General features: G+C 46.0%; 4 protein-coding genes and 1 pseudogene across 8 annotated transcripts; all 5 read left to right on the top strand.

The window, feature by feature from the left end:
- The first annotated feature begins 13276 nt into the window (after positions 1-13276).
- srgn (serglycin) lies at positions 13277-20745 on the top strand. Its single transcript, XM_072709320.1, has 3 exons — positions 13277-13448; positions 13820-13925; positions 19985-20745. Exons 1-3 carry the CDS (start codon positions 13379-13381, stop codon positions 20247-20249), a joined length of 441 nt encoding a protein of 146 aa, XP_072565421.1. The 5' UTR covers positions 13277-13378; the 3' UTR covers positions 20250-20745.
- Positions 20746-24007: 3262 nt separating this feature from the next.
- On the top strand, positions 24008-30659 carry vps26a (VPS26, retromer complex component A). Of its 2 annotated transcripts, none has more exons than XM_023829131.2 (9): positions 24008-24134; positions 25161-25310; positions 26404-26479; positions 27574-27730; positions 27938-28102; positions 28359-28465; positions 28909-28977; positions 29088-29230; positions 29425-30659. In XM_023829131.2, the coding sequence occupies exons 1-9, from the start codon at positions 24132-24134 to the stop codon at positions 29536-29538; spliced, it is 984 nt and encodes a 327-aa protein (XP_023684899.1). In that variant the 5' UTR covers positions 24008-24131; the 3' UTR covers positions 29539-30659. The 2 variants fall into 2 exon arrangements, with proteins under 2 accessions (XP_023684899.1, XP_072565420.1); XM_072709319.1 differs by lacking the exon at positions 24008-24134 and adding an exon at positions 24221-24333.
- Positions 30660-31142: 483 nt separating this feature from the next.
- Positions 31143-42154, top strand: supv3l1 (SUV3-like helicase). Of its 2 annotated transcripts, XM_023829048.2 has the most exons (15): positions 31143-31568; positions 31824-31901; positions 33012-33119; positions 33278-33392; positions 33551-33719; positions 33952-34063; positions 34307-34384; positions 36166-36257; positions 36427-36607; positions 36786-36879; positions 39490-39709; positions 40057-40137; positions 40361-40537; positions 40798-40946; positions 41125-42154. In XM_023829048.2, exons 1-15 carry the CDS (start codon positions 31286-31288, stop codon positions 41519-41521), a joined length of 2334 nt encoding a protein of 777 aa, XP_023684816.1. In that variant the 5' UTR covers positions 31143-31285; the 3' UTR covers positions 41522-42154. The 2 variants fall into 2 exon arrangements, with proteins under 2 accessions (XP_023684816.1, XP_023684817.1); XM_023829049.1 differs by lacking the exons at positions 31143-31568; positions 31824-31901; positions 33012-33119; positions 33278-33392 and having other exon boundaries at positions 33561-33637.
- Positions 42155-44285: 2131 nt separating this feature from the next.
- hkdc1 (hexokinase domain containing 1) lies at positions 44286-58504 on the top strand. Of its 3 annotated transcripts, none has more exons than XM_023829139.2 (18): positions 44286-44547; positions 46635-46797; positions 47011-47159; positions 47800-47928; positions 48083-48178; positions 48815-48914; positions 49025-49208; positions 49774-49929; positions 50025-50258; positions 51644-51948; positions 52810-52958; positions 53964-54083; positions 54219-54314; positions 54518-54617; positions 54890-55073; positions 56096-56251; positions 56483-56716; positions 57444-58504. In XM_023829139.2, the coding sequence occupies exons 1-18, from the start codon at positions 44482-44484 to the stop codon at positions 57580-57582; spliced, it is 2760 nt and encodes a 919-aa protein (XP_023684907.2). In that variant the 5' UTR covers positions 44286-44481; the 3' UTR covers positions 57583-58504. The 3 variants fall into 3 exon arrangements, with proteins under 3 accessions (XP_023684907.2, XP_023684908.2, XP_072565419.1); XM_023829140.2 differs by lacking the exon at positions 44286-44547 and adding an exon at positions 44606-44790; XM_072709318.1 differs by lacking the exons at positions 44286-44547; positions 46635-46797; positions 47011-47159; ... (3 more) ...; positions 49025-49208; positions 49774-49929 and adding an exon at positions 51422-51526 and having other exon boundaries at positions 50162-50258.
- Positions 58505-70052: 11548 nt separating this feature from the next.
- On the top strand, positions 70053-100794 carry LOC111852823 (zinc finger protein basonuclin-2 pseudogene; annotated as a pseudogene).
- Positions 100795-102127: the final 1333 nt, after the last annotated feature.

Genomic DNA, 102127 nt, shown 5'->3' with positions numbered 1-102127 from the left:
GGCTTCTTCCTTGCTTTATGGGTCTTCAGTACTGCTTCTAGGAGCCTGATACAATCTCTTCTAGCAGTGCACTTCACACCTGCAGTTAATGTTTTCCATTACTTTTGAAGGTCTCTTGAGGTCATCCTCCGATTTATGAGGCAGTGTTGGATAAGTTGACAGTCATCTCTGCCATTAGAGAGTTGCTTCCACCCTTTACCTGGCTGGTTTCTGGTCGTTCCCTGTGTCTCCTGCTTCACCTTGTTCTTGTGTACTGCTGTCTTAGAAACTTTGAGCCTGGAAGCAGCCTGCCTCATAGTGCAGCCTTCTGCCAGCAGAACCAAGATTAAAATAGGATTTAAAAATGCAGATTTTTTCAAAACATAGAGTGGTCCTTTAATTTTTTCAGAAGATGTACATATATCGGTTCTACTTTATGCTTTTAAAGTGACCTCCCCACAGCTAGGGGGTGCATGTGAGTTTACCTTAGAGATTTTCTCCAGATCATATTCCAGTGTTGGTGTGGGCATCCAGCCTCAGTTTGTCATCTTTCTGCCTCCTTGTCTTGCTGATGGTTTTGCTTCAGGCTCTTTCCCAGCATTTCTGTTGCCTGAAGCCTCAAAATTCTTCTGGCTGTTCAAAAAAAGTGGGAAATGAGGTTTCAGGAGTCTTGGTGGCCAAGGATACGGCCTCAAACCCAGAAGGTTACGAGTTCAAAGCCACAGCCTGGCTCTGCTGGAATGCAGCCAGGCCCAACTGCTGTTTTGAAATATACAGTGTTCTAAATGTGTAAAAATGCACTGAAAACAGCCAAGCCCTGAAGCAGCAGGAGAAAGCTGTCAGCTTTCACGCAATACTGCATGCAAGACAACCTTGGGTCAGAACGGCCGTGTTCATGCTGGTTCTGAGGGTAGGACTTTAATGTCATATCTGCAGGTCTGGAGGTTTGAGTCATGCCTCTGCTCTGTCTGTGTACAGTTTGCTTGTTGTCTCTTTGCTGTGTGAGTTTCATCTGGGCTCTCCATTTTCCTGCCACAGTCCAAAGACATGCAGTTACTCTAATTGGTAGCTCTAAATCACATGTTGTGTATGATTATGTGTATGTGAGCTGCACTGAAATGGCATCCCTTTCAGGCTGTACCGCAGCCCTGTGTCCTGTGCTGCCTGAGGCAGGGCTCTTGTTATCCTGAGCAAAACACATAATCAGAGGATGGACGGGACATAGATATTTTATTAAAATGCATTGAGGAATTACCAAACTACAGATGTAACTCACCTGCAATAAAAAGGCAGAATCAATAATGATAGTTCACTTTCATGTCACTGCTTATCTGTTTTTGACTCTATTTATGGTGTAGGTCTAGTTATGTAAAATATATACTTTGTGAAAATGATAGGGGGCGCTATGATGCTGTTGATATTACATACAGTGTTCAGTTGTTTCTTGACCAGTTCCACTGGCATCGGCTGCGTTTTATCACGAGACCATTCAGTGTTAGTTCATGTATGTAAGTCCAGTCATATTGATCGTTATCTGCCATGGTAAACTGTTTATTACAATTTGTACACTTTTTTTAACATTTTGAATGAATGTCTCAGGAATTAACACTAACTGAATGTCTTCATTGTCCAACTTTTGTTATTCAGTGTGAATAATCCCAAGATGTACTCTCTTTCGTGAGCAGCTTGTTATTAATCAGTGAATAATTTCTTAATCAGGTTTTAGCTTCCCAACTCTTTCTTTCTGAGCTACAAATCAATCCTCATCAGCAGTATTCTCATTGTCACAAGCTGATTGTAAAAGTACCTGGTGTTTCCTCCTATTATAATCATTTTGCTTTAATTACCAGTCATGTGCACTGCAGTCCTTACAGCGCCACTTTTACATTTATGTAAATAAAACAAAACAGTTATAACTTATTTCAAAATAATCCATCCATCCATCCATCATCTTCCGCTTGTCCGGGGTTCGGGTCGCGGGGGTAGCAGCTTCAGTAGAGGCACCCAGGCCTCCCTCTCCCCAGCTAACCCCACCAGCTCCTCGGGGGGGACACCGAGGCGTTCCCAGGCCAGCCGAGAGATATAATCCCTCCAGCGAGTCCTGGGCCTGCCTCGGGGTCTCCTCCCTGTAGGACAGGCACGGAAAACCTCTCCGGGTAGCCGCCCAGGAGGCATCCGCACCAGATGTCCAAACCACCTCAACTGGCTCCTTTCGACGTGAAGAAGCAGCGGTTCTACTCCGAGGCCCTCCCGGATATCCGAACTTCTCACCCTATCCCTAAGGGAGAGCCCAGACACCCTGCGGAGAAACCTCATTTCGGCCGCTTGTATTCGCGATCTCGTTCTTTCGGTCATTACCCATAGCTCATGACCATAGGTGAGGGTAGGGACAAAGATGGACCAATAGATCGAGAGTTTGGCTTTTTGGCTCAGTTCTTTCTTAGCCACGACGGACCGGTTAAGCGCCTGCAGAACTGCAGACGCCGCTCCGATCCGTCTATCCAACTCCCGATCCCGCCTACCCTCACTCGTGAACAAGACCCCGAGATACTTAAACTCCTCCACTTGAGGCAGTACGTCTTCCCCAACCCGAAGAGGGCAAACCACCCGTTTCCGGCTGAGAACCATGGTCTCGGACTTGGAGGTGCTAATCCTCATCCCTGCCGCTTCGCACTCGGCTGCGAACCGCCCCAGTGCCTGCTGGAGATCCCCAGCAGATGAAGCCAACAGGACGACATCGTCTGCAAAAAGCAGCGAGGCAATCCTGAGGTCACCAAACTGGACACCCTCAACGCCTTGGCTGCGCCTAGAAATCCTGTCCATAAATATGATAAACAGGACCGATGACAAAGGGCAGCCCTGGCGGAGCCCAACACGCACCTGGAACACGTCCGACTTATTGCCGGCAATGCGGACCAAGCTTCTGCTCCGTTCGTACAGGGACCGGATCGCCCACAACAGTGGACCCCGGACCCCATACTCGCGAAGCACCCCCCACAGAGCACCTCGGGGAACCCGGTCGTAAGCCTTTTCCAAATCCACAAAACACATGTAGACTGGATAGGCAAACTCCCAGGCCCCCTCCAGTACCCCTGCAAGGGTATAAAGCTGGTCCAGTGTTCCACGACCAGGACGAAAACCGCATTGTTCCTCCTGAATCCGAGATTCGACTATCGATCTCACCCTCCTCTCCAGTACCCTGGAATAGACCTTCCCAGGGAGGCTGAGAAGTGTGATCCCCCTATAGTTGGAACACACCCTCCGGTCCCCTTTCTTAAATAAGGGGACCACCACCCCGGTCTGCCAATCCAGTATTTCAAAATAAGTATCCTTTAATTGCATGTCATTGATGTTACTGATTTTAAAAAGTGATATTTTGGATGTAAAAAAAGTTGAGAAGTACTAGGTCAAAGCTCACGAAGAAGAAGCTTTTGAAGCTATACATAATCAATATCATCACATTCTACTAGTCACAAAATTCTGTTTGTATTAAAGGTTTTTTTTCGCAGGATACATTTAATTGTATCATTGATGTTACATGATTTTATGCTTTTGTAAAATATTTTTTAACAAAAAAAAGTATTTAATGGGATAATACATTGATTGCTGAGTGTGCTGAATGAGGTCAGGATGGTATCTTAGAAAATGCAACTTTTATGAGAGTTTGTCGTTGGTATTTTTTTCATTGGTGTTACGTCTGTTGCTTTTAACACCAGTGACAATCACTAACATAAGGAGTAAAAATGAAGACTGAAGAAAATTTTAAGGAAATCTGAGATAGATTAATCAAAATGCAGCCAATTAGAACAGTGTAAAAAATTTTCTTCCAACAGGTTGTTGGATCAAAACTGTAAAAGTGTAAGCTGCACCAAACCACAATCAGAAGCTTGTGTAGCGCCATGTCTGTATAGCTGTATGACATAAAGAGTTTCCCAGAAAGTATGAGAGCAACCCAGCTGCCCTGAGATTTTTGGTCAAAAGCACCATGTGTGGTGCAAATGTAATACAGCCCATGCTTCAATTAGCACCATCCCTACAGTGAAATGTGCTGGTGACAGTATGATTTGGTGATGCATTTCAGCTTCAAGAGCTGGACATTTTGTCAGAATCAAAGGGAGAAAGGATGGGTCAAAATACTGGATGATATTGCAAGAAAACCTGCTTCAATCTGCAAAAAACCTGCAAAAATTCATATTATTTTGCAAGTCCGAAAATCATCATATTCTAAAAATGAAAATATTACTTTTGGTTTTCATTATGGAAACATTATTCATTTTAATATTTTGTTTTATTTTGTGTATGTATATGGTAAAGTATTGTCTAAACTGTTTGCTTGGGTGACACTTTTAACAAAGTGTTATGAAGACCACATCTGCCAGGCTTCATTAGAATCTATATGAGTGCATTTAGCTGTTCTTGAACAGATGGACAGAAAAAAGTTTAAGGTGTCAGGTGTTTAAGCAGAACTAACTAGTACAGGGTTTTGAGGTTTCCTGACACATTTTCTAGGAGCTGTGTGCATGGTTAAAATGAGCACAGTGAGGGTGCCCTCTACAGGTCAGTGGCCCCCATGCTTCCCTAATGAAAGATCTCAGGCCCAAATCTGCATTCCCAGAAGCATCTTTGCTCACAACTCGCAATGTCTGCTGGTGCAGTTGCTTCAGTCGGGCCCCAAATTGAGAAACTTCTGGTGCCCAGCCAGTGTTTCTCCCAACAGTCTCCTGTTTTTTTATTCAGTTCTTTGCCTAAATATGATAAAACCAAGTATAGCATATAATTGTACAGATCAGAGCTTGTTAATATCAGCATTGGCTGTAACTCTGCATCACTATGCTATTATTTACACCAACACTTTGATTGCAGCACATATAGCTAATTAACTATGAGGAGGTGAAGGAATGAGGGGTTTAGCTGATCGGTACTGATGGCAATGACAGAATGTCCAGATGGTGTATTAGCTCTGGACTGGTGCATCAGACGTGTGTGAGTGTGTGTGAGCACGGAGTGTATGAGAAGTGTCTGCTCTTGGCTTGCAGAGCTGGTTTCAGTGCACTAGCCCAAAGGGCCGGTCATGTGGCAGCGGCACTTTAGCCGTCTTCGGTCCACAGGGCAGGGTCAGTAGAGTGAGGTCTACAGGCCGGGGTCAGTAGAGTGAGGTCTACAGGCCGGGGTCAGCACCTCGCTATGTCATTTGACTGCAGCGAACTGACATAGCAAAGCAAAGTAGGCTGTAGTGGAGTGTGTTTCCTGGCTGTCCTTTGCAGAATAGGGTCAACAGACTGTTTTAAAGGCATGTGTATGATTGCAGGAAGTCCTTTCTTAATCTCTGAGCAAATGGCTTTCTCAGCATTTTGGGATAGTCTTCCAAGGCGATATGGGAAATTTAGGTAGTTTCGGATGTATGAAATCCCCTCAGAAAAACACGTTCAAGGCTATAGTCATTACCTAGTGGAAGCCACAGTCAAATGTGTACCTGGATGACTCAGCCATTCTCCCAGCATTCACCAGTAGATCTGCTGGTTTAGGTTGCGGCAGCACTTTACCTGGTAAGTGATACAAAGTGGCCCAATAACCATTTTCAAACCACAAGCAGAATGTTCACTGAAATCCATATGCATGATGAAGAGAAGATGATCTTTCGGCTAACGGAAGGCTCCGGGTGTCAGTTTGACAGTGCCGAGCATTTTCTTTGCAGGGCTACCAATGCCCTTGATAAACATTGCGAAACGTCCTCCTGGATTGTCATGACTTGGTGAGCTTCTCAGCTTGCAGCACACACACACACCGATGGAGGTGATGCTTATGTGCTTCTCATATGCCTTTCTGCAAATAGGCAGGGTGTTCAGTGGCACCATAGCCTCTCAGAAGCCTAACCTCTGCTGCTGGGCTTTTAATGTTATAGAAAACAATGCAAACTGAAGGTACTCTGCACACTAACTGCTTTTTTGTCCTGTTATCTCTAATCAGATTATTCATGATCTTCCCTCCCCTTTGTGTGATTGGTGAGCAGAAGTCTCACTCTATCTCTCCTCCCATGGCCCTCACCACATTTCAAAATGAAAACCTCACCACTTCCTGTAGTGTCTCCCTTTTTCTCAAACTGCTTTTTCCAAAATGTTCTACACATTAATGGCACCATGCGATGTAGAGAGACACAGTGCATAGGGACACGGCATCATGTGGCATACAGAGATGCAGTGCGTAGGGATACGGCATAATGCAGCGTAGAAAGATGCAGTGCATTGAGACACGGCACCATGTGGTGCATAGAGACGCGGTGCATAGGGGCACGACACCATGTGGTGTACAGAGACGCAGTGCATAGGGACGGACACCATGAAACATATACAGACAGTGCATAGGGACATGGAACCATACAGCGTATAGAGATGCAGTGCATAGGGCCAAGGCACCATGTAACAGATACAGACAGTGCATTGGGTCATGGTGGATAGGGACACAAAGCCCAGTGGTACATAGAGATATGGCACCTAGACACACAGCGCCCCGCAGCACATACAGACATGGCACATCGAGACATGGTGCATAGAGATATGGCACCTAGAGACACAGCGCCCCGCAGCACATACAGACATGGCACACAGAGACACAGCGCCCCGCAGCACATACAGACATGGCACATCGAGACACGGCACCCCGCAGCACATACAGACGTGGCACACAGAGACACGGCGCCCCGCAGCACATACAGACATGGCACACAGAGACACGGCGCCCCGCAGCACATACAGACATGGCACACAGAGACACGGCGCCCCGCAGCACATACAGACATGGCACACAGAGACACGGCGCCCCGCAACACATACAGACATGGCACACAGAGACACGGCGCACCGCAGCACATACAGACATGGCACACAGAGACACGGCGCCCCGCAGCACATACAGACATGGCACACAGAGACACGCTGCCCCACAGGCTCATAGAGACATGGCACATTGAGACACGGCGCCCCACAGCACATACAGTCATGGCACATCGAGACACGGCGCCCCGCAGCACATACAGACATGGCACATTGAGACACGGCGCCCCGCAGCACATAGAGACATGGTGCATAGAGACACGATGCCCCGCAGGCTCATAGAGGAAAAGCACATAGGCACTGGGTGCCCCACAGCTCATAGAGTCAAGGCACATAGAGATAAGGCAAATTGAGACACAGTGCCTTGCAGCACATACAGACAATGCACCATACGGGTTATAGAGACACGGTATATAGAGACATGGCACCGCAGAGGTTATAGAGACACGGCACAAATAGGCATTGAACATAGAGACACTGCCCTATGGCATATAGAAACATGGTGCATAGAGACACGGCACCCCACTTACTGCACTGCACGTTCACTGCACTGCTTAATAAGGCCCACTGAATTCACTACATTTTTCCTTGGACCATGAAAATATACCTACATGTCAGTACAAAGGGAGAATTATTTCACCATTGAATCAGCATGCAATGATGGTGTAAAACGTAGCAACAGACCATAAACTGTCATCAAACAGCGCACTGTGAATTAGCTAATTTTGCACATGCAACATCCTCCTTCTTTTGCTTCATATGTTCTGCCACTACTTGCTTTGCTTTCCCAACTACTTACATGTGATTTACTAGTTGTTGTTTTTTTTTTGCATTACTGAACAGGTAAAGTGTTAGTTTAGCAGCACAGAAATCTCTGGGAAAAGAGCAAGATACATGGAAAGGAAACTTCATCTGCAAAACACGAGTGAGATGTAGGTGTGGCTCTGGGTCTTGAATAGCTGGCCCTTGCGTGGGGTTTGAAGCTTGTTTTGTTTTGTCCTAACTGAGCTCATTGCAGTGCCTGTCTTTAGCAGCTTTTACTCTTAGTGGGTGTTTATTTAGCTTCATGCTGAGGCACCACATGTCACTTCCTGTGTGAAGATCCAGTGTAACCACTTCCTGTGCCGAACAGTCACCTATCAGCTGAGAACAAGTATGAAGAGACCGATAAGTCTTCTTTACATGACGGAGGGAAACATCTTCAGAAATGTCTCTTCCACTCTCTTCCGTAGTAAGCTGACCCACTTACTCTGAAGTCAGTGGTCTCGCCACTCACATGGGCTGCTGTTTCCTGCCTGTGCAGAAAATGGACCTTCAACTGTCCATGATGGATTGGAGTAGCCTTTCTCAGCTGACCAATGGAGATTTTTGGTCACCATTACTTTCCCCACCACTGGGCGAAGGTTCACTTCGCCCAGTGAACCTTTCTACCTATGTCAGCTGGAGCAGAAACTCATCAACCTCAGAAACACATGTACAAAATTACCATTTGCTGTACCATCCTGAGCCTAATGCTGCCTGAAACACAGGATTTGGCCATTTTGGGAATATCTGCTAAGAGACTTAGTTCTGTGTTTCAGACGGCTTGAGACCTTCCCTTCCGTCTCTGTAAATGTTCTCAGTCACAAAAGAGCTTTTCTTATGAATCCATGTCTGTCTCTCTAAAATCTGCAAAAGCACGTTGATGTATGTTCAGAATGCAGACACATGCTTGGTAGGTAAATCGACATCTCTGAAAATTCCCCTTGTCTCATTTGTGTAATTCACATCTGTTGACACTGGGAGGGTTTTTTGGACTCAAAATACAGCAAAAATAGTTTTGGCTGAAAGTGAAAGATGAAACAACAAACACTAGAAATCAAAATGAAAAAGTGTTTAAAAATGATGGCTTTGTTTTCTATCGGGGGGGGGGGGCTAGTGGGTGGGGTGGAGGTAAAGTCAATTGGAGGTTTGTTGTCGGTATTCACTTATTTTATTTATATATTATGTAGATGTTTTAAGCAAATAAACCTGCACAGATTTGCTAAAGATCATGAATAAGTTCATATCTCCATTATTTTGATAGTATGTATTGATAATGAAATGCCTCTCAGACTGTTGTTCAGGAAACCTTTTCCAGTTTGTTATTTACCTGCTCGAACACCAATGTTCAGTCATTGTTTTCATATCTAGTACACTGTCCCTTTTACTATATTGCTTTAGGGTACAACAGCAATTTCTGTACTGCGATTTTATGGGGAACATTGTGTTCCAGTGCTTTGTCACATTTATGATGGTTAAAATATTACAGTTATTATCCAGTTAATAATTTTCATTTGTGATGATGATTCGGTCTTAATGATGTTATAATAATAATAATAACAATAATAATAATAATAATTGTTATTATTATTATTATTATCATTATCAATACTTTATTGATCCCCGTGGGGAAATTGTCTTTACGCCTCCCTCAACTTGCTCTTTTGTAGAGTAAGCTGTCTGCGAAGGGCAGCTACCCAGGGAGCTGGGGGTTAAGGGCCTTGCTCAAGGACCCGCAGACGTGCTGAGGCTGACCTTCTGATTTCAGGCACCCAGGCTTAGCCCACTGAGCCACACGCTACCCCCTCAATGTATCACAATGCAACCATGTAAAGCGCCTTGGGATGGTTGTGAAAGGGTGCTGTAAGAAAATGAAATGAAATGATGCAATACTTCAAGGTAACACCTCACCTGATTCGTTAGAACTCCTTGGCCAATGAGAACAGCAGCTGGTCTCCTGGCTGTTTTGATTTGAGCACGGGGCAGGGAGGGGAGTGTCCTTTATAAATATTTCTCAGGTCATTATTAAAGTCTCCATGCATGGCTGGGTGATGTTGCCATCTGCTTCTTCAGGCCTCTCCTTTATGACATTCCTTGCATTCCCCACTCTGAGCTGCTTTAATAAAAACTCTGCTGCCTGAAACACTCCTTCTCTTTTTTTCCATAATCCAAAGTAAAAACAAAGGCATCCATAAATATAGCCCAGTATCAGCTAAAGTATGACAGTCCCATTTGAGGTGAAAGAGTGGAGAGCTCATCCAGTGAGAGGAAAACAATAACAAAGAGATGAAGTGATGGATCGCCATGGTGAGAGACCCATTTGCACAGTGAGGCCTTGATTAAGGTTCATAAGGCTGCTCTTAATAGCTTGCCATCCCCTGTATTAAATAACTTCATTTTTCACCATGATGTATCCCTGGCGTTGGGCTCCAGCAGGGCTGATGGGAAAATTCTGACAGGAACTCAAGGCAGAAGAGTACAGCTCAGTGCTCGCGGTCAAAGGCCAGACGCTACAAATAAGGGAGGCCGCAGGATTGTAAAACACGTGGAAACTGAGTGTATAATGGTGATAAGTATTGTTGTTGTTCTTGTCACTTTTTTTGATGCAGCTGCTGAGTTGCTGAGACACTAGGTGGGACTTTTCAAGCTCTAAACACCAGATCGTAGTCTATGTATGTCTTAATAAGGCCTTAATACATTGGGAGTACTGCAGTAAGGCCCTTATAAGTGTGTATATGTGGTGCTGGGGACACCATGTCTATGCTGCCAGCATGAAATGCACCAGAGAGCTCAGAGCACTAACCTCTAACTAACTGAGAAATGTGCATCTTCTTATCCTTTTACCAGAAAATATAAATGAAATTCGGGAGAATAAAACAGAAATTACACAACAAGTGACTGCACTGCTGCTCATACTCTGCCTTCAGCAAGATGGGAGTCTCCCCAATCGCCACTGAGGTTTCTCAACTGGATGTCGAATCCAGGCTTTGGTTGGAGAAGATGCTGAGTCAGGCATGCTGCTTGTTTTGTTGATGCCGATGATGGTGGCTGGCGGCTTCTGAGAAAGCTCTCCCTCATCCGTCTGCCACAGGGAAGCCAGCCAATCTTCTCAAGGCTAGTGAACATGGATTCAGTAGCATGCATACATTATGCTGAAGATGTCACTGGTGTTTAAGATGGAGATGGCCTTAAGACTGCAACATGACTGTGTGGGCGGCGATTGTGACATAATTCTCATCATAGGGGCTGGCCTTAGATGCCACGCATCACTTAAAAATTATTACAATGCAGAGGTTCACTGAGGCTCCACTCAGTGATGCAAGTGAACCTTGATCATTCATTAGCTACAGGAAAAGTAGCAGGAAGTCAAAAGTAGTCAAACAAAAGATTATATATAAACACCTTTTCTGCCCCCTGTGATCAGAATGATGGCAAAATGACTAGTGGATCTGAAGAATGGCTGACAGAAAGTACGAAAATACTAGCATTTATATAATTCTGCCATGTAGGGTTATGAACACTTCCAGATGGCTACAAACTAAAATGAAATATGTTTGTACTGCAACATCCTGTGTGTTTTTGCATGAGTGTTATCATTTAGATTTTTTTACATTTAGTTTTTATTTTATTGTTCATTTTCATTTGAAATCTAGTTCAGTGTTAGTTTTTGGTGTAGTTTCATTAGTCGTTTTTTTAAGAAATCTACTTGTTTTATATTTTATTTCAGGTTTTATTACCAGCGATAGACAGAAAGTTTTAGGACTTTGTTGGCTTCTACAGAATGCCACGACGTAATGCAGGTGGCTATTTCTATGGTTCAACTGCATTGCATGACAAGGCTTAAAATAAACAAATTATTATTTTAGCTACATAGTATAGCAATATTATAGTAATACTAAAAATGGTATCAGGAAGCATTTGACATTTGTTTTTATTTCAGTTAGCTTTGGAAGCAATATTTATTATTCTTGTTTAGTTGTAGTTTCTTTCATATCTTATAGTGCACGGTTAGTTTTACTAAAATTCTTATTTATTTTTTATAGCATCCATTCCACTTCCTACAGTAAATGTGACTTTTAAGAGCAGCTTTGCTCTGCAGCGTCACTCCAGGTCTGGCATCGAAGTACATGGTTGCCTGATGTGTTGGCACTAGAAGTAAGAACAACACAGTGGTTCGCCCACTTTCGCATTAAGTAGAATCCAGCCCTTAGTCACTCAGTATCACATGGATTGCCATCATCCCAGATATAACTGGAAACTGCTCCTTTGTTTACAGGGCAGTGTCAATGTCTTGCTGACTGAATAGCGTTCCATGTGTGGTTCCTGGAATGATGACTATTCTTGGGATATATGAGAAGCACTCCTCCTCACTCTCTGCTAAGTAGTGTCTTCCTTTAAAAAAAATCCCTTGCAATTTCTTCACCTTGGTGTTGCCTAAGTTTGTTCCATTTCTCTGCTAGAACAGGGCCCTAGGCAGGTCTGTGGATGCTAAGGTCGCAGCGCACTATGATGAGTAGACCAGCACGACAAGCCAGACGCACTGAAAGGTATCCAGGCAAAGCTCCTGATCGGAGCAAGGGTTGAGCGAAGCACTTCAGAACGAAGCAAGAGGATCACACCATGATTGTGATGGATAAAGCATATAAGGGTGACCTCTGAGTTTCTGGTAGAGGAATTTGCCAAGATGTGGAGACTTTGTAAAAAGTGGAGCCTGAGGAGCAGGGCTGCCTCATTCTGAGTGAAGTTTCAAATGATGGCCCTTGTTTTTTTCATGTGATATAATGACATGTTGGCCACTCCGTCGCACCATAAGTCACCCGCTGCTGTTTATTCCTGTCACTTAGGAGGAAAAACAGTGGTCTGGCCAGAGAAACAGTGCAGAGAGGCCCTGCGATAGCAATCAGAGAGATCAATGATGAAAAAAGGCCCCGGAATTGCACCATCCCCATACCGCGATTGGCTGGCATGAGCGCCCCAGAGAGCCACAACGCAAACGGAAATGAAAGAGATAAGACCATATTTCTACATATTTTGTTTTTTCTTTCTGATTTGAGAAACTCACAGGTACAAAAGGCCTTTCTAGTACATGCCCACATAATAATATTATAAACTGATTATCATTTATTGTTTTACTATAATTGTAATTAAATTTACTAGAGAAAGAAATGTTCCATAAGAATATTTTATATATTGTGTTTGATCCAACTGCATTAAACTAGTCTCTATTTTATCTTTAGTATTGAGTTGTTTTTTTCTGTCAAAACATGGTACCTAAATCAGTCCTTAACCTGTATCTTTTCTATTATTTTAGTTCACACCTTTTCATGATAATAACTACATTGGACAAAAAGAATTACAAGTCTCCTTTGTGTTCTTAATTCGTACTTCTCGCACATCAAAGGTGTTATATTTGTTAGTAGTAATTGGGGGGGGGGCAAGATTCGAAGAAATGCGACAATTTGCCTGATTTAACGGTGAATAAAGATATTACTGTCGTCAATTCCCGTTAAGTAGAAGGCCACGTGATGACAAAAAAAAAAACATACGATCAGCATATTCCTAAGTGTAATTATTCACGGTGTCGTCCCGTCGTCAGTGAAAAAAACCCGAAAGCGAGGTTAAGTACTTTCCGTTTGCGGATGTTTCTGCTGCTTTTTTGGCTACAGGAAACAGTGACGCGCTCGGCGGATAGGCTCAGTGTACTTGGTGGCCCCTCAGTTCGTTCTCTGCTTTATTATTGCAACTGCCACGTTAGGTAACGGAGAGCCATGGAACTAACCCCGAAAACGACACTCGTGTTCATCACAGTTTCGTGCTTCCTTCTCCTCGGCGCTCAAGGTACGTCCCGGACATCAACATTTAACTTTTTACACTCCTTTCCCCCATTTTTAAAATTTTTAAAAACTCCAGTAAAACATTTCGTCACACGTGTAGGCTAATTTACGAAAAGGTTATATGTGATAGTTTTAAATCTTGATAGTTATCGTAACGGAGAAAAGAGAAATATTCATTATGGTTATTTTTAGTAGGACTGCTTAAAGTATCTTTAAATTATACGAATAGCCTATTTAAATCTATACAGATCTGTTATTTACTAACCTCTGCTTGATTCCAAAATAACCAGTTTTTGGGGTTCACATTGGTCGACAGCGTACGGATGAACTTTATGTTAAGTCGTAAGGTATTTAGCTGTCTTCTCTCCGACGCAGGTGCTCCAACCAAGGGCCGGTACATGAAAGTCTCCTGCAAGCCAGACGCAAAAAACGCCAACTGTAATGTTATAAAGGGCCCGCTGATCGATATCCCCAACAGCAGGTGGGTTTGGTACACCGAACATAAGGGTCTGCTCTATTAAGGCCGAGCAGCGCCCCAGGAGCATATGGCTGCTGCGGTTTAATATATACATTCGATAAAGATCAATGTATATCGTACATTTACATTTACATTTACAGCATTTGGCAGACGCCCTTAGCCAGAGCGACTTACATAAGTGCTTTAAGACTCCACAATGAATTTTTCCCGATACTAGCTCAGTAAAAACCAAGGCTATGAATACCATCGATCTAATACTCTGTTGGAAAAGTGCTTTTTTTTTTTTTAGTAATGCAAGTATAATGCCAGAAGTGCTAATTCAGGTATTTCTGGAAAAGGTGTGTTTTAAGTCGTCTTTTGAAGACATTTAGTGACTCAGCTGAGGGGACTTCATTCCACCAACTTGGTGCCAGAACAGAGAAGAGTCGGGAGGTGTGTCTTCCTTGTGCCTTGAGGGGTGGTGGGACCAGTCGAGCAGTGCTGGAGGATCGGAGAGATCGTGGTGCAGTGCGGGGTGTGATGAGGTCTTTTAGGTAGGATGGAGCCAGATCATTTTTGGCTTTGTATGCGAGCATCAGTGTTTTGAATCTGATGCGGGCAGCCACAGGAAGCCAGTGTAGGGAGCGCAGCAAAGGAGTGGTGTGGGCGTACAGTTTTCCTCTACTGGAAATAATAATAGACAAGGTAGACATACATCATGTAGGAGATGAAGAGTAAAAGTGAAAGTAATACTGGATAGATGATGTTGGTATATTTCTCACACCAGGTCTGGAAAAAAAAAATGTTTTTCTGCCGTGACTGAATTAAGGGTTCATCTGAAAAGTGTGTTACGATCCAGTCTAGGGTTGGACCGCAACAAAGTGAAAGGGAAGGAGGGATTGGGGAGGACAGGACAACTAGGGCTAGGAGAAGGGAACACGGGACACAGAGGGAGTCTTTTTTTATAGTTTTTTTTTTATAGTTTTTCACAAACACAGTACAAACACTAGGTGTAACGAACGTCAGGAGTGACAAAGGCCAAAGAAACAAACAAAAGCACATCTACCGAGTATCCCAAGCTGAGCTACCTAAGTGAACACAAAGAAAATGGTGAAATGAAACAACAATGCCTAAATCTATCTCCCTGACCAAACAAACAATAATCCCCACGTTAACGAATAAACCAAAAAAGGCAGACACTCCCTACACACCTAGTGAAACACGAAACACCAAGCCGAGGCAAAGGTATCAAAAGGGAAAACCGAGAGGCGAAGTCGAAACACAGGCGAAAGTCCAAAACCAATCAAGCAATCAGAAACAAAGGCGAAAGTACAAATAAGGGCGAGGCGAGAATCGGAAGTCAAGGGCAAAACAGTCATACACGATCAATCAAACAAAGCAAAAGCGAACAGAGAGCGAGCTAGCAGGCGAGAAGCAAGTAGCGGGCAACGAAGGGACGAAGCGGCGAACTCTTCAGCCGGTGAACCGGAAACAGCTCCGAGGGCAAGGGAGGCGGGGGCAGGTCCTGAGGGCGGAGTCGAGGGGGCGGGCGACCAATCGGCGAGTGGGCAGGACGTCCGAAGGACCTGCAGGCATCCTCCTAAACTTACGGCACATATCCCTTACGGCACGTAACCAAAACTTACGGCACGTAACACCCCCCCACACAAGAGTGAACCCACACGGGTCACCAATATACACAGATCCCAAATAGAAAACAACAAAAACCACAAAATAAACATAAGAAAACAAACAGAACGGAACTTCAGGGGAGGTAACAGAGTTATTAGGATCCGGGGTCACAGACTCAATCTTCGAAGGTTTATCCGGCACGGACATGAACGTCCTCGAGGTCAATGTCGGCAAGCTGGCGCCGCTGTGCACGAGTAAGCACACACGCAGGAAACACCGTCGGGTGTTCCACCGCTACATCATTTTCACACAGCACAGGGTCCAGAACGACTTCGGGTAGAGGAACGATTCTCTTCCCCGCTATGTCATTCCCAAGAATAAACGTAATGCCTGGGACAGGTAACTGGGGCTGGACAGCTACTCGCACGTATCCCGAGAAATCGGGAGTACACAGATAAACGGTGTGCAGGGGAACTCCAGCCACACATAAATCAATTCCCTGCACCAACACATCCGTACCACAGTACGTTTTGTCACATAGGGGAATAACTCCTTCCACCAAGAATGACTGAGCGGCTCCCGTATCCCGCAGGATAGTCACAGGGTGCCGAGCATCCATCTCACTGAGCGAAACCGAACCAGTAAATACAAATGGTTCGAAAGCAGCATCAACGCGAGAGGAGGAGGACGAAGAACTGTCGGGGCAGGCAGCAACATTCACTTTTCTAGCTGCTGTACGAGCTTCCTTGCGCTTTAATGCAGGGCACACAGATATAATATGGCCCACCTCGTGGCAGTAAAAGCACTCGCGTTTCTCCACGGGTGGTGGAGACGCTTGCGAAGGGGAGGTTACAATCGGACGAGTTTTACGAGGCAAAGGAATCGGAGCAAACACCGTTTTGTGGGTCAAAACGAACTCGTCAGCGAGGGTGGCAGCTTCAGTTAGCGAAGTGACCTTTTGCTCATTCAAGTACACTACCACTCGATCAGGAACACAGTTCTTAAATTCTTCTAACAGGACCAGTTCCTTAAGCTGGTCGTGGTTAAACACACCACTAGCGCCGCACCACTTATCAAATAAGACGGCTTTCTCGCGTGCGAACTCCACGTATGTTTGGCTGGCGGATTTGGGAAGATTTCGAAAGTTCTGACGATAAGCTTCCGGCACTAACTCATAAGCGCGAAGCACAGTAGCCTTCACAATGTCGTAATCTAGGCTCTGCTCTAACGCAAGAGCCGAACAAACCTCCTGTGCCTTACCCACAAGCTTACATTGCAGTAACAATGACCAAAGGTGTTTGGGCCAGTTCAATGTCATAGCAATGCGCTCAAAAATGGAAAAGTAGGCGTCTACCTCATTTTCCCGAAACACAGGAACAAGACCGATGTGTCGGCTCACATCAAAGCTCGATCTACCAATTTCCGGGGAGACAGGCGAGCTCAAGGGAGACCGGGGACGGGGTCTAGGAGCGTCTTGGGCGTCAGCCTGGTCTCGGGCGGAGCGAGCTGCGGGTGGAGGTGTACCTGGTGTGGGTGCTTTACGCGGAAGAGGCATCGGTTTTTGGTCGCCCATGCTCATCCGACGTAACTCCAGCTCCTTCTCAGCCTCCATCTCCATAGCCCGGACACGGAGTAGCTGAGCCTGGTACTCCTGTCTCTTAATCTCAAGCTCGAGCTCCCGTAGCTTAATCGTCAGCAGTAGGTCCTCCCTGGTTGAGCGGGGATCTCCAAGATCCATGCGGTGTCCACTCCCTGGATCGTCGCTGCTGGCCTCCGCTACAGCAGACATCCGAACCGGGGTGGCAGCAACACTAGGGGATCCACCCAACTCAGGCAGTATACCTTGCTGAACCAATTCATCGAGCAGAATTTGCTTAACAACCCGCTTGGAAGCCTCAGCGGGAACCAAAATGTTAAAGAAGTCTGCTATCTGTAGCAGATCATCCTTGCGGCACACATCAAATTGTTCGAGTGTGGGGTAAAGGGTGAACGCAACAAGGTCGAATTGGGCCATCACGATTACTGCAATCACCACAACACCCCCCCACACAAAAAAAATCCGCCAGACAAGCACGAAAGGGAAAGAAGGAAAGGACGAGCCCCCAATTTTGTTACGATCCAGTCTAGGGTTGGACCGCAACAAAGTGAAAGGGAAGGAGGGATTGGGGAGGACAGGACAACTAGGGCTAGGAGAAGGGAACACGGGACACAGAGGGAGTCTTTTTTTATAGTTTTTTTTTTATAGTTTTTCACAAACACAGTACAAACACTAGGTGTAACGAACGTCAGGAGTGACAAAGGCCAAAGAAACAAACAAAAGCACATCTACCGAGTATCCCAAGCTGAGCTACCTAAGTGAACACAAAGAAAATGGTGAAATGAAACAACAATGCCTAAATCTATCTCCCTGACCAAACAAACAATAATCCCCACGTTAACGAATAAACCAAAAAAGGCAGACACTCCCTACACACCTAGTGAAACACGAAACACCAAGCCGAGGCAAAGGTATCAAAAGGGAAAACCGAGAGGCGAAGTCGAAACACAGGCGAAAGTCCAAAACCAATCAAGCAATCAGAAACAAAGGCGAAAGTACAAATAAGGGCGAGGCGAGAATCGGAAGTCAAGGGCAAAACAGTCATACACGATCAATCAAACAAAGCAAAAGCGAACAGAGAGCGAGCTAGCAGGCGAGAAGCAAGTAGCGGGCAACGAAGGGACGAAGCGGCGAACTCTTCAGCCGGTGAACCGGAAACAGCTCCGAGGGCAAGGGAGGCGGGGGCAGGTCCTGAGGGCGGAGTCGAGGGGGCGGGCGACCAATCGGCGAGTGGGCAGGACGTCCGAAGGACCTGCAGGCATCCTCCTAAACTTACGGCACATATCCCTTACGGCACGTAACCAAAACTTACGGCACGTAACAAGTGACTTTTGGGTTTTTTTCTAGAGCACAAATATGTTTACTTTTGGACCAGTGTGGCATATTAATTACAGTTGATAACTCTTATCCAGTCTTGAGCAAAAATGCTCATTTGCTGCCAAGCACAATTTCCTCTTTGAACCCGCAACCAAGCCGAGAGACAAATTGGAGCTTAAAGGCTGATTTTAATGCACATAAATTAGTATTTCGTAAGAAATGGAAGCCTTTCGCCTGATGAGTCATTTCCTTAGTTTGCTGCATCTTCTGACATCTTCAGAAGCAAACAGAACAGCCCTTGTGCTGAACTAGTAAAAAAAATTACATTATGTTTTTATCTGTGTCGTGCTCATAATGTCGAAAGGTACGATCCTCTAAGGATATCTTTCTGTCTAAATTAAAGGTGACTTCTGACAAACTTCTTTTATATAAAATATAAAACTTATCTTTTATATTTTTCGAAAACAATCCTCACCAGAGGACACTTCAATTGGGTTTAATCCATAATTAAAATTATTAAAGGATTTTGAAGCTGTGTTACACAGATACAGAAAGGCAGACTCACAGTGAGGCAGTGACAGTCAACTTTGTGATCTCAAACCCAGCAAGTTTCTGATTTGAGTCCCAGTGTTTCAGTGTGAGGTGTTCAAATACTGGGTCATTATAAGGCTTTTTCAATACAGGCATCAGTAGTTCAACTTTGATATACATTTAAAAATGCAATTTGGTCTTAAACATAGTGAAATCTCATTTTAGTATCTTTCAGTAGCAGACAGGACATAGGTGACACAATGTCCTGTTCCAATGTCACAATAAGCTGCCAGTCCAGTTAAGCAGTGTCCTTGTCCAAATCCCTGAGCCGTTCTTCACACTGTATGGGTTTTTAGCGAAGTGAAGATGGCGTCACTGTGTGCACCCATTTTGTTAGCTTTTCAGAAGAGCTTGTGTCTATTCTTTTGTTATTTTATTCCTCTTTCTCCACAAATAAGGTGAGAATTTTTTTTCTCATTTGAAAACTTACAGCAACTGACAGCCTTGCATGGAGCTGCCTCAGGCAGCGTTGTGGGCTAGACATGGTTACCCTGCCTCAGGCAGCGCCACGGGCTGGACTTGGTTCGCCTGCCTCAGGCAGCGCCGTGGGCTGGACTTGGTTTGCCTGCCTCAGGCAGCACCGTGGGCTGGACTTGGTTAGCCTGCTTCAGTCAGCGCCGTGGGCTGGACTTGGTTCGTTTGCCTCAGGCAGCGCCGTGGGCTAGACTTGGTTAGCCTGCCTCAGGCAGCGCCGTGGGCTGGACTTGGTTAGCCTGCCTCAGGCAGCGCCGTGGGCTGGACTTGGTTAGCCTGCCTCAGTCAGCGCCGTGGGCTGGACTTGGTTAGCCTGTTTATGTGTTGCATGCCTTCTGTTCTGAGAACTGATATTGTCGATGGAGGAAGCTCATTAAACAAAGCAGTTTGTAGGGAGGGGTCGTCCTAGAGGAAAGAGGAAGGGGATGTGACCTCCGCCTTACCCGCTGCTGTATCCGCATTATTATTACAGAGAGAAGTTTAAATTCAGCCAAGACCCTATGGAGGAGTCATCCGGTGACGGGTCCGGAGACAGCCAGTCCTTCACAGGCACTGGAGGCCAGCCGGCTGCTGAACGACAAGTGCTATCAGTGCTCTCACCAGCAGAGGGTAGCACCGAGCTTGACGAGGGAAGCGCCATGGGAAACGATTCTTCCATCTTCATCTTCCCTGAAAAGGAGCTAAAGAAGAACCTGCCAGCTGAGAAGGAGTTAAAAGAGGAAGGCTTCATCCTGTAGCTGGCTATGGAGAAATTATCCACTTCATGTCGGTTTTCAGCACAGCATGGAAAGTCGGTCACCCACATTGCTCAGGATTAAATTCTTATCGAAATGGTGTTTCCTTTATTCTCTTTATTTTGGAGTCTGCCTATTATTTTTAAGTAAAACTTATTATATATTATATTTGAGACTACTTTATATTTTTGATAAATCTGGGAAATATATCACCATATACAGGTTATATTGTGCATCTTTGAAAATATGCTTTTTTGCAATGAATTCTATAAAGTTTAATGAACAACATAAACCTTTAATCTTCTCACTGTCTATATATTGCCTGGTGTGTCCAATTATGTATGTTTTGGGGTTTGCTCAATATACTTTGATAATAATAAAATAATTGACAATAGTGTTGGCAGGCATTACCTTCACCTGAATGGATCTGTAAGGACTAATATAAAACCTGCATGTAAATGTTACTCATGCCAGTACAATAAATTTAATATATACTCTTTTTAATCGACTTTTTTTCAAGAATGATTTAGGTGCCATAAATACAATATCCAATTTAATAAATTCTTTGTGAACAGTATCAAATATTTTAACCAAAGGGATACTTAATGTAAGAGCAAAATTAAACTGTTTAAATGTTGTTCAAGTTTTCAAGTTGCTGATCTGCTGATGTGTATCTATTCACTAAGACAAAAGAATAAGCACATTTATTTATGTGCAGGTGAACAGTGAAGGTTTCTGTAGTTGTAATTGTGCTTGATTGTTCTGTTTTGTTTGTAACGTTCTTCCACCGCGAAACTGCTAGTAGCCATGATGATAAGCACTTCCTCTAAAGCTGAAGAGAGTTCTGTAAGCTAACTACAGAAATAAGAAATAAGCACATCACCGTTGGTACCATTTAACTCTTCAATTTCTGCTCCCAAACTATTTTTCCATGCAGTCCTGGGTGTAATTTTGTGAAAGCATTGCCAAAGAAGAAATCTGAATGATTGCAATATGGTTCTGTGGAAGAAAAAAGTTGTTTATTTAAACGTTGTTGACTCCTGTCCTGTCCCCCTGAGCTGACTGTGGAGACGGGCATTTTGCTATTGGACATGTGGGTAACCAGTTAGTTCTTTTATTGCTTGTCATTATCCTACTACGTCAAGCAGCTACATTTTAGAGTCTGCAGTTTCTTTCCACCAAAGTCTCCCAATATCCTGGGCAGGCAGCCTGTTTGTCGCGATGTACTGTACAATTGGAGTGGTTATTAAATTAATGCCAATGTGGTTTTCCTATGAACATGAAACGTATTTTATTAGTACTGCTTATTAAAAATATCTGAATATTTGTATAGCCGGAGAAATGAACCATAATATATACTTCAACAGTTCTAATAGCCTACAAATGGCGTTATTATCACGACTACGTGGCATTTCATTTGTTCTTTTTCCTTCCTGAGCTGCATTCCGACATCGCAGTTTTTTGTTTAGATGAAAACCCGAGAAACTACGTTTACAATAAACCCTGCAGATTACATTAAAACTGATGTCATGACAAAGAATAATTTACGAAATGATTACTAATGTCTTTGTGTTGGCTTGATTTTTTTTTTCTTTTTGAAGGAAGATCGGGGCTAAAATACTTGGATCAAGCTACAGTAATCGGACCTAACAACACCCGTGGGTGGATTACTAGCAAACATACTAGTAAACACCAACACAAATTCCTGTTTTTCAGTGACCTTGACAGGGATCATGGTAAATGCCTTGAGTCTGGATAAAGACAATCTAGTACTAATTATAAGCTTGTGCTTGAAATAAGTCTATACTGTCTCGGTAGTCCGCCTGCATCGTCCCTCCACGCTACAATTTTATATATACAGTGGTACCTCGGTAATCGAACTCATTAGAACTCGAATTTCTTGAAAGTTGAACAAACCAGTTTGACCTAGAACTCGATCTGAATATCAGAAGTCGAACCATGAATGCTGACCTAATATAAATTGTTCGCGCCAGGAAATGAGTCATACTACAATACAATTCTTACTTTAATGCCTTCTTCACAGACTGGACGATTAACCAAATAAAGCAGCGCAACATTACAGTAACTAACAATAAATAAACCACTAACTTACATGTACTATTAGAGCATTTAAACTTTATTTTACCAGGTAAATTAACTGAAAAGCAGTTCTCACTGCTTTACGTGATATTCGGGAGAAATAGCAGATTACGCATCGGAACTGCCAGGGATGCAAACGTCATGCGTGTAACTAAATTCTTCAGCTAATAAGGGCAAAGGTGTGTCTTCACAGAGGCGGTTCCAGTTTGTGCAGCCGGGTGAGCGGTCGCAATGCATCTAACCGTAATGCATTGCGTCAGGATCAGAATGCGTTGCTTTAAGCCAGCGCTGTAAGCAAGTCAAACGCACCGAATGACCGGACTGGGGAAACAAACTGAAACGCAGACTTAATACAGAGGACTAATGAGAACAACCAGAAACAGCTAATCGCATGGGGATCCCACACGAGGTTGACGAGGGGGCGTGGCACACGGAAGGAGCGGACGATCGGGGCGGACAGGGGTAATGTTGGGATAAGATCTTCATCGTTTTGGAAGCCATTAAGAAAAAAATGCTGTTCTTGTTTTATCCTGTTCATTTTGTGTTTAAATGCTAAAAACAACATATTTAGGTGTAATTTTGGGGGGCCGGGAACCAATTTTCCATTATTTCTTATGGGAAAAATTCGATCAGAACTCGAACTTTTTAGGATTCGATCCAGAGTCCGGAACGGATTAAGTTCGAGAACAGAGGTACCACTGTGTGTGTGTGTGTGTGTGTGTGTGTGTGTGTGCAGCAAGTAGGTATTGTGATATTTTCATTGTTATTAAGCTTTACGCATAAAACAGTGTTTTTCCCACCACCTGCCTGACACACACACTGACCTATGACTGACTGATCCCATCTCATTTATGACAAAATTCACAGATTAACTTGGTCAATATGAGCCTGGATTGGTCCGTGTGGGTCACTTTTTTTTTGGGTGTTTTGGGATTAGGTCTCCTGCAATTCCACTTAGCCATAAACCTCAATGAAGTGAAATGTGCCAAAATTAACAAACAAATCTGCTAAAATACGTTTGTGACTTTTTCCACAACTCAGTGTTCGTCTAATGCATTTCAATATGATTGACAGTATGAGTTTTGGAAATAGGCTTCATTTGTCAAAACGGCTGTTTTAACCCCTTCTGCCTCACGCATATATCATTCACTGACAAACGAACTGTGGACTGTAAAAAAATCACAAATCAGACTGGTCAGAATGAGCCTGGTTGGACCTGTTTATATGGTGAATTTTAAAATTATTATTCGCGTTTTAAAAAAAAGGCAAGTAAAATATCGACAGACTTCGAGACGGGGGATGACGCCACCTGAATTCACAAATCACAAAATGCCACTCTCTTTACTAGTGTATGTCACTGTACTGTCCAGATAGGCTAAATGTAACGGAATCCCAAATCGCTAACTAGAGACTATTGTTACCGTGGTACATTAGTTAAAGGGGGAATGGACACACACACATGTGCGTAGTTAGATAGCTTACTATGGTTTGATTTATTCTTGACATTGTTAATTAAATGGTAACCTGTTTCGACAATAAGTTTGTTCCCGGTCTTTAGCCCGAGGGTTTGGGGACGAGTCACATGACCGGAGCGGGAGTCCCGGGGCGGGTGGGGCGAAATCACATGACCGGAGCGGGAGTTCCGGGCTGGGTGGGGCGAAATCACATGACCGGAGCGGGAGGCCCGAAGGTGGGTGGTAGTCACATGACTGAGGTGGATTTCTGCGAGGATTTTTCGCAGGGATCCAAACATACGGACGCGGCTGTGCAACTGAGCGTTCCGACATGGTGAGTATTACTGGACGCTGGCGGGACGTCTCTCCACCGGTAAAAAAAACCCGCTTCCATTCATTTTGGGGTTTTTTTTACACAGGTCTGTTTTTATCTGTCGGGGCACGAGCAGGAGGCCCCAGGAAAGCCGATGGGCGGAAATGCGCCGAGGCCGACTGTGTTTACCGCGCCCGTGTCCTCGCAGCACTGTGCCTAGGTGTCGATGAGTCGCCCCGTCGCAATAAATCACACCGCTCCTCCGCGTTATCGCTCCGAAACCACGCTCCGCCTTGGCTGTTTTAGGCAGCCAGGAGGTCCCTTTGCACGGCTCTGAAGCAGCCAATTGCACATCTCGGTGGCGAACTTAAACGGGCCACTTGGGTTAGATTCGGGGGGAGGGAGTAAAATTCAGTGAATACAACCGCTTTTGCAAATTTTCGTGCAATATGTCAGGCGGGACGGCGGATGACAGCTGCAGCACCCATAAAACCCCACCTCAGGTGTCGTCTGACGCGGTAACAATATCTGAAGGGCACCGTCTTGGGAAGCATGCAGCGTGGCCATGGGTCAGGCTATGGGGAGCGAGGAGGCTGCCGTCAGCTCTGATCTGAGTAGGAGAAGGCAGATTTGTCAGACCGCAACGTCCGAATTGATTTTGACGCCTACTGGCATATGTTGGTGCCTACTCACGGACGGGATGTGCTGTCTTTGAAATAGCCATCGGTCTGATGCCGTCTCGTCTTGAGGGTTATTTGAGCTCAAGAAAAAACTACAGAATCTCTAGTTCAACTAATAATTTGGTTTAGACTTGAAATCAAACACCTGACGATCCTTTATTAAGTTGTAATGCATGTTCTAATAGGCCCGATGCATTCGGGCTGTAATGTGTCAGTATAGTACCTGTAAAAAGGCAAATTCTGACAGGCTGTTTATTTCTTAGTGCCCAATAGAGTAGCTTGCTGTGACTCTGCAAAAATGTCCCCCCCGCCGCCCCCAAGAACATCCTGCTGCATGTCCCTTGCACGTGTGCCATGTTTCTTTCAGAGTTTCCTGGGAAGCTTATTCGGCCCGGTGTGCGAGATTGATGTGGTCCTTAATGATGCGGACTCCAGGAAGACAGCAGAGCTCAAGATGGAGGATGGGAAAGTGGAGAAACACTTTTTATTCTACGATGGAGAGTCTGTCGCAGGGAAGGTCAGTCTTCCTGTCCCTCACTGTTCTCTTGGCTTTTCCATGGGGAAGGAACTGGGCCCCATCTTCAGTGCCTGTGAAACTTCTGGGGAGGTTATGGTTTTCAACTTACCGACTCTGTTCAAAATCAGTATCAGAGTGCGGCGTTCACAAAGACACCAGGTGATAAGTAATTTTTCAGGTTTGTATCCTCCATAATTAATGTATACTTTCATAACTGTCAGTTTAGTAGCAGAAGGAACTCCTGCCTCTTATTTTGTAACTTCTCCAGATGAAATCTCCAGGTTCAAGGTGACCCACTCGAAGGGTGATTTCAGAAACCTTTCTGGGGAAACGTACGTGATGAAAAGTTAGCATCATACACATGGGAATGCACATGCTGATGGTTAGAAATATTTGCTGGAAGAAATAAATTCTAGGGCACATAAATGGCATAGGCACTGTGGAGAGTACTCCCACAGGGTGGAGGGCTGACTTGCAGTTTGGTGTGGTTTGGGTGCCACCGGGTGTTGTTCAGTTTGCTGTCCTGGGTGGTCCCCTTCTTAGAATTAAAAAAGATTTTACCTGACCTGGTCTTTTTTGTGCTTTACTTTTCATTAGATTGTCTCAGTAATGGAGGGGGGTCTTTGGTGCAGTGATTTTATCACTGGGTTGAGATAATGACTCCGAGATTAACCTGGGATCAATGAGGAAAGGATGGGAACAGGATATGAGGCCTTTCCAGCAGAGGGGACAACCTTTGAAAGTCCGTGAAGATGAACAGAGCTTTGGCCACAAAACTTTCTTTAAATTAATAATATATCATTAAATGTAACAAGTCTTATTGTAGCTTTCATATCATGTGGTAATGATATTTTAAAAAATGCCTCTGCTGAAAGGGTTTGCAGAATGAGGGTTTGTATGTGAGGGTTTGCAGTCATCTTCAGTTGATTCCCACTTGTGAATGATCACAGCCTCTTTCCTTTGTGCCATAACATAATGAAAGTCCCCAGGAGAGCATCACTACAGCAGGCTGCCTGCTATCATTTCCTGAGTGTGTGTTAGGCAGAATGAATCTCCACTGTACCCTGTGACTCCCATGAGACCTGCATTCCAGGTGAACCTCACCGTGAAGCAGACTGGGAAGAGGCTGGAGCACCAGGGTATCCGAATCGAGTTTGTGGGCCAGATAGGTGGGTCTTCATCCTGCTGCCGTTTATGCTCATGGCTGTCGGGGGAGGAGGGTATGCTTTTAAATTCCTGAATATGATGTGAATTTAACCCTGTGGGTGTGGGGATAGGGTGGCATTTATAGTCACAGGCTCCATTTTCCTAACGACTTCAGGATAAGGAGCTTAGTGGAGCATGTGTTTGTCACATGAAGATGGAGGCCTAGAGTATGTTTCTCTGAGACCCTTAGCCAGGGTTTGAAAAAGAGACCCAGGGGTGCAGAGTGGGTCTCATTCAAGATTCAAGAGGGATTTATTGTCAATACAGCAATATCCATGGTATACCGTGCATCGTAATGCCGTTTCACCTAGCCCTCCCCATGGTGCGTAGAATATAAAATATAGAAAAATATAAGCAGAGATTACACACTTAAGTACCTTGAGAGCTATAAAAATTTCTGTACCCAATTAAATACCTATTAAAAACTATAAAAATCTCTGTACATTAAACAGGGACAGCAGGAGGACATAAGACGTTTCAAAAGTGACTGTGCATTATAGTTTCCAGGATATTGTATAGACAAAACAGAACAAGACAGGACAAGACAAAACCATGTGCAAAAATGTCAGATGTCCAAAGCTGCAGAGTGGTGCAGGGTGCAGAGGGGGTCTCATCGATCACATTATTGATACTGTCTATTTTTTAAAGTCATTGGGTATGTGAAACGTGAGCCTAATTTTCTATTCAGGTGAAAATTTAGCTTTAGGTTTTATTTTTAGCTCTTACCCTCATCTGGCTCGACCCTCCCTGTTGCTCCCGTGTGATGTATTTAGGTCATATTTTGGTCCTTTTTTCTGGGCTTTTGAGATGATAGCAAGGAGGTGGGGTGGCTCTGCAATTTTATTCAGCCGACGCTTTTATCCAAGGTGATGTATGTTTGAGGAAGCAGGGATGGCGAGTACCAGGAGCAAGCAGGGGTTTAGGGCCTTGCTCAAGAGCCCGATCATGGGAACATAGTCCTCCCAGCCAGTCTGGGGTAGGCGCCGGGCTCACAGGTAGCTGAGCGTCTTGAATGAGATGATGATGATGATGAAGCTCCCTCTCCCACGGCACTCAGAGCTCTTTGGCGACAAGAGCAACACGCACGAGTTTGTGAACCTGGTGAAGGAGCTGGCGCTGCCTGGCGAGCTGACGCAGAACCGCAGCTACGACTTCGAGTTCATGCAGGTGGAGAAGCCCTATGAGTCATATGTGGGGGCCAATGTGCGGCTCAGGTAGGTCTGGAAGCACAATGGGGTCTCGTTTGCTAGGGCTTGGTCCTGAGCGTGCTCTGAGGAATTAGGGTGCAGCAGTATGAGCTGTGTCAGTCTGGATTTGCCCAGGATTCAGACGGTGTGGATGTGTGTGGATGGATGGGGCTGCCCGCCTGTTTTACTCAGCGTTTCAGCCTGCTCACATGCCTGTCTCCCCCCCCCCCCAAGATACTTCCTCAAAGTAACGATAGTGAGGAGGCTGTCAGACTTGGTGAGGGAGTATGACCTCGTCGTTCATCAGCTGGCCACGTACCCGGACGTCAACAACTCCATCAAGATGGAAGTGGGCATTGAGGACTGTCTTCACATAGAGTTTGAGTACAACAAGTCTAAGTAAGTACGCCACCATGTGGCAGAGGGAAACTGGCGGTCCTGAGTAGCCGGTGAACTTAGACTTTAAAGAGACTCCGAGAATACATGGGTGGTTCTGACACCTTTTTTTTTTTTTTTTTTTAATAAAGTGTTTTTGTTTTCTGGCCTTTGATGATAATTCAATCAAGCTAAGATTGTGAGGGACTATTGAAATGTGTGTTTTGACCAGTAGGATGGCTGCTTATAGTTTTTATGTCTAATTTTATTTCCACCCTAGATACCACTTGAAAGACGTTATTGTAGGCAAGATCTACTTCTTGTTGGTGAGAATCAAGATCCAGCACATGGAGCTTCAGCTGATCAAGAAGGAGATCACTGGAATTGGTGGGTCATTGATTCCTTGGAACTTCAGCCAGTTTGGCTATGAATAAACTTCTCTGTTACTGGTTTAAAACTGCACGTTACAATTGGTTGATTGATTCACTTCTTTCATGGACATGGAAAATAAGTCTTGGGAGCAAGGGCCCTGAGTTATAATAATGTTATAAAGGTATATGAGAATTTAATTTCTAAAGGTTGGTATTTGTGCCCTTCGTCTGAACTTGCAGAATTCTTTAGACTCTGTGGGTACAGCTACTCTTAGGATGCTTGCATTGCGGGTGTTTCCCTTTTGAAAGGTAACACCAGAGTTGTTACAAAGGATGTTGTGGGCAATACGCATAAAGCTCAGAAAAAGCTTTAGCTTTCTTGCACATAAATGTAAATGTAATTTTACTAAATCACCAAAATAATTACTAGAAAACCTAAAGTGCAGTTTTCCTCCATAGGACCGAGTACAACTACTGAAACAGAGACTGTAGCAAAGTATGAGATTATGGATGGAGCACCAGTGAAAGGTGGGTTTCCAGTAAAAATTGTGAGTTCTGTGTTCACCAGTACTTGAATGTCATGGAAATTGTAGTCAAGAAAACAGCGATAGTACCACTCACTGACTCTCCTGTCTCAGGGGAGTCTATTCCCATCCGACTGTTCCTGGCTGGGTATGACCTCACTGCCACTATGAGAGACGTCAACAAGAAGTTTTCTGTCCGCTACTTCCTCAACTTGGTGCTGGTAGATGAGGAGGATCGGAGATACTTCAAGCAGCAGGTAACAGGCCATGCCTTTGGCCTGGAAAATGGGCAGTCAATAGAAATGGCCATTAACTTGATTGAAGTCAACCAGTGTGCTTTTAGCAAATGTCCTTGGCCATCTGCTGCAGAATGATGATTGCTGAGGAAATTCCCTCTGATGCTTAAAAGCTTTAGGCAGGAATAAGGCCTTTACCCCCTTCTGGTCCACAGGAGATCGTTCTGTGGAGGAAGGCCCCTGAGAAACTGAGGAAGCGTAACTTCCACCAGCGGTACGAGTCCCCGGAATCCCGGCCGGTGGTCTCTGCTGAACAGCCGGAAATGTGAAGGACCGGGGGGGGAGGGGGCAGGTGGGGATTCAGCACATCGGTGGATGGAATGAGGCCGAGAGCAGGCCCACCCCAGCCGTTAGTCATCTTTCTCACGTCCATCCTGCATGGTTGAAACTGCCACGCTCACTGGCGCCATTTGGTTCCATGTGACAGTCTGCAGGTGCTCATGTGTAACATGCAGAGAGATCAAGAAACACTGGAACATTTCAAAGGTACCTTTTTTCAAATGCTGCTTGGCTCCACCCCCTATCCCTTCCAGATGGAGGAGAGTAAGGAGGGAGGCCTACATCAGAGAGTGTTCCTCACACGCTTGTGCGACGGTTCATTTGTGAGAGTGAGGAGTCATGTAGATAATGAGCTGGGGGCCTGTTTTTAGGAATGCACCATTTTGAAGGAATACTGCTTGTTTCCCTAGGTGTCGTATTCCTAATTCCCTGAAATGAATACCCGCAAGAATTTATTTATGGTTTATAGTTTGTATAATCTACATTTACTTTTCATTCACTTATTATCTCTTGGTTGTGTTTTATTCTATGACGCATACACAAAAATATACATTTCAGCAAACTGTTTAGAAATGGATGCAGCGTAAAGCAAAAACACTAGAGGACAGCTGACTGTTTTAGAGTTGCTCCGAAGCCATCCGGTCCGCTGCGTGAGCCTAAGAAACACTGTCTGTACTGTACACGCGCTGTTTCGGGGGGTAGGGGGGTCTATTTAGTCTGTCCTCAAATATTTTTGTTTGCTATGAGTTAATTGTTTTTTTTTTTTTTTTTTTTTTTTGTAAGATGGAAGACTTAGTCTTAGTGCTTTCATATGTTCTAACATGCGGCGGCACGGCATCCACTCGCGAATTCACAGTTATGCTGCAGACGCCCACTACGGGGCGATCGCCATTCCTCCTGATTTTTGTATGTAAGTGCCTGTAAGGAGCAGATATTACGTACAGTTATGCCAAATAATGTCTTGGCCACTTGCATGTTCACCCAATTTTTACAATGCCTGATTTGAACAATAAAAAAAACGAGATTTCTGTACATTGAAAAATTGTACATATCCACCTCGATATATTTATCCATCTGTCTACAATAAAAGATTAATTTTTACTTGCATAAATGTCTGTCGTCGCTGTGGTCTATTGGAATGTTATATTGTTTAGAACGGACATCGACAGGTTACGTTTTAATTCACAATTTATACACATCTTTATTTTACTGTAGTTAAATGAGAAATATTTCAGATGTGCTGAACACTGGGATTTAACGAATTTCGATAGCAATACGGAACACCAAGGCACAGATTGTTAGCACCTGATAACGTGAGGGATACAGTTTGAACGACAATGTTTTGCTGTTTTCTTAAATGTTGCACTTTGACCTTTCTTGAGTTTGGGTCCTTAGTCGTGATGTCATTCGACATGAAGCAAATGCGGCTCCTGCAACTGTAGTAAAATTTTAAAATATATAATGGCTGCATATTAATATTGGGACGAATCAGATTTTATACTCTGCATGTGCAGTGAATTCTAGCAGAAATTCAGTGCTATCTGAGTACATATTGTGACACGCTTTGTATATTTACAACATGCATTTCAGAGGACACCTACTCGGAAACGGTCCTTCACCACGTTGACTGAGAGACTGGTGTTGACCGTCCTCTGCCACAGTGTATCGCTGTACAACATGTGGAAATAGAGACTGACTGACTGAAAACAGTGACTTTGTTGGTTTTTGTGTTTAAAGATGGCCATGAATCGTTATATATTCTTGTTAACACGGGTCCAGCCCCGGGTTAGGCAGATCTCCTTCCGTAATGCTGCTGCTTCAGTAGCTGATCTGAATCAGCCCAGTCGAATTATACCGTTGTACGGAGATGGCAGGACACTGACCATAATTTCACGCCGAAATTTCTCGAGCAGCTCATCCCGACCTCCAGATACGTCTCTCTTTGTGCCAGTGGACATTAAATCTGAATTTTCCGGCGACGGGACTGTTGGAGTTGAGCTCACCCAGCCGCTGGATAAAAGTACGTGAGCCGATTTAAGGCAACATCATGTCAACTCCCATTATATCGATAACTGTAAATTGTGGAACGCAATTAATCATATTTACATCTATATGGAAACGCTTATGCTTACCGATATAGAGCTGAGTCTGTGTGTCTGTGCTCATGCTTACGTCATGTATGAAAATGAAGTTCGAGCTCGTGTTTAACCGGGGGGCGGACGTGCTGAATCCCTCCTGGTGATCAGTTACTGTCACGTTCGTGCCGTTTTAACAGGCGAACTTCTCAAGGCGCTGAACAAGTTCTACAAAAAGAAGGAGATGCAAAAGTTGGCATCTGAACACGGTCTAGATGGTGAGAACATTTTTCTAAACTCTTGGCTTCCCATTTTTTCGCGCGTTGCTTATTTTTAACTGCGGTCAAGCTATCCGTGCTTAAAATATGAGATGCACGCATATACATGACATTACGGTATCAGCCGTACATTACGGTTTAGGACTCCAAGCGATCGTCCATAGGAAAAGAGTGAGTACTCGTATGTACAAAATACAGGATATACTTAAATGCAATTAATGTCTTACTTTCCCATAATGTATGAACAAGTCATATAGCATCAGAAAGGCAACGTTCAAGGCTATTTTCTAAACAAATCTGGTCAGATTTAATATACCACTTAAAAGAATGCACTTTGAAATCCATATAATTTTATGTTATGAGCCAGGTTGGACAGCTCATTTCTCAGGATTATCCCCTAAGGTACAAACATATCTGGTACCCCCCGAAAGGCAAGGACCTAGGCTATATCTCGACCAAATTTGGTCAACTTTCACTGTAGCATTTTAAATAAAATCCACTTTGAAATCCATGGGTTTACAGTACATGCATTGGCATATATAAGCCAGGTTTGACAGGTCATTTCTCAGGATTATCCCCTAAGGTACAAACATCTCTGCTACCCCATAAAAGGCAAGGCCCTACACTATACCACCACCAAATTTGGTCAACATTTGGCGGTATAGTCCTAGGTCCCCGCCTTTCAGCAGGTACCAGAAATCTTTATGTGGCCTCTACCCAGTGGTAGAGGCCACAAGGCAGGAGTACATTCACTAAGGGATACCGGTCTATGGCATAGCACATACACATGCACACACACACAGCAATACGGTTTAGAGGCACCAGTCACCCTCGGTGCATGTCTTTGGACTGCAGGAAGAAACCTGCATAAAATCAGGACCCCCGCACAGTTAGTATAGAATTCCAACCCCTCACCCTGTAAGTATGTTGGTGACCACCTTTTGATTATGGGTCTAAACTAGCAAAAGACCCTCCATTCCCCCCCCCCCCCCGCCCCTGGCACCACCAGGACATTCTTAGAGTTCTACATCAGCACTCACTGACCCAGATCAGAGTGTGGCAGTGGAGCTGGATTTGGTGTCCCTGACTGTGTCCCCTCCTGTCCCTCAGCTCGCCTCTTCCACCAGGCCTTCATCAGCTTCAGGAAGTATGTCTTGGAAACTGAGACACTGGGTGCCGACCTACACATCATCCTCAGTGACATATGCTGTGGAGCAGGTGTGTTTCCATTTTACTTATTTATAAGATGCTTTTATCCAAAGTGATGTAAATTTGGGGGCAGACAGTTCCTGGAGCAGGGGTTAAGGGTCCAATCCTACTGAGCCACCCACTTCCCATTTATTTTTTATTATTGCTGATTTCTTGACCGATTTCAGGGCACATAGATGACATCTACCCATACTTCATGAGGCACGCCAAACAGATTTTCCCCATGTTGGACTGCATGGATGACCTTCGCAAGATCAGCGATTTGCGTGTTCCAGCAAACTGGTAAGCGCTGCGGTCCCAGGTCCCAGCTTTGAGTGTCACACCTTGGTTTGTTGCTCTCTAATACATCATGTTTGTCACAGACAGCTGCTGCTTCCTGCGTAGCATTTGATATGAGGGGGCACCACAGCCTGTCAGACACGACATGTCCTGTGCTTTAGGTACCCTGAGGCCAGAGCCATCCAGAGGAAAGTCATCTTCCATGCTGGTCCCACCAACAGCGGGAAGACCTACCACGCCATTCAGAGGTACCTGGAAGCGAAATCTGCCGTCTACTGTGGCCCACTGAAGCTGCTGGCCCACGAGATCTTCGAGAAGAGCAACAACGCTGTCAGTATGATTATTCCTGGCCTTCTAACTTGGTTTATCTGCTTATACCTGAAGCTTGAAATTGGCCAATTGTAATCTGAATACATAATATTGAACCAGCTACCAGCTAGCTTCATGGGGTCTTTGGTGTATTAAAGAGCTGCTTTGCTGCATGAGCTCTCCACATCCCACTTTTGGTTACTGGCACTGACCTTCTCTGTCCCATTCAGTGTCTGCGCTTGTGTCCTCACAGGGAGTGCCGTGTGACCTGGTGACGGGAGAGGAGCGCACCTTCGTAGATACAGATGGAAAGCCATCCAACCATGTTGCCTGCACCATTGAGATGAGCAGTGTCACAAGTCCATGTCAGTAGACACTTTCAGCTTTAAGAATCAAATTCATGCATGCATGCATCCATCCATATATCTAATCTGTCTTTCATCTAAAATGTAAAAGTTCAGGGTACCCACAAGCATTTTATTTTGCACTCTGGTAGCACAGCCAAACCAGGTAGAGCTGGCATTGTCTGGTCTTTGTTGCTGTTCCAACACTTTGGCAAATGTGCTGAGAGGTGGGACACACCCCTCAACACCCTCTTTCCCTTCCAGATGAAGTGGCAGTGATTGATGAGATCCAAATGATCAGGGATCCCTCCAGAGGATGGGCCTGGACCAGGGCATTGCTGGGTGAGTCAGGTCACATGGATTATTGACCGGAGACTGGCTAGGTTACTCCATGACCTTAATGAGATTCTTCTTGAACCACTCCTTTGTTGCCTTGGCCGTATGTTTAGGGTCATTGTCTTGCCTGAAGACTCACCCACAATGCATTTTCAGTGCCCTGGCTGAAGGAAAGAGGTTCTCATCCGAGAATTTACGGTACATGGCCCTGTACATCTTTGTACAGGGGTTATAGTCGGCATTCCTTTCCCTCCAAACACGGCGAATATAGTTGATGCCAATCAGCTCGATCTGACCCCACCATATTTTTCCAAGCCTCATTGGAGTTATTCAGGTGTTCACTGGCATACTTCAGAAGCGCCTGAACATAGGCCCTCTTGAGCAGGGGTACTTCCGAGCACTGCAGGATTTCAAACCTTAATGGCAAAATATGTTACTGATTGGTTTTGTTGGTGACTGTGGTCCCTGCTGCTTTGAGATCATTAACGAGCTCCTTGTGTAGTTCTGGGGTTAACCATCACTCTTCTTAAGATCATTGATGCTGCATGAGATGAGATCTTCCTTGTGGTCCCAGACCGAGGGCAATTGACAGTTATTTGGTCTTTCTTCCATTTGCGAATAATTACACCAACAGTTGTCACTTTCTCACCAAGCTGCTTGCTGATGGTCATGTAGCACATTCTACCTTTTGGAAGGTCAGCAGTCTTGTCTGTGATGTCTTTAGACAGCTCTTTGGTATTTCCCATGGTGATAAGGTTGATGATGTAGACAGGTTAATGATCCAAGAATACTATTTAAGAAAGTGATGCGATTAATTGAGAATGCTGGCATTGTATCTGTTAATACTTAAGTACTATTTGTGTTGTGTTGGTGCACATGTACAGTATATTGCCAAAAGTGTTGTGACACCCCTCTAAATCACTGAATTCAGATGTTCCAATCATTTCCATAGCCACAGATGTTTAAAATCGAGTACCTAGGCATGCAGACTGCTTCTACAAACATTTGCAAAAGAATGGGTCGCTCTCTGGACCTCAGTGCATTCAAACATGGTACCGTGATAGGATGCCACTTGAGCAATAAGTCCTCCACGGATGAGCGAGCCTGGTGTGGAGGAACTATACTGGCTTGCACAGAGCCCCGACCTCAACCCGATAGAACACATTTGAGATGAATTAGAGCAGAGATGGCAAGCCAGGCTTCCTCACTAATGCTCTCCTGGAAGAATGGTCAAACATTCCCATAAACACACTCCTAAACCTTGTGGACAGCCTTCCCAGGAGAGCTGAAACTGATATAGCTGCAAAGGGTGGGCCAGCTCCATATTAAAGCCTATGTATTAAGAATGGGATGTCATTAAAGTTCATGTGTGTGTAAAGGCAGGTGTCCCAATACCATTTGCAATATAGTATACTTGACCTAATTTATTGCTGGCTTGTAGTTTATGTATAATTATCTCCCTAGATAAATTACAAATTGATTTGTACCTGTTACATACTGATTTTTTTCTTGTTTTGTTCAGACTGTTTGTTAAACCTACCATTGAAATGATAGACCTCATTTTTGTATAAATGGGTGAACTTAGGAATTCAACAAATAATTATTTCCCTCACTGTATGCTAAATAATGATAATATGCACTCAGTGGGTAGCAGCTGAGTGTTCTATATATAAAGCACCTAAACTAGGTCAGGAAGCTCACTAGCTGTTCCGCATACTTGGTGTGCACTCGGTAACTCCCGGAACTATAGCTATACCCATTGTTGATGCTCTGCTCTTCACCAACAGGCCTGTGTGCCAACGAGATCCATGTGTGTGGAGAAGCGGCGGCTGTGTGCTTCATTAGGGAGCTTATGTACACCACGGGAGAGGAGGTGGAGGTGTGTCCGAGCCGGGGGGGATTAGGGAGTAGGGGGGGAGGAGTTGGGGGGTCCGGAGCATTCAGACCAACCAGCCAACCGCATACGGACGTGATCTGAAATGCATCCCATGGCTGAAGCTTACTGATAAAAGCAGACAGTCCAGACAAAGAGGCGTCTCTCTGAATAGGTTCGCAGCTATGAGAGGCTCACGCCGTTCTCGTTGATGGACCACGCCGTGGAGTCCCTGGACAACTTACGGCCGGGTGATTGCATCGTATGCTTCAGCAAGAACGACATCTACTCCATCAGCAGGCAGGTAGAGGCCCGCGGCCTGGAGTGCGCAGTCATCTACGGGAGCCTGCCCCCAGGTAAACCCCACTTTCCCCATCCCTTTCGCAGTTGTGATCTCTGTCACATGATATTGTACAAATCTCCTGTGGGTCACAACCATTGTCATGTGACTAGACTTTATCCAACCTCCTATTGGACATATGTCGGCATGTGATGCATATTAGATTTAAATACTACATTTTTTATGGACAACAGGCACCAAGCTGTCACAGGCAAAGAAGTTCAACGACCCGGCTGATCCTTGCAAAATCCTTGTTGCGACAGACGCCATTGGGATGGGGCTTAACTTGTGAGTATTTGAGGGATCCTGATGGTCACCTGGTCACTGTATGCTGGGGAGTTATGATCTACAGGTTGATAAAGCTTTCTCTGGGTAGCTAAATGTTATTATTACACCATCTACTTGAAATTAGTATTTACTTCAAGTATAGCCACATGTCTAGAAGTACCCGCAGGAAGTATTAGTGTAGATGCTCATTAAAAGGCCATGTAGGTTTAGCCTGAGCTTCTGTGCTCATCCTGCCCGTATGGGTTTAGCCTGAGCTGTCGTGCTCTTCCTCATCCTCCCTGTATAGGTTTAGCCTGAGCTGCCCTGCTCCTCCTCATCCTCATACAGTAGTATGCAAAAGTAAATAACATATTTTGGTCATTTTTTAATGGAAAAGATGTAAACACAGTCTCTGTAGGAAATGGAAAAAATGCACAATATTTACACCAAACATTGATGCATAGTTACTTTTTATGTCATAAATTTAGCAAAGATAAAAAATAAAAACATTATTGTGGCACTCTGCAAAAGTTTGGGCACCCTACATAATCAGTACTTAGTAACACCTCCTCTGGCAGATATCACAGCTTGCAAATGCTTTTTATAGCCAGCTAAAAGTCTTTCAATTCTTGTACTTGGGATTTTCTCCCATTCTTCCTTGCAAAAGGCTTCTAGGTCTGTAATATTCTTTGGTCGTCTTGCATGCACAGCTCTTTTAAGGTCTACCCACAAATTTTCAATGATTTTAAAATCAGGGGACTGTGATGGCCATTCCAAAACCTTCAGCTTGTGTCTCTTGAGGTAGTCCATGGTGGATTTCAAGGTATGTTTAGGGTCGTGGTCCTGTTGTAGAAGCCATCCTCTTTTCAGCTTCAGCTTTTTTACAGATGGTGTGATGTTTGCTTCCAGAATTTGCTGGTATTTAATGGAATCCATTCTTCCCTCCACCCGAGCAATGTTTCCTGTGCCACTGGCTGCAACACAACCCTAAAGCATGATAGATCCACCCCCATTCTTAATAGTTGGCAAGGTGTCCTTTTCATGAAATTCTGCTCCTTTTTTTCTCCAAACATGCCGTTGCTGATTGTGGATTCTATTTTAACTTAATCAGTCCACAGCACTTGTTTCCAAAACGCATCAGGCTTCTGTAGATGTTCTGTTGCATACTTCTGACGTTGGATTTTATGATGGGGATGCAGATAAGGTTTTCTTCTGCTGACTCTTTCATGAAGGTCTTGTGGAACGGTGCACCACCACTCCTGAGTCTGCTAAATGTTCCTGCAGTTTTTTTGCAGTCAAATGGAGGTTTTGATTTGTCTTTCTGACCAGCATATGAGCAGTTCTCTCCAAGAGTTGTTTTGGTCTTCCAGATCTCATCTTGACCTCCACAGTTCCCCTGAACTGCCATCTCTTAATTACACTTCTCACTGTGGAAACTGCAAGCTGACAACGCTTTGCTATCTTCTTGTAGCCTTCTCCTCCATTGTGGGCATCAATAACTTTCATTTTCAGAGTCTTACACAGCTGCTTAGAGGAACCCATGGTTGTTGAGTGTCCACAAGTGTGTGCACAAGGTTTGAAGAGTCAGTGTATCTGTGAAGCTTTGAAATTGGCACGAGCTGACATTTACTAATGACAGCTGTTGCCATGCATCAGATCTAATGAGCTGATTAAGGTCTGAAACCTTGTAAAAAGAATCCGAGACTTTGGAACTCTTAGGGTGCCCAAACTTTTGCAGAGTGGCATAATAATGTTTTAATTTTTTATATTTGTTCAATTTATGACATAAAAAGTAACTATGCATCAATGTTTCGTGAAAATATTGTGCATTTTTTCCATTTCCTACAGAGACTGTTTACATCTTTTCCATAAAAAAATGACCAAAATATGTTATTTATCGAGGGGTGCCCAAACTTTTGCATACTACTGTATGTCTGGAGCCTGAGCCGCTGTACTCCTCCACCTCATCCTCCCTGTATGGGTTTAGCCCAAGCTGCCTGAGCCGCTGCACTCCTCCACCTCATCCTCCCTGTATGGGTTTAGCCCAAGCTGCCTGAGCCGCTGTACTCCTCCACCTCATCCTCCCTGTATGGGTTTAGCCCAAGCTGCCTGAGCCGCTGTGCTCCTCCACCTCATCCTCCCTGTATGGGTTTAGCCCAAGCTGCCTGAGCCGCTGTGCTCCTCCACCTCATCCTCCCTGTATGGGTTTAGCCCAAGCTGCCTGAGCCGCTGTACTCCTCCACCTCATCCTCCCTGTATGGGTTTAGCCCAAGCTGCCTGAGCCGCTGTGCTCCTCCACCTCATCCTCCCTGTATGGGTTTAGCCCAAGCTGCCTGAGCCGCTGTACTCCTCCACCTCATCCTCCCTGTATGGGTTTAGCCCAAGCTGCCTGAGCCGCTGTACTCCTCCACCTCATCCTCCCTGTATGGGTTTAGCCCAAGCTGCCTGAGCCGCTATGCTCCTCCACCTCATCCTCCCTGTTTGGATTTAGCCCAAGCTGCCTGAGCCGCTGTACTCCTCATTATCCTCCCTGTATGGGTTGAGGCCGAACTGCTGTACTCCTCCTCATCCTCTCCATATGGGTTGAACCGAAACTGCCATGCTCCTTCTCCTCCTCATTCTCTCCCCCAGGAGCATTCGACGCATCATCTTCAACTCCCTGCTGAAGCCCAGTGTCAACGAGAAGGGTGAAAAGGATATGGACACCATCAGCACCTCCCAGGCCCTTCAGATTGCTGGGCGGGCCGGCCGCTTCAGCTCTGCCTTCCAGGAGGGCGAGGTCACCACCATGCACCGGGATGACCTACCCATGCTCAAGGAGATAATGAGTCGCCCTGTGGACCCCGTGGAGGTGAGGAGGGCCGTCAGTTGGGATTTTGGGGCAGTCTGAGGCCTCTGGTGGCATCCAAAGATGCTGACTGACCTTCTTCTCGAAAGCCTACCCTACTTCTGGTAGAGCAACCCACAGGCATGCTCTTGTCCTACCAGAGCACACGGACACTGAACTTATAGTGACCTTCTTCTTGGGACTAGAGCTGTTTATGGGTACCAGCGGTTTCATGTTGTGTTGACCTTTCTGCTCTCACTTAGGAGGAAGGTGACCATATCACTGTAACAGCAAACAGAGACCATGCCGAGCCCACACTGACAGGCAGGTCAAATTGATTCTACCTTAACTGTCTATTACTCTGTTTGCAGATGGCTGGCCTGCACCCGACCGCTGAGCAGATTGAGATGTTCGCCTACCATCTGCCAGAAGCCACACTCTCCAACCTGATTGTAAGCTAAGTGAAGCACAGTGTCTCTATGGTTCAGCTGCATAATTTCTATGGATACAGGCTCACGCTGGTTATCCTGTTAGCCTCGAGGTTCTGGGGGCCCAGCGGTCATCAGCGATCTTCCGCCACGGCTCAACTAGAATGTTTTTAAGAAAGGTGGCATGTATGGCACTGTGACAGATAGAACACAACCTCTGTTCACTTTGCTTTTGCCTGTCCTGCAGGACATATTTGTGAGCTTGTCCCAGGTGGATGGCCTCTACTTTGTCTGTAACATCGAGGACTTCAAGTTCCTGGCGGATATGATCCAGCACATTCCGCTGAATTTGCGCTCGCGATACGTCTTCTGCACAGCGCCCATCAACAAGAAGCAGCCATTCGTCTGTACCACCTTCCTTAAGGTTCGGGCTTTGATGGAGACCATCCCCCAGACCCCTGGGGGGGATTTAATGGGGGTTCATTGTTCTGTTTTCTTTCTAGGGGTAGTCAGATAATTATTCTAATAGTGCAGACTTCAGTCATTTCATTGGTGAATGCAGTCACACTCATATGTAAGTTGTCATCATTGGCAGCCATACAGTTTTAAACACGGATCATGCACACTTTGATGGGAAAAGCCCTGCCCTATGGTAACCATTGTAATGTGGAGCTCTACCTCCAGTTTGCTAGGCAGTTCAGCCGGGATGAGCCCCTGACCTTTGACTGGGTGTGCAGGCATGTGGGCTGGCCTCTGGTCCCACCCAAGAACATCAAAGACCTGGTGCACCTGGAGGCTGTCCACGATGTGCTCGACCTCTACCTGTGGCTCAGGTGAGTGTGACCCACCCCTTTGTGCGTCGAGGCTTCATTCTCCTGTCACCCGCTGTGAATTGGTGTGAGCCTGACGCATTTCCCATGTGGGAGTTTCCTGTTTGTGGTCAGCATGGGGCCACGTTAATGCGTGGTTTTAGTGGTGATAAATGCCCGTGATGTTCTGTCTCTTCTCCAGCTACCGCTTCATGGACATGTTCCCCGATGCCAACCGAGTGCGGGACATCCAGAGGGAGCTGGATGACATCATCCAGGCTGGTGTCCACAATATCACCCGACTCATCCGGGCCGCGGAGGCCCATGGCTCCGAAAATCTGGCTGAAGCCCAAATGCAGGCCTCTACCCAGGCCCGGCGCCGACCGCGGGGGTCCCAGGCCCTGGGCCCCCTGGTGGGGGATGCTGGAGATGTTGGCTCTCTGAGCTCGCGCCTGGTCCAGGAGGGCCAACTGACTCGGGAGCTCCTGCAGCAGCTCCAGAGGGAGTGGTCTCAGGGGGCCCAGCTAGGCAGGACCACGGGCAAGCAGGCGAAAGGTAGCATGGCCAAAGGCAAAGCGGCGAAGAAGAAAACTAAATAACACCCCCCCCCCATATTACTGCCACGGCCCCAGTTACATCATTGAAGCAGAGGCCTTTGTTGAAAGGCCAGGCGGCCGCTATAGGTCTTTCTATTCATGGCAGCAACATTGAGGGAGATGATTTGCATTTTGGAAATATTTCGGGAAATCGTAGTACAGGAGGAATGTTGTCATCCTGTTTGCGTAGAGCTGTGGAGGGGGCGCTGGACGGACCCTGTTAACCGGATACACCCATGTCAAAAGACGAGCATATGTCAAAGGCTACTGGCATGACCTTCGCTCCCCGGGAGCAGGGAGCCGTGCAGAACAGAAGAAGGTGGAGTGGAGGAGCGGAATCAAGCCTAGACCCCCTCCTTCCATCTCATTATGGATGGTAAAACGTGGGGGGGGTCCTGCCATTCCTCACTACTTGCTTCCTGGTCATCATCTCCATCTTAGTTGGTCTAGTGACAGAATGCAGCCATGCTGTGTCCCTCTTTTTGGCTGCTTGACTGGCTGTCCTGTTAGTCTTTTATTCTCTGAGAATTAAGTTGGCAGATTAACAAAAAGACTCACGTTTACTATGTCAGATAATGGATAAACTGAAGTGTAATTAAACATTGTACATAATAAAATATTCAATATTTTGACCAATTTCTCCCACATTTTATTAAAGTTCGACTGGAATGTGAAAAAGATACCTGCTTAATAGTGGGCATTTAGCAAACATGAAACATGAAGTGTGATTATTTTACAGTTTAATCTGTTCACCTTTAAACTCTCTGTGGGGAGCAAAAAGAAAATCGAGTTTTATCTTTTTTAGTAGTACGTGGGTTCCGTCTGTGTGGCTGATCTATTCCCAGTCTTACTGCCAAAGCTGCCGTCATCTGAGGTCACAGGGTCCACAAAGTTGTGAGAGGGATAGGTAGGCCTCACTTCCTTGTGCACACCAGCCTTTGAACTTCTGTCTGTCCAAGTCATTGTTCGGAAACATAGGAAAAGCTTCATAAAATGCGCATCAACACACCTTGATAAGAGTTGAAGGTTTAATTTACTCTCCAGCCCAGGACCGCTCTCCTCTGTGCTCTTATTATTCATTTTCTGATTTCATGTTTCACATTATTTCTGATTGGCTGCTTATCACCATGGAAACCACTTTAAATCAGTAATCTTGAAAACATGCTGCATCATGCTGGGATCACCAGGATAGGCTGCCTGTGGCTTTGGTACATAGCCCTTCAAGCTGCTGTGTAGTGCATGCATTAATCCTGTTTGTGCTGCCAGTATCTTTTTCCTGCTTGGTGAAAGGTTCCCTGTGTCACAGTTCTAACTGGGAATTTTGCAATTGTGCCTGTGGTTGTGTTGTAATTCAAGTCAGTGCTTTTCTAAATGTGGTGATACTTCAGCCACATTTCCAGAAATGTGCCACATTTGCTGTTTGGTCATTCAACAAGCATGTAGCCAGACTGCCGGCCCATTTTTGTCGGACAATCTGTACCACATTTGCGTCCTCTGCCCTGTAGGGGGCCCACTCCCCCTCACATATTTTCTATGCAGGCTGAAAGTGGCATTTTTCAGATGTGTCCAGCCCATGTGTGGCTGTGATGTGTGTGACCAGGCCAATTGTAGCTGCATTGCGTGTGGCTGTGCTGTCTGTGACTAGCTTATGTGTTGCTGCACTGCATGCTTCACTGTATTGCATGTGGCTGTACTGTGTATGACCAGCCCATGTGTCACTGCACTTTATCTGGCTGCACTATGACTGGCCCTTATGGCTGTGCTGCATGCTTCACTGTACTGCATGTGGCTGCGTGTGTGCAGCTGCGCTGTGTGACCAGCCCATGTGATTGTGCTGTATGTGATCATCCTGTGTGTGACTACTCTGTTTGTGGCTGTGCTGCATGTGGCTACACTGTGATGGTCCTGTGTGTAGCTGTGCTGTGTGTGACTGACCCTTGTGGCTGTGCTGTGCATGAACAGCCTGTGTGGCTGTGCTGTGCATGAACAGCCTGTGTGGCTGTGCTGTGCATGAACAGCCTGTGTGGCTGTGCTGTGTGTGACCAGTCCATGTAACTGTGCTGTATGTGATCATCCTGTGTGTGACTTTACTGTGTGCGGTTGCGCTGTTTGTGGCTGCACTGTGTGTGATCGGCCTGAGTGAAGCTGTGTGGGGGTGTATCTTTATTGCATTGTGAACCACAGGCTTTGCTCAAAGACCTTGATCTCAGAGCCTGTGGCACAGAAGGAACCACACATGCGACCTTTAGCAGATGCAACGTGGTGCTGTAATTGCCACAGATGATGCATTTAAGCGTTATCTGCCTCGATAAGGAGTGATTGCGTTTGGGGGGGTGGGATTTTATTGTCTAGCCTTTCCATTGTTGTTTCTCTGGGGGTGGAATTTGTGTACAGAACCCAGATTATAGTGGTGGGTCAGACAGCTACTCTGCTTTGAAGGAGCCTTCAGAGATGTGCTGCGATCTCCGGCCCCATCGCCTGATCTTCGGGTTAATTATTCTCTATATTGATGTTGTCATGCTCATAGGAGTATGACTGCCAGTGTCATCTGCTTTGCAGGCTGCCATTTTCAATCCGGTTCCCTTCCCATGTGCTGTTTTCACAGACGTGACCAGATCTGTGGAGGAGGTCATGGCCCCTGGAAGGGAGCCAGCGCATTGCTAGGTGAACGCATAGAGCAGGCAAGCCAGCGAGAAAGCAGCCTGTTAATTATTGAGCCGAGGGGCGGAGCAGGCCTGGTTAAACTCTCACGGGCGGGTGGGGGTGAGCCCCAGAGAGAAACCCCTCCTTCACGCTCTCTTTGGGAACAGGCAGCGGGGAGAGGGAGGAGGCTTTAAGCATAGGACCAGGGCCTCTGCAGAATCGCAAACAGCAAGTCACACCAGAGAGAGATTCCTCCACTGGGGACGTCTTTCTCCTTCAGGGAAACTTTTGCTTTGGACAGGCCACTGGGGGCACCATTTATGATGCTTGCTGTGCACTTGCTCTCCTTCTACTTCTCCAAACTGCAGGAGGACCATGTCAAAAAGGTGCGTCGGTGACCTTCTCCTTTATGGTCAGGCATGGGGGAGTGTGTGTTTGTGGTCAGGGGTGGAGACTTGTGTGTCTTTTCCAGATGAATCTTGCTGCTAAGCATGCAGAATGTGAGACAGGGTGTCGGAGACTTTCTGGGATGTGAACTCTGTGTCATTCAGGGTCTCAGATGCTGAGAGAGTCTAAGGACCAAGCAGGGCAGTCCTTTCAGAATTGCTCGGACTGTAAACCTTGAACAGGTGTGTGCTAATGTGGATTTATCTGATTCAGGGTGACTCCGGGAATAATTAACCCACTGGTCTCTGGGATGTGGAGCTGTGGAGAAGGGGGTTTGATCATGTGGGGATATGTTTTAGGGCAAAAAAAAACAGGAATGGTAAAGATGTTATGTACTGATCTATTCAGTATTGTTCAATTTTTCTGTGGAGACTCTCCTGTTTAATGACTAATGTTGTGGTAAATCACCAGCCCTGTGTCTTACCTTGTTCGAGTCTTTGGTACGTTTTGCAGGGAGGCAGACACAGCCAACGCAACCGTAACATTTCCTTTTCGGTATGCTCTCTTTGCTTCTCTGCTGGCTTTTATGCTTTTGTTTAGAAATGTAGAAGCACGCTTTGTTAAACTGGAGCCTTTGTGTTTAAAGCCCAGGAAATCCTGTCTCTATGTTGGGGAATTGTTCTCTAAATACTTAACACCGAAATTTCACAAAGCAGTGTCTGCCTTAACTGTAAAACAAGTATAAAAATAAAGAAATTACATTTCATAATGAACTTGATCAAAATAAAAAGATCATTTTAAATTTATGGTTGCAAGTAAGTTATATAAAATTCTGGCAAAGGTTTTTCAAGTACTGAACAACGATTACTTTGGTTGCAAATGGGATGCATGCATGAGTGTGATCGCAAAGGTGGGTATGAACCTGACTAAAGTCTGGACTCTCAGCTGCTGCGCCCCCCTGATCAGGATGATCAGCAGTAGGGCTGCCGCAATTTCCCAGTGTAGTTGATGACGTTTTGATTTCTAAAATGCTTCATTATAAGAAATGTTTTTCTTCAATATCACTGTGTAATTATGGGAGTAGTTCAAATTATCACAAAACAAGAAGATGGTTTGTATACTGTGCAAAGTTCGATGGCATCCCATAGCACCGTTAGTGCTGTGTACAAGCATCTGAAGAGAAAATGCACCAGTGATATTCTGCATGATGGGCCATCTGAATAGGTAAAACGACCGCAAGTGTTGTCGATTTCATGTTGATTAAATAACCATTTGTATAGAGAGCTGTTTAATATCTTTTGTCTCTGTAGCTCTTGAATACACTCATTATTAAAGCCATGGAGTTGTCTTCCTGCTACCTTACAATTTCCATTGATTGAGTATTTAAGAACAAGTTTAGGGTAGAATCTGGGCTTATTCTGCATTTATTGACGGTGCTGGTGTGCATTCGTGCACATTGGGCTTGTCGTGGCCAGTAGTATTATCGTAAACTTTAACGGAAACGAAAATGGACACTAAATAAATAACAAAAATTAAATAATTCATGAACAGAAATAGAAACAGAAAAATAAACTGTATTTACCACAAACCATGTTGGACTTCAAACTGCAACAAATTTCGCCACACCATCAACGTCTTGTTACCTAGTTTCACTACAATATCTCCTTTTTTACATGCAGTCAAGGCTGCTGAACAGTCGATTTCTTCACTGCAACGTCATGTGTAGTGTGGTCCGCTAACCGAATTTAACAAGCATAAGGATATGCTGAATATATTCAGATGGCTAACTTTTAGGTATTATAGTACACCTCACATTTTATGTGCGCTACTAATCTGCCTATCAAATTTTGGGCATAGGTAACATTGATGTCTGTATAGTGGCGAAAAGTCCAATGACATAGTTTGTTGTCAAGATAAAATTAATGAAAGTCAATTATTTATATTGATTGACCAATTCGTAAAATAGTCGATATTAATTGACATTAATAGTCATATTTGGCAGCCATAATCAACAGTAGAGTGAGAAGCTCTTAGTGGAGACTCTTCCCATCTGGCTGTGGTCAATCTTGCATTCCTCTGACTGCAGGTTGACCGCTACCTGCATGCCATGCGCCTCTCCGATGAGCAGCTGCTGGACATCTCCACCCGCTTTCGTACCCAGATGGAGAAGGGGCTCTCTGTCGAGAGCAACGCCACCGCCTCCGTCAGGATGCTCCCCACACACGTTCGCTCCACCCCCGATGGCTCAGGTGCGTCATGTTCAGCACTCAAACCCAGACAGTGTTTCAGAATATGGGGAGCTGACTGTGTGAAGGCTGAGAGGGCTGGGGGTCTGACTGAGAGACCATCAGGTTTGCAACTTGAGTCCATATCGCCTTGTTGGACCCTTTCGTCATCATGCTCTGCACATCCCAAACACGGACCGCAAGTGTTTGCTAACACGGCCTTCCTCTGGACCCCAGAGAAAGGTGAGTTCCTGGCCCTGGACCTCGGAGGCTCCAAGTTCAAGGTGCTGCTAGTGAAGGTGTCTGAGGATGGCCGGGGGAAGGTGGACATGGAGAGCCAGAGCTACCCCCTCCCGGAGGATGTGCTTGGGGGTCGTGGCACAGACGTGAGTCAAGCACACAATGGCGTTGCCGTGTGAATGGTGTCAGGGTGGAGTGCCCTGTGTAGCTGACAGCTGATTGGCTTTTTAAGCTTTGCAGCTGAATAAGGATAAATATTTAAACAAAAAAAATAATGATCAGGCTCCTCTGGGATTTCGTTTCTGGCCATAGGCAGTATCTGGTCAGCCAGTCCCTTGAACAATTTAGGTTAAGGACCTTGTTCAAATGCCCAATGGTGACACATTCTTCTGTCCCTGGGATCTGATCGAACAACCTTCCAATCACAGGCACAGTGGTGATAACCCGCTGAGCCACACAGCGCCCCCATGTTGCCAGACGGACCCAGAGCTGTCCTCCTGGAGCCCCTAATCTGAGTGCTTTGAAGCTGTGGGTCTGCTTGAGTCATCCCACAGAGGGCAGATATGGCTTCTCCCCATATTTTTACAGCATAAAAAATTTTGTTTACCAAGTTATCAGTTACGTTTGGAATAGTGTTCAGAAGTCAATAAAAGTTCAGGGATTCCTCTCATCATCCGGTGACCCTTAGCCTCAGGGGGGATGCACTAGGGATCCCTTGGGGGGCCTGCCATCACTACCCCCCCACACTGACGTGCCCTGTGCACCCTGTGGACCTCCTTCCCCCAGCTGTTCGACCATGTGGCCGAATCCTTGAGGGATTTTATGCAGAGGAACAAGTTGGATCTCAGCACTCATGAGAGAAGGTCTTTGGGATTCACCTTCTCCTTCCCCTGCAGACAGACCAAAGTGGATGAGGTATGGAGGGATGCCCCCCCCACTCAAAACCAGATACTTTACATCCTACAGAAACGGGTTTTCAACACAGCACCCTGAATACTATACCAGTTGTCTCTGATGTCCTTTGTCTGAATACCTCTCCCCCTTGTGCCTCCACATCCCCCCATCCCAGGGTGTGCTGCTGTCCTGGTCAAAGAATTTCAAAGCCAGGGGGGTCCTGGGCACAGATGTGGTGGAATCCCTGAGGCAAGCTGTTGACAGAGTCGGGGTGAGTTTGGGGAAGTAATGACAAAATACAAAAATTGGAGAACTATGGTAAGTGTTCCTAGTGCACATTATACATATATATTCAGACTTGTTTGGTTGCTGATGATGAGTGCAGTCTGCAGAATTATGCAAACGCTTGTGTCTGGATGATGCCAGAAAGCCAAAGGTCACATTTGGTAATGAGTCCCATGCCACTTCCAAGGCCGATCATCCCACTGGGATCATCGAGCCAGTTGGGATATGCTGCCTGGGTCAGGTACCACGCTGGGCCAGGCTGCCAGTCTCAGAGCAGGAGGCCAGGTTAGCTAAAATCTTCTGCCCAAGTGGATAGACGCCAACATCCTGCTCTGGGTCTTGGAGATAATCTTCCAAATTAGTTCTCTGCTTTTACTTTTGATAAAGCAGGGCATTGTTTTTGGAGGTAAACTCCCTACCCAAGGCAAAGCTGTACAGGCAGGTTCAGCTTATTCTGTAATGGTAGAAACTCCTCCAGCCTGTAAACATTATAGTACAATTGTGATGTGGATATGCTTTACACCCTTTATGTCTTTAAAAGGTATATTTATACAATGCCCCTGCCCAGATGGTCGCATGTCGTCAGTAAGCTGGTGGGTGGGAGGGGTGTTTTTCTGTTCAGGACCTGAAGGTGAATGTTCTTGCCCTCGTCAATGACACAGTGGGAACCATGATGACCTGTGGCTTTGATGAACGCAACTGTGAAGTCGGGGTCATCGTAGGTGCTGAGCCCCCCCCCCCCCCACCCACCCACCCAACACCCCAGCCAACATAGTACATTCCATAGAAATATTGTTCTGGACCAGTCTCACCTCTGGGAACACTTCTGTAGGTACAGGCACCAATGCCTGCTACATGGAGGAGATGAGGCACATTGACCTGGTGGAGGGAGACGAGGGTCGCATGTGCATCAACACTGAGTGGGGTGCTTTTGGCGACGACGGCATGCTCGATGACTTCATCACCGAGTCTGACAGGGAGATTGATGCCGCCTCGGGCCACCCGGGCAAGCAGACGTAAGCCCTACCTCACGTGTATGTCCTGCATCACTCATATGCCTCACTTCACATGTAAACTCCGCCTCATGCATAAGCCTCGCTTCATGTATATACCCCGGCTCATATGTAAGTTCCACTTCATGTGTATTCCCTGACTCACGTGTAAGTCCTACTTTAGGCGTATGCCCCGCCTCACGTGTCGGTCCTGCTTTATTCATATGCCCTGGGTTCGGGGCTTATTTGGTCTTTTGGACCATTGCTGAAACCAAACATATGGTCTTGGAAGGGCCTTTTCAAAAATCAGAGTAAACCTCTGCAAATGATGCTTTATTTGCCATTTTTACACATATGAGTACATGTATATTGAAATGCTTTGTTTCATATATCCCATCATGCTTTTCTTTGAGACATAAACATGCACATACAGGTGAGAATACTTTGGGTTCAAGTACGGGGTCAGTCATTTATCCAACACCCCTAGAACAGTCTGCCAGCCATGGGATTAGAACCGGTGTCACCACTCCCTCTCTTATAAGTATACACCTCTCTCCAGTCCCTAACTGGGCATTTTTCATGGCTCAAGGTTTGAGAAGATGGTCAGTGGGATGTACCTGGGGGAGCTGGTGCGGATCGTTATGCTGAAGATGGCCAGGAGGGGGCTCCTGTTCGGGGGCCGTGTGTCGGATGCTCTGTGCACCAAGGGGAAGCTGCAGACAGCACATGTGGCCCTCATGGAAATGTGAGAATCTGCCCATCTGCCCAAGTACCAGTTTCTGGAGTGCCATGCTCCTGTGAGCGGCTGAAATCCCCAATTCCCCCCTGATCCCTCCCCAGGTATAAGGAGGGACTGCAGAACACATGGAACATCCTGATGGAACTGGGACTGCAGCCCTCTGAGGACGATTGTGTAGCTGCGCAGCATGTCTGCACCATTGTGTCGTTCCGCTCAGCCAACCTCTGTGCAGCAGCGCTGGCGGCTATCTTGACACGCATCCGCGAGAACAAGCGGCTGAAGAGCCTGCGCACTACTGTGGGCATGGACGGCACCGTGTACCGCACCCACCCACAGTAAGGTGCCCATCAGCGCACACACGTAGACCACCCCAAGCATGAATATTAACTGTCCTAACCCCACCCCCTCACAGTAAGAAGCCCGGCAGCACACACACACAGACCACCCCGGGCATGAATGTTAACTGTTCTAATCCCCCCCCCCCCCCCCCCCACAGTAAGGTGCCCATCAGCACACATACACAGACCATCTCTGGCATGAATGTTAACCGTCCTAATCCCCCTGCCCGCAGTAAGGATCCTGGCGGCCCACACACACAGACCGCCCCTGGCATGAATGTTACCTGTCCTAATCCCCCCCTGCAGTAAGGACCCAAACCTCTGAGGTCGAGTACATCGTCTGCGATGCAGCGTACTTTTCGCGTCTATTTCAGTCTATACTGTATCTCGCTGAAATATTAATGTAGAATCATGAAAAAACGCTGGCTAAATCTGTAATCGGTGGTCTTTTCAAAACGTCCATTGTCGGAAGTATTAATGTTTTTAAAATTAGGTTAAATTGGTAAAAAATTAAACCATGTCACCTTACTTTGTTTTACCTGCATTGGGGGCGTGTAGTACCTCTGTCACCCGAAGATTGCTATTCACATTATAAATAGCGCATATTGAAATGGCATTTGCATGATAATTTGATGAACAATGCAGCAGTGAAACGCGATCCAGATACGTCCCCATCAGCGCCATAAAAGGGGGTTGGGGACGTGGCCAAGTGACAATGGCTCATTCATACACATGAAAGTTGCTGCATATTCAATGAAAGGAGCCAGAAATAGTGACATGTTAGGTTTTTCTTATTTATTTATCCAACTGAATGTTGCAGCTACACCATTTAATCATCTTCATGTAGCCAAGATATCTGGGATCAAAACATACTGCCAGCATTGCTTACTATGTACTTTTATTATGTTTCTGCAAGTGTTCCAAACTGCATTTTGCAATGTCTTTACTTTGATGTCAAATTACAAACAATCTGACATATTTACTATATACATTGAAATAAAGATGAGTGTAATGGCAAAACAAATATATAAGAAATAATTTATTTGCCATGAATTAAGTTTATGATATTTGAAAAAATGTGTGATCATGCCCTAGTCAGTGAAAGTGTGTTTCCTACCCCTAGTCCTCAGAGGGTTAATTGTCCTAATCTCCCACCACAGTAAATATCCTGGCAGTACACACAGACCACCACAGGTATGAATGTTAACTGAAGTAATCCCCCCCCTCACAGTAAGGAGCCCGGCAGCACACACAGACCACCCCAGGTATGAATGTTAACCGTCCTAACCCCCCCCCCGCCCCCTCACAGTAAGGAGCCCGGCAGCACACACAGACCCCCCCAGGTATGAGTGTTAACTGAAGTAATCCCCCCCTCCCCCAAGGTATGCCAAGCGACTCCACAAGGTGGTGCGCCGCCTGGTGCCTGAGTGCCACGTGCGTTTCGTGCTGTCTGAGAGCGGCAGCAGCAAGGGTGCCGCTATGGTGACAGCAGTGGCGGGGCGGCTGCACTCGCAGCGACTACAAGTGTGTCACACACTGGCACCCTTCTCACTGAGTCCCGGCCAGCTGCAGCAAGTGCGTGACAGGATGCGAGTCGACCTGGAACGTGGCCTCAGGAAGGGCACACACACTGGTACCCCTGTCAAGATGCTGCCCTCATTTGTGTGCACCCTGCCCAGTGGGAATGGTGAGTTCCCCCCGTGTGGTCATCCTCTACCTGACCACAGATGGTGCCCACATGTCCTTTGCTGGTGTGTGATGCACATATTCCAGCATGATATCTAGAGCATTTTTGTAGTGATGGGCAAGTGAAGCTTCATGAACCATTTGCTGTATTTTCTGACCCCACCAGATGGTGCTCTCTGATCATAAATGAGCTCAACGTATGCCCCAAAGCAAGAGCATCATCTAGTGGGGAGAAAAAAAAACAGCAAATGGTTCATGAAGCTTCATTTGCTCATCACTAGCTTTTTGCCAAATAAATTTAAGTATTTAGGAGTGTAGCGGCCAATAACATATTGACTGGCAATAATGTAATAACTAACATTAATGTATTAAAAATGATTACATTATTGGCTGCTACACTAGCCAATAATAATGTAACAACCTGCCAGTAATATAATACCTTGTTACATTATGCACAAAATGTTATGTTTTTGATTCAGAAATGTTGTTACATTATTAGTAAGTTATTATTGAGTTTTATTACAATAAGAATGGAAAAATGTTATTGGTAGTTATTGCATCATTGGCAAATATAACAGTACTGGCAGTTATATCAGTATTGGCTGCTATAGTTTATAAAAGAACGAAGTAGCAATGAACAAACTGGATTTTCCATATCTATTCCGTAATAGGAACCAGGACTTCAATTCAAAAAATTTTTATGTAGCGCCTTTCAGGACAGAGTCCCAAGGCGCTTTACATGGATGTGTTGTAATACATCACATCATTAGAAAGAGTAATACAAAACGGACTTGCTTGAGACCTTTCTAGACCTCTCCGTCATTTTATGGCCTGCAGTAGTTTTCGCTTTCTTTCAATTCAGAATGGGGAAAGTATCTGGCCCTGGACCTCGGCGGAACCAACTTCCGTGTCATGGTGGTTAAGATCCGCAGTGGCTTGCGCCGGTCCGTCCGCATTTACAACAAGATATACGCCATCCCCCTGGAGATCATGCAGGGCACAGGGGAGGAGGTGAGCAATTCAGCATTGCAGGTGGGGGAGGTGCATCTACAACTATGGGTTTGCGCTAAATGGCCTGTTTTTGTTGACTTGCGTAGCCTGACAGTTTGATGACTTCAGTTTCAGCATGTATGCTTGTCGTATTTTACAGGACGAGTTAATAGTCTGGGCCCACCTATTGAAAGTAATTTATTTTGAAACAATAAAATACCACTCCTAAGCACACCTTGAGGTTGTACAGTAAATGTGTTATCTTGTGAACAAGAAAATATGGAGTGCGGCATTAGATGACCTGACCCCCACAATCTCAATTTCCCTTTCTAAACCCTGTAAAGCTGGTATGGGATGAATTGGATCAAAGAGAAAGAGCAAGGTAGCTAACTTGTGCCCAGAACTTTTGGAAACTCCTTCAGGACTGTTGGAGAAGCATTTCAGGTGGCTACATCTGGAAGCTGGCTGAAAGAATGCCAAGAGTCTGCAGTGCTGACATCGAAGCAAAAAGGGGCTATTTTGAAGGGACTAAAATTTCAAAAATTAAGATTTTCAGATGTCAAACACTTCTCTTGGTCATTGCAATATTTGATATGTATTACTTCACTGCCTTCTCCTATCAGGAGCTAAAGTACAGACAAATGCATTAAAAGCAGGTGTGTCCAGTATTTTTACTGGTACTGTATAATCACTAATGTAAATACATAAAATGTATTTCTGGTCCTGATGAGTGTTTACAAGTGGTTCAGACCCAAAGCTTCACCTCCCCCAGAATCCAGTTTGTTGGGCTCTACACCCATTAGCACTGGAAGCAGTGGTGCTGAGGGTGCTAAAGCAGCCCCTCTGGTTGTTGGTGGTAAGGCAGTGTCAGAATTCTGTTGGGCAGCCTGTATGCCTATAAAGCCAGCTTATATTTTTATGCTTAACTTGTTGTTAGCTGATGGTAGCTAGTGAACATACAGAAGAACTTCTGTGAAGTTCATTAGTCTCTCAGGCTCTGAGCATCTCTGCCTGTCCGTCTTTCAGCTCTTTGACCACATTGTCCAGTGCATTGCCGACTTTCTGGACTACATGGGCATGAAGAACACACGGCTTCCCCTGGGCTTCACCTTCTCCTTCCCCTGCAGACAGACTGGCATTGATAAGGTGCTCCTTTCCTCTCTCAGTCTTCAGTGCAGTCGGGGGTGGGGAGGGGGGGTTGTCTTCATCTCTACATCCACCCGTCCCCCTGCAGAGTCCCATTTTCTGAAGGGTTTGACCTGTGTATTTTTTCCCCTGTAGGGGGCACTGGTCAGCTGGACCAAGGGGTTCAAAGCCACAGACTGTGAAGGACATGATGTGGTGGACATGCTAAGAGAGGCTATCAAGCGGAAAAATGTGACTATTATTCATGTATATGTATGCATGTGGGCGCGTGTGTGTGTCTGCTTGTGTGTTTCTGTCTGTGTGTATCTGCATGTGTGTCTGTGTGTGTATCTATGTGTTTGTGTGTGTGAAACTCGCCAATCTTAAAAGTGTCACTTGTAATGAAATTAATAAAATGTGACCGAACCTTAGCCTTGACCCTCTCACACACAAAGGAATTTGATCTGGACATTGTTGCCGTGGTGAATGACACCGTGGGAACCATGATGACCTGTGCATACGAAGACCCCAAATGTGAAATAGGCCTCATTGCTGGTGCGTGTCTTCCAAAATAAAAGCAGATGGTGGTGTGCACAAGGAGAGGTTTCTGCTAGGTTTCAAAATAAAAGTCTTTGATGCCTTTGTAATATTCACAGTGAGAAGATGGTGATTCATATTATTTATATTAATTATTCATTCCCGCACTTAATTAGAGCATATTAGAATTTATGCACATATTAAGGGGGATATCTTTCTTGGCCAATCCATAGATTCCTCAGGTAGATGGCTCTGGGGGCAGGGCAACCATCCTTAGCTTGTGCTTGCAGGTACAGGCAGCAATGTCTGCTACATGGAGGAGATGAGGAACATCAAGTGCATGGAAGGCAATGAGGGCAGGATGTGTGTGAACACGGAGTGGGGTGGCTTCGGAGATGATGGTGCACTGGAGGACATCTGCACTAAGTTTGACCAGGAAGTGGATGAGGGTTCACTCAACATGGGGAAACAAAGGCAAGAGTGGCTTGAACATTTTAAAATTTTGCTGATGGACCCAAGCAGCCACCAAACACCAAGGGCACTTTCCACAGCACCAGGTACCATACTTTTGGTACCATTGACTTCCAATCGAGTATCAGTACCAAAATTTCCAGTACCTAAAGTGCCAATGCAGCTGGGGTCATTTTTTGGTACTTTGGGGTGGGACTTGCTAACCCTTTCTTTGTCAGTCGGTTGTGCAAATAGCCTGCCTCTGAAATACAGTACAACTGCTGTCTTGAAAAATATTGCAAACTCAGAAAACAATGATAAACCAAGTTAAAAAAAAAACAATAAATAAATAAAAATAATGGATGCAAGCTTTGCAATCTTGTTTGAAGAACAGATAAAACAAAATCAACTGCTGCAATGTTGTAATAAAAATCATGTAAACAGCAATGATGAAAATGATTACGATGGTCTTGGAATAACGCATGCAGTGCTCATGCAAAAGCAGCAGAAGTAAACTTTAAACTGATTTATAAAAAAACTTGATTTGTAAAAGCTTGAAAGAAATAATCATTAACAAGTTTTTTTCCCTATGACAGAATAAAAATGTTTTAGTTAAACTAATGTCGATACAGAACTAAAGGTATAAAAAAAGCTATCTTTAATATAGCTGACTAGCGATGTAGAATTGCATGTGCTCTTCAAGCTATATAATATATCATAGCCATTTTTGGAATCCAGTACAAAATACCTTACCTTGTGTTGTGATGTCATTCAGCGCTGGTACCAGTTTTTACACCAGTGGAAAACCAACACCTTAAAGTACCGTACTTTTGTTCCTCACTTGAAGTACCAAAAGTACGGTGTCTGGTGCAGTGGAAAAGCATCCCAAGATACAGTGGCATTTGTATGACTTATTCACTAGAGGGTGTCAAATCACTAGAAATGGACTTATACAACTGTCACATGTGAAATGCACAAAACAATGTAGGAATAATTTTATATTGAAATATTTAATATGTGCAATTGACTAAGCTGTGGCGCTGTAGGTTTGAGAAGATGACAAGTGGCATGTACTTGGGAGAGATTGTCAGGCAGATCCTCATCGACTTAACCAGCCGAGGTCTTCTGTTTCGAGGACGAATCACAGAGCGGCTCAAAACCCCCGGCATCTTCGAGACCAGGTTCTTGTCCCAGATCGAGAGGTGAGGTGGGCAGCCACTTTATTTTTGCGGTTTATGACTTCAGCACATTTGGTCATGACATTTCCATTCCATGTTGTTTGTTTTGTGTTTGCTGTAAACCTCGTGATGACCATATCAGTGAAATACAGAAGAGCTCAGGTTGCTGGGGAGAACCTCACAGTCTCTCCTGATGAATTAGAGGAACATGTCTGTAGTAATACAATGTGTTTCTGTAACACTATCGCCCTCTAGTGACCGGCTGGCACTACTCCAGGTTAGGGCTATCCTGCAGCAGCTAGGTCTAGACAGCACATGTGACGACAGTATCATCGTCAAGGAAGTGTGCGGGGTCGTTTCCCGTCGGGCAGCACAGCTCTGTGGGGCTGGCCTGGCTGCCATTGTTGACAAGATCCGGGAGAACCGTGGGCTGGACCACCTGGATATCACCGTGGGGGTTGACGGCACACTCTACAAGCTCCACCCACAGTGAGTAGTACAGCCTAGATCTTTGGACCTGTGCTTAAATGGCAGCAAGCAGTGATATGATTACACAAAGGGCTGTGCACACAGTAAAACATGTTCATTTGGGCAAATCTCAGAATAAAATTTCATTATTTAAACAGAGAGAATGATGCTAGTGTGATTTCAGCTGGACTGAAGACCAAACAGCAGGGGTCTCAAACTCCAATAACCTGGGGGCCACTGCCCAGGGAGTGTTTGGCTGAAGTGGGCCCACTGTGACAGCAAGGTCCCAATGCTGATTAGAGGAATAATGTTACTGCACATTTATTCTCTGCTCACTATAGGAAATGAGAGATTGATCTGTGGGCCACATTTACTAATGAATTAAAAAGGTGCCATAGGCTGGTGCTTAGAGAGACCTACACTAGTGAACAAAATTGTGGAAACACCTAGCATATGCTGTCTCTCTCTTTGTATCCCTATCCCTGTGTGTATCTCTGTCATTTCCTGTCCTCCTATCTGTGTCTCTCTCTGGTCCTGTCCTCCTATCTCTATGTCTCTCTCTGATCCTATCTCCTTATCTCTGTCTTTTCTGTCTCTCTCTCTCTCTGTTCCCATGTACTTATGTGTGGACTCACTCTCCCTTTGTGTCTCCCTCTATCTGTTCCTATTCTCTCTCTCTCTCTCTCTCTCTCTCTCTCTCTCTCTGTCTGTCTCCTTTGTCCCTGTCACTTGCTCTCTTTCTGCACAGCTTCTCCACCATCCTGAAGGAGACCGTGAAGGCCTTGGCGCCCCTGTGTGACGTCACCTTCATCCTCTCAGAGGACGGCAGTGGGAAGGGGGCTGCCCTCATCACGGCCGTGGCATGTAGCCTCTGCAGAGGGGTATAACTGCCTTTTAGCACATCTAGCGTGTAGGCAGGCGGTATGAAATATGCTAAAAGACAGGAAGTTTTCAAGGATCCAGGCCACTCTTCTGACAGCTGGATATTTTTAATATCAAACACACGTTTAAAACCATATTACTTTAAAATAATTGATTTTTGAATGATTGATTTGTTCATATTCTTTATTTCATTTATGATTATTGGTAATTTATGTGCTTATATTACATCCAGGTTGATCTTTATGCGTTGCATACAAAATTAATAAAATGTTTTTCAACAATTGGATTAACAATTGTCTCATATCAGGTAGGAAGCAATATTGAACACAGAGCTTAAGAGGTTAGGATTTTTTAGATGCTTTGCTGATGTGACGTACATTGTGTGTTTGCCTAGCATAATTGTAGCATTACTAAAACACCAAGAAACATGTGAAATCCTTGGTTCCCTGACCTTACGTTAATGTTATCTGATTTGTTAACATTTCCAGTATGTAATTGTCAGGGCTCTCAAGTTTAATTTAAATTTTGAAGTGAGATCACATCTGTTAGGGATGGAACATGTGTCTCCTTGTCAAACTTGTGAGATTTGAAAGCTCTCCCTACCGCACTCATCCTGTTTTGTTCTTCCACCCTTACCTTGTCTACACTCCATTTGTGTGCACAACCATGTAATAATTTGTTTGCAGTAGGATGACATGTAACTTTAGAATTTACCCAGAAACAACAAATGCTATTTTATGATTGGCTGATAGGTGGCTGTTAACTCTGTATAACTGGAGACAGCGATGAACTTGGCGGAATTTCATGTCATAACATAAACATTAAATATGAATTTCTGCAGGTATGGCAAGAAATCGCAGCAGCTATCACTTTATATGCTGAATACATGTGCATGTACATGTGCAATACAGTCATGTGCATCCCTGACTCTCTGTATTGTTACCATTGCTATCTACTTGGTTAATTGCGTAGCATATTGTGTTTTTCAGTTATAACCCACATGACCCGTAGTTCAAATGTTGAGAAAGACTTATTTGGTGTATATGAAAATATCAGGAAACTATCTATATATAATTTGACTGTCCTGAAATTACAATGTCTTATATTTATGTCATTCTATGGGAGTGCTCCATGTTTAAAAACCTCATTAGAAAAATCCTTTAGCTAAAGACTTAAAAGCAGATTACAGGGCAAAATCATATTTTGGACTACAAAGGTTTTATACACCTATTTGGACCTAAATTGTAAGAAATACTGTTCTGATAAGAGTCTTCATTGTTCTTGAGGTACAATGCTGCTTCCCTTTAACCCCGAGTTGGTGCAACAAAGTGGAGTGCAAGTGCAGCCACATAGATATGTATGCACATATTTGTATTTATATCTTTGTGAGGACCATCCATTCATTTCTATGGGAAAAGCCCTAATCCCAAATATGACGATCTTATCTCCTACCCAACCCTGACCTTAACCAATAAGTAACCAAACAAAATCCAAGATTTTTGGCATTTTTAGTTTTTTGATTGCAGTCACAGAAAATTGAGTTTCCCCTTGTGGGGACTGAAAAAGTGGTCCCAACAATGTCAAACTAACAGGATTTTATCACATTGTGGGGACATTTGGTTCCCACAATGTATATATACATGACATCCACACGCACGTCCACACATGCATAGGCATTTTTGCTGCCTGGTGGGGACATATGTGTACGGGCAGCGTGTGGCTCAGTGGGCTAAGCCGTAAGTCCTTGAGCAAGACCCTCAACCCCCAGCTCCCTGGGTGCTGCTACAGGTGGCTGCCCTTCGCGGACAGCTTGCTCTACAAAGAGCAAGTTGAGGGAGGCGTAAAAAGAATTTCCCCATGGGGATTAATAAAAGTGCCAATTATTATTATTATTATTATTATTATTATTAGATGGTGTCAGTTGGGCACCATGCTTTCTGAAGCAGCTACAGAAATGCAGTAAATGTGGACTTCCATCTTCCGGTGGCGCCATGGGGTAGAAGGCAGCAAGAAGAATCGTTCTTGGAAAAAAAAAACAACTAAAACTAAAAACGGCATCTTGGAAATAAGCCGACAAACATAATATATGGAAAACATGGTTAAGATAGGAAAAAAAGGAGAAGAGGATGGTGCAAAACAAAAAACAACCGAGTTAGCGGGGCCGCAACGTGCGGTCCCTGATAGCGAGGAGCAAGACTCGATCATACTAAATGAGTTGCGCAAACTACGACAGGAGCATACCGAAGAGGCAGGAGAAAACAAGAGAACATTGGCAAGCTTAGAAACTAACATCAAAGAACTTATGGTCAGAACAACCGCCCTGGAACAAAGATCAGTGCACATGGAGGATAGACTGGGAAATACGGAGGACAGAATGACTGCCAAGTTATCTGTGAAGTGCGAAGATTTGGAATCGAGAATGAGACGCAACAACATACGAATACATGGCATCCCAGAAGGAGCGGAAAAGAGCGACGCCATAGGCTTCATAATGGAGCTCATTAAATCAAAGATCCAAATCACAGACGACTTGGACATACGTATCGAGAGAGCACATCGCTCCCTGGGAGCTAAGCCCAGGGACAGCGCGGCACGCCCGAGAGCTATCATTGTGCGTTTTTTGGACTACAAAGTGAAAGAACACGTTATATGGGAGGGATGGAAACAAAAGATCACATACGAGGGAAAGACTGTCTACTTTAATCAAGACTACACAACGGAGGTTCAAAAGAAGAGAAAAGAAGTGAGGGACGTCATCAAAAAAATAAAAGGAGAAAAACGTGAAAGCACAGTCACCTTACCCAGCCCAACTTAAGGTGTTCCTGGACTCCGGGACAAAGACATTTGCTACACTAACGGAAGTAGCGACTATGTTAAAGGACATGGGAATTAATATTAATGTTAAGGAGGACGAGGGGGAGAAGCTGCGCCAAGCAATGAGACAGAGTGGTTGGAACACGGTGACAGGACACAGAGGGAGGCAGAGACAGCCTGGTGCCACAGAAGTAGACCTGAGTGCCCACATTGAATAAACTCATCAACGGTATAGGTATAATAAAAATACCAAAGACGACAGGGTTACAGAGGAATATGAACTTATGTGTATATATGTCTGCCTGTTTTAATACAGTTGAATAGAAGAGAGGTTAGTTTCACACTACTTGATTAGCAAAGTGAAATATTGTTTTTTTTTTTGAGAGTGAATATTTAAAAGTAAGGGGTTAGACAACCTTAGAAAACTATTAAGAAGTTGTTATAGCACTTAGTGCTTTTGCTTCAGAGAAAAAAGGCCACAACTCTCTGATGGTGGAATGTTTGGAAGACACATGTTTTTGTTTTAGTTGCTGTATAATAGTTCTGAGTGTAATGGAGATGTTATGTTACAGTTTTACAACTTTTGTACGAGGTGTAGGCTTAATGGATTCCATCTAAAAACAAGACGAAAAAGTTAAACTTAGTGTCATATAATGTGCATGGTTTGAATCATCCCATTAAGCGAAAGAAGATACTGACCCAACTGAAAAAAATACAGTGCTCAATAGCATTATTACAAGAGACACATCTGACAAAGACAGAACATAGAAAACTTAAAAGGGAATGGGTAAACCAGGTAATACATGCCTCATATGGTAAAAGAAGAGGAGTGGCCATTTTGATTAGTAAAGGGATACCATACAAAGTTGAAAAGGAAATTAGGGATGACAATGGGCGGAATGTAATGATTGTAGGGACAATAGGAGACACCATCCATCCATCCATCATCTGCTGCTTGTCCGGGGTTCGGGTCGCGGGGGTAGCAGCTTCAGTAGAGGCACCCAGACCTCCCTCTCCCCAGCTAACCCCACCAGCTCCTCGGGGGGGACACCGAGGCATTCCCAGGCCAGCCGAGAGATATAATCCCTCCAGCGAGTCCTGGGCCTGCCCCGGGGCCTCCTCCCTGTAGGACATGCACGGAAAACCTCTCCGGGTAGCCGCCCAGGAGGCATCCGCACCAGATGTCCAAACCACCTCAACTGGCTCCTTTCGACGTGAAGAAGCAGCAGTTCTACTCTGAGGCCCTCCCGGATATCCGAACTTCTCACCCTATCCCTAAGGGAGAGCCCAGACACCCTGCGGAGAAACCTCATTTCGGCCGCTTGTATTCGCGATCTCGTTCTTTCGGTCATTACCCATAGGTCATGACCATAGGTGAGGGTAGAGACAAAGATGTACCAATAGATCGAGAGCTTGGCTTTTTGGCTCAGTTCTTTCTTAGCCACGACGGACCGGTTAAGCGCCTGCAGAACTGCAGACGCCGCTCCGATCCGTCTATCCAGCTCCCGATCTCGCCTACCCTCACTCGAGAACAAGACCCCAAGATACTTAAACTCCTCCACTTGAGGCAGTACGTCTTCCCCAACCCGAAGAGGGCAAACCACCCGTTTCCGGCTGAGAACCATGGTCTCGGACTTGGAGGTGCTAATCCTCATCCCTGCCACTTCGCACTCGGCTGCGAACCGCCCCAGTGCCTGCTGGAGATCCCCAGCAGATGAAGCCAGCAGGACGACATCGTCTGCAAAAAGCAGCGAGGCAATCCTGAGGTCACCAAACTGGACACCCTCGACGCCTTGGCTGCGCCTAGAAATCCTGTCCATAAATATGATAAACAGGACCGATGACAAAGGGCAGCCCTGGCGGAGCCCAACACGCACCTGGAACACGTCCGACTTATTGCCGGCAATGCGGACCAAGCTTCTGCTCCGTTCGTACAGGGACCGGATCGCCCACAACAGTGGACCCCGAACCCCATACTCTCGAAGCACCCCCCACAGAGCACCTCGGGGAACCCGGTAACAGGGCATTGTGTGTGTATGTGTGTGCGCGTGAGCTCTAGCTGGGGGCTCTGTGTGTGTGTGTGTGTGCACGCGCTGTAACTGGGTACTGTATGTGTGTGCGCAGTGACTGGGCACTGTGTGTGTTTGTGTTTATATAGGAGACACGACTATCTCAATATTAAACATATACAGTATGTCCCAAATCAGAAGAATGAGACATTTCTTAAATAGCTAAAGTAATAACTAGTGAGGCAAAGGGGATAATTTTGATGGGGGGAGATTTCAATACAGTACAAAATGGTAGATTAGACAGATCTCCCCCAGACTTGAGACCAAGCACAGGAAAATCAAGAGTTTTGAATATTATTACTAAAGAGCTTGGCATCTCAGATGCCTGGAGGGAAAAAAATCCAAAGAAGAGGGATTATACATTGTATTCAAACCCCCATGGGTAGTTATTCGAGGATTAATCATTTCTATGTAGCGCGACAGCATATGCACAGAGTACTGGACTGTGGTATAGAGAATATAACGATAAGTGACCATGCACCTATTACACTAAAGATAGATTTGGACAACCATGGCTCTTTGTGTGTGTGTGTGTGTGTGCGCGCTGTAACAGGGCACTCTGCCTGTGTGTGTGTGTACTCTAAGTGGTCACTGTGTATGTGTGTGCAGTAACAGGGCACTGTGTGTGTGTGCTGTATCAGTGCACAGCGTGTGTGTGTGTGTGTGTGTGAGTGAGCTCTAACTGGGGGCTCTGTCTGTGTATGTGTGTGTGCACGCGCTGTAACTGGGAACTGTGTATGTTTGTGCTGAAACTGGGCACTGTGTGTGCGTGTGTGTGCGCGCTGTAACTGAGCACTGTGTTTGTGTTTGCGTATGTGTGCTGTAACAGGGCACTGTGTGTGTATGTGTGTGCGCGTGAGCTCTAGCTGGGGGCTCTGTGTGTGTGTGTGTGTGCACGCGCTGTAACTGGGTACTATATGTGTGTGCGCAGTGACTGGGCACTGTGTGTGTTTGTGTTTATATGTTTGTGTGGGTTTGCATAGGTCACATTTGATAAAATTGTCCCCGAAGTGAACACACACAGACACACAAATACACAATAAATTTACCTTGTGAATTGTCCTAATTACCGTGGGAAAATTATTTTTCTATTTTCTTGCTGCCATCTCCTGGCCGAATGTAAGTACTGCAATTACCAGAAAATATCATTTTAATGTTTTTAAATGGTAGTACTCAATTTTGGCCACCAGACGGCAGCATAAAATGTGTGTGTGCAGTAACAGGGCACTGTCTGTGTGTGTGCACTATAACAGTGCACAGTGTGTGTCTGTGTGTGTCTGTGTGCGCGCTGTAACTGGGAACTGTGTATGTTTGCGCTGAAACTGGGCACTGTGTGTGTGTGTGTGCGCGTGCTGTAACTGAGCACTGTGTGTGTGTGTGTGCGCGTGTGTCCTGTAACTGAGCCCTGTATGTGTGTGTGTGAGCTCTGACTGGGGGCTCTCTGTGTGTGCATTTGTGTGCTGTAACAGTGCACAGTGTGTGGGTGTGTGTGCGCGCTGTAACTGGGCACTGTGTGTGTGTCTGTGGGCTGTAACTGGGCACTGTATGTGTGTGTGCTCTATGTGGGTAGTGTGTCTTTGTGTTTGCTGTAACTGGGCACTGTGTGTGTGTGTGTGTGTATGTGTACTCCATGTGGGGACATGTGGGCGCGCTGTAACTGGGCATAAGAACATAAGAACTATACAAACGAGAGGAGGCCATTCGGCCCATCGAGCTCGCTTGGGGAGAACTTAACTAATAGCTCAGAGTTGTTAAAATCTTATCTAGCTCTGATTTAAAGGAACCCATGGATTCAGCTTGCACTACATTATCAGGAAGACTATTCCATACTCTGACTACACGCTGTGTAAAGAAGTGCTTCCTTAAATCCAGTTTGAAATGTTCTCCCGCTAATTTCCACCTATGGCCACGAGTTCTTGTATTTGAACTAATGCTGAAGTAACTATTCGGTTGAACAGCATCCAAACCTGTTAGAATCTTATAGACCTGGATCATGTCCCCCCTCAGTCTCCTTTGCTTGAGGCTGAACAGATTTAGCTCAAATAACCTTTCCTCGTATGACATTCCTCTAAGACCAGGAATCATTCTTGTGGCCCTACGCTGCACCTTTTCTAAGGCTGCTATGTCCTTTTTAAGATATGGTGACCAAACCTGTACACAATATTCTAGGTGAGGTCTCACCAAGGAATTGTATAATCTTAGCATTACCTCCCTTGACTTAAACTCCACACACCTGGAGATATACCCCAACATCCTATTGGTCTTTTTTATTGCTTCCCCGCACTGGCGAGAATGAGACATGGAAGCATCAACATACACACCAAGGTCTTTCTCATAATCAGCTACCTTTATTTCAGTAGGTCCCATAAAATACCTGTACTTTATATTTCTGCTCCCTACATGGAGTACCTTACATTTGTCTATGTTAAATTTCATCTGCCAGGTGTCAGCCCAGTCACTAATTAAATTAAGATCCCGCTGTAGCTGCTGAGCCGCTAGTTCAGTATCTGCTACACCACCCACCTTGGTGTCATCTGCAAATTTCACCAGTTTACTGTATATATTGGTGTCTATATCATTTATGTAAATTAGGAACAAAAGTGGTCCTAAAATTGAACCCTGCGGTACCCCACTATGAACGCAGGCCCACTGTGACATTGAGCCTCTTATAACTACTCGCTGCTTCCTATCCGTTAACCAGTTATCAATCCAGGTCGCTACAGTTCCTAAAATACCTGTCGCTTTGAGTTTAAGTGAGAGCCTCTTGTGGGGAACAACATCAAAAGCCTTTTGGAAATCTAAGTAGATGACATCATAGGCCTTCTTATCATCAACTTCCTGAGTAGCTTCCTCAAAAAACTCCAACAGATTTGTTAAACAGGATCTACCTCTCCTAAATCCATGCTGACTATCCCTCAAAATGTTATTTGAGTCCAGGTAATCTACCATTTTCTCTTTGATTATAGCCTCCATAACTATACAAGTTAGACTGATTGGCCTATAGTTTGACAAATTACTTCTATCCCCTTTTTTGAAAATGGGCGTTATGTTGGCATGCTTCCAATCAGAAGGTACCACACCTTCAGATAAGGATTTTTGAAACAGTAATGTTAAGGGTCGGCAAATAATATCCCTCATCTCTTTTAAAACTATAGGTAAGATGCCATCAGGGCCCTGTGATTTATTTATTTTGAGCTTAAAAACTGTCTGTGTGCGCTGTAACAGGGGACTGTGTGTGTGTCTGTGCGCGCGCACTGTAACTGAGCACTGTTTGTGTGTGTGTGTGTGTGTGTGTACTGTATGTGCGTGTGTGTGTGTGTGCTGTAACAGGGCACTGTGTGAATGTGTGTGAGGTCTAACCGGGGGTTCTTTGTGTGTGTGTGTGTGTGTGTGCACGCTCTATGTGGGCGCTGTGTGTGTGTGCGCTGTAACAGGGCACTGTGTGTGTCACTGTGTGAGCTTTAAATGGGCGCTGTGTGTGTGTGTGCACTGTAACTGGGCACTGTGTGTGTGTGCGCTGAAGCTGGATGCTGTGTGTGTGTGTGTGTGCTGTAACAGGGCACTGTGTGAATGTGTGTGAGGTCTAACCGGGGGTTCTTTGTGTGTGTGTGTGTGTGTGTGTGCACGCTCTATGTGGGCGCTGTGTGTGTGTGTGCGCTGTAACAGGGCACTGTGTGTGTCACTGTGTGAGCTTTAAATGGGCGCTGTGTGTGTGTGTGCACTGTAACTGGGCACTGTGTGTGTGTGCGCTGAAGCTGGATGCTGTGTGTGTGTGTGCGTGCTGAAACTGGCCACTGAGTATGTGTGTGCGCTGTGACTGGGTACTATGTGTGTGTGTGTGTGTGTGTTTGTGTGTGGGTTTGCATAGATCACATTTGATAAAATTGTCCCCAAAGTGTAGTAAAACACACACATACACACAGGCACACAAATACACAATAAATTTACCTTGTAAATTATCCTAATAACCGTGGGGAAATTATTTTTCTATTTTCTTGCTGTCATCTCCTGGCCGAATATAAGTATTGCAATTACCAGACATAACTTAAAGCTTCTGCGACCTGAGAAATGCTTCCACAGGTGGCTGGGGCTTGAGTGTGGACCAATCTGGTGCCTAAGCGTGGACCTCTGCTGAGCCTAAGCGTTCTGGTTGGGACAGTTCCCAGGGAGGGGTGAAAGAGAAATGTGTTATTGGAAATGAAAAATGCCAGGGACTCAAGTCATGTGCAGGTCCTCCAGATGCATCAGTGCTTGACATGAGCTTTCAGCCCGCACCAGAGCTCCGCACTCACCTTCCAGACATGCTCAGCCCTGAATGGCCACTTCCTCTCCAGCTGTTGCGATGCCCCCCCCCCCAAACACCTTGGTGAGTCTGGGGGCAGGCGGAAGGCAAATTGTGAATCGTGTCTGGTAAATGATTTGGCAGCAGGGTGAAGTTATTCAGTCAAGCCGGAGGTGAGATTCAGCTGGGTAGCATAATGCAGATAGGTAACTATCACAGAAGTGTAACAGGACCCTCACAGGTCCGCTGCAAAACCATAACACACCGGTTAGAGTGACGTGAGATGAGACAGGTGACTGATGGCACTGAAGCAGACTCTTTAACTTGATTCACACTCCAGCTCCCGAATCATTAATTAGAGCTGGGAATTGGGCAGACGGCAGTGTTTGGGACATCGCACTGAGTTCCTGTGGCTGTTCAGCTTTCACCGTCAGCCCCACACACCTTTACAGCCTTTGCAAAATGTTGCTCTACTGTATCCATCTTAAAGTCAGCTATAGAGCCATCAGGTCGGATTGGAGTCTCCTTAAAACCACGAACGATTAGCCACTAACGATTCCAGCGCTGGGTGATTACAGAGGACATTAAGGGGCGGGGGCATCGGCAGTCGGGCCTCACTGTCCTGCCCAGGCCACGGTGACGGCCTCATTAGCTGGCGGCTCCGCCAGCGGTGATTTACGGAGGTAGACAGGCGGCACAAGGCAGCTGGCGAGTCCCATGGTCCTGGCAGATTAAATATGGTGGCATGAGGCACAGCTGAGATGCTGAGCAGGGCCCCTCCTGGCCTAGAGGCCGACCCATTGACTTATGTGGTAATTTCGCCGTAATTGTCATTAACCTCACAAACAGTATTTTACCCATTTATTTGAAGGGACTCTGGGATGTGTAATGACAAAGTAATCTGTCATGACATGAGGGGAGATATAAATGAGGCTGGGGCAGAGGGCCAGGTCGGGAGGTGCAGAGAGGGAGGAAGGGATGAAGCTGAGTGGAGCATGGGGCTCTTGTGAAGGCACGGCCTCTGTGATATGGAGCCGTGGGTAGCATACATCAAGAGGGAGGGGGGCAGATGACCCCGTACGTATTATACTGGTCACAGAAACCGTCACATTGGCTACACAAAGACCAGCTTAATGCCAGTGTCTCCAGAGAGCCAAACGTGGGACCTGGGAACATCAGGAAGACCAGAATGTCCCTTTGGGATCAGTCTGTCAAAAAACAGCATCCAGCTTTTAAAAGGGAAGGATGCTGGGACCTCGAGGTCTTGCTCAGATACTATGGCAAGAGCAAAGTCACTCGTCCAAGGTGATCTAATGGAAGTTGTGAAGGAATGTTAAGGATGTATTAAGGAGTTATGAAGTGTTATGAAGGAACGTCAAGGAGTGCTAGGGAGTGTTATGGAGGTGGCCTGGGGAGTGTTATGGAATGTCATGGAGCAGTTTTATTGGAGAGGTGTTATATAGGAGTGTCATGTAAGAGTGCTACGGAGTGTCATGGAGTAGTATTATCGGAGAGGAGTTATGCAGAAGTGTCATGGAACAGTGTTAAGGAGTGTCATGGAGGATTGTTATGGAGTCTTACAATGTCAAGAAGCAGTGTTACAGAGTGTCATGGAGGGAGATGGATTTGTTTTCTTGTAGTGGTGTTATGGAGTGAACACCACTTGCCAATGTATCCGTTGAAGAGCAGGGCCTGCCTGCATGGCTCCTGCACTTCAGTGTGTCTGGGTGGCCCCTTTCTGGAGCATGGCTGAGCGTGGCTGGTGACCCGTAGCACAACAGCTACCCCCTGCACCCTCCCTGGTAACCGGCCCCATTTGGTAAACATTATGTGCTGCGTTGCCTCATTTGATGTTTGTTTGATTTGGGAAGGGGGCAGGAGCGAGGGCATTTACGAGCTGTTCCTGGCACAGCGGCGCTCTCCTGAGAAGACATTACTTACACACTACAGTGAGGAAAGTTTGAGCACGAGGTTGGCTCACCGTTTGTGGCTCACTCAGGATGGGATGGGCAGGGGATTGGTGCTTACTCGGTGAGGAGGGGGGATCACTCACGCCGCTTAAAGCACCCAGCTCACCGGGGAAAACCCCCACAGACCACACAGACTCTGTACACAAACTGTCCACTGTAGTGCCGTTAGAGGCCAGCCCACAGCAGCCCTTTCCCAGAGATTCACTGAACACAGCAGCCCTTTTCCAGGGATTCACTGAACACAGCAGCCCTTTACCAGGGATTCACTGAACACAGCAGCCCTTTCCCAGGGTTTGTCTGGGACGCTGGAGCGTCCGCAGGTCACCTGCTGTTAGTGCTCTCATTAGAGCAGCTAGTGGAGCTCAAACAAGCCCCGTCACACCCTCCAGCCTCATAAAGGTGCCTCCAAAACTTCCTCTAAATGTCTACCAGCTGAAAGTGACATTAAAAGCGCGAGCCCGAGATCAAAGGCGCACTTGTGGTGGGCAGAGGAGAAGAGTGACATCAGAGGGTTTGAGATGGCCGACAGGTAAACACCTGAGTCAGCGGCACTGTGAAACCAGGGTGTTACTTTATTTGGGGTCACTCTAGGTCTAGTGCACAGCTGCGCAATTTAACAGCTGGTTGGTAAACATTTAAAAGTATATTTTTAAATATTTATACGGATAGACCATAAGATTACAGTTTGTTTTTTTAAACCACAGCGCCTTTTTAAAAAATGCCAGTTCACAGGTTGGATTGTCAAGCTACACAAAGATTTTATCACCTATTCTTTTAACACTGTCTCATTTTAGTATATAAGGTAATCATATTTTTAAAGCTTCATTAAGCTTTTCTAATGCTATTGTTTATATAAATATATTATGTGGATGGCAGGAATTTGACAAATCACAGCAGTGACCCCTTCCAAAGGTCAGTCTTCCTCCTCTGTTGTGGGAGTCATTGTATTTGTAATTCTGTGAGGCATTTCTATGGATCAGCTGAGAAACAATAGACTTTGAGGTGTTTCTGTGGATCATCTTCTCTATAATGACGTGCATCACAGGGACTGACTAATAGCAGTGCCCCAAAGCCCTAGGTTGTTTTTACTGTTGACATGATTGAAAAAGTTCCTGTTCTCTATCCATGAATGTAATAACTTCCTGCTTGGTGACACAGGAGAAGAAGACTGAAAGGGAAGCTAGGAGAAGGAGGGTGTGTGGGGTGTCACTCTGTTAAGATCTACGAGGTCTTAGCTGCCTGCCTGCAATGTCCAGGCCTCCTGGAGCAATGTACCTTTAATCAGCTGTGCCAATTATGCAGAATCAATGACTTCTTGTGGTGTCCTTTGTTCCCCTTGATATGGCCTTCAAAATGCTGCAGGCAAGGTTCTGGACCGCTGGACTATCATGTCCCGGGAGGAGGAGATCATTACCCTGCAGCAGTTCCTGCGTTTCGGGGAGACCAAATCCATCGTGGAGCTCATGGCCATCCAGGAGAAGGAAGGCCAGGCCATCGCAGTGCCCTCATCCAAGACTGACTCTGACATCAGGACTTTCATCGAGAGCAACAACCACTCTCGTAGCCCCTGCCTGCTGAAGCACCTCGAGAACAGCAGTCCCTACACTATACACCACTTTGAGAACATCCCCAACAGCCTGGCCTTCCTGCTTCCTTTCCAGTACATCAAGCCCGTGTCTGCCCCCATGCTGGGTCTGCCCCCAAATGGGCTCATGCTGGAGCAGCCAGGTCACAAGCCACGGGAGTCCAGTCTGCCAAACCCGAGCGAGCACAACGAGAGTAGTGAGTCGGAGGTGTCTCTCTCGCCGTTCCGCAATGGGCAAAGCCCAAGCCTGGGGGGCACACGGTGTTACCGTGGCGATCGAGCCTAAACCTGAGCCTGCTAGCGTAACAACCACCCCGACCCCCACCTCCCAGCAGCCTCAACAGCAGCAAGCACCAATGCAGCAGCAGCAGCCAGCTGGACTGAGTGAGCAAGCCAAGAGCAGAAAACAACTGAAGTGTTTTCATATTTCAGGCTGGGGACACAAGCGTAAGGCACGAGTTTTAAGTCTTGGCTGCTCTCCAGAAAATCTGGCCACAAGTCACTTTGGGTCCTCACTTAGTGTTCTGATGTGCTGTACCGTCACTAGTGGTGCATAAGTATGGGTAGCCACTGGAGACAAACTTCACCCGTTCATTCAGCGTTTGGATATACGTATATCTGTATGAATTTTGGTGTCGGACTGCAGCAGTAACTTGATGCCAGTCATTATCATGGCCACCTGCTTGCTGCGTATGAAGGTAGTGACTGTTAGGAGTGTAGCTGTGCAAAGTGGAAATGAAGCCCAGCCCCCCCCCACATGTAATACTCCTGTCTGTCAAAGACAGATGCTATTATTTGTACAGAGACTGTATTGTTACATTTTAAACCCTTCCCCAACCAACCCCGAACATACTACCTAATATTAATAATGAAACTGATAAGTACACAACAAAGATGGATATGCAATAGTTTAATACATGAATTGGTAAATTAAACCGGATACCATAGTCAGGAACGTTACAATGTGAAGGAAGTACCTTTATAGCAGTGAAATACAATAATAAGGGTTGCCAGACATAGAAGAATTTATGAGAACCTCTAATTGAATATTTAATCTTTTCTAGATGCAGGTATAACATCAGATCCCGAAGCCATTGTGATGCTTTAGGTGGATTTGTAGATTTCCAGTGTAATAAAATTTGTCTGCGAGCCAACAAGGATGCAAAGGCAATGATATTTAGTTGTCTTTGAGTCAAATTGGATTCATCATCCGGAACGCCGAATATTGCGGATTCCGCACATGGCTTCAACGGTGCTTCACACACTTTGGAAAGTGTATCAAATATGGTTGACCAGTAAGCAGTGAGTGTGGGGCATGCCCAAAACATATGAGTCAGGTCTGCTTCACCTGTATGACACCTAATACAGGTCTTATCAAAGGTAGGATCAAAAGAGGCAATCCGTGTTCTGCTTAAGTGCATACGGTGCAATACTTTAAACTGTATTAAACTCAACCGGGCTCAAGTAGTACTACCATTCACCCTGTAGAGAGCATTCCTCCAAAATTCCTCTGAAAATCGCATACTAAGCTCGCTCTCCCACCTGCTTCTAATCTTGTCTGATAAAACGATTCTTACAAAAACCAGGGGCAGTGATCATGGCAATCATAGGAGGCAGTCACATGATCATGTCAGTCATAGGAGGCAGTAATGTGATCATACCAAAGGAGGCAGTTACACAATCGAGCCAGTCACATGATCACACCACTCTCTGGAGGCAGTCACATGATCATTCCAAACATTGGAAGCAGTCATATGATCGCACCAAACACAGGAGGCAGTTGTGCAATCATGCCATTCAAAAGAGGCAGTCATATGATCACACCACTCTCTGGAGGCAGTCACATGATCACTGGAAGCAGTCATATGATTGCACCAAACACAGGAGGCAGTTGTGCAATCATTCCATTCAAAGGAGCAAGTCATATGACCACAGGAGGCAGTCACATGATCATGCCAATCACATGATCATTGGAAGCAGTCATATGATCGCACCAAATACAGGAGGCAGTTGTGCAATCATTACATTCAAAGGAGCAAGTCATATGACCACAGGAGGCAGTCACATGATCATGCCAATCACATGATCATTGGAAGCAGTCATATGATCGCACCAAATACAGGAGGCAGTTGTGCAATCATTCCATTCAATGGAGCAAGTCATATGACCACAGGAGGCAGTCACATGATCATGCCAATCACATGATCATTGGAAGCAGTCATATGATCGCACCAAATACAGGAGGCGGTTGTGCAATCATTCCATTCAATGGAGCAAGTCATATGACCACAGGAGGCAGTCACATGATCATGCCAATCACATGATCATTGGAAGCAGTCATATGATCGCACCAAATACAGGAGGCAGTTGTGCAATCATGCCATTCAAAGGAGCCAGTCATATGACCACAGGAGGCAGTCACATTATCATGCCAATCACAACAGGGAGTCACATGAGCACACCAATCACAGGAGGTATTCACAAATCAGGCCAGTTCCAGGAGGCAGTGACATGAACATGCTAACCACAGAGCTGACACTGAAAAGACTACCTGTCAAACATTTATTTAAAGGATTGAGGACACCAACAGTGATTCTATTTTAAACTTTAATTCGCTTACTTTAATTAAAGTGTGGTAGAAAAATTATAAATCAACCTCTCTGATAACACATTGACATATTATCCCTGAATTACTGCAAATACATGGTTAACATATGATTAATATGATTACTTATGCGATCAATTGCGTAACATATTATATATTGTCTACTACAACTACTTTATTAAGCTATAACTTTTTGTGCACCAGTTGGGGCGGCTTTGAGTCTCTTCCTGCAAGTGGTTTCTCCCCCCCTTTGCTCCACTGTCTGCCTCTCCAAGGTCCGAGCTTCTGCGGAGCCAACTGCAGGCAGCTATCACAAAGCGAGGTCACACAGTATTCAAAACAATCTCTTCTGGCCTAAGGCCTAAAACATAACAGACCCAATATGCCTCCCCTCCCGCGCATACTAATGTCCAATTTTACTTCCACACTCCCCCCTTTTGAACACGCGAAATCCACACTGTTCACACAGAATCAGAGTCCACAGCGTAGTAATACTGCGGACAAAAGCGCAGCGGGGCGATGGGCACTGGTGGCGGTTGGATGGACCACGAATAACCAGCAGAGTTGGCGTTGCTGGTCATATTGATGACAACCTGGGGCTGTGGTTCGTAGAGCCAGGCAGGAAGGAGAGGATCATCCCCGTATGGGTAAGGGGAAGCCCGCCTGGGAAGACAGAACACTAGAACAACACCTAAACAGCAATATGATTAGTAGCAACACTACAAGCAAAATCAATATACTAAAAACTAAAGGTTTAAACACCCCGGATAAACCCGGAATCAGTGAGGAGAACCAATTGTTCCAGCTGTACTCAAACAGGCCATGCTCCTTATGTATCACAGACATCCGTTTGTGCACCACGTCCTCCAGATTCTGCACAGCCTGAGAGGAATCAGGGATGTACGTGCAACATTCTCTCCCCAGTATAGCACAAACACCGCCTTTCTCAGCCAATAGAATATCCAATGCCATACGATTTTGCAGAGCCACCTGCTTAACCACGGATAATTCACCCTGAACGGCCTTTATAGTATCAAGTGTCTGATTGGCCAGTTTCTCCACTGCAGTCTGCAGGGCAGCCACCGCAGTCGGAAGGTCTGACACTCCAAGGGATGGAATAAACACCCCAAACCATTGTTCAGTCCGACTAAGCGACCATCTACTGCGTGAATATGCATGCATAGCCAAAGACATCTGCTCCTTGGGCACCACGCGAATAGGAGGAACAAGATAAGCCAGATAATACCAATCAACCTCCGCCGCCAAAAGAGACAAAACAATGTAACCCTTAAGAGAGTTCAATTCAATTCAATTTTATTTATATAGCGCATTATCACAACATTACATTGTCTCAATGCGCTTTACATTTCTGCCTCGTAAGGACCCCCCATTGAGTAAGCCAAAGGCAACGGTGGCAAGGAAAAACTCCCTAAGAGGAAGAAACCTTGGGAGGAACCAGACCCAAAGGGGGAGCCCATCCTCCAGGGGTCGGCAGATGAGACAAACAAACAAGATGAAATGACTAAGCTAATACAGGGGTTGAAATATATGTCTCAATGCAGCGGCCGACCGGTGCAGGCACGTGGTGCTTGATGCACGATGGCAGGATTAATAGAGGCACAGCCGCAGGGAAGGATGGCGAGGCATCGTGTTGAGCCAAGGGCAGGCAGGTTGGAGGGTAGTTGCCGGTGGTGGAGGTAAGTGTCTTGTAGGCAGCAGAGGCATAAATTCTTCAACGACATTGTGCTCCAGGGAGCACACCCCAGAAGGGTGTGGCCACAGATAAACGCAGAACGTGGTGGTGCCACTAGCAAGACATCACCAAGGACAGAAAAGTTGACATAAGCCCTACAGTGCAGAGGTGGGGAGGAAGGGGTTAGCGACTGGGCCGAATTAAACAGACGGAAACACACAGTCTCATTCACAGGGATGACAGCCAAGCCATCCTCAGGCAGGGTCTTCCCCTTCGCCCTCACATGTGTGTCCGATGGGTCCTCAGCCTCCCATGCTCTATCAGCAGCCCATGTGATGATTACCTGGGCCAAACAAACCCATCCCTCACTTGTACTATTCACGCCTACTAGCAAATGAACTGTAGTGAAACCTCAGTGATTGGACTCATCAGCCTGAGTCAGATAGAGGACTGGATTGTTCCCAGCAAACTCTTGTTGTAATCGGTCATGTGTGGCCTTAAGGGCCTCCTCCACTGCCCGCGACTTAACATGTATGTAATAGTTTGGGGTCTATTTCTTTTCTTCTTTGCTTAAAGGTTTTCTACCTGACTATTTTATCTGGTGGCAACATAAAAGGAAAATAAGGATAAAAGAAATAGCGGGTTTGCCAAGTCTGTCGAGTGGAATCCAGTTATACCTCCAAGTGGATGCTGTTATTCCTTTCAAGTTTGGGAAATTGCACAAAAGAAAAAGGCACAACTTGACAAGCACTCAGGTAGACTGTGGTCATAAAGGGATGGACACTATCAGCAGCAGCACTCAGGTAGGCTGCGGTCATAAAGGGATGGACACGGTCAGCAGCAGCACTCAGGTAGACCGTGGTCATAAAGGGATGGACAAGGTCAGCAGCAGCACTGAGGTAGGCTGTGGTCATAAAGTGATGGACATGGTCAGCAGCAGCACTCAGGTAGGCTGCGGTCATAAAGGGATGGACACGGTCAGCAGCAGCACTCAGGTAGGCTGCGGTCATAAAGTGATGGACATGGTCAGCAGCAGCACTCAGGTAGGCTGTGGTCATAAAGGGATGGACATGGTCAGCAGCAGCACTCATGTAGACTGTGATCATAAAGGGATGGACATGGTCAGCAGCAGCACTCAGGTATACTGTGGTCATAAAGGGATGGACATGGTCAGCAGCAGCACTCAGGTAGGCTGTGATCATAAAGGGACGGACACGGTCAGCAGCAGCACTCAGGTAGGCTGCGGTCATGAAGAGATGGACACGGTCAGCAGCAGCACTCAGGTAGGCTGCGGTCATAAAGGGATGGACACGGTCAGCAGCAGCACTCATGTAGGCTGCGGTCATAAAGGGATGGACACGGTCAGCAGCAGCACTCAGGTAGGCTGCGGTCATAAAGGGATGGACACGGTCAGCAGCAGCACTCAGGTAGGCTGCGGTCATAAAGCGATGGACACGGTCAGCAGCAGCACTCAGGTAGGCTGCGGTCATAATGTGATGGACACGGTCAGCAGCATTAAGGTAGGCTGCAGTCATAATGTGATGGACATGGTCAGCAGCAGCACTCAGGTAGGCTGCGGTCATAAAGCGATGGACACGGTCAGCAGCAGCACTCAGGTAGGCTGCGATCATAAAGGGATGGACACGGTCAGCAGCAGCACTCAGGTATACTGTGGTCATAATGTGATGGACATGGTCAGCAGCAGCACTCAGGTAGGCTGTGGTCATAAAGGGATGGACATGGTCAGCAGCAGCACTCAGGTAGGCTGTGATCATAAAGGGATGGACACGGTCAGCAGCAGCACTCAGGTAGGCTGCGGTCATGAAGAGATGGACACGGTCAGCAGCAGCACTCAGGTCGGCTGCGGTCATAAAGGGATGGACACGGTCAGCAGCAGCACTCAGGTTGGCTGCGGTCATAAAGGGATGGACACAGTCAGCAGCAGCACTCAGGTAGGCTGTGATCATAATGTGATGGACACGGTCAGCAGCATTCAGGTAGGCTGCAGTCATAATGTGATGGACATGGTCAGCAGCAGCACTCAGGTAGGCTGCGGTCATAATGTGATGGACACGGTCAGCAGCATTCAGGTAGGCTGCAGTCATAATGTGATGGACATGGTCAGCAGCAGCACTCAGGTAGGCTGTGGTCATAAAGGGATGGACACGGTCAGCAGCATTCAGGTAGGCTGCAGTCATAATGTGATGGACATGGTCAGCAGCAGCACTCAGGTAGGCTGTGGTCATAAAGGGATGGACATGGTCAGCAGCATTCAGGTAGGCTGCAATCATAATGTGATGGACATGGTCAGCAGCAGCACTCAGGTAGGCTGTGATCATAAAGGGATGGACATGGTCAGCAGCAGCACTCAGGTAGGCTGTGGTCATAAAGGGATGGACATGGTCAGCAGCAGCACTGTTCAGTCAAACAACGTAGGCTGTTACGATCTAATGGGTGTGGTATTGCTTGTGACGTCACGCATGCGACGTAGCAGGAAGTAGGTTCTCACCTAATTGTAGTTTGGAGACGCGTATAAGAAGCCGGCTTGTATGTTTGTCTGTTTCGCCGTTCTGGGAGATTGTGCAGAAGAGCAACATCAGAGACTGGAAAAGCAGACGGTAAGAAGAGGATTTTATTTTTATATTGTGAGGTTTACTGTTGCTGCCGGTGAAATCTGCAGTTGTGGCTGATAACTGGTGGTTGTAGCGGTTCTCTTAAGGCATAAGTTGAGCGACAGCATTATGAGTTTGGTTTGGTGTAATTGTTGGCAATTTTTGCTCCGGTTTAAATATGAAAGGACGCTGGTAGTATAAAAAAGCAGGTATGTTGTTAACGGCGAGATGCATACAGAAATTTAAGATGAGTTGAAGGTGTCTCATGTGTCAGGTGGAAGGTATTTATTGTGTAATATGAATATAATGTGTATCACTATCTTCCTTGTTTTAGAAGGTGTTTAACTATTAAAATGAAATAATTTATTTAATATGTAATGTGAATATTTGTATGTGCATTTGCTAGAGTTTGATGTCTCGAGACCGGTCTTTTATGCTGTCTTGGTCTTGTCACGGTCTCAACGGTCTATTGTCTTGTTCTCGGATCCCTCTGTCTTGGTCTTGCTGTCTCAGATCGACATAGTGGTCGGGAGATTTGGAGCGAATAGTATCCATGACACACAACGTAAGATTCGATAATGCAACATTATTATTATTTCGCCTTTGGCGCCCTTCAAATGCAACCAATCAATGACATTCAGACATTGACGCTCATCCAATAAAAATTCGCGTTATACGCGCAAAATAAGTGTAAAATAGGAGGAACAAGTGTAAAAAGGGGCAACGACAATAGAGCCCGACTGATTTATCGATATTATCGGCCGATATTAGGCATTTTCCAAACTTTCGGTATCGGCATTTATAATGGCCGATAAATGAATATTTAAAAAATAAAAAAACGGACGAAACACCCTTCAACCATGTCATGAGTGTTGGCGTTGTATAGTTTGTCCACCAGAGGGCCGTCCCTGTTGGCAACACTCGTGTATAACGCGCCACACATCCTGCAACCTGCTGATCCAGCCTGATCCAGTCGGGCAGAGAGAACCAGTTATCTGCGAGAGATCATTGGTGAAGTGTGTTCATGGTGAGTTGGTCACGAGACATACATTGCTTGAATAACAATTAAAAGAACATCCCCATCAGTTCTCTTAACTCAAATAAGCATGACAAAATTCGTGACTGCCATGTCCAGTTTTGCTGCTGTTAAATAAGCCGAGAGTGAAGCGGAATTAGCTAGTAATTACGTTACGTTTTACAGTGTAGACTGACTGTCCTTTTAACTTTTGACAATGAGACTGAAGTATTTCTTTAATAGCGTGACAGTTATAGCAGTGAGACGTATCATCTCTCCTTGGCCTGTTGTATTGAAAATGTATGTTTTACAATTTGCAGTATGACGTTATCCATTGCTAAATTATGGCTCATCATAGACTAGCTAACCACAAAGCTAGCTAATGCCACTTTCAGTGGATGACCGCTAACGTTAACATTAATGAGCTTGGAAACCACAACAAACTTATTCTACCTAAATAAAGTAATGATTACTGTATTTATAACTAGCATATCTCTAGTTACAGTCCCTTCATTGTAAAATGTAAGTTAGATATTTGCGAGGAGTGAACATTTAGACATAGAGGAAAAAGTATCAAACGTAGCTTGTGCATAAAAGTTAGCTTTTCTTTTACATGTGTGTGAAATCCAATGACGCCAAGTGTGCGTTGCAGACTGTCATTCAGCCGCAGCATTAACGAGTCACATAATTGATTTAGATCGCTAAATAGTAGGTTTTGGACGTTTTAGAACGTTAGTTTTGGACACGGACAGCGGCAGCACTCAGGTAGGCTGCGGCCATCAAGGGATGGACATGGTCAGCGGCAGCACTCAGGTAGGCTGCGGTCATAAAGGGATGGACACGGACAGCGGCAGCACTCAGGTAGACTGCGGTCATAAAGGGATGGACACGGACAGCGGCAGCACTCAGGTAGACTGCGGTCATAAAGGGATGGACACGGTCAGCGGCAGCACTCAGGGAGGCTGCGGTCATGAAGGTGATGGACACGGTCAGCGGCAGCACTCAGGGAGGCTGCGGTCATGAAGGTGATGGACACGGTCAGCGGCAGCACTCAGGGAGGCTGCGGTCATGAAGGTGATGGACACGGTCAGCGGCAGCACTCAGGGAGGCTGCGGTCATGAAGGTGATGGACACTGTCAGCAGCAGCACTGTTCAGTCAAACAACGTAGGCTGTTACGATCTAATGGGTGTGATATCGCTTGTGACGTCACGCATGCGATGTAGCAGGAAGTAGGTGAGACTATTTAGTTTGGAGACGCGTATAAGAAGCCAGCTTGTATGTTTGATTGTTTTGCCGTTCTGAGAGATTGCGCAGAAGAACATCAGAGACTGGAGAGGCAGCCGGTAAGAAGAGGATTTTATTTTTATTTTGTATAGGGCTCAGTATTCCCCAACTGGGGCTTAAAATATTAACTGTGGTCCTTTTATTTTTGTTTTTCCAGGGGTGATGGGGAAGAAGGATGCAGGACAGTTCAAGACATCAGGTAAGTGGACCGGAGGAGCAGATGGAGGAGCAGCGATGCAGACAGGTAATTATCAGCCTTTTTATTCTTGTTTCAGGTTATTTCCCCACCAAGGGCTCAGTATTTCTGTTTCGGGTTATGGTTAAGGTTTAGGTTAGGGTTTAGGTTAGGGTTATGAATTGTGGTTAGAAACCCCCAGGGCCTGTTACCCCAGCGTCCCAGGGCCACATGAATGCACTGGCCAATTCGGGTCCATCGGTGCATCCACCCGCTTGCGCGCACGCTGTTCATTCCCCAACTGGGGCTTAAAATATTAACTGTGGTGCTTTAATTTTTGTTTTTCCATGGGTGATGGAGAAGATGGATGTAGGCGAGTGCAAGACATCAGGTAAGTGGACCGGAGGAGCAGATGGAGGAGCGGCGACGTAGACAGGTAATTATCAGCCTTTTTATTCTTGTTTCAGGTTATTTCCCCACCAAGGGCTCAGTATTTCCGTTTCGGGTTATGGTTAAGGTTTAGGTTAGGGTTTAGGTTAGGGTTATGAATTGTGGTTAGAAACCCCAGGGCCTGTGACCCCAGCGTCCCAGGGCCACATGAATGCACTGGCCAATTCTGGTCCATCGGTGCATCCACCCGCTTGCGCACACACCGTCCATTCCCCAACTGGGGCTTAAAATATTAACTGTGGTGCTTTAATTTTTGTTTTTCCATGTGTGATGGAGAAGATGGATGTAGGACAGTGCAAGACATCAGGTAAGTGGACCGGAGGAGCAGATGGAGGAGCGGCAACGTAGACAGGTAAATATCAGCCTTTTTATTCTTGTTTCAGGTTATTTCCCCACCAAGGGCTCAGTATTTCTGTTTCGGGTTATGGTTAAGGTTTAGGTTAGGGTTTAGGTTAGGGTTATGAATTGTGGTTAGAAACCCCAGGGCCTGTGACCCCAGCGTCCCAGGGCCACATGAATGCACTGGCCAATTCGGGTCCATCGGTGCATCCACCCGCTTGCGCACACACCGTCCATTCCCCAACTGGGGCTTAAAATATTAACTGTGGTGCTTTAATTTTTGTTTTTCCATGTGTTATGGAGAAGATGGATGTAGGAGAGTGCAAGACATCAGGTAAGTGGACCGGAGGAGCAGATGGAGGAGCGGCGACGTAGACAGGTAATTATCAGCCTTTTTATTCTTGTTTCAGGTTATTTCCCCACCAAGGGCTCAGTATTTCCGTTTCGGGTTATGGTTAGGGTTTAGGTTAGGGTTATGAATTGTTGTTTGAAACCCCAGGGCCTGTGACCCCAGCGTCCCAGGGCCACATGAATGCACTGGCCAATTCGGGTCCATCGGTGCATCCACCCGCTTGCGCACACACCGTCCATTCCCCAACTGGGGCTTAAAATATTAACTGTGGTGCTTTAATTTTTGTTTTTCCATGGGTGATGGAGAAGATGGATGTAGGAGAGTGCAAGACATCAGGTAAGTGGACCAGAGGAGCAGATGGAGGAGTGGCGACGTAGACAGGTATTTATCAGCCTTTTTATTCTTGTTTCAGGTTATTTCCCCACCAAGGGCTCAGTATTTCCGTTTCGGGTTATGGTTAGGGTTTAGGTTAGGGTTATGAATTGTGGTTAGAGACCCCAGGGCCTGTGACCCCAGCGTCCCAGGGCCACATGTATGCACTGGCCAATTCGGGTCCATCGGTGCATCCACCCGCTTGTGCACACACCGTCCATTCCCCAACTGGGGCTTAAAATATTAACTGTGGTGCTTTAATTTTTGTTTTTCCATGGGTGATGGAGAAGATGGATGTAGGAGAGTGCAAGACATCAGGTAAGTGGACCGGAGGAGCAGATGGAGGAGCGGCGACGTAGACGGGTAATTATCAGCCTTTTTATTCTTGTTTCAGGTTATTTCCCCACCAAGGGCTCAGTATTTCCGTTTCGGGTTATGGTTAAGGTTTAGGTTAGGGTTTAGGTTAGGGTTATGAATTGTGGTTAGAAACCCCAGGGCCTGTGACCCCAGCGTCCCAGGGCCACATGAATGCACTGGCCAATTCGGGTCCATCGGTGCATCCACCCGCTTGCGCACACACCGTCCATTCCCCAACTGGGGCTTAAAATATTAACTGTGGTGCTTTAATTTTTGTTTTTCCATGGGTGATGGAGAAGATGGATGTAGGAGAGTGCAAGACATCAGGTAAGTGGACCGGAGGAGCAGATGGAGGAGCGGCGACGTAGACAGGTAATTATCAGCCTTTTTATTCTTGTTTCAGGTTATTTCCCCACCAAGGACTCAGTATTTCCGTTTCGGGTTATGGTTAAGGTTTAGGTTAGGGTTTAGGTTAGGGTTATGAATTGTGGTTAGAAACCCCCAGGGCCTGTTACCCCAGCGTCCCAGGGCCACATGAATGCACTGGCCAATTCGGGTCCATCGGTGCATCCACCCGCTTGCGCGCACGCTGTTCATTCCCCAACTGGGGCTTAAAATATTAACTGTGGTGCTTTAATTTTTGTTTTTCCATGGGTGATGGAGAAGATGGATGTAGGCGAGTGCAAGACATCAGGTAAGTGGACCGGAGGAGCAGATGGAGGAGCGGCGACGTAGACAGGTAATTATCAGCCTTTTTATTCTTGTTTCAGGTTATTTCCCCACCAAGGGCTCAGTATTTCCGTTTCGGGTTATGGTTAAGGTTTAGGTTAGGGTTTAGGTTAGGGTTATGAATTGTGGTTAGAAACCCCAGGGCCTGTGACCCCAGCGTCCCAGGGCCACATGAATGCACTGGCCAATTCTGGTCCATCGGTGCATCCACCCGCTTGCGCACACACCGTCCATTCCCCAACTGGGGCTTAAAATATTAACTGTGGTGCTTTAATTTTTGTTTTTCCATGTGTGATGGAGAAGATGGATGTAGGACAGTGCAAGACATCAGGTAAGTGGACCGGAGGAGCAGATGGAGGAGCGGCAACGTAGACAGGTAAATATCAGCCTTTTTATTCTTGTTTCAGGTTATTTCCCCACCAAGGGCTCAGTATTTCCGTTTCGGGTTATGGTTAGGGTTTAGGTTAGGGTTATGAATTGTTGTTTGAAACCCCAGGGCCTGTGACCCCAGCGTCCCAGGGCCACATGAATGCACTGGCCAATTCGGGTCCATCGGTGCATCCACCCGCTTGCGCACACACCGTCCATTCCCCAACTGGGGCTTAAAATATTAACTGTGGTGCTTTAATTTTTGTTTTTCCATGGGTGATGGAGAAGATGGATGTAGGAGAGTGCAAGACATCAGGTAAGTGGACCAGAGGAGCAGATGGAGGAGTGGCGACGTAGACAGGTATTTATCAGCCTTTTTATTCTTGTTTCAGGTTATTTCCCCACCAAGGGCTCAGTATTTCCGTTTCGGGTTATGGTTAGGGTTTAGGTTAGGGTTATGAATTGTGGTTAGAGACCCCAGGGCCTGTGACCCCAGCGTCCCAGGGCCACATGTATGCACTGGCCAATTCGGGTCCATCGGTGCATCCACCCGCTTGTGCACACACCGTCCATTCCCCAACTGGGGCTTAAAATATTAACTGTGGTGCTTTAATTTTTGTTTTTCCATGGGTGATGGAGAAGATGGATGTAGGAGAGTGCAAGACATCAGGTAAGTGGACCGGAGGAGCAGATGGAGGAGCGGTGACGTAGACGGGTAATTATCAGCCTTTTTATTCTTGTTTCAGGTTATTTCCCCACCAAGGGCTCAGTATTTCCGTTTCGGGTTATGGTTAAGGTTTAGGTTAGGGTTTAGGTTAGGGTTATGAATTGTGGTTAGAAACCCCAGGGCCTGTGACCCCAGCGTCCCAGGGCCACATGAATGCACTGGCCAATTCGGGTCCATCGGTGCATCCACCCGCTTGCGCACACACCGTCCATTCCCCAACTGGGGCTTAAAATATTAACTGTGGTGCTTTAATTTTTGTTTTTCCATGGGTGATGGAGAAGATGGATGTAGGAGAGTGCAAGACATCAGGTAAGTGGACCGGAGGAGCAGATGGAGGAGCGGCGACGTAGACAGGTAAATATCAGCCTTTTTATTCTTGTTTCAGGTTATTTCCCCACCAAGGGCTCAGTATTTCTGTTTCGGGTTATGGTTAAGGTTTAGGTTAGGGTTTAGGTTAGGGTTATGAATTGTGGTTAGAAACCCCAGGGCCTGTGACCCCAGCGTCCCAGGGCCACATGAATGCACTGGCCAATTCGGGTCCATCGGTGCATCCACCCGCTTGCGCACACACCGTCCATTCCCCAACTGAGGCTTAAAATATTAACTGTGGTGCTTTCATTTTTGTTTTTCCATGGGTGATGGAGAAGATGGATGTAGGAGAGTGCAAGACATCAGGTAAGTGGACCGGAGGAGCAGATGGAGGAGCGGCGACGTAGACAGGTAATTATCAGCCTTTTTATTCTTGTTTCAGGTTATTTCCCCACCAAGGGCTCAGTATTTCCGTTTCGGGTTATGGTTAAGGTTTAGGTTAGGGTTTAGGTTAGGGTTATGAATTGTGGTTAGAAACCCCAGGGCCTGTGACCCCAGCGTCCCAGGGCCACATGAATGCACTGGCCAATTCGGGTCCATCGGTGCATCCACCCGCTTGCGCACACACCGTCCATTCCCCAACTGGGGCTTAAAATATTAACTGTGGTGCTTTAATTTTTGTTTTTCCATGGGTGATGGAGAAGATGGATGTAGGAGAGTGCAAGACATCAGGTAAGTGGACCGGAGGAGCAGATGGAGGAGCGGCGACGTAGACAGGTAATTATCAGCCTTTTTATTCTTGTTTCAGGTTATTTCCCCACCAAGGGCTCAGTATTTCCATTTTGGGTTATGGTTAGGGTTTAGGTTAGGGTTATGAATTGTGGTTAGAGACCCCAGGGCCTGTGACCCCAGCGTCCCAGGGCCACAGGAAGGCACTGGCCAATTCGGGTCCATCGGTGCATCCACCTGCTTGCGCGCACACCGTCCATTCCCCAACTGTGGTTTAAAATATTAACTGTGGTCCTTTTTATATTTGTTTTTCCAGGGGTGATGGAGAAGAAGGATGCAGGAGAGTCCAAGACATCAGGTAAGTGGACCGGAGGAGCAGATGGAGGAGCAGTGACGCAGGCAGGTAATTATCAGCCTTTTTATTCTTGTTTCAGGATATTTCCCCACCAAGGGCTCAGTATTTCCGTTTCGGGTTATGGTTAGGGTTTAGGTTAGGGTTATGAATTGTGGTTAGAAACCCCAGGGCCTGTGACCCCAGCGTCCCAGGGCCACAGGAAGGCACTGGCCAATTCGGGTCCATCGGTGCATCCACCCGCTTGCTCACACACCGTCCATTCCCCAACTGAGGCTTAAAATATTAACTGTGGTGCTTTAATTTTTGTTTTTCCATGGGTGATGGAGAAGATGGATGTTTCCTGATATTAAATAATGCTTTCATGGTCTTTAGTGTTTTCTAATATTAAACAACGCTTTCTTGGTTTTCTATTGTTATCTGATATTAAACGATGCTTTGTCGGACAGTTAGTCAATGGCCCCCGAGGGCCCTTTACCTCGGGCCCTGCCCTGCCTGCATGTCTACCTAGGGAAGGTGCACCGAATCCTGTGTACACTTCCGCGGAGGTACTGTGGACATCCAAAATATCCAAGATTGCTAGACATCAATCCGGGAATGATATGTGTGATAAGTAACTCCACCACTGGTCCCTGTCTGCATATCTACCCAGGGAAGGTGCACCGAATATGACAGCCTTATTTATAATAGTTGACCAGATGGCTGAAGTCGCAGTAAGTTAAATAGGGATATCTGGTCAACTCTCTATATCTTACAAAAGGTTGACCAGATGGCCAAAGTTGCAAAAGGTTGACCAGATGGCCAAAGTTGCAAATGGTTGACCAGATGGCCGGAGTTCCATCTTGCGGAGCTTAAAGGGGGTAAACCTCAGGGGGGTGGGTGGTCGCCGGTGACAGCAGTCGGGAGGGGGCTGAAGTCTCGGGCCACAAGGCTCCCATGGAGATCAGGGTCCTGGGGCCCGGAAGGCCCGTCCTGGGCCGACTGTCTTGGCCCCGGAGGGCTCATCCTCCTGGGGCCTTAAGGTCAGCGGCCCTTTGTCCAAAGCGTAGCCGGGGAAGGTGCACTTAATGCTGGGTACCTTTGAGAAGGTTGCCTGGTCTTAGGAGGTCCATAAGGTCAGGGGCCCTTTGTCATAAGTGTACCCAGGGAAGGTGCATCTAACCCTGGGTAGCCTGGGGCAACTGTCTTTCCATAACCCTAAGTAGCAGGTGGAAGCTTAACCCTAAGTAACAGGTGGAAGCATAACCCTAAGTAGCAGGTGGAAGCATAACCCTAAGTAGCAGGTGGAAGCATAACCCTAAGTAGCAGGTGCACGCATAACCCTAAGTGCCAGCTGCAACCATAACCCTAAGTCACAGGGAAGTCCGGGAACCAGCGGACCCTCTGTGAAACTGTACCCAGGGAAGGTGCATTGAATCCTGGGTACCTTTCAGATGGTTACCTGGTCTTAGGAGGTCATTAAGGTTAGGGACCTTTGTCATAAGTGTACCCAGGGAAGGTGCACTGAATCCTGGGTACCTTTCAGATGGTTACCTGGTCTTAGGAGGTCATTAAGGTCAGGGGCCTTTGTCATAAGTGTACCCAGGGAAGGTGCACTGAATCCTGGGTACCTTTGAGAAGGTTGCCTGGTCTTAGGAGGTCATTAAGGTTAGGGACCTTTGTCATAAGTGTACCCATGGAAGGTGCACTGAATCATGGGTACCTTTCAGATGGTTACCTGGTCTTAGGAGGTCATTAAGGTTAGGGACCTTTGTCATAAGTGTACCCAGGGAAGGTGCACTGAATCCTGGGTACGTTTCAGATGGTTACCTGGTCTTAGGAGGTCCATAAGGTCAGGGGCCCTTTGTCATAAGTGTACCCAGGGAAGGTGCATCTAACCCTGGGTAGCCTGGGCCAACTGTCTTTCCATAACCCTAAGTAGCAGGTGGAAGCTTAACCCTAAGTAGCAGGTTCAAGCATAACCCTAAGTAGCAGGTGGAAGCATAACCCTAAGTAGCAGCTGCAACCGTAACCCTAAGTCACAGGGAAGTCCGGGAACCAGCGGACCCTCTGTGAAACTGTACCCAGGGAAGGTGCACTGAATCCTGGGTACCTTTGAGAAGGTTGCCTGGTCTTAGGAGGTCATTAAGGTTAGGGACCTTTGTCATAAGTGTACCCATGGAAGGTGCACTGAATCCTGGGTACCTTTGAGAAGGTTGCCTGGTCTTAGGAGGTCATTAAGGTTAGGGACCTTTGTCATAAGTGTACCAAGGGAAGGTGCACTGAATCCTGGGTACCTTTCAGATGGTTACCTGGTCTTAGGAGGTCCATAAGGTCAGGGGCCCTTTGTCATAAATGTACCCAGGGAAGGTGCATCTAACCCTGGGTAGCCTGGGCCAACTGTCTTTCCATAACCCTAAGTGGCAGGTGGAAGCATAACCCTAAGTAGCAGGTGGAAGCATAACCCTAAGTAGCAGGTGGAAGCATAACCCTAAGTAGCAGGTGGAAGCATAACCCTAAGTAGCAGGTGCACGCATAACCCTAAGTGCCAGCTGCAACCGTAACCCTAAGTCACAGGGAAGTCCGGGAACCAGCGGACCCTCTGTGAAACTGTACCCAGGGAAGGTGCATTGAATCCTGGGTACCTTTGAGAAGGTTGCCTGGTCTTAGGAGGTCATTAAGGTTAGGGACCTTTGTCAAAAGTGTACCCAGGGAAGGTGCACTGAATCCTGGGTACCTTTCAGATGGTTACCTGGTCTTAGGAGGTCATTAAGGTCAGGGGCCTTTGTCATAAGTGTACCCAGGGAAGGTGCACTGAATCCTGGGTACCTTTGAGAAGGTTGCCTGGTCTTAGGAGGTCATTAAGGTTAGGGACCTTTGTCATAAGTGTACCCAGGGAAGGTGCACTGAATCCTGGGTACCTTTCAGATGGTTACCTGGTCTTAGGAGGTCCATAAGGTCAGGGGCCCTTTGTCATAAGTGTACCCAGGGAAGGTGCATCTAACCCTGGGTAGCCTGGGCCAACTGTCTTTCCATAACCCTACGTAGCAGGTGCAAGCATAACCCTAAGTGGCAGGTGGAAGCATAACCCTAAGTGGCAGGTGGAAGCATAACCCTAAGTAGCAGGTGGAAGCATAACCCTAAGTAGCAGGTGGAAGCATAACCCTAAGTAGCAGGTGGAAGCATAACCCTAAGTAGCAGGTGGAAGCATAACCCTAAGTAGCAGGTGCACGCATAACCCTAAGTGCCAGCTGCAACCATAACCCTAAGTCACAGGGAAGTCCGGGAACCAGCGGACCCTCTGTGAAACTGTACCCAGGGAAGGTGCATTGAATCCTGGGTACCTTTCAGATGGTTACCTGGTCTTAGGAGGTCATTAAGGTCAGGGGCCTTTGTCATAAGTGTACCCAGGGAAGGTGCACTGAATCCTGGGTACCTTTGAGAAGGTTGCCTGGTCTTAGGAGGTCATTAAGGTTAGGGACCTTTGTCATAAGTGTACCCATGGAAGGTGCACTGAATCCTCGGTACCTTTCAGATGGTTACCTGGTCTTAGGAGGTCATTAAGGTTAGGGACCTTTGTCATAAGTGTACCCAGGGAAGGTGCACTGAATCCTGGGTACGTTTCAGATGGTTACCTGGTCTTAGGAGGTCCATAAGGTCAGGGGCCCTTTGTCATAAGTGTACCCAGGGAAGGTGCATCTAACCCTGGGTAGCCTGGGCCAACTGTCTTTCCATAACCCTAAGTAGCAGGTGGAAGCTTAACCCTAAGTAGCAGGTGCAAGCATAACCCTAAGTAGCAGGTGGAAGCATAACCCTAAGTAGCAGCTGCAACCGTAACCCTAAGTCACAGGGAAGTCCGGGAACCAGCGGACCCTCTGTGAAACTGTACCCAGGGAAGGTGCATTGAATCCTGGGTACCTTTGAGAAGGTTGCCTGGTCTTAGGAGGTCATTAAGGTTAGGGACCTTTGTCAAAAGTGTACCCAGGGAAGGTGCACTGAATCCTGGGTACCTTTCAGATGGTTACCTGGTCTTAGGAGGTCATTAAGGTCAGGGGCCTTTGTCATAAGTGTACCCAGGGAAGGTGCATCTAACCCTGGGTAGCCTGGGCCAACTGTCTTTCCATAACCCTAAGTAGCAGGTGGAAGCTTAACCCTAAATAGCAGGTTCAAGCATAACCCTAAGTAGCAGGTGGAAGCATAACCCTAAGTAGCAGCTGCAACCGTAACCCTAAGTCACAGGGAAGTCCGGGAACCAGCGGACCCTCTGTGAAACTGTACCCAGGGAAGGTGCACTGAATCCTGGGTACCTTTGAGAAGGTTGCCTGGTCTTAGGAGGTCATTAAGGTTAGGGACCTTTGTCATAAGTGTACCCATGGAAGGTGCACTGAATCATGGGTACCTTTCAGATGGTTACCTGGTCTTAGGAGGTCATTAAGGTTAGGGACCTTTGTCATAAGTGTACCCAGGGAAGGTGCACTGAATCCTGGGTACGTTTCAGATGGTTGCCTGGTCTTAGGAGGTCCATAAGGTCAGGGGCCCTTTGTCATAAGTGTACCCAGGGAAGGTGCATCTAACCCTGGGTAGCCTGGGGCAACTGTCTTTCCATAACCCTAAGTAGCAGGTGGAAGCTTAACCCTAAGTAACAGGTGGAAGCATAACCCTAAGTAGCAGGTGGAAGCATAACCCTAAGTAGCAGGTGGAAGCATAACCCTAAGTAGCAGGTGCACGCATAACCCTAAGTGCCAGCTGCAACCATAACCCTAAGTCACAGGGAAGTCCGGGAACCAGCGGACCCTCTGTGAAACTGTACCCAGGGAAGGTGCATTGAATCCTGGGTACCTTTCAGATGGTTACCTGGTCTTAGGAGGTCATTAAGGTTAGGGACCTTTGTCATAAGTGTACCCAGGGAAGGTGCACTGAATCCTGGGTACCTTTCAGATGGTTACCTGGTCTTAGGAGGTCATTAAGGTCAGGGGCCTTTGTCATAAGTGTACCCAGGGAAGGTGCACTGAATCCTGGGTACCTTTGAGAAGGTTGCCTGGTCTTAGGAGGTCATTAAGGTTAGGGACCTTTGTCATAAGTGTACCCATGGAAGGTGCACTGAATCATGGGTACCTTTCAGATGGTTACCTGGTCTTAGGAGGTCATTAAGGTTAGGGACCTTTGTCATAAGTGTACCCAGGGAAGGTGCACTGAATCCTGGGTACGTTTCAGATGGTTACCTGGTCTTAGGAGGTCCATAAGGTCAGGGGCCCTTTGTCATAAGTGTACCCAGGGAAGGTGCATCTAACCCTGGGTAGCCTGGGCCAACTGTCTTTCCATAACCCTAAGTAGCAGGTGGAAGCTTAACCCTAAGTAGCAGGTTCAAGCATAACCCTAAGTAGCAGGTGGAAGCATAACCCTAAGTAGCAGCTGCAACCGTAACCCTAAGTCACAGGGAAGTCCGGGAACCAGCGGACCCTCTGTGAAACTGTACCCAGGGAAGGTGCACTGAATCCTGGGTACCTTTGAGAAGGTTGCCTGGTCTTAGGAGGTCATTAAGGTTAGGGACCTTTGTCATAAGTGTACCCATGGAAGGTGCACTGAATCCTGGGTACCTTTGAGAAGGTTGCCTGGTCTTAGGAGGTCATTAAGGTTAGGGACCTTTGTCATAAGTGTACCAAGGGAAGGTGCACTGAATCCTGGGTACCTTTCAGATGGTTACCTGGTCTTAGGAGGTCCATAAGGTCAGGGGCCCTTTGTCATAAATGTACCCAGGGAAGGTGCATCTAACCCTGGGTAGCCTGGGCCAACTGTCTTTCCATAACCCTAAGTGGCAGGTGGAAGCATAACCCTAAGTAGCAGGTGGAAGCATAACCCTAAGTAGCAGGTGGAAGCATAACCCTAAGTAGCAGGTGGAAGCATAACCCTAAGTAGCAGGTGCACGCATAACCCTAAGTGCCAGCTGCAACCGTAACCCTAAGTCACAGGGAAGTCCGGGAACCAGCGGACCCTCTGTGAAACTGTACCCAGGGAAGGTGCATTGAATCCTGGGTACCTTTGAGAAGGTTGCCTGGTCTTAGGAGGTCATTAAGGTTAGGGACCTTTGTCAAAAGTGTACCCAGGGAAGGTGCACTGAATCCTGGGTACCTTTCAGATGGTTACCTGGTCTTAGGAGGTCATTAAGGTCAGGGGCCTTTGTCATAAGTGTACCCAGGGAAGGTGCACTGAATCCTGGGTACCTTTGAGAAGGTTGCCTGGTCTTAGGAGGTCATTAAGGTTAGGGACCTTTGTCATAAGTGTACCCAGGGAAGGTGCACTGAATCCTGGGTACCTTTCAGATGGTTACCTGGTCTTAGGAGGTCCATAAGGTCAGGGGCCCTTTGTCATAAGTGTACCCAGGGAAGGTGCATCTAACCCTGGGTAGCCTGGGCCAACTGTCTTTCCATAACCCTACGTAGCAGGTGCAAGCATAACCCTAAGTGGCAGGTGGAAGCATAACCCTAAGTAGCAGGTGGAAGCATAACCCTAAGTAGCAGGTGGAAGCATAACCCTAAGTAGCAGGTGGAAGCATAACCCTAAGTAGCAGGTGGAAGCATAACCCTAAGTAGCAGCTGCAACCGTAACCCTAAGTCACAGGGAAGTCCGGGAACCAGCGGACCCTCTGTGAAACTGTACCCAGGGAAGGTGCATTGAATCCTGGGTACCTTTGAGAAGGTTGCCTGGTCTTAGGAGGTCATTAAGGTTAGGGACCTTTGTCAAAAGTGTACCCAGGGAAGGTGCACTGAATCCTGGGTACCTTTCAGATGGTTACCTGGTCTTAGGAGGTCATTAAGGTTAGGGACCTTTGTCATAAGTGTACCCAGGGAAGGTGCACTGAATCCTGGGTACCTTTCAGATGGTTACCTGGTCTTAGGAGGTCCATAAGGTCAGGGGCCCTTTGTCATAAGTGTACCCAGGGAAGGTGCATCTAACCCTGGGTAGCCTGGGCCAACTGTCTTTCCATAACCCTAAGTAGCAGGTGGAAGCATAACCCTAAGTAGCAGGTGGAAGCATAACCCTAAGTAGCAGGTGGAAGCATAACCCTAAGTAGCAGGTGCACGCATAACCCTAAGTGCCAGCTGCAACCATAACCCTAAGTCACAGGGAAGTCCGGGAACCAGCGGACCCTCTGTGAAACTGTACCCAGGGAAGGTGCATTGAATCCTGGGTACCTTTCAGATGGTTACCTGGTCTTAGGAGGTCATTAAGGTCAGGGGCCTTTGTCATAAGTGTACCCAGGGAAGGTGCACTGAATCCTGGGTACCTTTGAGAAGGTTGCCTGGTCTTAGGAGGTCATTAAGGTTAGGGACCTTTGTCATAAGTGTACCCATGGAAGGTGCACTGAATCCTCGGTACCTTTCAGATGGTTACCTGGTCTTAGGAGGTCATTAAGGTTAGGGACCTTTGTCATAAGTGTACCCAGGGAAGGTGCACTGAATCCTGGGTACGTTTCAGATGGTTACCTGGTCTTAGGAGGTCCATAAGGTCAGGGGCCCTTTGTCATAAGTGTACCCAGGGAAGGTGCATCTAACCCTGGGTAGCCTGGGCCAACTGTCTTTCCATAACCCTAAGTAGCAGGTGGAAGCTTAACCCTAAGTAGCAGGTGCAAGCATAACCCTAAGTAGCAGGTGGAAGCATAACCCTAAGTAGCAGCTGCAACCGTAACCCTAAGTCACAGGGAAGTCCGGGAACCAGCGGACCCTCTGTGAAACTGTACCCAGGGAAGGTGCATTGAATCCTGGGTACCTTTGAGAAGGTTGCCTGGTCTTAGGAGGTCATTAAGGTTAGGGACCTTTGTCAAAAGTGTACCCAGGGAAGGTGCACTGAATCCTGGGTACCTTTCAGATGGTTACCTGGTCTTAGGAGGTCATTAAGGTCAGGGGCCTTTGTCATAAGTGTACCCAGGGAAGGTGCACTGAATCCTGGGTACCTTTGAGAAGGTTGCCTGGTCTTAGGAGGTCATTAAGGTTAGGGACCTTTGTCATAAGTGTACCCATGGAAGGTGCACTGAATCATGGGTACCTTTCAGATGGTTACCTGGTCTTAGGAGGTCATTAAGGTTAGGGACCTTTGTCATAAGTGTACCCAGGGAAGGTGCACTGAATCCTGGGTACGTTTCAGATGGTTGCCTGGTCTTAGGAGGTCATTAAGGTCAGGGGCCTTTGTCATAAGTGTACCCAGGGAAGGTGCACTGAATCCTGGGTACCTTTGAGAAGGTTGCCTGGTCTTAGGAGGTCATTAAGGTTAGGGACCTTTGTCATAAGTGTACCCATGGAAGGTGCACTGAATCATGGGTACCTTTCAGATGGTTACCTGGTCTTAGGAGGTCATTAAGGTTAGGGACCTTTGTCATAAGTGTACCCAGGGAAGGTGCACTGAATCCTGGGTACGTTTCAGATGGTTACCTGGTCTTAGGAGGTCCATAAGGTCAGGGGCCCTTTGTCATAAGTGTACCCAGGGAAGGTGCATCTAACCCTGGGTAGCCTGGGCCAACTGTCTTTCCATAACCCTAAGTAGCAGGTGGAAGCTTAACCCTAAGTAGCAGGTTCAAGCATAACCCTAAGTAGCAGGTGGAAGCATAACCCTAAGTAGCAGCTGCAACCGTAACCCTAAGTCACAGGGAAGTCCGGGAACCAGCGGACCCTCTGTGAAACTGTACCCAGGGAAGGTGCACTGAATCCTGGGTACCTTTGAGAAGGTTGCCTGGTCTTAGGAGGTCATTAAGGTTAGGGACCTTTGTCATAAGTGTACCCATGGAAGGTGCACTGAATCCTGGGTACCTTTGAGAAGGTTGCCTGGTCTTAGGAGGTCATTAAGGTTAGGGACCTTTGTCATAAGTGTACCAAGGGAAGGTGCACTGAATCCTGGGTACCTTTCAGATGGTTACCTGGTCTTAGGAGGTCCATAAGGTCAGGGGCCCTTTGTCATAAATGTACCCAGGGAAGGTGCATCTAACCCTGGGTAGCCTGGGCCAACTGTCTTTCCATAACCCTAAGTGGCAGGTGGAAGCATAACCCTAAGTAGCAGGTGGAAGCATAACCCTAAGTAGCAGGTGGAAGCATAACCCTAAGTAGCAGGTGCACGCATAACCCTAAGTGCCAGCTGCAACCGTAACCCTAAGTCACAGGGAAGTCCGGGAACCAGCGGACCCTCTGTGAAACTGTACCCAGGGAAGGTGCATTGAATCCTGGGTACCTTTGAGAAGGTTGCCTGGTCTTAGGAGGTCATTAAGGTTAGGGACCTTTGTCAAAAGTGTACCCAGGGAAGGTGCACTGAATCCTGGGTACCTTTCAGATGGTTACCTGGTCTTAGGAGGTCATTAAGGTCAGGGGCCTTTGTCATAAGTGTACCCAGGGAAGGTGCACTGAATCCTGGGTACCTTTGAGAAGGTTGCCTGGTCTTAGGAGGTCATTAAGGTTAGGGACCTTTGTCATAAGTGTACCCAGGGAAGGTGCACTGAATCCTGGGTACCTTTCAGATGGTTACCTGGTCTTAGGAGGTCATTAAGGTCAGGGGCCTTTGTCATAAGTGTACCCAGGGAAGGGTTAGGGTTAGGGTTAGGGTTATGGTTAGGGTTACGGTTAGGGTTAGGGTTAGGGTTAGGGTTAGGGTTAGGGGTTAGGGTTAGGGGTTAGGGGTTAGGGTTAGGGTTAGGGTTAGGGGTTAGGGTTAGGGTTAGGGTTAGGGTTAGGGTTAGGAGCCTGTCCAGAATACCTATTATTTTTTCCGCATTTTGTAAAAAAAATGTATGGGACGGGTTTTTTTCCTGGCCTGTATTAAGTTTTATGGCCTGAATTTAGGAAACCTGGCCTCGTCAATGGGAAAATCCCATACGTTCGAAAAGCCAGGATACCTATAATTCATTAGAAGGACGTAATTCCTATTACGTAGTAACTGTTTTTGTACTGCAGGTGGCAGTATTTATTTTTTAAAAATGTATTACGGATTACCTATGTCTCATTATCTCAGGCCTATCTCAGACATATATATTACGGCTTCTATAATTCAGTAATAAGGTTTGTAGTAGCTTAACATAGGCTAATGTCACAGCCCGTTTTACATGGCCAAAATTGTTTTTTGATCAAGTTTTTAAAGTATATTGTGTTTTTTCTGTCTGTACATCACATATATATGTATGCAGGCATAGCCAGATGTATTTGTGCATTTACTTTTTTGTTTTTAATCTTTATTGTCTATTATCTTTAATCGATGTAGCTAACGTTTTATCATTTAGTTATGCTTAGGGAGGCCGTAATAAATAATATATATTGTGCACTTTATTGCTCAAGCTGCAGTACCTTTGTCTTCACCAACAGAGGGCAGACTGAGCTATTGGTCTCTATGGCATAGGTAGTAAAGCCGGATTATGTATTTATCATGGACTACCACAGTAGTCATTATACTTAGTGTTATAGCTGTCAAAAAAGTGACATCTTAGCATTTAGTTATACATAGGGAGGCCGTAATAAGTAATATATATTCTGCACTTTATTGCTCAAGCTGCAGTACCTTTGTCTTGACCAACAGAGGGCAGACTGAGCTATTGGTCTCTATGGCATAGGTAGTAAAGCCGGATTGTATACTTATCATGGACTACCACAGTAGTCATTATACTTAGTGTTATAGCTGTCAAAAAAGTGACATCTTATCATTTAGTTATACATAGGGAGGCCGTAATAAGTAATATATATTGCGCACTTTATTGCTCAAGCTGCAGTACCTTTGTCTTCACCAACAGAGGGCAGACTGAGCTATTGGTCTCTATGGTATAGGCAGTAAAGCCGGATTATATAGGTATGGTAGTAAGGCCGGATCCTGTATTTATCGTGGACTACCACAGTAGTCATTATACTTAGTGTTATAGCTGTCAAAAAAGTGACAGCTCGTTTTACATGACCAAAAGTGTTTTTTGATCAACTGTTTTAAGTATGTTGTGTTTTTTATGTCTGTACATTACATATGCATGTATGCAGGCATAGCCAGATGTATTTGTGCATTTATTTTTTTGTTTTTAATCTTTATTGTCTATTATCTTTATTCGATGTCGCTAACTTTTTAGCATTTAGTTATACATATGGAGGCCGTAATAAATGATATATATTGCGCACTTTATTGCTCAAGCTGCAGTACCTTTGTCTTCACCAACAGAGGGCAGACTGAGCTATTGGTCTCTATGGTATAGGCAGTAAAGCCGGATTATATAGGTATGGTAGTAAGGCCGGATCCTGTATTTATCGTGGACTACCACAGTAGTCATTATACTTAGTGTTATAGCTGTCAAAAAAGTGACAGCTCGTTTTACATGACCAAAAGTGTTTTTTGATCAACTGTTTTAAGTATGTTGTGTTTTTTATGTCTGTACATTACATATGCATGTATGCAGGCATAGCCAGATGTATTTGTGCATTTATTTTTTTGTTTTTAATCTTTATTGTCTATTATCTTTATTCGATGTCGCTAACTTTTTAGCATTTAGTTATACATATGGAGGCCGTAATAAATGATATATATTGCGCACTTTATTGTTCAAGCTGCAGTACCTATGTCTTCACCAGTGGGGGCAGGATGACCTAATGCTCAGTTTGGGTAGGAAAGCCAGATCATATACGTATCATGGACTATCATACTATAGAGATATACATATGTTACGGACTTTATCGCTCAAGCTGCAGTACCTATGTCTTCACCAGTGGGGGCAGGCTGACCTAATGCTCATTATGCGTAGGAAAGCCAGATCATATACGTATCATGGACTATCATACTACAGAGATATATATATATATTACGGACTATATTGCTCAAGCTGCAGTACCTGTGTCTTCACCAACAGAGGGCAGACTTACCTATTGTTCCCTATGACATAGTTAGTAAGGCCGGATTATATAATTGTGGCAGTAAAGCCGGATCATATACTTATCATGGACTATCATACAATAAAGATATATATATATTACAGACTTTATTGCTCAAGCTGCAGTACCTATGTCTTCACCAGTGGGGGCAGGCTGACCTAATGCTCATTATGCGTAGGAAAGCCAGATCATATACGTATCATGGACTATCATACTATAGAGATATACATATGTTACGGACTTTATCGCTCAAGCTGCAGTACCTATGTCTTCACCAGTGGGGGCAGGCTGACCTAATGGTCATTATGCGTAGGAAAGCCAGATCATATACGTATCATGGACTATCATACTACAGAGATATATATATATATTACGGACTATATTGCTCAAGCTGCAGTACCTGTGTCTTCACCAACAGAGGGCAGACTTACCTATTGTTCCCTATGACATAGTTAGTAAGGCCGGATTATATAATTGTGGCAGTAAAGCCGGATCATATACTTATCATGGACTATCATACAATAAAGATATATATATATTACAGACTTTATTGCTCAAGCTGCAGTACCTATGTCTTCACCAGTGGGGGCAGGCTGACCTAATGCTCAGTATGGGTAGTAAAGCCAGATCCTATACGTATCATGGACTATCATACTATAGAGATATATATATGTTACGAACTTTATTGCTCAAGCTGCAGTACCTATGTCTTCACCAGTGGGGGCAGGCCGACCTAATGCTCAGTTTGGGTAGGAAAGCCAGATCCTATACGTATCATGGACTATCATACTATAGAGATATATATATATATATTACGGACTATATTGCTCAAGCTGCAGTACCTGTGTCTTCACCAACAGAGGGCAGACTTACCTATTGTTCCCAATGACATAGGTAGTAAAGCCGGATTATATAATTGTGGTAGTAAAGCCGGATCATATACTTATCATGGACTATCATACAATAGAGATATATATATATATTACAGACTTTATTGCTCAAGCTGCAGTACCTATGTCTTCACCAGTGGGGGCAGGCTGACCTAATGCTCAGTATGGGTAGTAAAGCCAGATCCTATACGTATCATGGACTATCATACTATAGAGATATATATATATTACAGACTTTAATGCCCAAGCTGCAGTACCTGTGTCTTCACCAGTGGGGGCAGGCTGACCTAATGCTCAGTATGGGTAGTAAAGCCAGATCCTAAACGTATCATGGACTATCATACTATAGAGATATATATATGTTATGGACTTTATCGCTCAAGCTGCAGTACCTGTGTCTTCACCAGTGGGGGCAGGCTGACCTAATGCTCAGTATGGGTAGTAAAGCCAGATCCTATACGTATCATGGACTATCATACTATAGAGATATATATATGTTACGGACTTTATCGCTCAAGCTGTAGTACCTGTCTTCACCAGTGGGGGCAGGCTAGTAAAGCCAGGACCTATACGTATCATTGACTATCATACTTTAGAGATATATATGTTACGGACTTTATCGCTCAAGCTGCAGTACCTGTCTTCACCAGTGGGGGCAGGCTAGTAAAGCCAGATCCTATACGTATCATGGACTATCATAGTATAGAGATATATATATGTTACGGACTTTATTGCTCAAGCTGCAGTACCTATGTGTTCACCAGTGGGGGCAGGCTGACCTAATGCTCAGTATGGGTAGTAAAGCCAGATCATATACGTATCATGGACTATCATACTATAGAGATATATATATATTACGGACTTTATTGCTCAAGCTGCAGTACCTGTGTTATCACCAATAGGGGCAGGCTGGGCAGGGGCACATCTTATAGATAGGTATTACGGACTGTCTCGTATTGGACTCTAAAATCGCATCCCATATATAGGCATTACGGACCACCTCATTCTAGGTTCACAGGCCTGATGGCTGACTAGGCCTCAAACAAACATGAGGGGGCATCACAGCAGAGCCCTACGAGCTAGGGGTCTGAGATTCGGCACGCATAAACTGGACGTATGTCCGGACAAGTTTGCCAAGTTTCAAGAATGCAGCAGTTACAGAACATGTGTGGGGCCCATGTAGGTTTACATTTTAAATCACTTTTAAGCGCTAAAGTGGCAGGTAACCTGAGGGGGTCCGGCAGCTGAACCGTGTGAGCTAGGGGCTTGAAATTTCACACAGATAAACTAGTTTCATGTATGAATAAGTGTGCCAAGTTTCATTAGCGCAGCCCTTACCACTTAGCCGCAGTGGGCTTTAGAATTTGCCAAGTTAGGCAATGCAGGCGAATGGAGACATTAAAAACTAGGCCTCAAACGAAGCTGACCGGCCGCTACGGCCGAACCGTACGAGCTAGGGCTCTGAAATTCGGCGTGCTCATACTAGATACAAGTATGAATTGACGTGCCAAGTTTCAAGAAAGCAGCACATACAGAACAAGTTTGGGGGGCCATGTAGTTTTACATTTTAATTAGCTTTTAAGCGCTAATGTGGCGGGTAACCTGAGGGGGTCCTGCAGCTGAACCGTGTGGGCTAGGGGCTTGAGATTTCACACAGATAAACTAGTTGCATGTATGAATAAGTGTGCCAAGTTTCATTAGCACAGCTCTTACCACTCAGCCGCAGTGGGCTTTAGAGTTTGCCAAGTTAGGCAATGCAAGCGAATGGAGACATTAAAAACTAGGCCTCAAACGAAGCTGACCGGCCGCTACGGCCGAACCGTACGAGCTAGGGCTCTGAAATTCGGCGTGCTCATACTAGATACAAGTATGAATTGACGTGCCAAGTTTCAAGAAAGCAGCACATACAGGACAAGTTTGCGGGCCATGTAGGTATACATTTTAAATCGCTTTTAAGCGCTAAAGTGGCGGGTAACCTGAGGGGGTCCTGCAGCTGAACCGTGTGGGCTAGGGGCTTGAAATTTCACACAGATAAACTACTTACTGGTATGAATAAGTGTGCCAAGTTTCATTAGCGCAGCCCTTACCACTGAGCCGCAGTGGACCTTTAAATTTGCTAACATAGGCAATGTTAAGTCAATGGAGACATTAAAAACTAGGCCTCAAACGAAGCTGACCGGCCGCTACGGCCTAACCGTACGCGCTAGGGCTCTGAAATTCGGCGTGCTCATACTCGATATAAGTATGAATTGACCTGCCAAGTTTCAAGAAAGCAGCACATACATAACACGTTTGGGGGCCATGTACGTTTACATTTAAATCCCTTTTAGGCGCTCAAGCCGCATCCCCTATATAGGCATTACGGACTACCTCATTCTAGGTTCACAGGCCTGAGGGCTGACTAGGCCTCAAACAAACATGAGGGGGCGTCACGACGGAGCCCTACGAGCTAGGATTCTGAAATTCGGCACGCGTAAACTCGACGTGCGTCCGGACAAGCGTGCCGAGTTTCCAGAACGCAGCTCTTACAGAACAGTTTTAATCGACCCTCAGATTCAGCGAGGTCGGCAATGTTAAGTGAATGGAGGCACCGCGTATGTCATTTGAAGTGTAGGAGTGGCCTAGGAAGATGATTCAAAATGTTCCTGAGACTAGACAGTCTGCTCTTTAAATCACCCAATACATGTCCATTAAAATTATGCCTTCTTAATTAGATTCTAACAGGCTTTAAATGTGAGAGGCTGCATCTCTTTGACTAGGCCTCAAACTACCTTCAGGGGGTTAGGGTTAGGGTTAGGGTTTAGGGTTAGGGTTAGGGTTAGGGTTAGGGTTAGGGTTAGGGGTTAGGGTTAGGGTTAGGGGTTAGGGGTTAGGGTTAGGGTTAGGGTTAGGGGTTAGGGGTTAGGGTTAGGGTTAGGGTTAGGGTTAGGGTTAGGGTTAGGGTTAGGTTTATGAAATAAGACAAGTTTACTGGCATATCATAGATATTGCTGGTGCACGGGCAGCATTCACGGCTCTTTCCTGCTTTTATTCCTTTTTTCTTTTTAGGTTATCCTGATAGGGATGTACTTGGCCCTAATATAGGCGGCGGCCAAGGCGGAGTCGGCGGAGGTAAGGGCGGTCTGGTAAGTAAACTACCCTTCTAAATGGGTTCATGGGCAATATAGCCTTACTAACCCATATTTAATTCTTTATCTTTTTCTTTTCTAGGAGCGGCGGAGACGACGAAGACGGCGAGGACGGCGGCGGCGGCGACAAGGATGACAGCGGTAAGGAAGATTCCTGGTAAGTATAATTTCCCATAAATGGGTTTAAAATTATGTTCTAACCAGTTTAGATAAAGACATAAAAGGTTCTGAAGACAGAGAGGTCCCCGGTAAGTATATGTCCCCTTTGGGGTTCAATATTTTAGTTTAAAACCTTTTAAGAACTTCTAATGTCTGCCCTCTATGTTCCAAGGTGGAATATCATTCCTTCCCCACCCTGTATACCCGAGGCATCAGAACTGTCAAGGATGGTAAACCCAGCAGGGAAACCTAAATTAAAGTATTATTAAGTGACCCATTGTTGTTTAATACTCATGTTTCTTTCAGTTGTGTCCACAGTAAAGAAGGCAGGTCATATCCAGTTCATTATATTACCCAAATAAACTAATCAAGGACCACTGGGAAAGCCCAGTTACCTGCATCCAAGGAAGGCAGAAGAGAAGAAGTAAATATAATGGTGAAGAATGAAAATTAGGGTTAAGACTGAGGGTTAGGGTTAGAATGTAGGTAGAGGTAAAGGGTTATGGCAGAGAGGTTGCAAAGTCCAGGATTAAGGGTCAGAAACTATCGTGTAAAGTCAAAGCTGAAGGTTAGGGGTCAGGGTAAAGGTCGAGGGTTAGGGGTTAGGGCTCACTGTCTAAAGTCCAGGGTTGAGGTAAGGGATTAGGGTTAGAATTAGACATTAGGGGTTAGCCCAGTGTCCAAAGTTTAGGGTTAGGGATCAGGGTAAGAGTCAGGGGTTAGGGGTTAGGGCTGGCTGTCTAGAGTCTTAAGGTTAGGGACAGGGTTCGAGTTGGGGGTTAGGGTTAGGGTTAGGGTTAGGGTTAGGGTTAGGGTTAGGGTTAGGGTTAGGGTTAGGGTTAGGGTTAGGGGTTAGGGTTAGGGTTAGGGTTAGGGTTAGGGTTAGGTTAGGGTTAGGGTTAGGTTAGGTTAGGGTTAGGGTTAGGGTTAGGGTTGGGTTAGGGGTAGGGTTAGGGTTAGGGTTAGGGTTAGGGTTAGGGTTAGGGTTAGGGTTAGGGTTAGGGTTAGGGTAGGGTTAGGGTTAGGGTTAGGGTTAGGGTTAGGGTTAGGGTTAGGGTTAGGGTTAGGGTTAGGGTTAGGGTTAGGGTTAGGGTAGGGTTAGGGTTAGGTTAGGTTAGGGTTAGGGTTAGGGTTAGGGTTAGGGTTAGGTTAGGGTTAGGGTTAGGGTTAGGGTTAGGGTTAGGGTTAGGGTTAGGGTTAGGGTAGGGTTAGGGTTAGGGTTAGGGTTAGGGTTAGGGTTAGGTTAGGTTAGGTTAGGGTTAGGGTTAGGGTTAGGGTTAGGGTAGGTTAGGGTTAGGTTAGGGTTAGGGTTAGGGTTAGGGTTAGGGTTA

Source organism: Paramormyrops kingsleyae, chromosome 3 (assembly GCF_048594095.1).
Source record: "Paramormyrops kingsleyae isolate MSU_618 chromosome 3, PKINGS_0.4, whole genome shotgun sequence".
NCBI classification, from domain to species: Eukaryota; Metazoa; Chordata; class Actinopteri; order Osteoglossiformes; family Mormyridae; genus Paramormyrops; species Paramormyrops kingsleyae.
This window is presented reverse-complemented; position numbering and strand designations above follow the sequence as displayed.

Coding starts and splice junctions, on each gene's coding strand:
- supv3l1 (XM_023829048.2), top strand. CDS start 31,286: ATGGCCATGAATCGTTATATATTCTTGTTAACACGGGTCCAGCCCCGG. Junction 39,710..40,056: donor GCCCTGTGGACCCCGTGGAG/GTGAGGAGGGCC, acceptor CTCTGTTTGCAG/ATGGCTGGCCTGCACCCGAC. Junction 40,538..40,797: donor TCTGTACCACCTTCCTTAAG/GTTCGGGCTTTG, acceptor CTCTACCTCCAG/TTTGCTAGGCAGTTCAGCCG.
- vps26a (XM_023829131.2), top strand. Junction 28,103..28,358: donor TTTGAGTACAACAAGTCTAA/GTAAGTACGCCA, acceptor TTTCCACCCTAG/ATACCACTTGAAAGACGTTA. Junction 28,978..29,087: donor GGATGGAGCACCAGTGAAAG/GTGGGTTTCCAG, acceptor CTCCTGTCTCAG/GGGAGTCTATTCCCATCCGA.
- hkdc1 (XM_023829139.2), top strand. CDS start 44,482: ATGATGCTTGCTGTGCACTTGCTCTCCTTCTACTTCTCCAAACTGCAG. Junction 48,915..49,024: donor TGAAGTCGGGGTCATCGTAG/GTGCTGAGCCCC, acceptor ACACTTCTGTAG/GTACAGGCACCAATGCCTGC. Junction 55,074..56,095: donor CTCAACATGGGGAAACAAAG/GCAAGAGTGGCT, acceptor GTGGCGCTGTAG/GTTTGAGAAGATGACAAGTG.
- srgn (XM_072709320.1), top strand. CDS start 13,379: ATGGAACTAACCCCGAAAACGACACTCGTGTTCATCACAGTTTCGTGC. Junction 13,449..13,819: donor CCTTCTCCTCGGCGCTCAAG/GTACGTCCCGGA, acceptor TCTCCGACGCAG/GTGCTCCAACCAAGGGCCGG. Junction 13,926..19,984: donor ATCGATATCCCCAACAGCAG/GTGGGTTTGGTA, acceptor TTATTATTACAG/AGAGAAGTTTAAATTCAGCC.